Below are 101,067 nucleotides of genomic sequence, written 5' to 3' on the forward strand. Positions count from 1 at the left end.
TTTGATAATACTAAAATTGTTCTTTTATATAAATTTTCTTAAAATCTTGATTTCATTCATTGTCACTCTAAAATTTCATTCTCTTTCACCCACCAACGATCAAACAATCCTGTTGTTCAATTAATCTCTATGAAAGATTAAAGAGTGAGTCAAAACATCTTTCATTCATACTCGATTGCATATAAATAAGTGAATTTTTTCTTCTTTTTCAATAACGCTGGTTTCAATTTTCTTCTTCTTGTTCAACTGCATTGTACGACAGTTTCAGTTTTACATTGTTGAGGTTAACTTAAATTCAGTTTAAGTAGGTTCATGTAAACTTAGTTTACATAATATACTTAAACTTAGTTTACATAACCTACTTAAACTGAGTTTAAGTATGTACACTTAAACTCAGTTTACATGACCTACTTAAATTGAGTTTACATGATCTACTTAAACTAAGTTTAAGTATGTACACTTAAACTTAGTTTACATGACCTACTTAAAATAAGTTTACATGTACATACTTAAACTGAGATTAAGTAGAATCATTGAACAAGGTTGAACTTTTAAATGTACACTTAAATTCAGTTTACATGACCTACTTAAACTGAGTTTAAGTATGTACACTTAAACTTAGTTTACACGACCTATTGAAACTAAGTTTACATGACCTACTTAAATTGAAGAGGAATTTTAGGGTGTAAGCAAGAAAAAAGGAGGGTGTAAGCAAGAAAAAAGGAAGATGCTTTTTGAAAATTAAATTTTATAAAAGATTAATTTTATCATTTTAGAATGCAATTAGGATTAAACAGAGTGTAGTTAGAAAAACTCCCTATAAAATTTGCTTATTATATGGGGAAATGCGTGTGGAAATAAAAAAGTACCTTCCTTTTTTATATGCTTTTTTGGTAAAAATAACTTTCCATTTGTGAAATTTTAAATCAATTTTTGATTTTTTTTTTTTGTTTGTTTTGGGCTTTTGGAAGTGACAGAGTGAGAAGATTGCTTTAATCTACAAAATTACAGAAATTGAACTCTATTTCTAATAATTATTTATTTACTTTTTTTTTTGGTTATATATATTCGAACAGTCTAGTGCTACAACATGGTGCCAGATTGGAAGTTTTCAAGTAACTGTCACACTCTTGTTACATTTTTGGATCCGTAAACTTTCAAGACCCTAAATTAATAGTGAATAGAAAATTCCATTTGTTTAATTGTTCAAAATAAAGATTACCAAAAACTAAATAACATGGAAAATAAAAAAGAATAGAAAATTTCATCAGTTTTTTTTTTCCTGGAAAGAAAATTTCATTAGTTTAGTCGCTCAAAATAAAGAATATCAAAATCAACCAACATTGGATTGATTGAAATGTAATGAATTTAAATCCCTTAAGCAAGTGAACATAGTTTCGACCCCTAACTCTTGATTATGGAGAAAAATTCATTTGAGAAAGGAAAAGTCACCTTGTGTGTTCCAAGTTTCCCAACGAAGAATTGTTATTGTTAAACGACGTTGAAAAGATTATCAAACAAAAGATCGGTCCAAAGAAATATTATCAAAATCATAATTCTAACTACTTCTCTTGTCAAAGAATGTGGATAAGGACAGTGGCGGATCTTGCTCAAAATGTTAGGGGGAGCCGTAAATACTATCGAAAATATTATAATTGAAATTTATTAGAGGCATATATAATTTTATAAAAAATCAAAATAATATTAACACAAAACAAAATAAAAATATGTATACAAGGGATGAGTACTAACAAGTTCCCACCGTCGTAGCAGCCAACAAGCCACTATGTAATGTATTTTTTATTAAAAAAAAACATGGATGAGTAATATTATTGAATGATAACTATCAGAATTTGTTTTGAAGTAATGAAAAAAACACACACACAGAGAACCCACAACCACAACACAACACTACATTTGTGCTTTTTGCAGGTAGATAGAAGCATCGTCTTCTTCACCTCCTTTTCTCCAAACACTCAATTTGATTCTTTGAATATGCAAAAGGTTCAATTTGATTCTCTTACTCAAGTCGTAATTGTGACTGCTGCAAACTAAATCGCAATCCCGACACCGGTAACTGATACGATAACGAAAGAGAGAAGCCACGAGAGCTTAAGGACGGAAAGGAATTGAAATTGGAATCTGCGGCGATCGGAAATTTGAGATCGGCGGCGGAAGGAATTGGTGTGGACGGTTTAGGAAGTAAAGTTGTGGGGTGCCGTGAGAGAGAAGATGCTCACAATCACAGGGTGAGCACTGCAGTTGGAGTATATATATAAAAAAAAAAAAAAAAGTGGGGGGTGCCGCAGCTCCCTTCCGCTCCCGAGAAGATCCGCCGCTGGATAAGGAGGTTGGTGGTTTGGGGGTAAGGAGAATTAGGGAATTTAAATTATCTATGTTTGGGAAGTGGTGTTGGAGACTGTTGAAGGATAGAGAGGGTCTTTGGTTTAGAATGCTAGCCGCCAAATACGGTTTGGTAGGAGGTCGGTTGAAGGCTTGTAGTCGGGAGGGGGTCGGTGTGGTGGAAGACGATAGCTAGTATTTGAGATGGTGATGGTGATGGTGCGGTATCGAGTATTTGGTTTCTTGAAAATTTACGTCTCATTGTCGGAAGCGGAGTTAGCTCTCTTTTTTGGTTGGATAGGTGGGTTAGTGAGGTACCTCTTTGTATTAGGTTCCGCCGTTTGTTTGACTTATCAGAAGATAAAATGGCGATTGTTGCACAAATGTTGGCTATGGGCTGGGATGAGGGAGGAGAGGCTTGGAACTGGCGTAGTAGGTTGTGGGCGTGGGAGGAGGCCTTGGTAGAGGAGTGTAGGAATATGCTGCTAAATATTGTGTTGCAGGTTGATCTTGAGGGTTCTTGGAGATGGACACCTGATCTGGTCGTGGGATATACTGTTAGTGGTGCTTATCGAGTGCTCACATCTGGGCCGCCCACCACGATGCATGTCCCAACAGCTTTACTTTGGAGGAAGGACGTTCCGTTGAAGGTTTCCATGTTTGCTTGGTGTCTTTTCCGGAATAGGTTGCCCACTAAGACAAATCTGTTTCTTAGAGGCATTATTACTTCTAAGACTCAACTGTGTGTTTCTGGCCGTGGGCAACAGAATCAGAGACTCGCTTTTGTCTTGTCATTTTTTTGGCCAGTTATGGCAGCTGGTTAGGAATTGGCTTGGTGTTTACTCAGCAGATCCATCTAATATTGTGGATCATTTCTATCTGTTTGGTACTTTTTTCAGCTATGGCAAATCTCGATGTTCGCTTATACGTCTGATTTAGTTTGCTTGTTCGTGAGTGTTATGGAAGGAAAGAAATGACATGTTGTTTCAAAATAAAGAAAATTCTCCAACTCAGATAGTGGAGAATGTTAAACTTCTCTCCTTCTGGTGGTTTAAAGCTACATCTGTAAACTTTTATTATAGCTTTCATAATTGGTGTCAAAACCCATTCTTATGTGTGGCTATTGACTAGTTTATTATACTTTTTGCTGAACATTTGTTGTACTTTTCGGTTGTCTTACATGGTACATCTTGTACCATCTAGATAGTCTGTTGTTTGGTGTTAATATATCATTTTGATTTCTTAAAAAAACATTGACACATGTTGCATTTATTTTATTTTCTCAAATTATTTTATCAATGAACTAAAAACTTAATATATTAAAAACATTAGGAAACAAGTTTACACTTGGTTTCAATCAGGAATGTAGGTCAGTTCATTCAGAGTTTAAGAAGAAAATTTCCTTTAGTATTAGCTAGCTAACACATTTACATGCATGGACTAATTTACCCCAGTATATAAAAGAGATACTCCCTCCGTTTTACGATGAAGGTCACTTTAGCAAAAAAACATATTTCAAATTGAATGTCACTTTATATTTCCAATACAACTTTAATTTTTTTCTTCCAAATTTACTTTCAATAAATATTCCAACTTTTATCTCACACAATTTTCAATGCAACTTTAATTTTGTCTTTTTCTTATACAGTAAGGGCAATTTAGTAAAATCTTAAACGACAATCATTATGAAACGAAGGGAATACATGTTTCTGGGTTGACTTTGCATCTTCCAATTATACCCTTCATTTATATTATTCTAATTACAATTTTATCTTTTGTATAATATTTAACTCTTTAATTAAAAAAATCAGTTATATCTCATTAACAATTTCACTAAAATGGTAACAATATAAATTAAATCTTTATTTTATTTTATTTTAATAAATTTAAATCCTTAAAAAAAAAATGTGGGTGTAAAACCTTGTTTTATTAAAAAGTCAATAAAAATAACTAATTAAATATTTTGTAAAAAATAAGGATAATCACTTTACAAAATCACATTTTCCGTATGTTTACTAAACTTGTACCTAATTATAATAATTATTGAAAAAATTATAAAATATACTCACTTAAAAAAAGTCTTGATGCTCTCCATGAGAAGAGACTCTAAAAGTCTATAGTTCTTACTGAACACGTTACTCATCTTTCACAAACTGTCCCGACGGAAAATTACTACCTCTTACATCAAATTTAACTTTAAGACTATAATTATTCCGAAATGAGTTTACGTAAGTATGTATGCAAAAGTTCTATAAACAACATAGATCGAACAAAACTTAATACTCATATCAAAAGTTTTCGATCTAAATGGAGTTAGCATGAAATTAATGCCCCTTTTGGCATCCTATAATGAGATAAACAATTTAAGGATGCTGATCAATTCAAAACCAATTATCATTAAATATTCATTCATTAAACTCTAGGCAAGTTGAGGAAGCAAATCAATTCAAATACTATATGAAGATTGCTTTAATTTACAAAATTGCAGAGATTGACTTTTTTGGTTATATATATTCGAACAGTCTAGTGCTACACCATGGTGCCAGATTGGAAATTTTTCAAGTAACTGTCACACTCTTGTTACATTTGTGGATCTTTCTTTACATGTAAACTTTGTAGACCCTAAATCAATATTGAATAGAAAATTCCATTTGTTTAATTGTTCAAAATAAAGATTACCAAAAAATAAATAACATGGAAAATAAAAAAGAGTAGAAATTTTCATTAGTTTATTATTTTAATTTTTTGGGGAAGAAAATTTCATTAGTTTAATTGCTCAAAATAAAGAATACCAAAATCAACCAACATTAGATTGATTGAAATGTAATAAGTTTAGACTCTTTAAACAAGTGAACATAGTTTCGACCCCTAACTCTTGATTAGGGAGAAAAATTTCATTTGAGAAAGGAAAAGTTACCTTGCGTATTTCAAGTTTCCCACCGAAAATTTGTTATCGTTAAACGACATTGAACAGATTACCAAAGAAAACATCGGTCCAAAAAAAAAATTACCAAATTCATAATTCTAGCTACTTCTCTTGGCAAATATTGCCTAACAGAGCTCTCCTTTTTTACATATTACGTCATCAATTTTATTTGCTCAAATCATACTTAATACATGATCATCATTTATTAAAGTTGAATACTTTCTTTCTCCTATACTATATATATTACAACATAAGATCACTTAGGAAATTCATTAGGTAACACAAAGTTCAATGGCATATGTACATGAATATTTGCATCTTCTTCCATTGTTATTGCTATCCTTCACAACATGTTTTTTGTCAGCAATTAGCACCACTGATAAAACTAGCACATTTTCAGGTAACTCACTAGCTCCTTCAACTTCAAAACCTCGTAGGTTTGTCTCTAAACTCATCCACCCTCATTCTATTCATCATCCTCACTACAATCCAAATGAAACAGTCGAAGACTGGATAAAACTAGACATCGAGTACTCACATACCCGATTATCATTCTTTAAAGCAAGGATTGAAGGTTCTTTGGACTCTAATAATGATTACAGGACTCATCTATCTCCCTCGCCAAAAGGTGCAAGCATACTGGTAAATCTCTCAATAGGCCAACCTCCTATCCCACAACTACTCATCATGGACACCGCCAGTAGCATCTTCTGGACCATGTGCACCCCTTGCCCAAATTGTATCCAACATCCAGGTCAAATTTTTGATCCTTCAAAGTCGTCAACCTATGTACCAACATGCAAAGAACCTTGTTACTCCAAGGACTGTGAATGCGATCAGTTGACATACACCGTCACATACGCAGACGAGTCCTCCTCAAAAAAACTGAAATTTCAAAAGAATGTTTACACTAACACCACCTTAATGGAATATCAACTTAATTAACCGCAATTAAATGAAAAGTTAGTCAACTTAATTAAAATAGGAAAGGTTTGTACTCAATACTCTTTAAAAATCAGCATCAATAGTGGAATATCAACTTAATTTATTTGATCATAATGTCTTTTAATATGATATGTTTTATCTTTGAAATTGCAAATTTATTTTGGACTTTCTAATTTCTTGTCTTAGTCTAATTATTTCTACAACATTAAATAAAAAAACAATAGAATTTTTCACCGGAAGAAAAAAAATTATGGAAAAAAACTGGTTTATGTATAGGCTTTCCCTTGCATTGTTTTGAAAGAAAAAAATTATTAAAGAAAATGCACGGAAAAAAATCTGTTGAAGTAAAATTTATAGGAAGAAAATTGTTGGTATGAAAGGAAGCAAGTGGATTAAAAAAAAAAATCAAACAAAATTCACAAGAAAAATCAATGAATGGAATCGCGTGTTGTGTTTGTGTAGCTATCTTTCTAAACAATATTAAATGCAGTGTTATCTTATTTTAATTAAGTTGACTAACTTTTCACTTTGATTGAGATAAATTAAATGGGACGCATTAATTATATTGTTTCTTAATCGGTGCCCGCACCCTTTAAAATTGTGTCCATATTCAATATCTAACACATTTATAAAAAAAAATGAAGAAACTGAAAATTTTTAAATTTGGGAAAAAAATTTAAACATATCTGCAGGAAAGTCAAATTCTATATCCGCAGGAAAACCCGCAGATATTCATGCTGAAATTCCAAGTAAGATCTATTGCAAGTAGAACCGCAGGAAAAGTACCGGTTTCCTGCGGTTTTTCCAATGGTTAACTTATCTGCAGGAGATTTCGTTAGAGGAAAGAAAAGGGCAGCAAAATCCTCAGGAATTTCGTCGGTAAATTCCGCAGGAAAAATGATAGATTCTAGTAGTGTAGCTATATTTGATTCGATCCCCAATTAATTATCTATCTAATCACGGCCACATAAATGATTTTTAAGCAATATTTTATTTAAGAAAAATGGATAACTAGAAAATTGGGGTACATAAACTTAGCTCGAGAAAATAAATTAAATGATAAAAAAAATAAAAAAAATCCATTAAAATAAAATCAAGAGTTTGTCATGTTTTAGAGAATGACCTAGTTATGTAACTATGCTTCCTTCAACTCATAACTTGCGGTAGAATGGTTCTATAAATATCTAATAGTTGATGATCTACCTTCTTCATCAATATATATATCATATGCTTAATTTCTCTAGGATTATTATCCCTCAAGTTTTTTAAATATTTCCAATCTTAATCAACATTAGTAAAAATAAAAGTCTTAAGCAATAAATGGATTTATATTATCATCGATAAAAAATAACATTCGAATATGCACCACTCAAAGATTATTGACGTATTATTTATTTGTAGCATTGTAAAATAGGCAAAACCTAGTAACTACATATGTCTATTTTTTTCAAAGCAAAATGTCATGACAAAATATATTTTATATTCTAAATAAGTTTTAAAAAACAAAAAATATATTAATGCATCTTTTGTAAATAAAAAATATTAATGTATCTTGCCTTGATACGAAACTGTTTATTGAACTACAAGTACCATGTTAATTCTTTTAAAAAAAAGTAGCATGTTTTTTTTGGTTACATAAAAAAAAGTGGCATGTTGAAACCACACCGAAGTTCTTGAAACCACATGTATCTTTTGCTCGACTCTCTTCTTTCTGGATTAATATTGGCTATACTCCAGTCCACATAATCGAAGCTAATGGTCACTCTGGAGGTGTTTGGCTTCTCAAACACTCTACAACAAATATTACCTCAACCGTTCTTGACTTCAACCAGTACTCCATAACTTTCATCATCGGCCGAGGTGCTGCCATTACTACTTGTACCTGCATCTATGCTAGCCCAAATTACTCCATGCGCCCCAACCTTTGGAATTACCTTGTAAACATCAACGACACCATAACCGGTCCGTGGATGCTCATAGGTGATTTTAATGAAACTCATCTCCCTAGTGAACAACGAGGTGGCACGTTCCATCACAATAGAGCTGCTACCTTCTCTAATTTCATGAATAACTGCAATCTCCTTGACCTAACAACAACAGGTGGTCGCTTTACATGGCACAAAAACAATAATGGCATCCGTATCCTATCTAAGAAACTCGACAGAGGTATGGCGAATGTTGACTGGCGTCTTTCCTTCCCTGAAGCTTTTGTTGAAGTCCTCTGTAGATTGCATTCTGATCATAACCCTCTCCTCCTCCGTTTTGGCGGTCTCCCTCTTACTAGAGGCCCTAGACCTTTTCGATTTGAAGCAGCTTGGATAGACCACTATGATTATGGCAACGTGGTAAAAAGATCTTGGTCCACTCACACTCACAACCCAACCGCATCTCTTATTAAGGTCATGGAGAACTCAATCATTTTCAACCATGACGTCTTTGGGAACATCTTCCAAAGGAAAAGTCGTGTGGAATGGAGGCTCAAGGGCGTTCAATCTTATTTAGAGAGAGTTGACTCCTATCGTCACACCCTTCTGGAAAAAGAATTGCAAGATGAATACAACCATATCCTCTTCCAAGAAGAAATGTTGTGGTATCAAAAGTCGAGAGAGCAATGGGTGAAGCTTGGCGACAAAAACACTGCTTTCTTTCATGCTCAAACAGTCATAAGAAGAAAGTGGAACAAAATTCACAAGCTGCAGCTCCCTAATGGCATCTCAACCTCTGATAGTAACATTCTCCAAGAAGAGGCCCTAAAATATTTCAAAAAGTTCTTTTGTGGAAGCCAAATCCCCTACAGCCGTTTTTTCAATGAAGGACGTCACCCTGCCCTTGATGACACCGGTAAAACTTCTCTTACCTCTCCTATTACCAAAAAAGAGGTTTTTGCTGCCCTCAACTCCATGAAACCCTACAAAGCACCTGGTCCCGATGGCTTTCATTGCATTTTCTTTAAACAATACTGGCACATTGTTGGTGACGACGTTTTCCACCTTGTCCGCTCCGCTTTCCTGACAGGACATTTTGATCCAGCGATTTCAAACACTCTCATTGCACTAATCCCAAAGATTGACTCTCCAAACACTTACAAAGATTTCAGACCCATCAGCCTATGCAATACACTTTACAAAATCATCACCAAGGTTTTAGTGCATCGCCTTAGGCCTTTCCTCAATAATCTTATTGGCCCCTATCAAAGTAGCTTTCTACCTGGTAGGGGTACTGCTGACAACTCAATTATTTTGCAGGAAATTTTACATTTTATGAAACGATCCAAAAGGAAAAAGGGCTACGTGGCTTTCAAGCTTGACCTGGAAAAAGCGTTTGATAATGTTAATTGGGATTTCCTCAACTCTTGTCTCCTTGATTTCGGTTTTCCGGATATTATAGTTAAACTTATCATGCATTGTGTCTCCTCAGCCAATTATTCTCTCCTATGGAATGGAAACAAGATGCCTCCTTTCAAGCCCACTCATGGCCTTCGACAAGGTGACCCGCTTTCTCCGTACCTTTTCATACTTTGCATGGAAAAACTTTCTGTTGCTATTCAGGATGCTGTTCTTCAAGGGAGTTGGGAACCGATCCATATCATAAATGACGGACCTCAGATATCTCACCTCCTTTTTGCTGACGATGTTCTTCTGTTTACTAAGGCTAAAAGCTCTCAGCTTCAATTCATTACCAATTTGTTCGATAGGTTCAGTCGAGCGTCCGGGTTGAAAATTAATATTTCAAAGTCTCGAGCTTACTATTCTTCTGGCACCCCAAATGGAAAAATTAACAACCTCACTGCTATATCTGGCATCCAAAGCACAACTACCCTTGGTAAGTATCTAGGATTCCCAATGCTTCAAGGTCGGCCCAAGAGAAGCGATTTCAATTTTATTTTAGAGAAAATGCAAACCAGACTTGCATCTTGGAAGAATAGACTCCTAAATAGAACAGGTAGATTGACTCTTGCAACTTCTGTTCTATCCACCATTCCTACATACTATATGCAGATTAATTGGCTTCCTCAGAATATATGTGATAGTATTGATCAGACAGCCCGCAATTTCCTATGGAAGGGATCCAACAACAAAGGGATCCACCTTGTCAATTGGAAAACAATCACAAGGCCGAAGTCTATTGGTGGGTTGGGTATTCGCTCAGCAAGAGATGCTAATATCTGTCTGCTTGGAAAACTTGTTTGGGACATGGTTCAATCCACAAATAAATTATGGGTCAATCTCCTTGCCAAGAAGTATTCATCCGGTACTAGCCTGCTTGAAGCCAACGTGAACAGCAACAGCTCCCCCTCATGGTTTTCTATAATTCGAGCCAAAGACATACTCAAAACCGGCTATTCTTGGCGAGCGGGAGCGGGCACGTCCTCCTTCTGGTTCAGTAATTGGAGCTCTCACGGCTACCTTGGTTCCTTGGTCCCTATCATTGACATACATGATATCCATCTCACAGTTAAGGATGTCCTCACATCCGTAGGTCAACATACCAATGTCCTCTACACAAATCTTCCTCAAGGCATAGCTGAAACAATAAACAATTCACACATGAGATTCAATGCAAATATTGATGATACTCTTGGCTCTGTTCTTTGACAGAAACATCAAGTAATGATTCTGTTTGGTCCTGGATTTGGCAATTGACGGCTCCTGAAAAATATAAGCTTCTAATCTGGCTTGCCTGTCATAATGCAGCACCAACTTTATCCCTGCTCCATCACAGAAAAATGGCGCCTGCTGCCACTTGTTCGCGCTGCGGGGAAAATGATGAAAGCTTCTTGCATTGTGTCCGCGACTGTAAACATTCTGCAGCTATCTGGCATAAACTTGGTTTTGTTACCGCAGCCTTCTTCTCAGTGAGTAGCGTACAGGACTGGATACGGAATTTTTCTTCTGGCTCTCGCGCTATTACCTTCCTCGCCGGTCTTTGGTGGTCTTGGAGGCACCGAAACTTGATGTGTCTGAGCAACGAAACTTGGCCTTTAACGAGGATCAGCTTTCGCATAAATGATTCTATCAACGCCATTCGGTCGGCTTTCGTCAAGAGTAACGTCATTCAGCCGGATTCAGCTCGCATGGTGAAATGGAATCAAGGAAACCATCAATGTCACATTCTCAATGTAGACGGCAGTTGTCTCGGAACTCCAATTCGAGCTGGATTCGGAGGTATTTTTCGAAACAACGTTGGTGGTTACCTATCTGGTTACTCCGGTTTTATCTCGGAATCGACAGACATCCTGTTAGCTGAACTCACTGCTCTTCATCAAGGCTTAATCATGGCAGCTGAAATGGGAATAGAAGAGTTAGCTTGCTACTCGGACTCGCTTCTTACCATTAATCTCATCACAAGAACAACTTCAAAATACCATACTTACGCTGTCTTAATACAAGACATAAAGGACCTCCTATCCGCACATAATTTCTCAGTCTATCATTGTTTCCGGGAAGGGAATCAATGCGCGGACTACTTGGCGAAATTGGGAGCGTCATCGAATGAAGAATGTTTAGTTCATGCCTCCGCCTGTCAAGAGCTTCTTGTTTTGATTCAAATGGATGCAATAGGAACTCTGTTTCCTAGACTCTAGTTTTTATTTTTCTCTTTCTGTTTGTTTTCCTTTACTTTAGCCTTGTAACCAAAAAAAAAGAAGGATCCGAAAAGAAAAAAAAAAAAAAAGTGATATTTAAAGCGAAAAATTTCATCCCGAATTCATCACGATAAAATATTGACCAATTACAATACATGGTTGGGCAGAATTCACGGATGAGAGTCCAAAAGTGGTGTTGTTTGTCCCATGATATAACATTTTTCAACAACAAAAAAACGTTTCTGCATGATCCATATCTCTAACATGATGAGCCTTAATTATACCATGTTTTATATCACTAAATGATTGCATATTAACTATAATTAACATAAATATTTTGTCAACAAGAAAAATCATAAATATATAATTTGGTTCAGCATACAACATAATTGGCATTAGAATTGTTTATCAAGGTCGGCCCTAAGGCTAAGCGGTCCAAATTAGGGTTTTAGGTTTCAAAATTTCCCTCAAAAAAAATTTCAGCCAAAAAACACCTAAAAAAACTTTGAATTAGTTTGAAATAATATGACAAATTAATAATATTTGTTTCTTTGAGTTCAGTCGTGGCTTTATCAAAACATATATTTTATTTATTTAAGTCGTCTGTTTATATTGCGGTAGTTTATGCTAATACATCTTATTTAAATCGTCAGCAATTGTGGGTTGATCTTAAGCAGTTAGCTTTACCATCAAAATTTCAGCAGGATTTTTTTCCGGACCGGTGTGGTTTAGCTCGGTTTAGATATGCGTAGGTGGCTATTCTATTGTTTCTCTTTTGTATGTCTTTTATTTTTATTTGTTTTTCTAAGGGTTTTGGCCTAGTCCCCATCTTGTATTCCCCCCCCCCCCCCCTAAAAAAAAAATTATTTATTTATTTATTTTTATAAAGCCTTGTGTAAGTTACTTTTTTTATTGTAAAATGTCTCACAATTAAAGTTGTTTTAGGCTGTTCGATTCCCAGGGGGAACAACACTTGGCCAGTGTGCATGCCTCTACGCATGAGCCAGATTAGTCGTCCACCATTGGTGGGTCGGAAACCGGTGCGAAAGCAAAAAAAAAAGTTGTTTTTGGCCTCTAAACTTGTTGGGCCAAACCTGCATTTACGATAATCCAATTTGTATATATAGCCGCCGTATGATCAATAACACTGTATTGCCTTCTACTATCTTTAGTTCCAACCCTTGAAAAGAAAAAGAAAATATAAGGCAAAGTAAAATGGTGAACCAAATACCAAATTATATTCTCTTTTTGATGCTGTTTCTTTCTGTAGTAGGTAATATACTCCTGTTTGCCATATTAATTTTCATATTTGCTAACCATATTGGTTATAAACACCAATCTATAACTAATCCCTTCTAAGAAAATTAGGCGACTATTTTTGTAGGGTGTCTCATATCTATATCTTTTTTATTTCATTTGAAAGGGTCGAATCCAACATGGATCTGAGTCTAGTTTCACTCAAACCAACTTGACGTTACTTCTAAAAATAATAAATTTGATCGACAAATCGATTTCTTTTTTCTTTTTCTATTAAATTGTTTTTTGTATCTTATGATAATTTACTTATTTGGATAAGAGGGAAAGTGAAAGTGAAAGGAGAAACATGCACACAAAACTTTAGGCCTTTTGTTGACACACCAAGTTGTGACAATTATTGTAAAGGGCAGTGGAGTGATGGAAATGGGATTTGTGAGTCAGGAGGACTATGCATTTGTAAGTTCCCTTGTGGAGGGAAGGCAGGTAAAGATCAAATAACAAGGAAATGCAGTGTTTCAACTGGTTTTTGCAACGACGGTGCATCGGCTTGCAATTCAGAATGTGGTAATCGATACTATGCAGGGATAGGGTATTGTGATGGTAGTATTTACCCACAAATTCCTATTTGTTACTGCCAATATGTTTGTTAACTCGTTTATTTCCCCATATCTCATGGGATCATTGATGTATTTGAGTACATCACTTATTTTGAATTAAGAAATATTTCATCATATCGATGAAATGAATGAGTTTTTTTTGCTGATCTTTTTGTTCAAAGTGCTTACCATATGCTATTTGTATTTACCCTTGATTCCGGAAAATGAATTGAGCATTTAAGTAAAATATCAGTCAAAAGGCAAAGGAAGTTGAAAATGAATTGAGTATTCACCCTATTGAAGTGTGATAATTACAGTGGAAGTAATTAAATCAAATATTCTTTATGTTCAAAGTGATTACTATATAATTTGTATTTATCCTTGATTTGAGTTATACTTTTTTTAGCTTTTATTATATTTTTGTTTCACAAAAAAAGGTTTGGTTGAATCTGATTTCGATCCCAAATCAACTAACCATACACGACTGCGGAAAATGAATTGAGCATTTTAGTAAAAATATCAGTCAAAAGGCAAAGGAAGTTGAAAATGAATTGAGTATTCAGTCAAAAGGCAAACGAAGTGTCATAATTACATTGGAACTAATTTTTTTTTTGATGAAATTACATTGGAACTAATTAAATCAAATTTTCATGAAAAATGCAATTGGAAAAGGAAACAAATTAAATCGAATTCCGTAATTTTCTTCACAGTAGAATATTGAGCATTTAAAGAAAAATGATTGCATTAATAGCAACAATAATATAGTGCAAACAGAAATCCATGGGGAATGAATGGTGTATGCAAAATTAAAAAGGAATCATCGGTGAAACCGATATCCATTATGAAAATTGTTGTTGACACATATGCAAAGGCTGATAAACACATGTAAAAGATAAAAATATCCCTCGATGGTTAACTGCCGATGAAAAATTAAACCTGCTGCAGTTAACTACCGAGGTAGGTTTTCCTCGGCAGTAAACTGTCAATGCGTCCTCAAGCCAATGTAGAGGCAGTAGCTTCATTTTCTGATCGTGTAATGTGTTTCAAACACAAAACACAACATATTGACCTTTTTTTTTTTTCACACAGTGGTTGAAATCACAACAAAAATGGAGCAAATGCACAACTTAATTAAACCAACATTTTTACCATTAAAGAAAGTAAAATATCCCAATGAAACACTAATGTCGTCAAAATACAAACATACAAATCAATGTCATCAAAATACCAAAATTAAAAAACAAGTCCTAAAACTTATAAACATTTGAAGTACAATACATTAGAAATATTCTTATCATCCTAGATGTAATACATACTGCACTTCATCGATGTTTCACTGTTGGGATTCGATTGCATCAAATGGTAGTCTTACAAATCATCTAAACTGAAACAAAGGAACATTCTGAGTTCAGAAAGTTAACTCCCAACACATGCTTTAAGCTGAACAGTACAGTTGGTGAAAAGTAAATAGCAAAGCAAAAAGCAAGATAAAGTCATTTAATTAAGAATTTGATATATAAGGGAGCAGGTATTGTATAAAGCAAAACGAATGCCCAAAAGCATGGGCATGAAGTGATAGTTCCACTTTCCTTTCTACTGCACTAGTTCCAAAACAAATATGAAAATGATTTGATCCAAGAACATTCTGAAGTATGTACGAAGAACAAACTTCACGGACCAACCTATAAAATTTGACCTGCTGGAATAAACGTCGACATGCTGGAATAATATGACCCATTTCTGTAACATCAACAGGAGCATGTTGGAATGCCTCATCAATAGCTTTGGTATCAGACGTGAAATCCACATTGTCGAAGGACATGTCATTAAGCCATTCCAAAGTATGATGTAGTGCAAGTGCTTCCCCAATGGAAACGGGACAATTCGGGGATATGTGTATAGTTTTAGCCACCAAAAAAGTGCCTACTTCGACACAATAAAAATCTCAATACCTACTCAGTAAGTTGGTCAGATAAAGATGCGTCAATATTGCATTGAAGACGACCACGATGTGGTGGCTTCCATCGCAATTTCCTTGTTCAGGAATTGCTAATATAAACTTTGATGTTATTAGAAGCTGAAGGAACCTGCTGTGATAATTTATTTGTCGGGACAACACTACTACCAGCTTGCCGAGACATATGAGAATTGCGAGTTGTTGCAACCTGAACATGCGCCAGATTTCAATTTTCTAATAACCTAACACCAAGGTCAATAACCTAGGTAACTGTTTATGCTATTTCTTGCCGGAGCTTGAGGTTTATGTGTTTCCAAAGACTCTAGAGGGTGGAGGCAAAACAATTGGGAGTTCTCTCTAGCTAACTCATGCAAGAGATGAAAGATGGTATAAACTGTTGTAGCTGTGAGAGAAAGTGCATGTTGAATTACATCCCAAAGGCCACTCCAATTCCAAACCCGCACAACAAAAGCGCAGTTAAAGAAAACATGGTTAAGGTCTTCAAAAGGCGCGTCACAGATCATGCATGACAACAGACATTTCACCCATTTATCTTGGAGTTTAACACAAGTGAGAAGCAACCTATGCACATATGCTAGATTAAATCTATAATTTTGGTGGAAATTTTAAATGCCAAATGCCGGACCAATAGCCAGGTCGACAAAGATGGGAAGTATCCACTAAATCCTCTACACATGAGCTGTAAGAATTCTTCACCGAATATAAACCATTTTTCTCAATCAGAAAAGTTTGTAATTTATAGAAAAGTGCATAGCATGCATATCATTGCATTTGATGGATCTTTAAGTGCCAAATGTGGCGATTATTATTATTTCAATGGATTAAGTGTCAAATGGGGCGATTATTATTATTATTATTGTTTCAGTGGATTCTTAAGTGCCAAATGGGGCGATTACTTTTATTTCAATGGATTCTTAAGTGGCAAATGGGGCGATTATTATTATATGTCAATTGGAGCGATTTAATGGATTTTTAAGTGCCAAATGGCGCGATTATTATCATATGCCAAATGGGGCGATTCTTTAATATATGCCAAATGGGGTGATTAAAACTATTATGCTAGTTGGGGCGATATCCGGATCATGGTCTATTTGCATTTCATGCATCTGCATCAACATTGAGTCTTGAGTATTGTGTTTGTTCTTTTAGTATATTTTAGAGTAATGAATAGTTTAAATTAAAAAGAAATATCTTAGCACGACTCCTAGATGATGGTTGTATATTCTTATTTGATGTCTTAATTTATTATTGATTTTATTTGGTTTAAATGCTCTTTTGGTCTCTTAAGTATTTATTTGGTATCGCTTTGGTCCCTTAACTAAAAAAAAGATTGTTTGAGTACTTTATCTTTATCTCTGTTATCTGTTTTGGTCCCTTCCGTTTGATTTATGTTAAATTTAATAAAAACATTAACCGTCGTACACGTGTCGTTATAGCATTGGCTCTGCACATCATCTTCTTCATCTTCATTAAAACCTTCATCATTCATCAACAAAACCCAGAAGAAGGAAAAAAAAAAAAACAGAAAAGCGAAAATCAAACCTCGAAATTGAAATTCATCATAAAATCAATCCTAATTTCAAAATCAAAACCTCCAAATTCCAAACCCTTTTTCCCAATTTCAATTTCAGTTTCCCCCAAATTTATTAAACCCTAATTCCATACCTATGTCACCATGTGTATCTGCCTTTTTTCTTTCTTCCATATCCTTCATATTATCTACTTTGTCCCATAGAAAATGATTTGAAAAGATCCATGGCAGAATGAACTTTGAAAAAGAAAAGGGATTAGAAAATTGAGGAGTGATAGTGAAGAAGGGATTTGTGTAAAGATGAATGCATAGAAAATCTCTTGATTGAATTGTAGTTAGCGAAGAAAGAAACCAGATTGGATGGGATTGGGGGTAGGTTATGTATATGTCTCTTTTTGCAACTATGTTTCTCAAACTACCAATTCAACAAACAAAGAAGGAGGCTTAGATATTGAGATTCAACACATAAGAGAAAAGATTGAAGGATTTGCTGATTTGATAATGTTTTTTTAAGTTGTTTGGATTATTGTGATTTAATAATTTATTGGTTTCTTGAGTTTTTTTGTTTTTACTAGGTTTGATATTGAAGTTGATGAAGTTAGATGATGAATTTTTCTGAATTTATTTGATGCAAATGATGCTGATTTTTTTTTTTTTTTGGGTTGGTCTGTTGTTGATGATGAAGATCATGAAGAAGAGGATGGAAGGAGAAGGAAGAAGATGAATAATATAAACTCTAACGTTTTTTTGAATTTATTTAACAGAAGGGACCAAAACAGGTAACGGAGATAAAGATAAAATACTCAAACAATCTTTTTTTTTAGTTAAGGGACCAAAGCGATACCAAATAAATACTTAAGGGGCCAAAAGAGCATTTAAGCCATTTTATTTCATGGGTGTTGAAGACTAACACTTACAACCTATATTTTAGGTACCTCATAAGAGATGATATGTGCTTGATGTTTTCATTGAAGCGTGTACCCGGGGAAACAAGTTTGGGTTTTTGAATTGTAATTAGATTAGAATAACTATTTTTGTTAAGTTCTACTTAAGAAAAAAAAAAAAAAGATAGTCTTCTTTTTCTAAACAGAAAGAATTAAACGTAATGTCTTGGATCAAAAATCCAGGGCGTTACACTTACTAATCCGGAAATAAATCTTCTGCCAAACATGATATTTAATGTAGGAGCAAACACCATTTCGATCTCTACAAATCATGGGTGGTAATCTTAAATATTTCCCCGTATCTATGATATCTTAGACGTCCATAATGTTGGTAACATAATTCTTGAGGTTCACAAGAACGTTTTGAATGTAAAAGATCTTCGATTTAGGTAAATGGACAGATCATGAATTTTATCTAGAGTGGAGACATTGAAAAGACGAAATTTGTCATTGTTTCTTGGTACAAAACCTGCAAACCTCTTTTCGAAGGTGGTTTAAGCATCAGATCCCTCTCTTCATTAAATGAGGCTTCAAAAATAAAAGATTTTAGAAATTCTACTCAAGTTGGGGATTTGCTTCTTCAAATCAGAGTTCTTATAAAATAGAAAGAAAAAAAAATTGTACCAAAAAAAAATAAAAATATCTCACCATATTCACTCATCAATATGGAGTAGTATAGGGCTGGACATCGGCCGGTAATCGGTGCCAAAATTGAAAACCGACACAACCGACGGTTGGATTATCTCAACCCATTTCCACCCATATTCGTCGTTCAGTTTCGGCGGTTTCGGTTTAACGGTTATCACGAGCAAACGGTTCGACATTATCGGTTTGGCATGAAATAAATTTTTAATAAAAAAACTTCACCATACTAAAATTCTCCAAAATCTTTCAAAAAGTCGAGAAACAGAGCAAATGAAAAATGTCAAAAGATAGTCAGATGAGATTTATCGTTGAAGAAGAAGGAAGAAGTGATACATATAGATATGGGTTGAGAATGATGAAGATAAAGATCATCAAGCACTAACAATGGTTGGATTACATTTTATTTACTTTCTTGAAACAACAGTCACATAAAAAAATATATGTCTGTGTGGAGAAGAAGGTTTGTGGAAGATGGAAGAGTGAAGCGAAAGAAAGGAGTGTAAAACTGTGGATGTTGAGATTGAAAGCATCAATGGAGGTTGGTTGTTGGAAATGTTGAGTGAGAGAGAAAGAGAAGTTGCCAGCGGCACAATTGGTGTATGAGGAAGGAAAAGGAATAGAAGTAGGGTTTTGTTTTAATTGTTGGGCTGAAATCAGTAATTGGCCTAAGTAAAATACATATATATGGTCAGATTCGGTTTTCGATGGGACTATCCACCCCACCCGAAACCGTCTAGTCCAAACCAACACAAACCATGACCTTTGAACCGCCTAACCCGAATTGACTGTGTAACCCGAACTGACATGCTTTGGGTCAAACGGGTCGGCCAATTTGGGCCGGTTTGGTGTTTTTTGTCCAGCCCTAGTGTAGTATAAAAGGTGAATTTGATAATACTAACAATCACTCTAGCTGGTTGATTGGCTCTTGGGACACTATGAACTTTTGGAGTGATAATTGGTGTGGAGCTCCTCTATCCACACATCTCAATCTTCCTTAGTACATCTCTCAAAACCTCACTACTACAGTTCCTGAATTCATAGACAATGCAAGATGAAATATTCCCCTAATTGTGCACAATTCTTTTCCCAATCTGAGCTTACTTGTGCAATAATTATCAATTAAATCATTCTTTTCATTTTTTTTTCCCCATTTCATGGATGAAGATTTGGGATTTTAGAAATTAGGGTTCATGGTTCCCCAATCTAATTCTTTTCATTTTTTTTTTTGAAGGAATTCTCTTCATTTTTATAATTTAGTTCAATTTTTTAATAATTAATCAATTAAATTTTAATTTTTATTATGTATACAATTAATTATTTCAATTAATGAAATGGAAAATAAATAAGTTAACGTACACATGCCACATGATCACTTCCATGTCATTAATGAGAGTGATAAATCACTAAAATTGATGGGGACTTAAAAAACCCAAAAAATATAAAATAGGAGTATAAAATGGTAGTTTAAAACAATAGGAAGATTATTATTTCAATTAAATCAAAATAGAAAGAGCAAAAGTACATTTATTAAGCTTATATTCTTTTGGGATAAATAAGTAAATGATCCTCATAAATATATCAAAATTTGATTTTAATCGCCTAAAATATTCTTTAGGTTTCTGGTTCTTCTAACATTTTTCATTTATGAAATTAGTTTGTGCTCTACATTGGATTTTACACTAGAGAAGGGACTAATTTCATAAATGAAAAAATTTAGAGGGACAAAAAACGTACATAATAATTTAGGAGGATTAAAATTAAATGTTGGTATATTTAAGGGGACTGTTTACTTATTTAACTCTATTCTTTTTAAGTCAGAAAGAATTATTTGCTCAAGAATAATTCTTCAGTTGTGCCAAATGGAGGAATCTTTTTTACTCTCTCCGTCCCGCAATAAATGACCCATTTGAAAATGTGCAATTTTGACCTAACTTACTTTGACCATATTTTTCCACTGATATACAAAGATAAATAATATCATATAAGATGTCGTTAGACTCGTCTCGATGAGTATTTTCAAAATATCAAATTTTCGTAATTTTTCAAATATATTATTCAAGATATTTAAGGTCAAAATTATGCATTGGTATGCGTAATTAGGTCAACTGTCTCATGTATTAAGAGACAGAGGGAGTAGGTTGGAGTGAAATAATTGAGTTAAAAATTAATTTCGAGTGAAATAATTGAGTTGAAATTATTAAGATGATAACAATCCAGACAGCCAATCAGAATCAGCCACGTGTCAACTCATTATCCACAAAGATTCTTCTCTCTCCGTTCTCCTGCACACCACTCGCGCCTGTCGGCGCGTGTTGCGCACGCGCCAAGCTTGGCAAACCGCAAGCTTACCCGTGTCCCTTACCCAACCCGTTCAACAATGTTGAATGTGTTCAACACTTCCCTCCTCCATGTCATCTCTCAACGCCATTCAACTCCCCATTGGAGCTTTATCACATGTTGAAACTCACTTTCAACACAACCATTGGACTTGGTCTTAGTTGTACCACTGAAGAATCATTCATTACTTTCTTAATTTTGTCCTACTGAAAGAAAAAACGCGTCTATTACTTTCACCTTTTTTAAATTTTAAAGTCAAAAAGAAACGCGACTACTGTGTCACTCATCATTATGACTAAAGCCGAACGAAGCTTCGTGGAACTTACTACTAATTATCACTTGCTATTTCCTCATATTATGAATATAGGAAAGAATAGAACTTAGAATTTTAAGAGAACACACTCTAACAACGTAGTTTCATCTTGCTACTGCATCATAAACAGGTAATTAACCTTTGTCTTTTTTTGCCATTTTCCTCCTGCTTCACGACGTGTTTTTTTTTTCGCACTCTCTTCTTAACTTATATTTATAATATATTCATTCCTTGGTTTTGCAGCAGTTGTAATGGCTATGCAAATAAATATAGGTGCTTCTTCTTCTTCTACTTTGGAGGTGGCTTCAAATTCTTTTGATGTTTTTATTAGCTTTCGTGGTGATGATACTCGTAGAAAATTCACAAGCCATCTTAATGAAGCTTTGAAAAAGAGCGGCCTTAAGACATTTATAGATGACAACGAGCTTAAAAAAGGAGATGAGATCTCATCAGCACTGATCAAAGCCATTGAAGAGTCATGTGCATCTATAGTCATCTTATCAGAAAACTATGCTTCTTCAAAATGGTGTTTGAATGAACTCGTCAAGATTCTAGAATGCAAGAAAGATAATGGACAAATTGTGATACCAATTTTCTATGAAATAGATCCATCTCATGTGAGATATCAGATTGGGAGCTACGGGCAAGCCTTTGCAAAGTATGAGAAGAATTTGAGGCACAAGAAAGACAACTTGCAAAAATGGAAAGATGCTCTCACCGAAGTCTCCAAATTATCTGGGTGGGACTCTAAAAATTCAAGGTAAATAAAATGAATTATCCATCTAATTTATTCTTCATGTCACGACATGTATGTAATACTCCCTCCGTCCCAAATTATATGTCGTTTTAAGAGACAAAATGGATTGATTCAATATTGGATTTAAATTTCGATGAATCAAAACAGTTCATTAATCCATTAACAATTTAATAAAATGTCTTTTAAAACATTCAATCTAATCCATCCATTTATGAAATTCATCCAAACCATTCAATTATGAAATTCATCAAAACAATTTTTTTATTAGGCCAAAGTAAGTTTTTATTAAGAATTACAAAATATTGAAATAGTTTTTTTTATTAAGAAAGATGGCACGAATCAGTTTTCAATAATTTTTATTATAATTTATTTAAAATGTTTTATGTTAATAAATAATTAATATTAATTAAATAGGTGGTGGTGCTCTGGCCACAAATTAGAGATCCGGTTACCTGCGGTAGTTTATGGCGAAGCGATGGCATTAATCGGTGGTGCTTCGACGTTGACCAATCAATTAATATTATTGTTTATAGTTTTTTTACCTTATGTTTTTTAGCTATTAAATTAATTTTATAAATACATTGTTTATATTTATCAAATGAAAGTGTATTATCATTTCTGATTATCTATTGAATCTTTAAAATAAGGTGTTCATATAGATTTTCAATTGGATAGATTGAATCCAATCAATTAATAAGTTTTTTATTTGATAAATGCATTCGATGAATTAATCAATAGATGTATCGAATGGATGGATCAAATTGCCACCGGTAATTTTGAGAGTCACAGTTTATTTTACTTGAAGAAATTTTTTTCAAACATTGATATTATTGTTGTACCCTCAATACTCATATCTCACAATTTTAAGAAGTTGTACGATCCATCATTAATCATTGGCTATATTCTTTTAATACTTCATTAATTTGCTTTGGAAATTCATTGCCTAGAAAAAATAATAGAGCACTAATCAACCTACTCTATCTTTGAATTTTCATTTCATGAAATCTATTTTTTCCTTCTTTCTTTCTCAATCATAATGATAACAAATTTTATGCAATTCCCCTAAAAAATTATTTATATAATTATTATCAGCACAACATGAATGTTGACCTTTTTATTCCCTTTCCATTCATATGGTAGGATTGAATCGGACTTCATTAAGGACATCGTCAAAGATGTTTTGGAAAAACTGAATCACGGACGCCCATTTGAAGCCAATAAGGAACTTGTTGGAATTGAAGAAAAGTATGAAGAGATTGAATTGTTAACGAATAATGGGTCAAATGATGTTAGAACGCTTGGATTATGGGGCATGGGGGGCATAGGAAAGACCGCTCTAGCAAAAAGTTTATATGGTAACTATTGTTCTCAATTTGAATATCATTGTTTCCTCGAAAATGTAAGGGAAGAATCAACTAGGTGTGGACTCAATGTTGTACGTAAGAAGCTGTTTTCTACATTGCTGAAGCTTGGTCTTGATGCGCCTTATTTTGAAACCCCAACTTTCAAAAAAAGACTTGAACGTGCAAAATGTTTGATTGTGTTGGACGATGTTGCAACCTTAGAGCAAGCAGAAAATCTAAAGATCGGTCTGGGACTAGGTAGTAGAGTCATTGTCACAACAAGAGATAGGAAAATATGTCATCAATTTGAAGGATTTGTGGTATATGAGGTCAAGGAATTGAATGAAGATGAATCTCTTCAACTATTCTGTTGTAATGCATTTCAAGAAAAACATGCTAAAGAAGGATACGAAGAGCTCTCAAAAAGTGCAATTGGATATTGCAGAGGCAATCCTCTAGCTTTGAAAGTTTTAGGTGCGAATTTTCGTGCAAAAAGCAAAGAAGCATGTGAAAGTGAATTGGAAAAGATAAAAGAGATTCCTTATGCAGGAATTCATGATGTGTTAAAACTGAGTTTCTATGACTTAGATCGTACTCAACGTGACATATTTCTAGACATTGCCTGCTTCTTCTACCCAAAAATAAATCACTTTTATTGTTATGGACGGCGAGAATACATAATAGATCTATTTAATGCTTGCAAATTTTATCCGGCAACTTCAATAGAAGTCCTTCTTCATAAATCACTCATGACTTTTGGATATCGTGATCAAATCGAAATGCATGATTTGGTCGTAGAAATGGGACGAGAGATTGTTAAGCAAGAAGCTCCGAAAGACCCCGGAAAAAGAAGTCGATTGTGGGATCCCGAGTTAATTTATGAAGTATTTAAATACAACAAGGTAAGTGGAAGACTTAATTACTTGGATATATATATATATATATATATATATATATATATATATATCAAATCGAATATTTGATTATTAAGAAGAAGCTCCTAAATGAATGTATATAATTGATTATGAAATATAAGCAAGATAAATATGTATGACAACCTTTGCTAATTATTATTCAAAATTTTGTTTTCAGGGAACTGATGCTGTTGAAGTTATACTATTTGATACTTCTAAAATTGGTGATGTATACTTGAGCTCCAGATCCTTTGAGAGCATGATCAACTTAAGATTACTTCATATCGCCAATGAATGCAACAATGTGCATCTCCAAGAAGGTCTTGAGTGGTTGTCTGATAAATTGAGGTACCTTCATTGGGAATCATTTCCACTTGAATCTTTGCCATCAACCTTTTGTGCTCAAAACCTTGTACAACTTAGCATGACCCATAGCAAGCTTAGAAAGCTTTGGGATAGAATTCAGGTACAAATTAATTAATGTGTTTTTATATACTTGTTATTGTTAGTTTGTTCATTTCTATAAGCTCATTCATATAGTTGTGCTTAATTATGTTCAGATTTCTCTTTTAGTTAGTTGATAATCATGAGTGAAATTTAATGATTTCTGAACAATGTGATGTTTCTTTCTTCCTACAGAAGCTTGACAATTTAACAATCATTAAACTTGATAACTCTGAAGACCTGATTGAGATTCCGGACTTATCAAGAGCACCGAATCTTAAAATATTATCTCTTGCTTATTGTGTGAGTCTCCATCAACTCCATCCTTCCATTTTCAGTGCCCCCAAGCTTAGAGAACTATGCTTAAAAGGTTGTAAAAAGATTGAAAGCCTTGTAACTGACATTCATTCAAAATCTCTCCAAAGACTGGATCTCACTGATTGTTCATCCCTCGTACAATTTTGTGTGACATCAGAAGAAATGAAATGGTTGTCGTTACGTGGCACAACTATCCATGAATTTTCATCATTGATGTTGCGTAATAGCAAACTAGACTATCTTGATCTAGGTGATTGTAAGAAGCTTAACTTTGTTGGGAAGAAGCTATCAAATGATCGAGGATTAGAGTCTCTTTCAATATTGAACCTTTCAGGATGCACACAAATCAATACATTGAGTATGTCGTTCATCCTTGATAGCGCACGATTTTTAAAATATCTAAATCTGAGAAATTGTTGCAACTTAGAAACCCTCCCTGACAACATCCAAAACTGTTTAATGTTGAGATCCCTTCATTTAGATGGTTGCATAAACCTTAATTCACTACCAAAGCTTCCTGCATCCTTGGAAGAGTTGAGCGCCATTAACTGCACATATCTGGACACAAACTCCATTCAAAGAGAAATGCTTGAGAACATGTTATACAGATTACGCACCGGAAACCACTTTGGTTCACCTTTTATTTCTCCAGAAGGCTTTTTCAATTTACTTCTTCCGGTTGCCGAAGTTCCATGCGGGTTTGATTTCTTCACAACGGAGGCTTCAATCATTATTCCTCCTATTTCAAAATATGAATTCTATCATATTGTTTTATGCGTCTTTCTCTCTGAGGGGTTAAATCTTACTTCTTCCGGAGTTAATTGTACTATATATAATCACGGAGACAGAAGCGGCGGATGGAATATAAGTTTTGAGCATGTGAGCGGGGCAATGATTTCAGACCATGTAATGCTATTCAGTTCGTCTGGCGGTATTTACCATCAGACGAGGGCGGATAATGATCATTACAGGCTTTCATTTGAAGTCGAACTTTATGGTAAAGACTGGGAACAATTGTCGTCAACTAAGGGGATAAAGGGTTGTGGGGTCATCCTTGTATCTAGCTTGGAACATTATTGTTTGCGGTTGGATGGTAGTAGTAGCCGAAGTAAAGTTGAAATTGTTGAATTACCCTTCAATGCTCAAGTTTCTGATGAGTTTGATCAACATTCAAATATTGATGATGATGAAAATGAAGATGCCCAACAACAACTTCTTATTACCCCCAAAGAAAATGAGGAAGACTTGAATTATAAATCTTCTTGTGATTGTTCAATAGGTACAAATTTCCAGCCACTTTCTAATTTTAAATTCAATATTTATTTATTTTTGGTTTAATTTCTCTTTTGACCCTTAAAGTTTAGTGATTGTGCAATTTTGATCCCTACTACTTTTTTGACTGATTTTGGCTCCTTTTGTTTCCCCTTTATGATTCGGTAGTGTCCCTCCCCATTTTAATTTTATTTTTCCAACTTTTACATTGAGGTCAAAAGTGATTCAGCCACTTTGGAGAAAAAAATATCAGGACTCAATTGCTAAAAAAAATATTGAGCTCAAAAGTGAAATTAAACCTTTATTTTATAAAACAAAATAATTAATTTAATCCTTCAAATAAATAAAATTCATTGTTTGAAAAATACTTCTGATATATTGTAGAAAACCATGTCAGATAAATTGCAATGACATTGTGTTAACTTAAAACATTTCATTGGACAGGTCTTTTGCTGCAGCAGCTCCTAGAAGTGTCAAAACGTCTATTTCTCTTGTGTGTCAAGCTAAACGATAAGACAAAATCGTAGCTTTCATTGAGAAGTATAGCTTGATGAAAACTGCTCTTGACACATATGATAGAGCTGAAAAACATATGTAAAAAACGAAAATGCCCATGCAGCAATTTACTACCGAAGTAAAGAATCGGCTGCAATTAACTACAGAAGTTCCTTCAAAAATTAACTGCCGACGAATAAAGGAAAAAAAAAAAAAAAAACCTCGGCACTTAAGTGCCGAAGAACTCATCAATTTTATTTTTCAATGTGGTAAAGCATGTATTAAGGGTTTTCTTGTTTCTCCATAAATTTTAATGCTGTGATCGACCCTTCTAAGACCTACTACTTTATTCTACCAAATTTAATCTACTATTATGCCTAACCAATTCATAGATACCATATTTTTTACCAACCACTTATTAAAAGCTGAAGAGTCCTTATCCCTGCCCTTTTCTCCCACCAGCTTGCTTCATGTATGCACATGACAATAAATCCTCCTCCCAACCATGGTGTCAACTATTACCATTGATTTCAAGCGTGCAAAATATTCCAAGTTAGAAAGCCAAGTCTTAGGGAAGTAGCTTCTTTACCAAACTTATTGCCAAAAGTATGGAAACTCTTGTTTTTCATTAATCCTAGGCCTTGATGCAGCTGACGAAAATGGTGATGTATTTGAGATGTGCAACATACTACTTAAGGCAATACGTATTGAAATTTGATGAGTTCCTCGTTTTTTTTCCTTTTTTCGTCGGCAGTTAACTGCCGAAGTTTCTTCAGTAGTTAACTGCAACCGGTTCCTTACTTCGGTAGTTAACTGCCGCAGGAACATTTTCATCTTTTACATGTATTTTTCAACCCTATCATATGCGTCAACAGCAATTTTCTAGCTTGATGGAGTGAATTGGTAACATAAAGTTGTATGCATGTAATAAATTCACCCTTTCAATATTTACAGACATTACCTTTGTAGAAATCTTCCTAATTTTATTCAGTTATTTTGTATCTTGTTTTTGTTGGTATTAATCAATAATGATTGTGTTTTTATTCATGGTATTCTTCTTATGCATTATGATGTTGGAAGCTGTGACATTTGGCCATTTATTTATTTTTAATCAAAATAGATGCAAAGCCGCGGTTGAATTTAGTTTTTGATTAATGTTAAGGTACCAGTTTACAACATGTTTCTATTCTTGTGTTGAATCTTCTTGAACATGTTATATGAGGTTTGTAAATACCTCATCTCTTCTTTTGGTTATATTTCACCGCCATCGACCAACAACTCTCCTCTTCCGTCCTCTATGTACAACACTCCAAAGGTGGTAAACTGTAATCTTTTTCGAGATCTCCTTTACATTTGTACATTTATTACATACTTTAAGCTTTTATTTACTTTCATGTTTATATGCATAACCCTGAAAGCTAAGCAACGACGAAAATAGAAACCGGCTGCGTTCCAGAATGCAAGGTGTAAAAGGAGACAAACTGCAAGAAGTAATTCTAGCCAACCTGCAAGTAGAGGTGTATTTTCCTTGGCATTATTGTGTTTCAGATTTATCTAAAATTTAAATCCTGCAAATAATATTCATTTTATTCACGTGGCTGTTTCGTTTTAAATAATATTGTGTTTCATTTTAAATTGTCCAAGTTATAATATAAAAAGATATCTATCCCACAAGAGCTGTGGAGCTATAGCTTCGTGTAGCTTTTCTGCAGAAAACGTGTTTGCAATAAAATATAATTAAACATTTCTCACAACAGAAATATAAAAGGTTAGGTTTGGGAAAAGCATATTACTTCATCTGTTTCATAATGAGTGTCACTTTAGCCAAAAAAAAAAAAAATTCAACAGGAATGTCACTACGATTTACAAAGCTATAGCGTAGTACAACTCGTGTGACTCATAGCCGTTTATTAGCTTCTTAAGCTATTGAGGTTCACATGACCGTATCTTTATATAACTTCTCGTAACTCATAGAGTTGTAGTCGTTTCTTAGGTTCTTAGGCCATCCCCAATGGTGAGGTCTTCACCATTTAAGATCCGGTACGTAACAGGTACGAGAGAAAATTTTTGGAGGTCTTATAAGACCCAATGTCTCACTTAAGACCCCCAAATCTTAAGTGGGACTCGCACCTTTTTAATATTAAAAAATTGTTATGTAAAGATATAAAGTTATTGATAGTTGATTTGTGGATACCATTTATGCAATTGGCCAACAATTGTATCGAGCTACAGGCCCTTCTCATAAGATGTTGTAAGTTTGGCCACACAAATAAGTAAAAAATTCTCCTACTGCATGGGTAGCTTAACTGATAAGGATTATGATTATAACCAATTGATATTAGGTGAAGAAGCATATCTTGCAGGCGATACTACACCCTTTCAAGTGTATAATGGTGTTAACCATGTAACAATGGAAGGCATAAGTATAGGACAAAAGAGTCTTGACATAGCTCCAGGAACTTTTAAGATGAAAAATAATGGCACGGGGGGGGGGTTATCATTGACACAGGAAGTAACCTCACCTTTTTAGTTAATGATGTATATGAATTACTATGCAAAGAGGTTAGAAACCTATTTCAAAGATTAAAGTTTCAAGAAGTTAGGCTCCAAGGTTCTCCATGGGCACTTTGTTACTTTGGGAGTGTAAGTAGAGACCTGAAAGGGTTTCCAGTGGTTACATTTTACTTTGCTGGAGGAGCAGTAATAGGTTTGGACACACTAAACTTTTTTGTACAAGCTAAGGATGATGTGTTTTGTATGAGTGTACATCCAAGCCATGATCTTTCAGTCATTGGGTTATTAGCTCAGCAGAGTTACAATGTGGGATATGACAAAGATAAGGGCCTTATTTACATCGAAAGCATTGATTGCCAACTTCTTAGTAGCTGATGGTTATTATGGATGCATTCAGAACATCAGTTGACTAAGTTCAAAATTTATGTAATCAATCTCTTAGCTTGTAAAATGGCCATTAGTGCCACTTATCAATATATCAATATAAGTCACAATATCTATATTTATAAAACGTAAGTGCAATTTTGATCCTCTATTTTACATAAAATGAATTTATTTTTCTTAAAAAAACATAAAAATGATTGACAATTAATTCATTTATATTTCCTTTCTATCATAAAGTTATTCCAAAAACATCAAATACAATTTTTGTGATATTTTCATGCTAGACTTCCCCCATTAACGGTAACCTTGTCATCAAGGTTGAAATTGGGATAAGTCAACGTAATTTCCGTTTTGTCTTCCCAAGTTGCAGCAGTGGTATCCAGTCCTTCCCTAGTAATAAGCACTTGAGGAATAGAAGTTGTGCCTCTCATGATGATCCTAGAATCAAGCACAGAAGTAGGTTATTGAATAGGCCGAGTTCAGATGTAGTTAACGGAAGACGAACGTATGGTTAAGTAATATTACCATGAAATGGTTTCAATTGTGAAACATGAAAGATAGGGCGGACTTTTGCAGTGGAAGGCAGACTCAACTTATAAGCTGCAGACTGTCAATAATGAACCAAAGTTGCGTGAACCGAACTTTTGATATTTCCGCAGTGCTACCGAAGACTGTTGATAAGGTTGCAATTTCACAAGGACGTGCTCACCCAACTGGAACTCAAAATGGCGGCGTTTCTTATCAGCTTGATGCTTCATAGTTTGTTGAGCCTTGTAGAGATGGATTGTAGCTGTGACAGCAATTCTTCTCTCTGTGCTAACTGGGACTGCAAATCTGCAGTGTCTTTGGAACTACCCTTTGAACGAATCAGCATAGAAAGATCACGACCATAGAGGGCCTTGAAAGGTGTCATGGCAGCACTGATGTTATAAGATGTATTATACCAGTATTCTGCCCAAGGAAAGGCCTTGGACCATTTGAGAGGGTCAGTAAACATTAAACAACGCAAATACATCTCGAGACATTTGTTGAGAGCCTCAGATTGTCCGTCAGATTAAGGATGGTACGCAGAACTCATCGTAAGTATGGTACCATGAAGCTTGAAAAGTTGTTTCCAGAAGTTGCTAGTAAAAACTTATCCCGGTCAGCGACAATGGAAGAGGGCATCCCATGAAGTTTTACCACAACTCATAAAATCAATTGTTACAGAATGACTTAAAACGCAACCAAAATAATATACCTGTATAATGAGCTTCAACTTATAAGATTAAACACGATCGAAATTGTAACCAAGTCCTTAAAGCCTTCAAAATTTCATCTTCTGATTTTCCATTGCCTGCATACATAATAACGAATCATAATGATTAACAATTAAATTATATTTCCTTTCTATTATTAAGTTATTCCAAAAATATTAAATACAATCTGTGATCGTCTCTCTCACAGCCAAAGTTTCATCTACCCTATTTCCTTTCCTACTCTTCACTCCCCTACATAAAGTAAATTGAAAACAAACAAAATAAATAGTTTTCATTCAACCCATCTATAGATTGAATTCAACAGAACTAAGGCGAAAAAATATCACACCTAAAACAACGAAGAATTCAACAGATGATACACTTAGATAGCTTAGAAACCGAAAGTTTTCCACCAAGGAAGAAAATTATGACAGTCCCTAACTCTCTCACCCTTGAAAATCATCACCCCAACAAACATGAATAATATCACACCTAAAACAAACAAATAACAGAAAGCGAAAAAAACAATATATAGCGGGAAACACACCCCAATGAAGCTAGAAAATAAACATATCATACCTTTAATGTACTCACAGTTGTACCAGCAACTGGCTCTTTTGCGCATCTTCTCTGCCGCAGTCAAAACACATGAAGATTTCCCTGATTGCTTCCACAATCACTCAAGTGTTGCTGCTTCTATTTTAAACGTCAACCCATGTCTCCAGATGAAGCCCAAGACGAGATAAGAGATAATTGGAAGCGATGCGATCATATCACCAACCGCGGGAAGCAGAAACAACATTAAGAAAAGCAGAATAGAACCTTCCCTGCAGCAATGGCAGAAACAAAAAGTTCAAAAGTGGAGAAGACTTTGCATCCATAAATTACAAAAAAAAAGATAGAAAAGCTAATTACCAATTTACAGTGAATCATTTTGGAAAACACCCAAAACCACAGTAATTGTGAATGTGGAACTGTTCAACCGGCGATATCTGCGTTCACAAATATTGCAATCCTCCACGAAATATTAATGCTTCGAAACTGAAACAAATGTGAGCAATAGTTATATTCTACAAAAACATAATTAAAAATGTGACAAAACCGAAACAAATGTGACCAATAGTTATTGCTATTCTATAATATATATTGTACAGTAATTTTCTTCGATATATATTGTACGCTAACAGAGTTATGTAAGCCATGCCAAATTTGACCGGTTTCATTACACAATGTAACAAAGGGATGGTAAATAATTACACACGCACGCGCTCTTTAGAAACTTAATTGTAAGGAAAATAGATACCTGCAGATCTCATCTGTGTGTTCTCTTTGCTGGCACTACAAGAGTGACGTTTCCATGTCATATGATACTCTTAAATCTTTTATTCCAAATATTCAGTTCATAGACTCTGTCATGTCTGAAACCATTTTCTTTGCCAATTCATTAGCATCCTGCAGATCCCCTTTAGTACAAAGTGCAGCAATTCTAGAATAATAGAAATCAAAGTTACGCAGTCGGGATTTTTTCAAATGACTATCATTATTAGTCATGTGATTCCTTTTATCCCTGGTATCACAAGATTCAAAATCTAAACCACTTTCGCAATACGAAAGTAGAGAGGTGGAAGATTTTGAACCGATATCCACTGATTCATAACTCTTGTGTGATTTATCGGATCCTTGATTATTACAAGTAGACGACCTTTGAGCAGGAAAAAACTCTGAGGCGATTAAATTCAGAACTTTAACAGCTTCTTGAATGCGTCCTTGGTCACACAAAGCAGCGATAAAATCACATATTGACTCGGTATCAACCCTGCTGTTGACAATGTTAATCATCTCTGCAACATTCTTGGACTGTAGCATTTCTCTCAAGACACTCCTTGTTTCTTCCATTCTTCCCTTGGTACATAGACCTCTTATCATATACAAGAACCCCAAAAAATCGGGTGATATATCCTTCCCCTTGAACTTGTAATAGAATTCAAGGGCTCCTTCCATGTCGCCTTTCTGGCAGTAGCAATTTATTACAGAGCTAACTGTGAAATTGTCAAACTTGATATATTGTTTCTCCATATCATTTAGAAGCTCAAATGCCTTCTCTAATTGTCCGATTTTAGATGTGGCAACGAGTAATGAATTGTAAACTTGTGTTTTTGGTTGAAATCCATTGAGAACCATTTTCTTGAAAACATGCTCCGCGTCTTGCAAATATCCCTCCCTGCATAAAGCGTAAATTAATGTAGCATAGGTTATCTCAGAGGTCATCAAATTAAGTTTCTCTAGAGAATCAAATAACCGAAATGCTTCAATAAGACAGCCGTCATGGCACAATCCATTTATTATTGAATTATATATGACTATGTTCAAATTCACCCCCTTCTTTTCAATTAAAGTGCAAAGATCCAATGCTTTATTGAGATATCCTCCCTTACATAAGCCATGAATCACAACGCCGTAATCGACATACATGACCGGTAAATCATCTTGAACCCCCATGAGAAGCTTATATGCATCTAAAGCTCTTCCCTCCTTTATGAGAACCTTGAGAATGGACACAGGAAAAGTGACTGCTGAAGAATTATATGATGTTTTTCCAAGAAATCGAAGTGCACTGTCAACATCTTTCAGACAAATGTATTGTGCGAGTACCTTTTGAACCTTTGGTTCAACTAGACCGTACTCTTTCAGAAAGCAATTCAAAAGGGGCAGAATTTGCTCCCTATTCCCAACAACACAGAGAAGCCTTCTCAAGAGTGAATGATAAGATTTGCACGTGACAGGTAACCCTTTCTTTTTCATTGCCATCCACAATTGATATGCATCATCGAGTAATCCTCTTTTACATAATAAAAATATGGAATCATTACATATTGCATTGTATATATCTAGCTCTAAACTTTCCATTCTGCAAACTAAATCTAAGACCACTTTTGAACTATTTTCTTTGAAAATTGTCTTCATTAACAGCCTATGTGTACCTGTATCCAACATGAGACCTTTGTGATCGAGTTCAAGCAATGCTTCAATGGCCATTTCTACCATACCCTTCTTGCAAAGGCCATTGATAATACTATTGTAGCATGCATACGAAGAGATTGATGTCTTTCTAAAGTCATCAAAAACCTCAAGTGCCTCATTGATTTTACCAACCTTGCAATACCCATCAATCATTGTGCAGTACGTGATGGAATTTGGAACCAGATCCATTTCCGGCATTCCTTTGTAAAGTGCATAAACATCTTCATAAGCCTGCATCATAAACAGTGCCCTGATCAGCACATTACACATTACAACATCCATAGAGATGCCAGCTTCTTCCAAACGCTTCTTCGTCTGCAAAATCCCCAAAACATTATCTTCTTCGGTATACCCGTGCAACAACGTGCTGTACGTAACCACATCTGCGGTCACGTTTTTTGAGAACTCATCCGCTTCCTGTGTCCTCCCATACTTCGACAAACCATTTACAACTGCATTATATGTTACAACATTGGGACCAATCCCTCTCTTCTCCATTTCAACAAGAAGCTGAAACACTCGATCAAAATCTCCCACCCTTCCAAACCCATCAATCAAAACAACAAACACAAATTCATCCAACTCAATTCCCATATCCTTCATCCTTACAAAAAGACCAAATGCTTCCTCTATCCTACCTTTCTTACAATACGCAGACATGATTGCAGTATAAGTAACCTTATTAGGTATAATCCCTTCTTTAATCATCTTAGCTAAGAAAGTAAAAGACTTTTCAACATCACCTAACTTAGAAAACCCATCTATAAGTATAGTATAACTAACAAAATCATGACAAATACCCTTTTCAACCATTTCCCTCATCTTCCTAAAAACCTCAACCAAAACCTTCTCTTCAACATACCCACAAACCCAAACACTATACAAAACAACATCCAAATCCAACCCATCCTCCTCCATCTTCCTAACCAAACCACAAACTTCATCAACCCTCCCCAACTTACAAAGAGCATTCACAACAGCAGTATAAGTCACCAAATTCGGCCTCGACCCCATGAAATTATCGAAAAACCACAAAGAAAGTTCTGGTTTTCCAGCTCTACTAAACGCCGAAACCACAGAACTACAAACAAAATCATCAAAAGGGTAATCCTTTCTATACTCATTCATCAATTCAACAACCTCAATAGCCTTACCCACATGACCCACATTGCAAAATCTCTGAATCACGCAACAAAAAACAATTTTTGAGATAAAAAGACGATTTTTTACCAAGCAATGTCGCAGAACAGAGAGAATCCTTTCTGGGTTTTCGCGCGTGGAGCATAAACCATGAATGAGCATGTCCCACGCGCCAAATGGGGTGTGTGGATTTTGCATCATGAATTGTTCTGCTTGGTTGAAACTGTGTGAATTGAGAAGTGCCCATGTGAGGATTTTGTGAGTTTTGTGAGGGATTTGGATTTTGTTGAAGGTGAATTGATGGAAGAGGTTGATGATTAGGTTGAATTTGCGAAGGTTGAAGAGGAAATTGAAGAAGGTGGTGATTGAATTTGGAGTGGGAGTGAGGCCATGTTTGAGTAGGGTTTGGAGTGAGAATGTGATGGGTTTTGTTGAGGAGAACAACATAGAATGATAAGAGAAGAGTGTTTGGTTTTGAAAATGTTTTGCATTACAATTACAATTACAATGTTGTTGTTCTGAAATCAAATCAGATGCTGCTAGGTAGGGGAAGAATATGAAGTTCAGATGTGTGACAAATATGCTATTAAAACTTTCAACGGATCAGATTAAAATTTAAAAGTCAGTTTTTTTACACACTTGAAAAGGGTTGTCGTAGACGGAACAATGAGTCAGAAGCTGAATATGAGTCAAGACATAAGCTAACCTACATCGAAAATGAAGAAGGCTTGTATACTCAACCAAGTCGGAAGTGTTTACACCCTAAATATATTTGACGAATTCTAAGAGAAATATCAAGATATTTGCATAAAAGTGTTGAAAGAAGGGTTGTATGTTGTTACAAATTATGATTTTGTAAAATAGAGCATAGTTATGGGCAAGGGCAGATCCACTTAGGTGCTATGTGGAGCTCAAGCTCCACATGTGAAGTGACTCGGTAAACAGCTCTCTCTTCCTTATTTCTCTTGAACCAAAGAGACCATTAGTGAGATAGTTTGAGTGTCCCACCGCTAAAGCATACAGGCATGAAATATGTTGGCAAAATAGATGCAGTTTTTTAATACACATTGTTTACACACTGTTGTTTAAGACAAATAGAACAATACAAGATGGAGGTTACAAAGTCAAAAGGAAAACATTGAATTACAATTTTTTTTTTTGAGAATCTATTTGAACTACATGACAACTTCTTGCGAATCATTTATTAGACAATGAACAACATAACAAACATAATGATATTGCCTAGATACTCTTTGTAAAATATTATATTATATTATTTTAAATTTTATTTTTTATAAGGATTATATTCAATTATATATATTATGTAGTGTTAAATGTATTTTTTTATTTATATTTTTTACAAGAGAAATCTTAATGCATTTCATTTAAAATAAGAGTATAGATACATGATGAAATTCAAATGAACATACAAAAACTAGCATGATATGAAGCTACTCTATCTAAACTATGAGCAACTTCATTGACTTGTCTCCTAACAAATCTAACATCAGAGGTTGTCAAATTAGAATAAAGTATGTGCCGACAATCATTAATAATTGACGCAAAATCTGAGATGTTGAGTATAGGATCATAGATGATGTTACCACCACCTTTGAGTCCATCTCAAATCCACACTTTCCAGCTCAAGATCACGTACCCACCGAAAAGAAGACAAGAGTCCAAATGTCTCTCTCCCAAGTCAACACGGTGGTAACCAATTGTTTTGGCCAACTATTGACTATTTTGTATTTAATCCTGAGTCATAGACCTCTGTGACAATGAGGTGCTGAGGTAGGGACCAAAGTGACCATTTACCCAATGAAAATTTGAAGAAACCAAAAATTTATTAACAAATGGAGTATATGTAATTACACATATATGAGCGGGTCTAATAGGCCTAGTAGGCTTTTTGTATAAGTCTTAACTTGACCTATTTAAATTAATAACATTTTGAATAAGCTTGAGTCTAACGTATTTAAGTTTAAATTGCATTTTTGGTCTCTTGACTATTTAATTAGTATCGTATTGGTCCCTTAATTAAAATTTGATTTATTTTGGTATCTTAACTTTCTCTCCTTACACATTTTGGTCATTTCCATTTGTTTTAATTCAAAAATGTTAGGTTTTCTTCATCTTTTTCTCCTCCTCTTCTTCATCTTCATATCATCTCCATCAACCTTCAACAACAAAAATCTAAGAAAAATTTCAGAAGAAAACCTAACGTTTTTTAATTAAAACTAACATGAATGACTAAAATGTGCAACAGAGAGAAGTTAAGATACCAAAATAAATCAAATTTTAGTTAAGGGACCAAAACAATAATAATTAAATAGTTAAGGGAACAAAAACATAATTTAACCCATATTTAATAAATGAGCTAGGTCGAGCCACATTTTAATTAGTATGGACCATAGGCCCTTGACAAGCGGTCTGACTTATTCCCACCTTTATATTTTCATATAAATAAAGTTCATTTGTAATAGAATTATGACAAAATTACATTTTTAATCCCTTAACTTAATTTCAGGTAACAATTTAGTCCTTTATCTTTCTTTTTTTTCATTTCAATTTGGTCCTTTTTGTCCATTTTCATATACATTTTCAAGCTTCAAATCTAATATTCTTATGCAAACATAGACGAGGATCATAGATTTGAATATTGAAATACCATAAGAAAATAAAATCATAAATTTTAAGCTTAAAAAAATTCATATGAAAATGGACAAAAAGGACCAAATTAAAAATAAATAAATAAATAAAAAAGACCAAACTATTACCTGAAATTAAGTTAAAAGACTAAAAATATAATTTTGCCTATAATTATACACATATAAAAGACTAAAGCTCTCACTTTTCTCTCTTTCTCTCCATCATCTCTATTTTTCATAACAAAACTAAATCTACTCAAATTTTCATTTCTTTTTCTCTCTCTCTTTCACATATTTCTCTCCTCTTCTTTTCACAACTAATAATAAATAATTGAAGTCAACATAAGTTATCTAATGCAACAATTTGCAATACGTGCAATATTTTATTAGTGAGTTGAGCAATATAATATAATATACCGTGATAAATACATATTACTAAAATATAAACGTGTACATCTAACTCTAATGGTATCACCTACCACTACCAGGAAGTAGAAAATCTCGACTTAGACTAAAGCAAAACGTGACACACCAGCAGCAAGAGCCACCATTAAAAAAATGTCGAGAGTCATATCCACGATGAATTGAAGAGAGAAAATATATATTAAGTTTGCGTTTACTATACTTCAGTCAAGTCCTCGTGTTCTAAGTCTACCTTAATGTATAATCACATATCAATCAAGGGCCCTATCATATACGTAATCAAACCATATAATACTTTATGGAAGAAAATAAAATCATATCATATATAATATGTCCCAAGCATCACGGCCAAGTCACAGTTAAAGTTCACCAAAAAATAATAAAAAATAAAGTTCATCTAAAGATAAAATCAACATACATCACGTTGTTAAGAATGTCATTTTTGATATATTCAGACGGGCGGGAGCATCAATAAAGAAAAAAACGCATGTGAACTTTTTGACTGACTTACTATATAGAAGATCAACACTTAGATCTGTAAATGTTATGGTATACGAATGGGTTGGAAGACAACATGCATGTGTAGACTTGACAGAGTTTCACCATTTGTGGAATTATGTGTCGGAGTATTTACGATAGGTAGACAGACAATCCTAAAAGTTGTGTCAAGCAAAGTGGTCAAACATGAGAAAATGTGTTCTCACAATCAACATAATTTTATATTGTTTGCTTTTGACATTTTGTTTGGCTCTTTATCATCAGAGGTTGTTGACCTTCTACATAGAGTTCAAATGGTCATGCACAACAATGTCATGTCTCTTAGGTACATGAATATTATGTTTACGATGATTGTTTTTGCCATCTAAAAAAAGCCTAGTGATGCAGCTTGTTGTCCACTTGCTTCTATTTATATGTAATTAATCCTTGAAATATAAAAAATTGGTATTCAAACTCAAAGTCATTGCTATAAATAAAAACCAATATTTAGGTGAGTTAGGTGATAATTACCACAACCAATCATTAAAATAATTTTAACTTTAACTATAGATTAGGAATGTTTGGAAGAGTTAATTTAAGTTTATCTTATGACAGAAGTAATTGCGTGAGGATTTGAAAGAGTTATGATATGTTATTATTTTATTTTAATCAACTATTTCATATAGCTTATTGTTATAACTTGTTTTTAACTTATGTCCTGTTATATGGTTTGACTGATTCAATGGTTCAAGCTAGCATATAGAAAGAAAAAGAAGAAAAAAAAAAGGACCATGTCCACTTGATGAGTAACCCATTCCCTAAGATTTTTCTGTTTAAAAATGGAAAGAGACTTTCTGTTCCTATCTGAACTTGATCATTACACGTTATTAGAAATTTTCTTACTTATATATAAGTTATATGAAGTTTCACATTGTGTTTCAAAATAAAATCACTTCAAAATAGCCACCCTTTTGTGTCCTTTGTGTATGTCTTTAAAATTAAATCTGCTTGAAGATATACACAAAGACTAATTAGCCATAAACTTATTCATATATGCATCAATAGTCAATTCCATATTACCAATTTGCTATTGTATATTCACTAATATTATTAATATATGCATATTGAACTATATAAAAGTGCTACACTTTGATCCTTCTCCATCAATAACATTCAAAGAAGTAGCTTCCTGCAGGATCCACTGAGATTCAACCCTTGTCGCTTAGACTGGTTTTATTCAAAAAGCGAAGATGGGAGGGTGTTTTTCTTCAAGATCATCATGCACATCAAAGAAAATCCGTTTGGTTCATCTAAGTGGCTATGTAGAGGATTTTGAGCAACCAATTTCAGTTAACCAAGTGATCAATAGTAGAAATCCACCAACTCACTTTGTTTGTACCTCCCTTCAACTTCTTTCATCTTCTTCAAAACCATTGAAAGGAGATACACAACTTCAACCAGGAAATGTTTACTTCATGCTACCTTATTCAATTCTACAAGCCGATGTTTCGCCTGTGGATTTGGCTTCGCTTGCGAAAAGGCTCACTGCAAAGGCGAAAACTAGTAGATTTGATGAGAAAAAGTCATTGAAAGGTAGTAGTCCTTTGTCAAACCAAGATGCTTTGAGCAGTATTTGGAGTTCCCCTTCGATGAGTCCTGGAAGAGTTGCGGTGGCTGAACAATATGGTATGACGTATGGAGGACGAAGCACGTGTAGAGGGCGGTTATGGAGACCTCTATTGGATACTATCAGAGAGAAGTCATTCAATAGAAGTAATGAATCCGATTTGAAAGAATTTCTTTGAAGTTTGCACAATCTTGTGGACTAAGGTAATACAAGAGAGAAAGAAGGCATGTTAGGTTGTTTGATGAATCTATTGATCGAAAGGGAGAAAAGTTGAGACATTTGCTTTTGAATATTTCTTGTGTTTGATTTTTCTGTGAATGCTCCTAAAGGTATGATGTAAATGTTTATGATCTTGATATTTCAGTTTGTAGATTTCATGGTAAGTCTTATAAGAATTGGATTCAAGTGAAGTGAAATTTTGGAGACATGAATTATCTCACAATCTTTTTAAGACGTGCAATCTTTTACTTAGGTTCTGTTTCGATAATCAACTTGATTAATGCCTTATAGCATAAGCGCTTATCTTATGTAAGTGTTTATTTTTATTTTTATCATAAGATAAACAAAGTCAAACTTTTTCATATAAGCTATAAGCTGTTTTTATAAGCTATCTTGGAGATCTTGTGAAAATAAAGTGAAAACATAAGTTGTTTCTATAATCTCTCTTGAACAGTATCATAAGTTCTTTGCCTGTAGATAACTCAGATACATTAATCCAAAGAAGCCCTTAATTATGTGCTTTGTAATTAAAGATTATGAAGCAATCATATCAAGAGAAATTTCTGCCAGTGAAATCTGTAAGTTTTTTGGTCCCATGTGAAGTTTTTAGATTGCATGATTAGAATACACACACAATTTATAAATTTTAATGTCCGGTACGATATGTAGTTTAATTGCAGCCATAATATAAAGAATTTGGAGGTCTTGCAACTGTAATTTCGATCACATCGGCTGCATTTTTCTGCAATATAACAGATTGCGGCATAACCACGTTCCCACGACTATAATTTAAGCCATTGGTATGATATTTAAAATCCAAATGAAGTGAAAGGAAAGTATTGAACTCAATATTTTGGGTAGCCAAACTTGTGTTTTGAGAGAAAATTGGTTTCTTCTGAGAACCAACCAAAATGAGGTATACCACAAGGTAGACAATAATTGTTTAGTTTATAGATAAATCAGCTGGCCTAACTAATGATGACTTTATCAATATTATAGTAATGCTGAAATGTTAAACTATATGACAAATTACAATGTTACAATAGGAGAGGGTGGGACCCACTTTTGAATAGGTAAACAGTCCCAAGACCCTTCTTTGCTTTGAGATAGTATGAAATGTTTAGGAACCCAAGTTTCTCCTTTGGACTCTCTTTCTCTTGAGACTTCCCTTTGTTTCTGCTCCACAATTTTCTTTGCTTCTCTTGCTTTTTCCCAGTCTTTGCTCAAGATGGCTTGGCTTAACGAACTCCAAATAAGAGCCGATTCAGTTGGCCACACGCTCTGATGAAGCAAACAGAAGAGAATCTCAGACTAAATTCAGAAAGATAAACACATTCGCATTCATATATGAAGAAAAAAAATATGCTTCTGTTTATTGAGCTATCATATGCAAAATATATACATTAAACATCATTGCTCCTCTAATTTTATTTTTCTTTCCAAAATCAAGTCTGCTGCACCGCTTTACTTGATTCTCAAGTAATATAGTACTTCTTTGTGCACTTGAATGTAGTGCTTCTTTGTGCACCGGAACAGTAGACCCCCAATTCAGGTTAAGGGGCTAAAGGGTCAGTCAATCCCCGTGCGTGGCTTAGGCCTCCTTATAATGTCAATGTTTCAACGTCGAGTCCGTAACACCAATTTTCAGAGCTATTGTCCGATTTCAAGTCTTGCATGCTCATGATTTTTTCCACAGTTTGAAGGCGACTCAGTGGGATGAATAGAGTGAATGTATAAACTATTCATGCCTCAACTTTCATGGAATTATAGACTTTTGGTGCACCCGTACACTTTTCATTCTCTAAATATTTATACTTCGATTGGAACAAGAGCAATCAAAATTCAATATCTTTGTGCAAGAAAAAGATTCAACTTATACATGTTCCCTAGAAATTCAGCTAACAGTATAATGCAAACAAATGAAACACGTTCGCGCACATATACACACATATTGCGCATTAGTCGTTACCTCTGCATCCTTGACAGTAGGAGCTTGGAGCCTTGAAATGACTTCTTTTGCATCATATATCACCCTTTCTTCACCATTACTTGTATCCTTCAGTGTTACAGTACTGCATCATATTATAGTATTAATTAGGAACATAGTATATACGATATCATCATCAAAGTGTTAAGAATAACAAATCGACAGTTCCACTATTGAGATAAGAAGTGAAAGTTTAAAAGTGAGATACATACCTATCCCAGTGACCATTAACTCTAAAGAGAACCTTAGATGTCAGTGAATCAATAATCTTCCCCTTTATTAATCTTCTATTACCACCAAATCCAAAGAATGATTGACTTATGTAACTTAACTCGGCCACAAGACCTGTTTCTATACACCTGATGTTGACATTCCCAATCCAATCAACTCCAGTAACAGGAAGAATTCTTATAAAGAGATTTGGAGAATTCATTTCATATGTTTCTCCATGATTGAGGAGCCTTAGTTTCCTTTTTCCGTGCACCTGAGCTTCCACTGAAGTACCTACAATTTTTTGCATACAAATTTATTAAATCTAGTAAAAATTAAGTTTCTCTTATCACACAAGAGATGACATATTTTTACCATTGAACTTTGCAGCAGGATATTGACACCATATGATTTCTATGTTTTCCGTCTCATCAGTTGCATGAAGGGCAGATACAGAAGGATGGTGTAAAACCTGCAAACAATCAAATACAAGAATTCAATCATCTATGGAAAATGAGTTTATAAACAGAAGTGTAAAATTTACATAGACATCCAACCATCCTTCGCCATCTTAACAAATTATTCAATGTAAAACTTGTTTATAATGCAACAAAATTATTTAAACTTTACGTAAATTTACATTGTCAGTATACATTAGAGGTTTCAAATGGCTTGGCCTAATGAGCCGATCCGATTGGTCTATGTTTTAGCATTGGTTCGACTAAAAAAACAGGTAAGCCCGTCCGATTGAACTAAATTTTAACATGGTTTAAACTATAAAATAACCATATATATTGGCGTCTTTAGTAACTCGAATAGAATATTAGGTCGGGTTGGCTGGCCCATTCAGCCAATAGGTCCACCAATCTGGGAACTTCGGTATACATAATTGTAGGTTAGTCTAATCTTATTCGAGACGTGTCAGACACTATATATGAGCACTTCTCCCAACTGTGATTCAAACCTAAGTTGGCCAAGTTGTGCGAGTCTTGTCACACATCAAATTAATCATTTTGTGACCAAACTAAGCATGTATCATAATGGAAAAAACATGTACCTGTTCTAGTAGGACATTAAGATTTCCCTTGGAAACATGATGAGTTTCTCCAAGAATTGGATTATAAGGAGCAACACCAAAAAGTGGAGGTCTTGTGGTTGATATGCTCCATGCTACAACAGAAATCAGTCTTTCAATTTTACACTGCCCAGTGTTACACTTGCTTAGTAAGTCTGAAGATGTGGAATATACTGATTCACCATAGCACTGAAGTTGTGACTTTGGGAAGTTGAATAATGGTGGCAACTGCACCAAGCAACCAACAACACATTGTTATTTTTTTATGGATCAACTTTCTTTTAGTGGAATCAATCTCTTGTAAATAATATAAAGTACATATATATTATCTATAATATGAACATTTTTTTTACAATAATCTATAATATGAACTTAATTATTGTACAAAGCATCACATTAAAATGTTACTGGATAATTATTTAAAACTATATTTATCTATAACCATGTTTATGCTTGTGTGCACTTTATTTGTTTCAAAAAAAATGCATGAAAAGGGAAAACTTTGGTGAAAAATAAGATAAATGAATTGATTTACTCGACCAAAAAAATGAAAGAAAAATGAGACATATATTACGTTTTATTTTCTCATTTTTCTCTTCGATTTTTTGTTGTATAAATTGGATATTGCAACTTTGGAAGCCAATCATATCATCTTGTTCAAACATTGTTAGATATTCTAAAAAACTATTTTACTAAATTCTAAACAATATATTTGGTTTTAAAAAGAATGAGTGGAAGAAAGTAAACAAAAATATGTACAGGAAAAATAGTGGAAATAAGATATTTTTTTAGTTGTTGGCAAGAGAAAATAAAAGTAAAAATATAATTAAAAAAAAACTTTGGCTTTACAGTATTTGATCATGTAAAATATGAGAGAGAGAGAGAGACAATATTTATAAAAGAATTAAACAAATATTACCTTAAAAAAAAAATTAATTGCATTTTTGACACACTTAATTAATTTCTCAATTCAACCGCTTTAGACTTTTTTTGACCAAAAAATATCCCATTGACCAAAAAAATAAGGATAATATTAACCAATACCCCGACTTGTTTTTTCTTTTCACCACCGCCGCACGATGACATAGTATCTTGACGTGCAAAAGTAAAAGTTACAAAGTGGAATCTCTTAACATAATTTTTTGCTGTGATTTTAGATACCCTGACGCCATACTAAACATACACTAAGATTCAATCCTTAACATATGGTCAAAGGGTCAAACTACCAGCCACTTGGGCCATATTTTCTTCATATGATAATTTATAGATTTTGTCAAAAATAACGGTTGTCCTCATAATTTCTTGATTACTTTTATTTAAGATTCATATACTATTTCCTTTAGTTCCTATTTCTCCTCTAAACCCAAAAAAAACAGTAAAATTTCCCCTCTTTTTACTCATCCTAAAACATAAGAAATGAAGAAAATTTAAACCAAACAAGAAAGAAGAAATGTGTGAAATTAAACTTGCCTGAAAAAGTGTGAGATCAGATCCTGGCCGCACATTCTTAAGAAGACTTAATATACGTTGCAATAGATTAGGAGCACTGTAATTTTCCTCTGAATCTGAATCTGAATCATTTCTTAACGAAAATGGCTTCGTCAACACAATATTATTTGCAATTTCCTGCATTTCCATACAAAAAAAATTGAAGGAATTCACAGATTTGAATATTGTGAATTTGATAATGGATTAGGTGCACAAAATTTCATACAAACAAATAGTATTTTACTGGTGGTAATTTATAACCTTCATTCGGTTAAATATCGTAAGTCAATGCACATTGATGGAATTTGTCATAAGCACATGTGTATAATTGACTTCGTTATTAATTATGTGGACAAATATATCTAATGAAACAAGAAATATTTGATTTCTTACACCTTAAGGATTTTAACGAATTTTGTTTCTTTTATGCAAAATAGAAAAGATAGACATAAAAAGCGTATAAAGATTGTACCAAGAAAAAAAGCGTGTAAGTGTAACGCACCAGGGCTAATTTTCTATGTTTTTCAATGAGATATCAGCCGTTTGATCTTAATCAAACAATTAATTTTGGTTTTTTTGGTGGTGAAACAATTAACTTTTCTATTTATGCATATAACACAACTAAAATACGGTAAATTTATTTTTCTATTTGGGCATATAACACAACTAAAAGGCGGTTGAGTCCTCGTAAGTATATAATTCAGTTGAAATGAACATTGCACTATACATGAACCAAGATTCAAACCTCAATTCTCTCTCTGTCACATGCCCCGCTCTTTGGCAAACTAACCCGTTAAATAAATATTTTTTTATTCATATAAATCATAAAAATTCATAATTTGATGTTGTTTTATTCACTTTTTTTAAGTGACATGATTTGTTTTTTTTTTTTTTAAATGATTTGTTGTTGTTGTTAAAAAGCTCTCTAAATAATAATTAACAATAGCACACTTATGACTTTATGTTGTAATCCATGTAATTTCTCAATAAAACAGTAAATGACAATTTTCATTTAAAGAAAATTCACGAACCGGCTCGCCCCATCATGCTTTTTCAGTAAGTGTATCAGAGTGAATCAATTTAAGGGATCGAGTTTAAAACCTCAACCCAACCCGCTAAAATATTGCATTAAACGGACTGATCCTACAAACTCAATCCTTCTTTACCACCCCTTAAATTAGTAGTGACAGGTCTAGAATTTCATTTCAATCCTTGGATTTCTCTTCCTACTTAACTTTAACACAAAGAAAACTAAATTTAGATTCTTTATTGTTATATGTTCCCTCACACTTCAACGCGGTCAATCACATTGGTAGCTGTTGCATTGAGATTCAAGTAAATTATTTATTTTATTAACAACCAAAAAAACCGAATTTAAAATCTACACCATATGATTTCAATACAACGGCCATCGACGTGGGTTTACTACGTGAATGTGGGGGAATGTAGGACTAACAACAAAAAAGGAAGAAAAAAAAAAAAAAAAAGAGTAAAAGCAAGTACTAAATACAATGCTAGCTACATCCAAATTCCTTCAACTAGTTTAATGGATGTAAGCACAAAGTCACAAATGGCGGATACATGATGAATTTCAAAGCAAATGTGTATACTATTATTGTATTATTCTTTTCTCAGCGTTATGTGCACGAAAAGAGAAAAAGGAATCAACTAAAGTAGGTCATTCACATGTGCATTAATATATACAAAAGTAAATCATTATTATAATATCATAATACATGTATAAAATAATAATGGAACGATCCACTAGCCACAATCAAACATCGATACGAACAAAAATTAAGGTTGCCGGAATACAGCTTTAAGTTTATTTTTCCGGCAGAAAATTATATGAAGAAGCTAATAAAAAGGTGCATAGAATAACAGAGAATTTGTATAAAATAGATAAATAAACAGAGAGAAAAGATGAGAAGGTGTGTACCATGTCTGAAAATAGAGTACTAGAGGATGAAGGAATTAATGAATATTGTTGATGATTTGATATATGAATCAGAAATGAATATATCTAAGATGAGAAGGTGAATGAATATTTTTTGGTTTAAGAAGGTGAATGAATATTGGTGATGGTTTTTGATATCAAAATTGGAAATTAATACAGATGGAAAAGGTGTTCGTATTTTCCTTTGCTACTAATAAAACAGGATTCTGGTTATAACAGATCACAGTGAATGCTTTCTTTGTTTTGGTCATTTTTTGCCAACCCCAAACCTCTATTTTTGTCCTCTTTCTTTGTAAAAATTAGTAAGAAAATAAAAAATTGTTTATTTAAGATAAAATATTATTTCAGTGTTACTACTTTATAGTAAATAAAACGAATCTCTATATTTAAGGATAGTGAGTAGTGTCATTTGACTTTTTTTTCCTTGTAATTTAGTCAAAAGAAACTTTATGGCTGTGATAAATATAATTGTAATTTTCAAAAATGGAATCCTACTCTCGTATATGCTATAGTCAAGATTTCACGCATTTAGATAAGGTGATCGATCAATCAAAATTAGGTGATTTAGATTTAAATTTATTATATAATTATATTTCAATGTCATTACGTGGACAAGAGACCCTGCTCTCCTATAGGCTATAGTCAAGATTTCATGCATATGGCGAGGTGATCGTTCAATCAAGATTAGGTGATTTAGATTCGAATTTATTTATATGGTTAATAGTGTTTTATCTCATTGTAATATAGGTCATTTCCGAATTGATCCCCTGTAAAAAATTTTTTTTTTCAGAATACCCCCCCTAATAGGCCAAACAAAAACGAATTTTTTATTTTTTTTTTTACAAAAAATTTGGTTTTTGTATGACCTATTAGGGGGTATTATGGAAAAAAAACTTTTACGGAGGGGTAAATCAAAAAATATATTTTACAGGGGGTAAACCTAAAAATGGCCTATATTACAGGAGGTAAAGCACCATTAACCCTTTATTATATAATTATATTTCAACGTCATTACATGGACAAGGACCTGCTCTCCAATAAGCTATAGTCAAGATTTCACGCATTTGGCGAGGTGATCGTTCAATCAAGATTATGTGATTTAGGTTCAAATTTATTATATAATTATATTTCAACGTCGATATGTGGACAAGGGATCCTGCTCTCCTATAGGTTATAATCAAGATTTCACGCATTTGGCGAGGTGATCGTTCGATCAAGAATAGTTGATTTAGATTCAAATTTATTATATAATTATATTTCAACGTCATTATGTGGACAACTATCTTTATTATAATTATATTAGTTATTTATTTATGGGTCTTGCTAACAGGGCAATGATTAAGGAAGCCAAAAGTAACATGTTTGCATTGGTTTCGACAACATTTTGACTTTTATAAAGTTAAATTTATCAATTTTTACCATTTTCCAATGTTATATTTCTATTTTTATTCCCTTATCCAATGCTCCAAGGGCAATTGTTAGCATTTATTAACATTAATTAATTAGTAATCTAATAAAGTAAATCGCTGATTAGATTTCTATTTAGATAATTAATTATATAATTAATTGATATGAACTCAATATTGAATCAATATCTGGATGACTCATTAACGGAACAATGTGAAACCCTAATTGGCCATCGCCGATTGTCTACAATAAATCATACACAAGCATATTCACTATTCTTCCCGTCCAAAGAGAATTTGAGCCATAAGAATACCAATTGAGGAAAAACTAAATTAGCCACTCCTAACCGTTCTTTTTATTATGGATTATTGCAAGAAGAACTTTTCCATCCCTGATCCAAATATTTATAATACCTAGTTACTTATAATTCTTGATAGATCAAACATGCTATAGATTCGATAATATTCATGTCCATATGTTATATGTTTATTCCTCCAATAAAGTTATGATTATAATTTTAATCTTTATAGATCATGATTTATATTGATGAATTATTAAATTAATTCCAACAAGTGGTATCAGAGAGAGGATGTTCATGTTTGTTTTATTGAGATTGATCATGATTTATGTCGAAAATTTTATGGGTTTAATGTTCTCTCCTAATTTCAAGCATTTTAAAACAACAAGCACAAGGTAAGGTCTCATTCCCTCAATTTTTAAATGTTTGGGTTGTAATTTCCTTTATTTGTCATTGAACTTGTTCGGATTATATTTGCCAAACTAAATTGTTCCTGGTTCAGCTTATATAATCTGAACTGAAACACTAATGTTGTTTTTGGTTTATTGTTGATTTTTGTTAATTGTATGTACATGTGATGTTGCATGTTTCAGATATGGACTACATCGACCGCTTTAAACAAGATAGGTTTTCCATGACTGCTTCTGCTAGACGAGAACAACATGAGAGGAATGAAGCAGAAGGGAGGATGGGCAAGTGCAGAGGCATGAGACACTGTGATGATGGTCGTTAGCCTGAACCCCAACCCGTGCAACACCATATGGAGGAGGTGGTGGTGGAGGTGGAGAACGCGACTGATGATGAGCAGCCGCGGGTGGGAGGTGAAGGTAGAACCACAACCACTGGATGACTATTCTAGTGGCCCACATGACATGTTTGTGCTCAAATAGTGCCATCTTCATGTGGTCTATCACATGTCTGACAGAGTACTAAGACTTTACAACTCTTGTACTATTTTTTTTTTATTTTTTTTTATGTAAACTGAATGCTATGATTATTTTTATTTATGTAAACTGAATTGAATCATATCATGATATTAATTTTTTGTTTTTTAATTTTTGTAGTAATGCGCGAATTTAAAGTGTGTGAACAACAGAAAAAATTCGTAGTCTATACTATAATCAAATTTGGATAGCATGCAAGAATGATGGTTCAAAGATGCCATGCGAGTCAATGGCCTTCAATGATTCCAAAATGTAAGTTATCATCCTTGACTACGACGTTGTCTGCTTTTTATTGAAAGATTGCACAAGGAGACGTCTAGCTTCCATCTTCTGATTGGGGAGATCATAGCGACACTTGATGATTTATCATGTTTGTTGCACCTCCCCATCGAGGGTCAGCTCCTAGAACTCAAAGGTCCTCTTTTCATGAATGAGGCAGTTTATACGATGGTTAAGTTGATGTGGTTGAGGCTGAGTATCAAGTGAGAAAAAAAGGGTGTTCATGAACGTTTCGGCTGGTTAAGGGCAGATTTTAAGAAGCGTCTTCAAGAACATGGTGATGTTGAAGAGTTCCACATGAAGTGGGACCAGACTCCCTACATATATCTACTATATTTGGTGGATGTCACACTCTTCAATGACAAGAGCGTAAACTATGTGGACGTAACAGACCTGAAGTACTAAAGGCATCTAGAGTTGGTTTCCGATTAGGCATGGGAAGCGGCTACCCTCACTGATCACATGTATAGGGAGCTTGACAATGGAGCAAATTATAAGACTTTACAGCTAGCTAACACACTCGACCTTGTTACGAGTATACATTATAATGAGTTGCTTGTTTATTTACATGTTAAACATGTTTTTTTATTCTGATACTGATATGTTGTAGTTTATGCAGGCTTGAGTTTTTCAACATTTTCAGTCAATGAGGGCTATGGATGATTGGGATGGATATAAGGAAGATTGACACCCATGTGCCATATAAGAGTCAATCAGACTCATTCAGGTCCAATATTTTGGGTGTAGCATACACTTTCTTTGTTTTGGTCTCTCTCTCCTCTTTTATCTAAATTAGTAAGAAATTATAAAATTGTTTCGTTAAGATTAAAAAATTATTTTAGTGTTACTAAATCGATTTTGAATTAATAGTAAACGAAAAGAATATCTGAATTTAAGGATATTGTGTAATGTCATTTAGCTTTTTTTTCTTTTGCTAAATAAAAACAAATATATTGAGTCATACGTCATAATTTAACTCGTAAAAATGTCAAAATTGTTAGGTCGGATGCTATGATCAGAATTTGAACCCCTCAACTTATGAGTGTATTCGTGTGATTTCAATTACTATTGTTATTTCGTTTATCTAAAAACAATTATAGTATGTTTAACTTTATGTAATTATGTTAGTAATTATTACTAGACTACTTGACAAAAGAAAATATTACTTTAATTACTAACATAGTTACATAAATTCAAACATTCTATCAAAAATATCATCAAATGAGTCATTCAAACAAGTAGTTGGCACCAAATTATGAGTTGAATATTGATCCAACCCCCTATATCCATGAATGGCTTTGTCAATACCCCCATGTTGTTGTTGTTGTTGTTTTTTTTTTTTTTTTTTTTTTATTGTTTTGGCACGCCTTGTGCTATAACAATTACGGTGTTTTTAGTAATATAATTCATTTTAGTTTCTTCAAAAAAATTATTAATGATAGATTTGATTGAAATAATCAAATATGAATATATAATTATTTTATGTATTCAATAATTGGATATCTTAATAAAAATGGATATAAAACGTTCTAGTGATAAAAAAAATACAGATTGCATATTGGAGATATGAAGGTTGTCGCTTTGAGCTCACAATGTCTTAGAGGGAGGTGAATGTAAATCCCCCTTTTAAACTCTTTTAGAGCTCTAAAATCTTTTATGCTTTGGATTGAGACACAACTCTACAATCCTAAAATTTTATAATGTAAAAAGTTGTATTATATAAAAGATTTATTGTCATTAAATATATCCAGTTAGATTCCTTTCTCACCATGTTTCTCTCTTTGCTTGAAATCATTTCTCCTAGATTAAAAAAAGTTGTTGTACTTTGAAGTTTTTTTTTTTTTTTCTCTTTCTATTCTTCACAATAAGTGAATTTAACATAAAAATTATTTTTTTTATCTAATAAAAATTATTTTTATTTCAATTTTTAATTGCATAAATATAAAAAAAAAAAAAACACAAATACATAATACAATTATAGTCATCATTTCTCACCATGTTTCTAAATAAATGGTCATCATTTCTCCTAGATTAAAAACAGTTGTTGTACTTTGAAGTTTTTTTTGTCTCTTTCTGTTCTTCACAATAAGTTAATTTAACATAAAAATTATTTTTTTTTATCTAATAAAAATTATTTTTATTTCAATGTTTAATTGCATAAATATTAAAAAGAAAATAAATCAAATACATAATACAATTATAGTGCTATGATTGGAGCAGCTGATACATAATTATGAATAGGTGTACAGTCCCACCCTACTTCTTTGCTGTAAGACACTACAAAATGCTTAGGAATCCAATTTTCCCCTTTTGAATCTCTTTCTCTCATGAGCTCTCTCTGTCTCTCCTCCACTACTTGCTTTGCTTCTCTTGCTTTCTCCCAATCTTTGCTCACTATGGCTTGGCTCAATCCACTCCAAACATGGACTGATTCAGTTGGCCATACACTCTAATGAACAAAAGAATTTCATAGCACATTCAACAAAACATGTCAATCCATATAATACTGATACATATAACACTGACAGTCTGACACGTTATTGGCACATTATAATAATTTCAAAAAATAAATTTATTGAATATAATCACGTGTCATTGCCATCAGATATAACTTCAATTTGAAGTGTTAGTGCTATAATATACTAAATAAATTAAATTTTTTGATTTGTTTGTAGGTACATGAATTTGCTTTTATTTGTTAGTCTTATAAATGATAACAAGAGAGAAATTGGTCCATAAATGAAATAATTAAAAGGTGAATTGTTTTTGGTACCTTTTCATCCTTGAGAATAGGAGCTTGTAGCCTTGTAATGACTTCTGTTGCATCATATATCACTGCAACTTTACCATTTTCTCTATCCTTCATTTTTACAGTCCTGCTTAACAAATTGGATGAGAATTACACTAAGGTATATGAATTAGCAATATAATTATTGAAAGTATATTAAGCCAATTGTATAAACTTTCATTAATCAATTCTTTAGGATCTTTAAGACTTCTCATATATTTCATATACATTTTACTACATATATAAATAAATCTAAAACAGAAAAAGTGAAAGTTTTTTTTTTTTTTTTTTTTAACAAAAAGTGAAAGTTAATATGTACTTAGATGCAATATTTTAATGTCGGACCGGATCAAACATGTGAGATTATTGGATCATGGTTCAATTGGTTCAACGATATTGAACACGATGACAAGTTTAAAAAATATACTAAAAAAGCAAGTAAATAAGTGCAAAAAATTAAACATAATTGAACCAACCACCGTTAAAACGGTTCAACTAGACTGCAATGTAACCATAACCAAACCAACAGGCGAATTGGCCGGTTTCCGATTGAACCATATGGTTAAGTCTGAATTTTGTAATATTTCTTATAAGAAAGCTACAATACCTGTCCCAATGACCATCAAGTTCATATATAACTTTCAAGGATGAAGAGTCAAAGATCTTCCCTTTGATCACTTTATGACTTCCACCAAGTCCTAGAAAAGAATGACCTGATTTGTAGGATAACTCAGCTACTAGGCCTGTCTCTATGCACCTTATATCAACAGTGCCAACCCAATCAGCACCAGGAACTGGAAGAATTCTAAAGAAAAGGTTAGGAGAATTCATCTCATATGTTTCCCCATGATCTAAGAGCTTCAATTGCCTTTTACCGCGGACTTGAGCTTCAACTGATGTGCCTACACATTTGATTTAAGATACTCAATCTACACAATTTTTTACACTAATGAGTTGTATTTAGAAAAACCGACAAGGACACGAATACTGAATACGACACAAACATTGAAACATAAACATCAGTAATAATTTGAAAAAGGCTTAAATATGTCTTTCGTCCCTGTAAATATAGGTCATTTGAATTTTCGTCCCTGAAGTTACTAATCCTTCCAATCTGCCCCTGCAAATATTAATCATTTGACTTTTGGTCCTAATTAGATTTTTTTGCTGAGGTGGGCTGTCATTAGCGACGTGGTGCACATGTGGCAAGTGATGATTGAGCGAGGTGGTTTGCTTAAATAGGTCTTTCATCCCTACAAATATAGGTCATTTGAATTTTCGTCCCTGAAGTTACTAATCATATGTAATTAGGACCAAAAGTCAAATGATTAATATTTGCAGGGGCATATTGGAAGGATTAGTAACTTCAGGGACGAAAATTCAAATGGCCTATATTTGCAGGGACGAAAGACATTTAAGCCTTTGAAAAATTAGAATCTTATGGAAATGATATATTCTATTTCATTGCAACTTGCAAGTGAATGAGATGGAAATACTTATGATCCAAGAAAAGTTCAAGATATATACCATAAAATTTAGGAACAGGTTGCTGAGACCATGTGATTTCTATGTTTTCCTTCTTATCTGTTGCATGGAGTGCAGTTACTGGAGGGTGGTGTGACACCTGCAGATACGTGTAAATAAATAACCATTATATCATAAGGGGGTTGGGGTATTATTAAATTGGACCACAATAGGTGAATCAGACATCACATTTTAACCTTTCACTTATATGTTATTCAACATCCATTTTTCCATTCAATAAAAAAACACTTACTTACACTTGATTTACCAACAACATTGCATTTGAAAGAGTTTATTGAGAGCATATTTCAGCTTTATGAGAATAGCATGTGTTTTGGTACATTAAAATGTTTCACATTGCTTAAAATCGAGAATAAATTAAGTGTATAAATGCCCATTCTTTTCAACCACCGATACGTCTTTTAACTAAGGACAAAATTGTGAGGACTAACATAAAATTCAAAAACAGACAATAATATTGAGATATAATTCAAATTCGAGGCTAAAAATGTTGATTTGAAGTTGATTTAGGTATAACTCAGAATTTTAGTTAGGATTGGTTAAGTTACTTGCAGCGTAAGCAACTAACGAACCAAGTTAGTTAAGATGCTTGGAGGGCAAGCAACTAAGTGGTATTGGGCCTAGTTAGGTGCTTTGTAAGCCCATTTACAAAGTTGTATAAGTATACATTGAAATGATGACTGAAAGTATAGCGAACTTAAGTGACAATACAATAAGTTCTCTTTTTTTTGGAGCAAAAATAGTAAGTTCTTATTACTATACTATGTAGTGTATATCAATTAAACTCATAGTTTATGGAATAAAATGCTAATTAAATTGTTTATCAAATTCAAAATTGAGAGAGTACCTGTTCTAGTAACACATTAAGATTTCCCTTTGAAACATGGTGTGTCTCACCAAGAATAGGGTTATAAGGAGCAACACCAAATGATATAGGACGTGTGGTAGATATGGACCATGCTACAACAGATATGAACCTATCCAATGGACTCTGTCCTTTATTGCATATGCTTAGCAAATCTGAAGCAGTGCAATACACTGATTCACCATAGCATTGAAGTTGTGATTTTGGTAAGTTAAATTGTGGTGGCAGCTGCATGTAACAAAAAAACTTTTCTCATCAATCTCTGCAATACATGTCACAAATTATTGTGCCATCACAATTCTACATTGAGTACTATTATAGATGGTTTGTATTTTCGAACTTTTTTTTTTTTTGTAGATAGACAAAATGGTAAAGTCATTATAAACTCATACACATAAGTGGAGGTACCGGAGTTCAAACCCCGATCATGACATCCGGCCTAACAATTTCGGTATTTTGCCAGATGAGCTAGGACTTCTGAATTGATTAAAAATAAATACAAGTAGATGCATTGATTATATATTTCTTTTTGATAATATAATTGCATATTTATCTGAAGGGTCACTTATAAGCTTCATTTCAAATTAGAGTACACAAAACTTGCTGCCTTTTTTACTTTAATTTTTTTTTTATTTAAAAAAAAGTTTATAGTACAAAAACATCACATGACAAATAAGGCATCCCAACTATATTTGCATGGATCCGGATTCCCTAATTTAAGGTGGGAAAGTCACACGACTTTGTGTCTATCTCTATCTCGTATGTTGTTTACTTTCTTATATTATCTATCATTTCTATTTTATATTTTTCTTTCATAAAACGAAAAAAAATTACACTAAAGTCACCGTAACTTTCCTACCACAAAGTCACTCAATTCAAATCCATATTTTCATCTCTTGTGACTTGTCATTTTAAGTAAAAATGTTATTAATAAATAAAAATAAATTGACAATCACAACTCTTGCCTCTTGGAGGGACTATGCCAAAATCCAAGCATGAGTTATCAACATCAACCGATTGATAATAAAAAATATATTAGGACGACAGTTTAAATAGTTTTTTCTTTAATATATATATATATATATATATATATATATATATATATATATATATATATAATTCAAAATGAAGGTAAACCATTTAAAAGAAAATCAAACATATATATTTTGACAAATCTTATCATATTTTGGTCCCAAAGGACAAGAATTTTGGTTGAAAGTGATGCACAGGTTTTTATAAATATAAATATGAACATGAACTATGAATGTCATGTGCACATTGATGTCCAAGTCCACAAGGATATATGACATAAACCGACAAGGGAACTCTCTCCATACCTCTATATTTTGTTAGGATATATTTCTCAACAAAAAAAAAAAAAAAAAAAAGAATTCATACATTCCACTATAACTATTTTTCTAATTGAAACATTTTTGTGTCTACCTCTTTCTAAATGAAATTCTTCATATTTGTAAAAAAAAAAAATGAAATTCTTCATATCTTTTGAAAAATGGAGATGATTCAACTCTCATTTATTTTAATGCACATGAAATATATTTTCTTAGTATCCACTTTAGCATATATTCCACATAAATTTCCAATCCAAAAATAAACATAAGGTATATTGAAAAAGACAGGGTTGCAGAAAGTTCTTCTCGAAACATAATTATGGATAAAAAGTCATATTTGCATTGATGTCTAACTCAAAAATGATATTCACCCTATTTCTTAAAAAAAAAAAAATGATAGTCACCCCTCCATCAAATTGAACTATGATTCCGATATCATTTATAGGAGATTTCGAAGAGCATCAGAGAAAAAATAGGTTAAAAATCTACGTCATCAAGAAACTAAAACATCAATGACAATTCAAAGTCTTAAAATTTTAAGTGGAAATTTGGTGTCAAAGCGTATGTGAGTTTTGGTCTTTAGCTCGTTGTTACTCCCAAAAGATAGATAGATATATGAATAAAAATGAGATATTCTTATTTGAAAGTGTGTGAGATAATTCAACTCTCATTTATTTTAATGCACATGTATGTTTTCTTAGTATCCGCTTTAGCATCTATTCCACATAAATTTCCAATCCAAAAATAAACATAACGTGTATGGAAAAAGATAGGATTGCAGAAAGTTGTTCTCAAAACATAATTATGGATAAAAAAAGTCATATTCACATTGATGTCTAACTCAATAGTGATATTCACCCCTCCATCAAATTGAACTATAACTCAGATACCATTTATCGAAGAGCTCGAAAAACATCCTAGAAAAAATAGGTTAAAGATCTACACCATCAAGAGATTTAAACATCAACGTCAATTCAAAATCTTAAGATTTTAAGTAAAAATTTGGTGTCAAAGAATCGTGTGAGTTTTGATTTTTAACTCGTTGTTACTCCCAAACAATAGATAGATGAATAAAAATAAGATATTACTTACTTGAAAGCGTGTGAGATCAGATCCTGGGCGTACATTCTTGAATAAACTTAATAGTCGTTGCAAAAGATTAGGAGCCCTATAAGACTCTTCTGAATCTGATTCTTTTGCTAGTTGCAATGGCTTAGTGAGCATAATTTTTTTCTCTTCTTTGTTTATCTGCACAACCACCATTTCTTTTGTTAATTATTTTATGAAAAACTTAATTACCCTCTAATCTCAATTAGTGTGGTATGAGAAGCATAAATTATGAGTTTTTCCTAAAATGAATATATGAAAATGTTGCATGCTATCACATAAAATTGTTATATTTTTCTAAAATGAAAAAAAAATAAAAAATCCTAACATTCTCCTGTAACAGGAAGTGTTTTTCTTTTAAAATGATGATGCTTCTTTTCTCATACAATAATAGGGATTTTATTATTTGGACATTTCGTGCAAAATAAATTTGTCATTTTTGATCAAATTTTCAAGAAACTATAAGAAAAAGTTAAATGCAAATGGGGGAGTGGGGACTATTACAATGCTCTTTGAGAGGGGCTGGTTAATTAATTAATTTTTTATGTAGATTGTGTCTAATTAATTAATTTTTTGTGTGGCCTGCATAATTTTGTCTAATTAATTAATTAGACAAAATTTTACTATAAACTCGAAGCCGGCTTGAAGGTAAAAACTAAAATTAAAGGTCTAAAGTCCATTTAATTTTTGTTTTGGGCGACAATGCCAAATTCACTTCAATATGAGAAGTATAATGCCCTATATTATTTTATATTTTTTTATCAAGAGAAGTATAAACAATAATTAAAAAATAATAGCAAATAAGGATATTTGATAGACATTTTATAACTTCCTTTTCATATCACTCGTGACATATTTATATAGCATTGTGCAAATTGTGCTCGTGAACTAAAACAACACCTTTTTCCTTCTTGTTTCGTTTTCACTTACGTGCTTTGATTGAAAGAGAAGAATATTGTTAAAGTGTATATTCCGTTCACACAAAATAGTCATATCAATAATGGTCAAACTAGTATTACTTGTATACTTAAGCACACCACCAAAAAATTTAGACACATTCTACCAATCTTTCTATAAATGATTGTAGTTGTAGAGAGTTCACATTATCATGTGAACCTAAATAAACAGACAAAAAAGATAACTTTGTCATGTGCTGGAATGCTGAGAGAAAAAACATCTTACAAGTAGTAAGAAAAGGATAAATTTGACGGCTATTTAGGTATTCAATATTTTCCTCCTCCAATGGGTTTGGTCCCTATTAGTATTTCTGGAACATTGGTTAACAGGACCCTTGACTAACGTCGAGCCAACACCGTACTCACCGAACATAGACCACTTACACGTCATTATTCCTTCTAGAGCATATGCTAGCAATACAAGAAAGCAAAAACAATGTGGTTATGTGTTTGCATATTTTTTTTGCAAACTCATTGTATCCTAATAAGATGCTACATAATTTAATATTTTGCTCTCATATGAAATCAATCCTTATGGATCTCATTTTTTCGACATGACTGGATTGGATTACATCCCAAGTTCTTAATTAGGCACTGGAAACCATTCAAATTTGTTTATGACAATTCTAAATATATACTAAATGAAGGAGGAGTAAACATTACTAATGCACGTATATGTCTAATGTATAGACACATACAGTTATAAGAAACAAAGAATGTATATTAAAGTGCATATATATATATATATATAATGAAAAAAAAGAAACCAGGGTACATACCACCATATCTCCAAGTTGAGGAAGAAGTTAAAGCAGGTTGAGAGAGAGAGAGAGAGAGAGAAAGGTACAAGGTGGAATTATAATGATGTGAAAAAATGAAGAAGCGGCAGAAAATTGAGAGATCAGAAATGCAAAGTTAATATTGGAATTTAATTTGTATACATTGCTTCAATATATTATATATATATAGTTGAGGTGAGCTAGGACGACTTTGGTGCTATATGAATCGACGTGGAGCCCAGGTATAAAGCCAGGAAGATTTTTTTTACAGGGTATTTAATATACTGGTTATCCCTATTTTTGTCTACACTTAAATTCTTTTTTACAATAAAACAAACGAGAACAAAAAAACATGTGAGCTTAATGGTCGAGATTAGTGCACCACCAATAGCATAAGTGAAATGATAGGAGGGGATCCAAATCCGCTATTCATTCCCAAATTATATTATAATTTTGCAAAAAAAAATTAATTCAAATAGTATCCGTGAGCATATTTTAGTTGGCAGAAACAATGCATTATTATATGTAGCGTTGGGTTCGAATTTCGGATACTTCACTCACTTATTTTTAAATTTTAAAAATGTGATACGACTAAAAAAAATTAGAACAATTTTTTTTTTTTTTTTACAACAATAGCCGTCTTTATGTACTACCATCAATGTGATGGTATTTTTGCACTTAAAATGAAAATTAGAAAGGCACACTTAGTTTTAAGACCTTTTAATTTTGAATTAATATAACATGCTTCAAAACTTTTTTTTTATAAGTTAAGAGAGGTTGGATATCAAGGAGATTAGAAACATTTCAACTAGGATGATACCTAATTGAAACTCTTATCTTCTACCACATATTTCATGTATATTTATTAAAAAAGAAAAAAATAAATATAAAAGGGAGGACTAGTCGACTAGACCAAAACACTCGAAAAAAGAAAATAAAGAAAAAACATAACCAAAAACAACCTAAGAAAATATGTAATTAGAGATGTTATTCCTATATATTCTTATAAAAATCTGCCAACAGATTCGGAGTCACTATCTCCATTGTTTGACAAGTTTGCCTTAGACGAGGAGGCTTTCAACGCAACAAATTTCTTTTCCCTCTTCTTGAGATCTTCCTCACTAAATTTCAACCGTATGATCCCGTGTTCATGCTCGTTGAGTTTACCAAAGAGAGTGGTGATTCCAACGGTGTTAAGGTTTTGAGATTCCTTTATTGCGATGACCTTGGGCTGCCAATCTCTAGTCATGCTCTTAACACTTTGTTAGTACAATCTTGGTTTGAGATGTCTTTTCATAAGTTTTGCAATTTGTTAACAATAGAGCGAACCTCATTTGCATGGAGGAGATGGATTCATCATCTTCCATGCGAAAGAGTTCATATTGTGTGATAAGAGTATTAATTTTTTATTGCTTGACGTCTTTGGTACTCTCATGGAGAGTTTCCAAAGCGTCCCACATTGCCTTAGCGGTCATACAATATGAAACCGAGTGATACTTATTCACTCCTAGAGAGGAAATAAGTATGTTTCTCGCCTTTAAATCATATTGGACCTTTTTTTGTCATCGTCGGTTCAATTGGCTTGGGTTTGTTTTGCACGATACCGTCAACTTCAACTTGCGATTCAAATCGCCCGTTGACCACGACATTGCAAACATCCATGTCGACCGATTGGATATGGATGCTCATGCATTTTTTCCATTGGTCATAGTTTTTGCCGTAAAAAGTTGGAGCTATATTGTACGCCTCTTAGCCTCTTTGTTTGTCATATCGACTCTTGCGGTAGTTAACCGTTAGTGAAGAGACCAGACTCCTGATGTCACTTGTCGGTCTATATGACGAACAACAAGGTGCGCTAGAGGGGGTGAATAGCGTTTTTTAATTTTCAAAAGAGTTTGCGAAAGCGTGAATTGAAAACGTATAACTTATCGGATTCGTGCACAACAAAGACATGAATCGATTCAGAGTAAGTATGATTCAATTCAAACATGTGTAAATGGACAAATTTGGAGCTATGAAGGTTTATACGATTCAAGCAATATTTGAATCGAATCAAAGTAACCCAGATGAAGGTTGATATGAATCAAAGAACAGTAATACGATTCAACAAGGCAAAACACAAGACCAGAGAATAAATTTGATACGATTCTACAACTTGTGATTCGATTCAGGCATGATAAGAATCAAGAAGCCATGAATCAAATCAAATTGGCATAAACGTCAAGGACCAACACCAGAGAATAAAAATGATCATACGATTCAAGCTATTTTGAATTGAATCAAAGCCTTAGAAATTAAAGGTTTTGCCACACAAAAAGTTTCGCCACGAAATGAAACTTAACACACAAGACACTTTGAAGAACCCTAAAAACATAGATTGCTAGGTGCTTTAACATGCACTAAACATTATAAAGAAACAATAAATATCATCAAATTATCTAACATCCTAATCAAACATCATCAAAACAAGAACTATACTAGGGTATGGACAAATTTCCTCATAGACATACTAGTATAGTAAGTACAAATTTAATGATATCCAATCAACTGACTGAGATCAGCCACACCTTGTGCTATAACAACCTTAGATTCTAGCAATGGGCTACTGCATTGCCCATAACTCACCCTCTCAGTCCTTGCATGACGTGCTGACTCCTTATACGACAGAATAATTGTCCAAATAGTGAAAGATTATTACATGTACATGTTTCATTAATGTTCTTGGTGCAATTCAGCTGGATCAATTATAATTTTTAACTTTTGAATACAAGATGGAAACCAACAGAGACAAAACAAGCAAGCCACCCCATAATGGACCACAAAATCAGAGATCAATACAAGATGGACTATAACTCAATCATATCAGAGGTAAAATCTAATAAAAGTGCAGCACATGTGATGATAAAAGGTGGTGTCAAACCTAATGCTTCTAGTTATCACTCTATTATCGATAGACTATACAAAGGGGGATCAAGAAGTGTTGTTATGATTAAGATTACACAAAAGGTGGATGAGTTGCTACTTGTTGAACATTATAATCTTATTATGAATAAATATGATTGAACAATAAAAAACTATTTAAAGTGAGCTTGTTTGGTGAAGCATTGGTGTTAGCAAAGACAATTTGTTGGTTTGGTTTGGTTGCCTTCCTAATGATGATATTATATTGTAACTTTCAGATCAATGAGGACAGGTACACTCTCTATGTGTGTAAGATATATGGAAATACGTTAGGATGGTACAAAAGAACCATGCTTTTGTGGTATGTAGATTACATGCTTTGTAGTTTTCTAATTAAAGGATCATGCTTGAGAAAATAGGATATTGAGGGTTAGTTTTCTAATTAAATAAATGATTTTCACATATATCAAGTTTTTTCTTGTGTTTTTTGTGATTTCATCGTCTGAATGCGGCATTGTGTTGTTCATCGTCTGTTTGATTTCATGTCCTGTTGCGGTATTCGTTTGGTTCCTATTGAAAGACCAAAACCAGTCAGTCACAGATTCAATCAATGATTTCGGCGTCAAAGTTGCAGATTCAAAAGCATGTGTATTATGATGATTTAAATTTTATCATATTATTTGTAGTCATTTTGGTGTTGTATGCGATTAACTTGGATGATGTGAGTTTGTTCGCAGATTCACCGTCTACATTTTTAACAATATTGAGTTTGTTCGCATATTCATCTTTTACATTTGTAACAATATCAATCATATTATTATATCTGATGTATTTTATTAATTTGAATGAATGAATCTCGTTTTGCTTTAAAAAAATTATATATGGCATAGTATGTCATCCATATCTCCTTAGACTTTTAAAATGGAGAAATAGTAATATTCAATGTTTCTTGACATATCGTATCTATTTGCTCTCACAAGTCCCTACCACATTAACCATAATAGATATCTTCGTCCACCGCTCTTTTATTGACCGAGTCTGAGAGACCTTCTTTGACGAGGGATGGGAGATTACGAAAGTTGATAGGAGAAGTAATGGCAATCTATGGACTTGTCAAAGTAAAGTAAATGTTTGTAAGCTAATCTCACCAACAATAACAAAAACTAGTAAATGTTTGCAACAAGACAGACTTTCTTCACTTGAACTTCATGTTTTAATCATCATGGTGGAACTCAATGTAATTTTTTTTTATGGGAAATGATAACGATGTTCCGTGACACTCTTTAATGATCTTTAACAGTAAGTTTGACTAATACCTCAAATTCGTCTTTGAATTTTAAAAAATCGGTCAAATTCGTCCCTGAATTTTACGAAATAGCTATTTAGTCCCTGAATTTACAAAATATCAATCAAATCAGTCCCTCCGTTAAGTTGGTCTATTAACAGAGGTAACATTTAACGTTAACCTCTTACAAGGCTTACCACGTCATATGTCACGCAAGCAGGGACCAAATTGATTGATTTACAGAAAATTGTCAAGGACCAAATTGATGGATTTTCAGAAAATTGTCAACGGCTCTTTCTCCTCTTTCTCATTAACGGCTCTTTCTCCTCTTCCTCATTAACGGCTCTTTCTCCTCTTCCTCATTAACGGCTCTTTCTTCCCCAAATATATAAATTTGGAACCCTAATGTTATAATTTGTTACCTACAGTTCAAAATCCTCTAAATTTCTTCCATGAATTGAACACAGCATGCAAGAGAACACGTCATCACCACTAACGGAGCTTTTGGACGGAGGGACCATTTTGATGGACGTATGTAAAATTCAAGGACTAAATAGATATTTTGCAAAATTCAGGGACAAATTTGACCGATCAAGGACGAACTTGAGGTATTAGTCCAGTAAGTTTTATGAAAAATTATGTATTTGATGCATTGAAATGATTTTATGAAAAATAATTTTTATATTTGGGATCCTTAAAAAATGTTCTAGAACACTCGTTAACAAGACCATTTTTTATTATGTTCAATAAAAATAGTATTCTTCTGGAAATTGTAAAAATAAAAATTATAATGCACGATGAATTTGCTTAAACATTTAAAAATTTTAGTATGAATTCCTTTGATATGTACAAGTTTGAGTGATTAACCTTACATTAACTATTAATTGACAAAATACTTATTCCGTCTCACAATATTAATCGTTTAAGATTTGTGCACGATTATTAAAGAAATGATTAATTGTGTTGATTACAATGGTAAAATTAATATCATTTACCAAAATAACCTTATTAATTGTAGTTAGTGGAGTAGTTAATTAAGTTGGATGAAATTCAATAAATAAAAGTATAATAGTGAAAAAAAAAATGTTGCATTGATATTCTAAAATGACAATTATTTTGAAAAAGAGAAAAAATGTTAGAAAAACAATTTTTTTTTAAACAGAGTGAGTATTTAATATATACGACCCTTTTGTTAAATAAGACCAATTTTTGAATTTATTGGGGCTGAATTTTTGGGTTTAAGAATGAATTTGGAAACAATTTTCTAGGTTTGGGGTTGAATTTAAGGATTAATTTCTAGACTAGATTTGATGGTGGGTTATCAAGAAAGAAGATAAAGGCTTGAATTTCATAAGAGAAAAAAAAAAAAAAAACATACGATCAATAAAATCAAATAAAGGCTTTAATTTTAAATTTCAGAACATAGAGGCTTTAATACCATGTGTTCTCCTTGTAGTAATCCATAGTATGAGTACCTCTTGACTTGAAAAAGACTTGTTATAATGGGTCATTCTAGTGGTGCAAGTTGTACCAAATATATGCCTAAAAGTTTTGGACATAAACATAATATCTCCCTCTTTTAAAGTTATGAAGTATTGGACATTAGTCAAGATCTTTTTCATTAACAATTATCTAGATAAAGATATAAAAAATTAGAAAAAATATAAAGTAATTAATGATGATAAAACACATTTAATTAAAATATCTATTTTTTTTTTTTTTTATATCTACTTCTCTTCAAATTATATCCTCTATTGTTGCTACCTTCAGCAAGTAGTATATTACACAAGACCGGTCCAAAGGGGCTGCATGTGAGGCAGCCACTAATCCAAAAATACAAATTTTTTTGAGGAAAAATACAAATTTTTTATTCACTTCTATCCGTGGTTTTTATTTTGATTTGTTTAATTATATTATAAAAGTTTTTTTTTTTTTTTGAAGAAACTAATATAAAAGCATTTTTTTATTCAGTAGGTGATAATTATTAACCTGGTTGTGTTTTCTTTGGCAAATAAATTAAATATCACATGTGATGATGTTGAGATGGATTTGATACTTTGGATGAAACATGAATTTTTAATATGTAGCCTATCATATATATGCAATTCTACTTCCTTGGAAAATAATTGTGTAACACCCACACGGCTGACGAGAGCAGGGTAGTGGTCGCCGGTGCATAAGACACGACAATGAGCGGTTCCTAACAGTTTATAGATGAACCGATCACACCGGAATGAGAGGGATTCCGAGGCCGTGCAAGTATGAGACTGCATGGTTGAAGGAAGTCTTATACGAATTGTTTGATACTACCTATATCAACAAGATGCATCTTCTTTTTGGTAGCACATTCCATAAGAACTCCACAGTTAAGCGTGCTTGACTTGGAGTAGTCTTTGGATGGGTGACCTATCGGGAAGTTTCCGGGTAAGCGTGCGAGTGAGGACAAAACACGCTGAAAAGACTCGTGTTGGTTTGTAGGGTCAGTCGACAATGCTTAAAGTTGTTTGGAATGTTACAAATGGTATCAGAGCAAACATCTCCAGTACGGTGTGGTTCGGGGATGAACCAAGCGGAAGTTGGTGGGCATGTAACACCCACGGCTGACGAGAGCAAGGGAGTGGTCGCCGGTGCACAAGGCACGACAATGAGCAGCTCCCAACAGTTTATAAACGAACCGAATCAAATTGGAATGAGAGGGATCCCGAGGCCGTGCAGGTATGGGACTGCATGGTTGAAGGAAGACTTATACGAATTGTTTGGTACTACCTATATCAACAAGATGCATCTTCTTTTTGGTAGCACATTCCATAAGAACTCCACAGTTAAGCGTGTTTGACTTGGAGTAATCTTTGGATGGGTGACCTACCGGGAAGTTTCACTGTAAGCGTGCGAGTGAGGACAAAACACGCTGAAAAGACTCGTGTTGGTTTGTAGGGTCATTCGACAATGCTTAAAGTTGTCTCGAATGTTACAAATTGAGATTTCCATTTTACAAAAAGCAAGCGAAAGTATATTGCTAACTTGCTTCCTACTGTTTTTTTAATGCAAAAATAACCGATATTCATACAATCAAATTGATAGAGTACATCAATACAATATTAATTCAAAGTCGTTCAAATAAAAAAAAGGAATTTACGAATAAATACACAACATCCATGTTAAGAGCATAAAACGGCATAGTACATATCTCTGCAAATATGCGTATGTTTAAGCATCCAGAATACTCGTGTCTTCAAATCTGCAATATTAACGACGTCAAAGTCATTAATTGAATCTGCACTTGATCATGAATACTCTTTAATATTTTTATGTGGGAGTAACTTACGAAATATCATTACTCTCTGCACTCCACCTCTTTAGTAAGTGACTTCATCAATGCGTAATTTTTCCAGTTCTTGCGATGCTAGTTTATTGTCCGTGATGCAACCTAGAGAGTGACGAACCACTTCATAATTCTTCTATATCTCAATATGTGAAGCTTGTAGTCCGTGTCGAGAGTGAGTCAATAAATACTTCTAATTCCATCAATGTTGTGACGCATTGCTCAGAGCATGTGACACAAGGTCAGCAATAGTTGGTCTTCCTGCTTTTCTTCATTCTCTGTCTTATTTCTCATCACCGAAATGTCGGTAATGACTATACCCCAAGAATTAACATGCTAAAACTTATAGTAAGCATAGTACAGTTATAAAGTTGTCTGGTTTGGTAATTTTTACTTGTTTCAAAGTATTTTTCATATTGTTGCTCTTTCATGACTTTTTGAATGAGATTACTTTACTAACTACTTTTTACTCTAAAATGGTGACAATAAGACACTAAAAACCCTATATTATTTCTTGTCACTAAAGCCCCACACTTTAACGTTTGCTTGTCCTTGAGCACGCTTACTTGTAAAATATAATTCATAAGTAAAATAACAAGTCTCATTGAATGATAAAAATACCAAATGTCTTTACCTGATCCAACAAATACCACCGACATTTGATGCATTCTTTTGCTCAAAGATTTTGGTTCTTTAGACTTCCATGTCAGCAGGTCGAAAGCATTCACCACAAAGATTCTAGCTAAAACACAACCTTTTTCTACCTACTTAATCTACTTAAAATTGAACCAGGGTGATCACTTAGGCGACATGCACATGCCACTTGACCATACAACTTGAACACATTCTAAATTCAACTTGTACATAGAATACACACATTTTTGGAGGATTTTACAAGTTATAACATGTTGTAAATTTATGGACACGGTTGGGAAGCATGTCACATTACAACTTGTGGTGGCATATTTCGTGATCACAAAGGTTAGGACAAAAAATACATTAGGACAAAAAATGTACCATGTTAGAAACAAATGAAATTCATCAAAAGTAAAACTTAAGATTACAAAATTACAAGATACAAAGTCAAAGCACTATCACATATTCCTCTACATTTCATGGTTCAAATGTTTTCTACCCACCCTTTGTTTTCATAGTTATAATCCCCTCTAGAATAGGAAAGCTTAGAGCCATTACATAGCTAATAAGGAAAACTTGACCAAACATTTCATCAAAATTCCTCACATTGAGTAGTTTCCATAAACCACCAAAGAAGCAAGTAATATTTAGTATGAGTAACACAACCATTGGTGCCATGAGCAATTTTGCACCGTCGAAATTAAACCTACCCTGCTCATATTTCTTTTGCGTATCTTTGTCAATTGCTTTGTCTGATAAAGTGAATTTTACCTTGTTCAACCCAAACCATTTTTTTGTTGCTTCTATAATTGCAAAAACGCACCCAATTGATGTTAGAATCGCATTTCTTTGTTCATTCCACCAATGTGTCGAGGAGCCACCGGTTGTAATTACCTCGATAAAATGTTGAATCTGACTGGATACAAACAATACTGCAAACACTATAAACCAAGGCTCTGTAACCTGTAACAAAAAATAAAATTATAGTAACTAAACCTTGAGGAGGAGAACACTCTCAGATCCCAAGCCTATACCACTAGGCCAACCCAAGTGGGTTATTATGCATGAACACTTATACGAGCTTAAAATTTAAATAAAATATTCATCCATTTCTTACCTTTGGAAATACAGGTATTCCTTGCAAGAAGCAAAGTTGAGGAACAATTCCATATAGGGTGTATGGAACAACATATAGGGCTAAACTTGACAAGTGACAAAAGGTTAAACAATGAACAATAGGCAATCTTGAAATCCCATAAGTGAATGGACTATATTTAGATATTGCAAACAACAAAAGTTCAGATACCCACTTTATCAATTGACTCATTCCCTCTTTCATGTTAGTTGGAGCACATCCTAAGAAACATGGTATTTTTGGGTAAAGATAGGTTGATCTCCATCCTCTGCAGTGAAGGAGATAGCCAGTAATGGTGCTCTCAAGTTTTATAGCATACGAGAATCCCACCTGTTGATATCAATCAAGTTAATGATGGACATAAAAAATGTCGATGCATAATTAGGCCATAAATCCTAACTCAACTGATAAAAATGTCGAAATTGTTAGACCAGACATCATGACCAAGGTTCGAACCCTAGGTTACTCATTACCCTAATTTGTATATTTATATTCTTACCTCATTACCCCAATTTGTGTTTCTCTCATAGGAACAAGAAGCCACTTCACATGCTTCTTGTAAAATTACATCTCTTGAAGTATTCTTCTTAGTAGTTTGTTGACCACGTATTGCTTTCAGTGATTCTACATACATAGTAGACTTGCCAAAGTTGTTTTGAGCATCAAGTAGATAGTCCACTGCCATTATAAATTCCATATATATATTGTCTCTTTCAGCCAATATGAATAAAGATAAAATTTGTCATTAAAAAAAAAAAATTTAACATAACTATTTTACAACAAAAAGTCTTGTTAACGAGTAACTTAAGATTATTGGTTAAGAATGTAACAAAAGAAAGCTTTATCTTTAAAATATAACTTTTTTTTTTTGCAATTACACATTTTCTCTTTAAAAATTTACCTTTTTGTTTCCTAAAACAATATCTTGAAGACATTTGTTAGAATTCATGAAATTGTAATGATGCTATTTGTACCTTTTTGGTTGGGACTTCCAAAGAGTAATGCACTTCTGCTTAAATAATTTCCACTGCCAGTGAGACCTGGACCTCTTAACCCATCCATTCCTTTCCACATTGTCTAAAAGAAATTACAATATGCATGTTAGTTCATAAACAAAACAAAAACACAAAAATGAATGAATAAAATCTAAAGAGCTTGAAATTTTGGTGACATACCGTAAAAGCATTCCTAGCCTCACTATTATATATGTCTTTCTTGCTAATGTTGTGAAACATTTGAGGGAATTGGACAAAAGCAAGATCTTGAGATATTTTAGGATCAAGAAAAAAGCACATGGATTGTTTGGCTGATGATGAATCATTACAATTCATATCACAATCTACAATAAGAACATAAGGGCCATTGCTGATTAGCCCTGATACCCTAAGCTGTAATCACATTTGATGAAATGTTTAAATGATAAGTATATGCATATAATATGTATTGAGAAAATTATGAGCATTGTTTAGAGATTAAATTAAATGAGTACACACCAATGTATTGAGAGCTCCTCCTTTGTATCTATGAGGAACATGTGGTCTTTTTTCACGAGACACATAAACAACTAGTGGCATTTCCTTTTGGTCATTAATGATCTTCAAAAAAAGATAATAAGGAAAATCATCAATATGTGTGTGAACTATATATTTTGATTGTAAGAGATGAGGGAGGAAAAAAAGAAGGTATTTTCTGACTTAATAATATGGCAACAATTGGGACCATCCGACACAATAGAAGCAAAAATCTTGTTCCTATCTAAACCATTTTTTTTTGTATTTAATAGCAATATCTAAGCCACATTATTATTTTTTTGTTAAGGATGTTGAAGAGTGTTACACAAGCTATTGATAGGGATCTAGGACTTGCTCAAAGTAGAGGTGGGAGTTATGTTCAATGACTTCTATGTCAACAAGAGTTCGTGGAAGAGTTTCTTCTCCTATTTCAATTTCTCGATTTTTAAGGGTGTGTTTGTTTCAATGTTTGTAATATGATTCATGGGAATGTGAGATAGAAAATGCAACATTCTCATGTTAGTTTCAAGTTTTGAAAGTTTGTTCCCCGGAATTTTATATTTCCAAAAATGCTATTTACACGTGATTTTTTCTGTTGTTATTTCTATGCTTAAAAGATGGAAATCTAACATTTCCATGAGAATAGAACTCAACTTGCTATAACTTCCAATACGACTCACGTTTATTTCCATTTTTATTTGTTTAATCAAATAATTTGTAAAATGTTTTTAGAAAATCTAATTTTTTACCAACACGTGGATAGTAATGTTATTTCTAAAAATATTATTCCTAACAATAACAATCCAACGAATATAATTTCTTACCTTAAAACAGAGGGTAACCTCAATTTATTGGTGACTTTATTGATGTCTTTACACATAAAAATATATTTGTCATTTCATAAAATATATATATATATATATATATATATATATATATATATATATATATATATATATATATATATTCATTTAACTAAATTATTCCACATAATTTATATAGATATAGTCATTATTCGTTAAGTCATGTGGGTACCTCAATCCGAGAAAGTCTATCAGTCACCATACAAAGATTCTTTGAGTTGCTTCCAAATTTCTGGATATTTTTCTGCATTTTCTCGTATTTAGCCTGTCAAATTGTAAAATCACCATGTGAACACTAAAAGCATCAAGAGTAATGTTATTTGAACCTATGTACTAACAACAAATAAAAAAAAACATTTGTAAAAATTATAAATAATAATAACTATTTGATCTTTGATAAATTGTGACGAATTGACGGTGTAAAAAAATTTACATTGACATTGATTAAAATTATTTTTTATATTAAATATGTGTCCTTTTAAGGTAAAATGGGAGCAAATGGAGGAGGAGGACCACCTGCTAACCCAAGATAGATTAAAAATAAAAAGGAATATTAAAACACAACATAGAAAACATAAAAACAATGCAAAAGATAGATCATCCCAAAAGGGTACAAAACATAGACAGAAAGTGCACAAACATGTACCACCAACACAATCTAGTAAGCCAGTACGAAATCGAAACCTACAAATTGTGACACATTTTTCAACTTGGTTCTTTGAGATACCCTCTCAACCTCTACACTCTTTTCTCTTCTTTTATTGCTCTATTAACCATACAAGTTTTGTCTCTTCGGATTTTTTTTTGTTAAGTATCCTAGTGGCTAGAGCTCACACAATTTAATTGTGGAGAAGTGGAGTGTCCGGAGTTCGAACCCCGGTCTCTGCATATAAAATGCAATATCCATACCAACTGAGCTAAGCTCATGGGAATTGTCTCTTCGGACTTTAGTTATCACACAATCTACTTTTATAACCTAACGATGATTAATGAAACATAGAAAGCGAAAATCCAGAAAGCAACACATAAAATAGATCGTGAATCAACACGATTATAAGCCATACTGCTTGTAAAGCAAGCACCTAACTAAGAAGCTCATTAGAAACATTTGTCATGTTTATTTCAACTAATTAATGTTCGGTATCACGACAACTTTGCTGTAATAACAATGAGCCACCGCAATTTTGATAACTATATTGTGATATGAAACATTCTAATTAGATTGTCTATATGAATTTAGTTAAGTTGGTAAAGACAATGCATAATATATGTAATGTCTGAGGGTTCAAACACCGAACACTGCCAAAACATTCTAATTAGATTGATCATGATTATAAAAGGGAAAACAAGTTAAGAATATCATCCAAACTTAAATCCCAACCAATTATTTTTTTGGCTACTAATTTTTGTTGCTAAATATATTTTATTTAACACTGATACTTTAGAGAGTTATAATAATAAATAAATACCTTAATTTGGTCCCTCTCTTCTTCAAATTCACGTGTTCGAAGAAGATGTTCATCCTCACCCAAAGCAGAGAAAAAAAACTTAGGACACCTTGACTTAACATCATATTTTTTACAAAAAGGAACCCAAACTTTAGCAAATTGAAAAGCCTCTTTAATACCAAAAAGAGTAACAGGAGAACCTCCATCATCAGAAAGATAAATAGAAAGTTTATTACAAGGGTAATCCATTGCAATAGCAGAAACAACAGTGTTCATAACATCAATAGTTGGTTCTTTTTCAGGATCAATTGTACACACAAATATGTCGAGTCCCGGTAACTTCTCGTCGGCCGGTAAATTCTCGGTCATAACTGATCGAGTTATCGGCCGCCAACGGAATGCTTGGTGGGAAAACCACATAAATGAAAAAATAAGCTCAGCTAGTGTCATTAGAAACCATGGATATGAAATGAATAAATTATTGATACGGTAGTAAATGAGAAACAAGACACATATGAAGTGGAAGATTATGTGAGTTCTGCTTAGAGGTAACCATGATTGAACTGTTTCTTTGTGAAGTGTGAAGGTTGCCATAACAATTCAATAATTTGAAAATTTCACTACAAAACTTTTTGAAAGAACTACAAAACTTTTGTATATATGGCTTATTATTTTCATTTATATAATGTAACTCTTTCATTTATGGTGGCATGGTACTGTTGGCTAGTGTTGTAATGCTGTAGGGTCACATACACTGTTTTTTATTGCTTTTGTAGTTTTGTTGTAATTTTGGGCTCTTTTTTGGCAGTGTGGTGAACCCCAGACCTTGCATATTTTATATATTGTTTAAATGAGATAAGTTCACGATAACATAATTTTGGGCTCTTATTGGTTACTTCTCGTAGTTGGTTGGAAAAGTTTAAATAAAAGATAATTGTTTTTCATATGCTATCATTTTCTCTTGAGCTCTACTCAATTATAAAAATATCTCTGTTTAGATTATATAATTTGAACTGCTTTTTGAAGATTTTCGAATTATATAATCTAAAAACATGTTTAAACATATCCTTAACCAACTTTAGAAAGCCTTTAGAAAGCGGTGACATACATATGAAAGAAAAATAATTGACCACATCTACTATTTATTTAATATATTTATTTATTTATTATTTTATTAATTATTATTTTATTTTTTAATACAGGAAATGATAACCATCAAATTCCCTTAATTACCCTCCTAAAACTTGATTAGAACGCTAATTGGGTTTAATGAACTAATTACAAGATGATGATTAATTGCTTATTTAAATTTAAATAAATGAATAAATAATGTTATCAATTAACAAATAGCAAACAATTCCAATATACGGCATGCTTATCATCAATTAATTAATGCAGTGACGTGAACGGGTATCTGCGTGGAACTCGAGCAACACGAGCACCAGCGTTATGAACAGTATGATAATACTTTTTATTATGGGCTTAATCACTTTTTTTAAAAGGATTTATGGGATTAATTTTGTGTGTAGACATGCGATCATATGAAATTGCTAAGCTAACAGAATTGCTCTTCCGCAACTCCAATTTAACATTCTGCCTCCAACCGTATTTAACTATCGTTTAATATTTAACTTCAGTTTGTTGTGCCAGCGGCGCTTAACTGTTGTTTGATATCCAAATGTAGTTAACTTCGTCGCGCTCTATTATGCAGACAATAGCATTTCTAATGTAACTCAAACACAATTCCAAAAGCAGTACAACCAATTCGCCAATAATACTCGATCATAAACAGCAACATTATGTAATTATTTGTAATCCAATAAACAGTACATCATCAATTCTTCCTTCTGGGTGAACTAAAGATTTGTCAACAAGTTGCAGATTAACAACAATAGGTTTGACTTGACCGATTTCCAATTGCTTGAAAATTGACTTAGACACTAGCGACTAGCCCATAGATCACAAAGAGCTTTACCACAACATACTCCACCTATAGAACAAGAAATAGTGAAGCTGTCACGATCCTTCATCTTTGTAGGAATTTTGTGCCTCTTGGTAAAACATGTTTTCTCTTCATCTTCCATTGTCAACATTGAAGAGTTTTACTACAACTGCCCAAAAAACTTTGGTAATGAGCATAGCAACAACAAAGTCTCGTCTTCATCCTCCACATTCACTTCAATGTTCGCTGAGTCATCAAGAATCTTGTTAAATTCCGTCAATTGCTCCGTGATAGGATTAGACTCCACATCTTGAATGAATAGAGTTGTTGTTTCAACAGTTGCCTATGAGACAAAGATTTCATCATGTACAATGACTATAACTTGGCCGACATTGATGACGCAACAACTTTCGTCGCGGCATCTCTCAAAATCTTATCTTTGAGACATAAAAACATGGCACTATTTTCTTGTCTATCATCTCACGCTTCTCCTCTTGTGTCAAGGTAGACGACATCGCAGCTTCACCCTTTAATGCTTCCACACACATTTGTTGTGTCAAAACCTCTTGCATCTTAACCTTCCACAACCCAAAATCATTACTTCCGGTGAACTTCTCGATGTCCCACTTTGAACTCATGATACACATTTTACCAATTTACTCATTTGCCCTACGATGGGCGCCAATTGTTGTGAATTCGAACAAATAATCACACCGATAAACTTAGATGTGTGGAGCAAAGAAAGTAGTAATCAATGAATAAAGTAGTCTCAAGCAGCAACAACAACAAACAAACATATATATAAGTGTGAAACAACACTACAAGCAGCATATTCAAAGCTTCCTTTAGTGTTTTCTCTTCTAGATAACATTTATGTTGTGAGCTTTTAAGCTAATTTCTTGTAACCTCTTTCTATCTCTCTTATCAAAGTGGAAAGGAGAGCTGCTCTCTCCTCTAGAGTAGGTCATTTTTGGACCAAACTGGGTAAACAATATTGGTGTGTTGTTTTCCTCCTTTCTCTCTTATCTTTATTGCTTTGGATATGCTTATAGTGTTGCTTCACACATACATCTAGGTCTGTTTGTTGTTGTTGCTGCTGCTTGAGACTACTTTACTCATTGATTACTACTATTTTTGCTCCACACATCTAAGTTTATTGATGTGATTATTTGTTTGAATTCACAACATGTTTCATTAAGAGGCTCAAATTCACAATACCTACATGTATGATCTTCTTCATCAAAGGGGATGTATAGTTATTTCCATGTGCAATTTGTTTGGTCATTCTTATGAACCGGTTCATCACTCATTACTACATTGCACTTTTTCTAAAGGTTGTGGAGTTGGTTTGAGTCTATTACTCACCTTCCAATTTCTACTGACTTTTTATCTTCTGTTTTATCTTTGTTATACATTTTAGACAGGCCGGAGTTATCAACTCAGATTTATTTTATCTATTATCATGGACATTGTTTGGGTAATTTGGCTATGTTAGAACTGATTGACGTTTCATAACAACCTTATTTCTTGTAAAAGTGCTCTGCATTTGATTATGATTATCCATGTACATTTGAATACCCTAGTCTAATACTAATTAAGTATAATCGTGTACAATAGTCTAATTTCAAGTCCTTTTATGTAGCAGACCAAATTTGTCATAGTTAAAAGTTAAAACCATAAACCTTGAGCCTTAAATTTATGTTCTTCGGTCAAGATTTATGTTGTGGGATAACATGAAATGCAATGGAAGGAAATATGAATGATGGAGACTGTGTCCCTAATTTTCAACTAAGAATGTGAGGTTTCTTATGAAAAATAAATTGCTTTTTGTTAGATAAAAATTTAAATTCAAAGAGGCACGCCTTATGTGAAGTTAGACAAAATAACAACCACCTGTCTCCCGAGAAGTCACTTGGTTGATAGTTTCTCTCTTCAACCCCGAGAAACTCGGTTTGAGACCCGGCAACCAGAGATAAAATCACAACCTCAACGAGAGGGTTTGATGGAATTCTAACAATATGGTGTGTATGAATTCAAAGTCTAGTTACATATACTGCAAATAGAACGTCCAATCATCTGTGTCAAACCCATTGACAGTAGTAATAAATATCAATTCTTTTGATTCCCCCCCTTCAATTTAGCAAATTTATCAACAAAAAATAAATAAAAATAAGGAAAGAAGCAAGAAGAATGAAGTGAACCTTATGAGAAGAATCAACACACCATTAGTAAGATACTAAGATGTCTCTCTACAAATGGATACCATATATTCTTAATTATTTTCGTGTAGTACAAGTTACAACCTGCTGTAATCAAGTAAATGTGGGAGAAGGGAGACAGAAGATACATGAAAAACTTCTGTAAGAAGAAGAAATTTAACATATCACTAGATGATCTTAGCAAAATTTAAAATGTGGAATAAACAAGGATTCCCTCCTTACACCTATATATACCTTTACATATAATTAACATCACATATTAATGAATAAATCTAGCAAAACATACCTTATTCCCACAAGTTACAAAGAATATTACAATGGCCAAACTAGGCTATCTTGAGTATCCATTGGCCTGAACAGGAATCCTCACTTTATGTCCTCTGCTTCCCTTCATTAAAACCTCTCCAAAACTGTATGTTCCCGTCACTGAGCGAACAGTAAGTGTCACGGTAAACCTACGTGATGCACCAGCTCTGATGGTCATTGCTGGTGGGGTGATTTCAATGGCAACTGCTGGTTGCATTCTAGCTGTCAACACGTATGTCTCTTCCTTGGCAACATTTGTGACTTTTCGGGTTATAGTTTGAGTTCTCACAAGATGTGAAACTGTAATTGATGGAGTGTTTAAATTATATGGGTGGCCCATGGTTCTGTTACATGGTGAGTTTGTGTACTTCTTTATCTCATGAACATCAATGCCAGGTGTTGTGCACAAGAACCCTAAGTAGTCCTTGTATCCTGCAAAATGATAAGCAAAACTAATGAAGTTTAAATTTAAAAATATTTTGATCTGTTTTTTCCACAAAATTATTTCCCGAACGCAGCCTTTTAGTAAATTATGCATAAAATATGCAAGGTCCGGGGTTCGAACCCCGGCCACCACCAAAAAATAAAAAAAATATGCAGTCACAGCACAAAAACGAAAACAGAACATATGCAACTTTGAAACGTTATAATCTAGTGTGGATAATCAAGAAAAATGTGGATGACTAACGAGACAGAAGAAAGAAAAAACAAAACACATAAGAACTCAATTAAAGTTAATTAATGTGGTTCACCTTAGAATCAAGGGTTATGTCCAGAACCATAAGAGGAAACAGATTACATTGTGATCTTGCAAATTATAGATATATAGTTTAATGAACACTCACATATTTTGTCTAAGTTTCTAAAGAACAGACCTTCAGACATTCCTCTTGTAAGTTTCCTCTCATGTTTTCTTGTATTTTGAATTAAAACTAAAGAACTCGTTATATAAGAGTCCCAAATACACGAAAAAAGTGCTAACATAGAGATGTCACTATTAGAAATTTAGAATAACTACCAATAACCAACGGTCTTTAGATTTTTTCTTCTATCTTATCAAACACATGTATTTATCATCTCAGTGTTCAACGAAACAATTGAAACTTTATAGTTAAGAAAATTTCAAGTGGGCCAGAGAGAGATATAAGACGATGCAGACACACACAAATGCAGAGAGAGTTCAAGACAAATTCAATTCAGTTTTTTTTCCTCTTGGATTGAAGCCTCTCGTGAGACTTGATGCTCACCCAGAACTACCATTCCACCATTCATATGTTATTTCCAACATTCAACATTGTGCAAGTCCAAGCAGTGCATGAATTTGTTATGTGTGATCCTATCAGTTAGGCTCACATAAATTTTCTAAACTTATGTATCTTGTGATTTGTGAATTGTAGATGGAGTTCAGTGAAGAATTCCTTTTCTCAAAAGTGATTACTCACTCACATTTTCTTGTTTTTTGAACTTGGAATAAAGACCTTATATTGCATAACCAAATATATGGAAGAGAGCTAATAGGGAGGAGCAACAGTTAGAATAACTGACACCATCATATGGTCTTCAGATATTTGCTTCTATCTTATTAGATGCATTTATCCATCATATCAGTGTTGAAATATAAGACACAACACAGTAGACTATGCCTCAGCTAGTACTTACCACCATTAGACGAAGAAAAATTAGATGGAAGTTATGACGAAGTGGACTATGCAGACAGAGAGATATAAGAGGATATAGACCAATTGTGCCTACTCTTCAATAGCAGAGTAAATGCTGTGATTTCTATTAATTACTCATTAGGGTTACATATTACAATCTTAAGTTTAAATACTCCGTTGGTTGTGCTTTCAACTCCACTCAGTCTGCTTGAGGGACTAGCCACTTGTGAGTAAATATGAGTCATACACAACACCTAAATTTGTTTTTGGTACTCATAACATTAATATTTACGTTTCAAGACCTGTATATTTTTCATTGGAAATGGTCCTTGAAATATATACCATTTTTTTATTTTGGTCACGTTTTGTTTGATATTACTTGGACCAAAAACATACTTAAGCCTTAATCTATAGTTTACAAAGTAACCACTTTTAAATATTTTTCTTTCATATTATCTGTTGATTACATCTATCTTTTTATTCTGCTATTCAGATGTAGATTGATTTTATGAGTTGTCATGATAGTGAATGTTTAAGCCATATCAGTACTTAATTCCCTCCACCATCCCTTGGGTTTAAAACAAATTCATTTCTTCTAGTTAACACTATCTCTCACATACACTGTGTTATCTGCCTGCCTTGCCTTCTTGTGAAAATTAAGTAAAAGGTAATAAATCACACACTATTCCAAGTAACTATTGCTAAGACAAGCACAATAGTTATATTAGAGGGGAAAAGAAAATGAACCTGCATCAAAGATGAGCCCAGGGTCCAAGGCTGCTCTTGGATTCACGTGTCCATTCCCATAATCAAAAGGAGTGGCTTTGACGAGCTTCATAGCTTCTGTTTCGGAATATTGCTGAGATAGAATTGGGTTTCCTCCTCTGTCTAGAGTTGTTGTTGTTGTAAGCAAGGCTGATTTAATGGCAGCAGGGCTCCAACGTGGGTGTTTCTGCTTTATAAGAGCAGCAATTCCAGCAATGTGTGGTGCAGCCATGCTAGTTCCAGATACCATAGCAAATCCTTCTCCTGCTCGAGTAAAAAAAAATTTGCTTAAATAAATCAATTATAATATATTGGTATCTTCTTTTTCATGTTAATCTTCTACCCTTCCCTTCTCACATTAAACATGCAATAAATTTTCCAATAATACCAGGAACGGTGGTACTTTTTCCCATGTGTGTCTGCAATACCAGAAATTTAAGATTCTGATTCAAATTTATCAAGCATTAATAAAGTTTACAAGTTTTATCTGCTAGGAGAATATCCCATGTCAGGTTGGTTGCCGGTTTTATTATTGATGAATCCTCATATTATTCAAGTTATCAAAAGAAAAGAAATAATGTATAAAGTAGCACAATGATTTGAATCCTCGTCTTGTACTTAAGAGGATGTCAGAGTCATGTCATGAGAAAGAACTGTACAAACTTTCTTATGCATACTCAAAGTACTAGGTTGACTCTATTTTGTGAGGGAAGTACTTTTTCCTATGAACAGATTTGACATGTTCAAACTCAACAATTAAGAAACAACTTAATCAAACCATTACTTACCATCATAGTTTGGCTCATCAGTTCCATTTCGAGACCAAGCACCCCATATCAATGAACCCGGAGCTAATATATCCGGTTTGAGAAGATCCGCCTCTTGGAAGCTGAAGTCCCTTATATTTGGCCCTCTGGCAGAGAATAATGCCACTTGTGGTGCGGATTTATAGAGAATAGGCTTCAAACCATCCCCGATTTTACCTGTACCTTTGAAACTCTTCACTCTTCCAGTCCAGTCTCTTGTCGTGGAGATATTATAATAATCTATCAGTTCCTGAAAATTTAGGATTTGAAAGTTCCACATCATTTGTTAATAGCACATACTTTGCAATCATAAAAATGTACAAATGAAAACATAGAAAAAGAAGATTCAAACAGTAGCTAGGCTTTAAGTAAGCATATGGAAACAATCAAAAGCAGATCAAGTACCTTTGATTTTCTGACATCTGTGATTAGAACCCCAGGAAGGCCAACAGGGACTGGATCAAATTTCGTTCCAGGAGAAACATTTTCTACACAAAGAACAAATCCAACAGCTCCAAGGGCCTTTGCTGTTTCTGAGACTTTCTTCATCGATGCTGTACCAACAACAAAGTTGTAAGAATAGCCACAGAGAAGAATTTTTCCCTTTATCAAATTCTTGTTTAAAACTTCTGGTCTCTGGCAATCTGTTGGGCTGTACTTCATGACTGAAGAATCTAGGAGCACGTCATTTGCAGCAACCAATGTGAATGTTCCGTTTAAATGTGTAGAAGCTGCACAAAATCACTAACAACAAAAATTAGCATGCAAGGGAAGCTAGAAGACAACAAAATAATGGTTGATACATTAAATATGTCATGATGCAAAAGCATGAAATTTAAAGAACTCCGGAGCCACATTAATTCTATAATGAACTAACGAACTCGTTTTGTCACGAGCAGCATAGCATTCATAGCTGAACTCTAATTTGACAAAAAAGATAAACCTAATTGGTAAAGCACGGAAGCAGTGGATTTCTTATTAACTTTTTATGACTATATTAGTTGGGTATTTTCGATAGAAACTCAAACTTTTTACCTTCATTCTTTATGTTAAGAACAGTGAAATTTAAATGTTTTAAGAGAATGATCTTGAACATGTTTTGCAGGGTTATTCTTAACTTTTTGAAAGACAACTCTTTATATCATATAAAATATTGTTGGCCCGCCAACTTTGCAGTTAATCCAGTTCATCATATTGTTAGACGATCATTAATTTAGAAAACACTAAAAGTAACTTCTGTATCTTAAAATTTTGTCTGCCATCTACATAAATCATCAGATTAAGCACACGTTGATCTTTAGCTACTAGTTTCACCAGTACAGTCTTTCTTCTCTCTTAGAAAGCACAAATTATCTATAGCTTAAAATAGACAATAGTTTCAGAACAATGCAATAGAGTATGCTTGATAGCACTGCAAACAACTATACAGAAGACCACTAAAAGCATCAATTGAGTAAATATACAACAAATTGGTACGTTTATAACTATTGCTGGTATGTGTTTTTTGCCAACTACTGCAAACAATAATGAAATAATATGAAATCAAGTTCTTTTTCCAAGTCTTAGTCCAAAATTGATGATAATCTACACTCAGAACTAATTGATGTAATCTGCAGAAGAAAAAATTGTGACCGTTTTCTCATACTTTCCATTTTAATTTTCTTCACGTGGCACAAACATTGAAAGAATCAAGTAAAGCATTAAAATTAAAATACATATCTCCAAGTACTTTCTTCGGTCATTACTTTCTTTTTACTTGAATCGAGATTTATTTCCATATTTTCATCAGCAACAAGTAAAATTCCACCAAAATCATCAAAACCATGTCTCCTAGAACAAGTCTATGGTTAAGAAAAATAAATCTTAAGAAATATAGTATGAAATTGGAAACTCACGTGACAACCCAAGTCCTGCTAAGATTTTCCCATTTCCAAGGGTCAGATGGTTTTTATATCTACGATCATCAATTGCAGCTGCTACAGATACTATCCACGGACTATATGAAACTAATGACTTAGGAAAAGGGCCACCGTTTCCTGCAGCTTGTGCAACAAACACACCAGCTTTCACAGCCCCAAGAAGTGTGGCATCAAAAGGATTCAAAAACGTGGTTTTGGTGGCTGCTGGCGGACCATTTGGTCCAACTGAAAGGCTGAGTATATCCACTCCATCATGTACAGCCTGTTGACTCACAAGTTTAAATAATTAGACATCTTGCAATATATCAATGACAGTTAAAAAATATGAGACTGTATAACTGATAGTTCAATTTTATGATCATGTTGAGTTGGAGCAGGTTTTTTTAAGCTATTCAGTGCATGACCTAGAGATCAGTGAAGGAGTAAAACATTAGAGTTTTTCATCCGGAGGCAATGAGCCAAAAATAGTACAAGACATCTTTGACATAAATATGAACTTGGGTAATAAAACATTTGAGATGAAACACCGACATATACACTTATATACCTGATCAAGTGCAGCAACTACATCTGCAACAAACCCTCCAAATAGTCTATAGAGGGCTTTGTACACAGCAATCCTGAAAAGTAGAGAGATACATCAAGTGTTAAAACTTTAGACAAAGATCCGAATCAAACAATTAACAGTTATAGGGAATTATTCCTCACCTGGCACGGGGAGCCATTCCGCTTGCTTTCCCAAATTCATGTCCATACAACCTCACAGGTATTCCATTTCTTCCAGCTGCAATAGAGGCTGTATGACTGCCAGATGAAGATGCAATAAGAACAGTGGAAAAATTAAAAGAACAGCTGTAACCAAATAAGAAGATATGGCTCCAACCGCAACTACCTATACTATCCAATTTGCTAACAGAATTGGAGAAGAATCTGTACATATCAAATTGATAATATTTAGCTCCTTCTTACCAGTTCTGAATTATGAGGATACATCTTAAATTTAAGCATCTAGGTTTTGAAATTTCAGAAATCTCATTAAACATAGACAATAATTGTTCTTTTATGTTGAGCATGGGACCCACTATAATGAGGGCATTTGAAGTGACGAGGTTAATAAAGTGGAAAAAGGAACTAACCTTCCATGGCCATCTCCATCCAGAGGAGAGGCAAAATCAATTGAAGGATTAAAATTTCCAGAAGCTATTGCAGCTTGAGCAAAATGTTGTGCTCCAATAATCTTTCCATTACAGAAACTTTTTTTGGTCTTAGGATCAACTTCACATTTTCCTCTGTATTTTGCAAGTGGTCCATATGGTTCGGTATTATGAGTCGTAAAACTCGGGTGGTGAGGATCTATCCCAGAGTCCACAAATCCAATAACAATGTCCTCTCCAGCCCTATCACAGCCTCCTCCCGTTGGCCAAACACTGGTTGGAAGCCCCAAAAATTGTGGAGTATGTGTTGTAAGTCTCCTCACTTTCCAGTCCCTCTCAACAGATTTCACGCCAGGAGCATGTCTAAGAGTTTCTACCTACTAATATAAGATTGTATAATGTAAGGAAATCAGAGTGCAGAAATGGATTTCAAAAACTCAGCTCATGATTTTCAACAACATAATAGTAAAGAAAGATGCCAAAGACATAAACATCACCTGTTCTGGGGAAAGATGAACTGCGAACCCATTTATAAGATGTCTATAGCTATAGAGTTTCGTATATGTCCCGCTTTCAAACAGCATACCCAGAAGCATATCATGTCTCTTCTCAAGGTGGCGAGCATAAGAAGTGACCAACTCGCTGGAAGAAAGTTCAATGAAACATGAATATTTCAACAACACAAATCAATATCCAGTGTTCCCAATTTAGCATACACTTAGCATTGCCTTTTATAAACAAAAACACTTGTATTTAACATTTTAATTTATCTGAGTAATAGTTAGCATCAATTCATATTAATGACCAATTAGACAACTATGCAGGGTGTCTAAATTCATTGTAATACGTAGGGTTATGAATAAAGGTCTCCGATTTTGAACTGGGCCGCGACATAATAGTGTTTTCTGTTACAGAAACCGTAATTGAGCTTAAATTGACCGCAATTCTCCGCAACATTAATGATTACAACACAGCCACGATCCTTACTGCGGCCACTGTTTAAAACCTTGGTTATATGATAATTCTTTATTTCTAGAGTGTCTAAAGTCACAACCAGTCAAAATGTAAACCCATTAACAAATTAAACCACATGATTCATGTCATTATCGTTACTAAATATCGAAAAAACTTCGAAAGTTGAGAAGAATATTTGCAAAGGTCATACCTTGAGGTATCAATCTTCTCATCAGATTCCACAGCAGTGGCTTCAAATCCATCAATACCGCCAGTGTAACTTATGATAGGCTCACCTTCAACAGTTACTATGTAAACCTCCGCCTCACCATATAACACAATGGACAATAGAATCATAAATACACAACCAAACTCCACCAATAACTTCATGTCTCACTAATGTAGCACCAACCTCAATAGTCTTTGAGATCTGTTTCATCATTTCAATAGCACACAGTTACACATTTTGGTACTTCACATAAAAATAGCATAATATTAATTTATTATTTAAAAAAACTGTAAATTAATTAAAAAAAACATAAAATGCTTGCTTTTTCCAAAATTGTTTCTGAGAGTTCTATAGAATCTTCTTTATCTCATTCTGGTATTAAGATACCACTATGATTTGAGTAACATCAAATAAAAACCAATTGGGCCTTGTTTGGATAAACAACTTATTGAATAAGCGCTTATAAACTATGTATTTAGCAGTGGATAAAATAAAATAAAATTTTTCCCGTTTAAGAAAATAAGCTTACTGAATAAGCTATTTTCATAAGTTATGTTGGAGAACTTATGAAAATAAGCTGAAAACAGCTTACGAGCAATGTCATAAGTTGTCACAAAACTTTTGTCAGTAAATAAGTCAAATAAGTCAATCCAAACAGACTCTTGGTGAAGATAAAGCTATCAATCAAACACTCACATTTAGACCTTACACGACAATGACACGTCAACACGGATAATAATTAAATAAAAATAGAAGCAATTGAATATAATCATGTGTGACAGTGTCAACATCAAACATGTCTTCAAGCTTCTTTGGATTGGCTTATCTACCTGCACAAACAAGCTTGTTTGGATTGGCTTGTTTGAGAGAACATATGAAAACAACTTATGACATGTCCATAAGCTGTCTTCACCTTTTTTACGCAAGTTCTCCAAGATAACTCATGAAAATACCTTGTAGATTATACAAAAAAAACAGTTTGACTTCAATTTATCCTGAGATATAAAAACAGCTTTTTCATAAGTGCTTATGCGATAAGCTGAAAAATAAGTTACTTATCAAACATACCAATAGCATTCACAATGAAAATTAAAAGAAACTATAGATGCAATCAGAGTTAGTGAAAATACGTTGAGAAAAAAGTAAAATCTAGTCAAAGATATTTTTATAAGAAATCAAACTTAGACTTAGTACTCCCATAGATTCAATCTTAACTGAAAAGCTGACAGTGTAGTATCTCTGTCGTGTCCGTGTCCGTGTCAGTGTCGTCGTGTCTGTGTATCATAGATTATTAACAATGATGAATATTATCATGATAAATCTGATGAATTAATAAGCAAAAAAAAATAAAAAAACAGATATGAATGAAGAAATGAAAGTTAGTTAGTTAGTTAGTTAGTTAATGAGCAAAATATAGTATATGATTAATTTACCAGTGAGGATTGGATCGGAGTTACATGTAGCAATGAAGAAATGGAGAAGTTTGAAGATAAAAGAAGAAAGAAGAGAATAAAGGAGATGAGAAGAAGTGGAAGTAAAGAATCGTGGGATAGAAGAAAAGGAGATGAAGATAGTTTTATTATTGTTATTTATGAAAAGAAAAAGGTAGCTACTATATGATCGTTAATGCTTAAGGTTGGTTTGATTCACATGTACGCCATTGAAATGAAATGAAATGAGATTGGGTATAGTTTACTCACTCATCGGAGATCTAACGGTTTAGCTTTACTGGGTTGATAATAATGGTGAGTATAGTAGAGTGAATGAATGAGTGAGTGAGTGAGAGAGGTTGTTGAGAGATGGTGGAGGGACTCTTTTATATTTGTTTGCTAATAATAATACAACACTCTCCATTATTACTTTTTAAGTTTAATTTGTGTATTATTTTTTAAAAAAAAAAATATTAATTTGTGTATGTTTGATATGATTGCGGATATGTCATCGATGATCCACTGTGATAATCATTGTGAGTCATCATGATTGTTTTGGCATATTCATTGTCATATCGAATGACAATGAAATCATACCAAACACATGCTTACATTTAAGGGGAATAAGTCAGACCGTTCGTTGGGGGTTTATGGTCCGACCTATTAAAGTTTGATTCGACCTAACTCATTTATTAAATATGTTAGGCTTAAACTTTTTAGAAAGTCAACTAATTTAAATATGTCAGATTAATACTTATAAAAGAGTCTACCAGACCAACTCATATATGTGTAACTACGTATACTCCATTATATTAATCAATTTTTATTTCTTCAAATTTTTAATACCACAATTTATTTATTTATTTATTTGACATTTGGAATTTCCAATGAGTTGCAAAACTTTTGATAGTACGCTCCTTTTCAAATTTCAACCAGTACACATACTTTTTAGTACTACCCTCTTGATCTCTTATTATTGTCATGCTCTTCTCATTCTAAATTATAAAGTAGGGAAGCCTATTAGCAATAAAAAAATAAAAAAAATCAAGGCCATATGTAAAATGTATGCATATGTTTATTAGCCTCTGTATAAAATTGTATTGGATATACAGGCAAATATGCTTTTAAGGGGAAGAAATGGATGTTCATGTTCTACAAAATTTAATTGGTATATTAACCTTTTAAGAAATATATATTTACAACCTTTTTATAAATATGTCAAATATTCTATTTGAAATTATTAGTACAAACTAGACTTTTAGATAAGTTTATAGATCAAACCAGACTTTAAAAAGGTCAGATCAGACTTAAAATAAAGTGATTTATAAACTAATATGTCAGGCTTAGGCTTTAGTTTTTTAAACTAGATCTACCTATTTAAGCAAAGTTCGGCTCGTCCTTGACCTAATCTCATCCCTATTTACATTACCAAATCAACAAAAGTTGTATATATGATATGTTGTCACATCATTAAAAACGCATGACTTGTTATATATCATCAAATGATGTGATAACACCTCATAAAAGTGATGTGTTTAACATTTATATAATGACAATGTATATAAATTAGAGAAATGCTAACTTGCGCACGTAACCCACAAGTTAATGAGTCAAAAGTATAAATATTTTGTGTATAGTCAATGCATTTGAATTTAATTTTTTTACTTATGATTAATTGAAAGCGTAAAATTTAAGAGAACGTTTCTACTTTTGAGTTGTTTAACATGTGTCTTAGTACACAAGTTAGCACGACCCTATAAATTAAACTCTTACTTTTCTATATGTACAATTGAAAAGTGTATTTACGCGTGCAGACAATCAAATCATTTTATGATGTCACCTTTTTAGATTATCATTATCTTATTCGAGTCAATCTTTCCGTCATTAATTTTGCTTAGTGCTCCAAAATGAGACCGTAGATATTATTTAGATGTAATCGTAAATATCTATTATCATCTCGCAGTAATTTTGTTGTCGATTATGTTATGAGGCAAGTAAATAAGGTTACTTATTTTATAGTTAGAAAATCTTTATATCATCCTAGTCCTCGTGATGCACCCTCTTATTTAGGTTTCACTTGAGTGACATTGCATTTACTGATATTAATGCATTTTAGATGAGAAAGAATGGTGGATAAATAATTAAAATAAATTATTTACATGAGAGAAAATAATTGATTAAAAGAGTGACAAAAATAATATCACTGATTCCTTAAAAAAAAATTAACAATGCCATCAATATCAATAAAAATTATATCACTCAAGTGCAATTCCTCTTAAATTATCAATGAAATGACATTTTGTTGCCTTTGCTAATAAAAAGTATAGGAAAAAATAGGCAATATGCTCTCTTAGTCTCGTACTACATATCTTATCTCCTCAATACCTTTTGCCTATATGTATATTCTAGTAAAGTAGGTAGGACCATATAGATTTGCCACAATGATACAAAAACAAAAATAGGTTTAATGAATTCTTTAGCCTATGTAAGTGTCAAGAAAACTAATTCTTTAGCCTATCTACTATTTTATTTAGTTGGTAGGTATACATCTCTTGCACTCTTTTTTTAACTAAAAAGTATGCATTTCTTGCTAGTTAATTACGGTTTATTATCAAAATAAAAATTAACGCTAGTTAAGTCTATGAGACATAAGAAAAATTATTTTTGGTAATGTGGTGTACAAAGTTCTATGAAGGATCGACAACCCATAACCTTATGTAATGTGGTGTAAAAAGCTGTGATAAAGTTTAACTGTTTAAGCAAATCAGTTAAAAGATGTATTGAATAAATGTATTTCAAATAACCAATTACATTTGTTATTGGTCGGTCCATTTTAGATAATGTTATGGCTGCTATAGAAATTATTCACTACATGAAGTCCAAAGTTTAAGGCAAATTTGGTGATGAGGCTTTTAAATTTGATATTAGAAAAGCTTATGAAAGAATTGATGGGAAATATCTTAGAAGTGTAATGATGAAAATTGGGTTTTCACATTAGTGGATTATGTTTTTTTTTTTTTTTAGATTATGATTTGTGTTGTAATTGTGGATTATTCCTATGATAGTTTTTTTAATCCCCAAAACAAGATGTTACATAGTTTCGGGCTGTAATAAAAAAAAATGTAAAACACATTATAGACAACATTATGAAAATTTCAGCATTGAGTTTGTGCGGAGACAAGCAAATGTGGATCCTCAAAAGTTAGCAAAGACAACCTCCTGATAAATATACCAGACAACGTTAAACATATTTTGATTAATGAAATACAATAAATCCTTTTTCTCTCCAAAAAAATAAAAAAGAGTGATCAATTAATCATACACACTCAATCACACGACTCATTACTTACCCAAAAAAAAAAATCACACGACTCATATGGAGATAAAAAAGAGTGATCAAGTAGTCATACACACTCACTTACACAACTCATATGGAGAGGGGGGACGATGGAAACTTGCGAACTTCACTCTGATACACTAATCATCTATTAATTTCAGAAATAATGATATTTTAACATTGAAATACAAATATTGTATGTGACAATATGTTTATCGTTTATCTCTTTTTTTACATTTTATTTTCTACACCTACACAAATTTCTCAAATACGCATAAAAAAAAAAAAAAGACATCTTATTTAGTAAAAAACAAAAGATATCTTATTTGTCAACAATATAATATCAAACTATTACATCTCTAATTTTAGTGCTTGACATGTACATAAATTTTTTCTGTCAAAAATAAATTTACATGAATTTTTACACTGCTAAAATATATATAAAAAAAAAAAAAGCAAAAATCAACTTTTTTTCTTCATATTTATGAGTTTATGATAAAAAACAATTATTGTTTAATTAATCAATGATTAAATTTATATATATATATATATATATATATATATATATATATATATATAATCCACACTATCACTCTCTTATGAAATTTAAAAAAATTAAGTATAAAAATATAATTGTGTTATTTAAACATCAAAATACAAATTATGCATAACCATATGCATGTTTGTGTATTTATTTTGCGGGTTAAATATATTTTCTTATCCTTATAAATATTTCAAATTTTCGTTTTAATCTCTTTAAAAATTTCTTCTGACTTTTAATCCCTCAAAAGTTGTCCGCCCGTATTTTTGGACCCTACTTTAAAGTCATGTCATGTGTACTCTTCATATTTTTGAATAATTTTTTGTATGAATGTTTAGAATATTATAAAAGTCTCGCTAAAAAATATTTGAATTGTTTAACAAAAAATGAATTAAATATGAATTTTTAAGTTCCAAAAACATAAAAGTTAATATTTAATTCATCACTTGTTAAAAAAATATAAAATTTTGCAAAGAGAGAATTTATAATGTACTAATCATGACTGCGAAAAAAAAAATCAAAATTCCAATTGATACATATGAGTTGACTTAAAAATAGGGAGTAAAAGATACATATGATTGACTTAAAATCATGGACTAAAAGATACTACATAAGAGTTGGCTATCTCCATGAGCTTAGCTCATTTGGTAAGGGATAATGCACAATATGTGCAGGGGCCACTAGGCTACTTGACAAAAAAAAAAGAGTTGGCTTAAAAACAAGAAATAAAAGTGGTGATGAAAATCTTTTAAGGACAAAAAGTCAAAACAAAAATTATAGGGACTAAATTAAAAAGAAAAAATTACATGTTTAATCCCTTAACTTAATTTCAGGTAATAGTTTGGTCCTTCATCTTCTTTTTTTCATTTCAATATAATTTTGTCATTTTGGTCTATTTTCATATGAATTTTGAAGTTTCAAATCTAATATTCTTATACAAACATAGATGAACAGTGTATATAAGCCAGATGAATTTGAGTTAAAAACTGAGTTTAATCGACATCGATTAAAGTTATACATAGTTTGTCTTATTTGACTCAAACACAAAATACACAATAGTCATAAACTATTTTAACTTTTTTGTAAAAAAAAAGTTTAGAATGGTCATAAACTATATTTTTGTCGATGGTGCCCATAAAGTCATAGGCTATTTTATAATTTCTTTTACAAAAGCAATTGACTATTAATTGATTATTTGTTGAGAGAGAAAGAATGATAAACATGGGTTTGGAATTGGAACATCAGGGTCACCTTTTGATTTTGTCTATTGCTTTTTTTGAACAATCAAAAATATTTGACGTAATAGAGAAATTATAATTGTCAATTGAATAATAAAAAGTTTTCTCCTTATCACATGGAAACTCATTATAACTCTTAATTACACATTGTTCGGTAGTGTACCCAAAAAAATGAGACAATAAACACTATAATTAATTAATTTCATCTCGTTGGACTACTAGTAATGACACTTTCCACCCTATTAAAGTAGATTGCTGTATTGAGCTGTTTTTCCTTATTCTTCATGTGACTAACTAGTAGAGTTTATTATGGTTAGGTTAAAGACCTAGCACCGGAGAATATCATGCACCACATATTAAGTATTTTTACTAGGATTCGTAAACAAAAATATTTACTAGAAAATGTTTAGCGGATATATAATTATATATACACTTTATGAGAAAGAGATAAATAAAGAATAAAATAAGATGTTGAATGAGGATTCATAAATAAAGGGTTTACAAATTCATCTTCAACAAACGCAGTCGATTTTAATTTCTTTTCTTTAAACTTTCTCTTCCATTGGTAGGGTAGAGGGTTGAGTAACTTAACTAGTTTGTATTAAAAGTTAAGGGATTGGAGGTTTAGGATGATAAGAAGAAAAGACTAACATAACAATTAATCTATTAATATTTGTCATTCTTAAAAAAAATTAGTAATTTAAGCGTAGCAATTTGTGGAGGCTAGGTGCATTAAAAGATCTTCAATTACTTGTGTCTCAATTTGCTGCGTAGGTCTCTATTGTGATTCATGTGGTCATATCACCTCAAAGGAATTATATTTTGATGTTCTTAACACACTTGTTAGCATGACTCATATAATCACTATTGTGAATACATATAAAATCTTAACATTTTTACTTCATCTTGTTTGTAATTCTCCCACTTTTCTCTCATTTTCTTTTCATTTTCACATTCTTTTAAGTCTTAATTACGGTTTGGGTCCATCTTTTTGTCACCCACTAACAAAATTGGTCCCCCACCCCTCGTTTTTATATAGCTATGATTTCTCATTCAGATTTTTTTAACTTGAAAGTAGTGATCTATCAAATATAAATTGAAGTTTTTGGTTGTAATTTTATGGTTGTTCGTCATTCTACATTATCAAATCGTATGATACGTCATTTAAAATATGTTATTATCATTTTCTTTTAATTCAAAAATAGTATGAGAAAAGAACAAAATCGGATAATTTTAAAATTTAGGAACCTATTCGGAGACGTCGATGACGACAACAACAATTAAATATTATCTACTCAATCACATACTTAAACATAGAAGTGTTAGTCACAAAAATGGCAGTGGTGTTAGTCACAAAAATAACTTGTTCGTGATGCTTTGTGAAAAAGTTTTTCGCTATAACTAGCATTATTCTTAAGAAAAAACCTGTCACTAGATCTACTCAATCCATGGGCGGTTCTACCATATGGTGACCCTGGGCGGTCGCCCGGGCTCAATCGATAATTTTTGCACGTTAGACTCAACCCAAAAGCTCATTAACACATTTATAAAAAGAAAAATTTGGACAATCTGAAAATTGTCACACGCAAATAAGTCTTGGAATTTTATTTAGCACACTATTGACGGGTTCATGTCTCTTATTTTAACGGGTTAATTGTTCAAATTGACCCTGTAATATACTTTATGTTTGAAAAATAACCTAATTCGCCTCTAGGAAATCATGAAAATAACCTTTACCTAACGGGTTAATTGTTTTGTTTTTTGAGCTTTTGACACTTTAAAAATTCATAATTAATTTATCATTTGTCGAAAATTTATAATTTTTTTGTTAAACCCATATTTTAACGTTCTTAACTCGCCTCTAGGAAATCATGAAAAAATCCAATCTCTCGGTTGCTTTTTTGGACTTCGCGTATATTACAGGTTATAAATCATAAAAATCTCGAATTACATGGTCAGAATACATGTTATTTAATTACATGGTGAATTTTCAGACTTCACGTATATTACATGGTCAATTTCAATTAATAACCCTATTTTAAATTGTACTTTTGTTAACAAAATGATAAACCTCTTTTATTTCGATTTATTTAGAAAAAAAAAATCAATTTATGACTGTTTATATATTATATCACATGTGAATTTACGATTAATTTTTTGTCCGGACTCCATAAATTTTCTGACTCCGCCACTGACTCAATCACATACTTAAACATAGAAGTGCTTATAGATACACCACCACTGCTTTCTCGAGCTCAAGTCTTCATTCTCTACTTCTAGTTTGCACTCCAACTGCTACTAGATTAGTGTTCATTAGATCATGATTCAAGCTAAGTTTTTTTTTGTATTTATAAAATAAAAAATATCTTGATCCAATTGTCATCCATATATTAGCTGCATGAAGTTAGAATATATTATCCTAATTGCAATGAATATTTATTTTCGTTTTTATCAAACCATGATCATATATTTCACCTTTTTAGCGAAAACAATATCTTTGTAACTCCTTGGGCATTCTCCTTGTAAAGGGAAGTGAGAGACGTAGAGGGGTATGTTATAATTTTGGTGTGGACAATCGATGTAGTTTATCCTATCCTATAGTATAGAACTTTCTCACTGTTTTCTCCTAACGACAAGTTTGAGTAAGTTGCTCACCTCAAATGGAGCCTACAAAAATCAATGTATTCAACATAAAGAAAACCATGCACCATCAACACTTCAAAATTTTAGCGTGTTATGATAATCAACATGTTTTTTGTTTGTTTGTGTTTGATATTTTTGACTTCCTAACAATAGATATTGTTAACCTTCTACAAAAGTTTAAAGAATCATGCATAGCAATGTTGTGTCTTTAGATCTATGGACGTTATATTTAAGAGGATTGAATTTGTTATCCATAAATGATTAACGGTGCAACTTGTTGCATGTTTACCTTCAGTTATGTATAAATTATTGTCATTGATCACTTATTTTATAATATTATAAAAAATATATATATACTTTTTAAAAAACAAGGAATTGAGTCATCGTGAATTTATCTTAGTTGGTAAGGACAGTGCATAATATATACAAGATACGGGATTCGAAATCCGGCGGAAAAAAAAAAAACACGAAATTGGAATTAATAGATACTATTTTGATAAGAAAAATAGTTACACACAACTTCCATAAATTGCGTGACAATAAGTAAGAACTTTCATTTTCAATAAATCACTATCAAATGCATCTTAATCAGTGTGGATGATTCCACAATCTTACAAAATGTACAAAATTATTTTGATGGAAGTGTAGGGAACTGAGATAGCGATAGTATGCTGTGAATATGGGATCATAGAAACAGATATGATTTTGGTACAATTGAAATGAGCTTTGGATGCTTTGTTATATTATATGCTTGCACATGTAGGGCAGACCCACCAGCCCTGTCTTCATGCTGAATTATACACTATAACCTCACGTGTGTTGTCTTGTGAATTTTGCAGGGGAATAGAATGTTAATATTCTCACATTCAATTGAATGATATATAATATGGTCTAAGTACTTGCCTTAATTACAAGCAAAATTTGAATAAATTTGAATGATTTGAGTTACGTCTTACCCTAATTTTAATATGGTATTAGGGTTTGTATATCCAAAATCTATTAGGTTATTGGTTATTGATTCTTTCGCTATAAGGTTACACTCCTTATGTTAAATCCTAAATTTGATGATATGATTTGAAAATATAATTACAAGTGGTGAAAAATCCATACTTCAAAAACTGATTTTGTAACGTTACTTTAACCCAAATTCTAAAATAGAACACTATATCAAATTCCAATACTAAAATTTGAGCTCTTTTGATAAGAATTTAATTCATATCTATATCTCCGTTTAAAAATATTTTACAACACATCCAATCATATTTCATTGTATATTATATTTTATAGGGAAATGCTAACTGGTGCCTCAGACAGGTTAAAAATACCAAAAAAATGAAGTTATTATTAAAAAAATAAACTTTTTTTGACTTTTTATAGATTGATGACACAATTTCTAATGCAATAACAACTACATAACTTCCTTTTTTAATATCTTTAACTAGTGTCCACAGACACGGTTAACATTTCCCATAAAACAAAACAGAAAAAAAATTGTTTCACACAAAAAAACATATGTTGTCAAATAAAGTAGGGTTTAGTCACCAACAAAATTTGAACATACCAAAATGAGTTAGACTCTCACAACGTGATACTTCCTCTGGTCTCGAATATAAGAAAATATTCATTTTTCAAGTTCATTGAATAAATGATGTATTTGATTTATAATTTAGACCAAATACATCCTTTATTGAATGAACTTTTGAAAAGAATATTTTCTTATATTCGAGATCGAAGGAAGAATTTTAAATAACATCATAATAGGTCGTGACTAACGATACAAATATAGGTAACTAAATATTCAGCTTAGTTACAACTCAATATCACGGCTCATTGATTGAATACTTCAACCTTTCCTCAAATATCTAGTAAAAATGTAAAGTTGACACACAAAATTGATAACAATACGGTATTTTTTTTTTTTGTGGTGGTCAGAGTTTGAACCCTAAACTTTACATGTATTATACATTATTCATATTAACAATATGGTGTATTTATTTAAGTGTTTTTGTGTATTTTTGTAATTCAATTAAGTTGTATAAGATTAAAAATATATATATATATATATATATATATATATATATATATATATATATATATATATATATATATATATATATATATATGGAACTATATGCTGTATAAATTAAATTGTGATTAAATAACATAGCTCAATATCTATAAAAGTGATTGCCTTACATTTTGATTGGTCTGGTCAAGATTACCACAAGTGGTCAATATAACCTTTGTTTCCAATCCATTCAACATTCTTTTTCAAATTCAAGAGTATAAAAGGAATGATTGTGAGAGCAGTTATAAAGACTTCTGATGATTCTGATCATTCTTTAAAATTTGTTTTCCTATGAGAAAAGATATGACTTTCAGTTGATTTGGTACTTTCGGTTAAAAACCGTTAAATTTTGGTCAGGGAATTTGATATAACAAAGATATAAATAAAAGATTAGGCAGCACATATATAGCATATTGTGGGGATAAATAAAATATGTTATATATGTGCTACCTAATCTTTTATTTATAGGTTCCCTTCATTAAAAGTAATCATATTTGAGATGTGTTGAACACTAAATATAAATATTTCACTTAACGAAGATTTAAATTTTGATAGTATGTATTAGAGGGTAAAGAACATTCAAACAATATTAGTGTAGGTTTCTTAGGTACTCCAAGTCTATAAAAAATAGTTTAAATATTATTTTTCATACACCCAATCAACCAATCAAATATTTACTTATTTTAACCAATTTCCTTTATCTATTTATAATGTTTTTATACAATTTTAATTAGTTGGACACTCTTTTGAGTGTTATATATAGAGATGTTATGTTATGAAATTGAGTCTTTTTTTCAACTTAATCACCTGGGAAAATTATTGTTAGAAAGGAGAGTTAGTAACGGGATTATTTTTAACTTTTATAGTTTCTCAATGTCTTATGTCTCTCATGTGCTTAAGTTTTTTTTATCTTGCGAAGGTATAATATTTAGCTAACTTCTGAGCTATGTTTGTATTCGTACTATGATTTGAAAAAGTGTTTTTTTTCCATCTAGTTGTTTAAAATTTAAATACGAAATCTTATTATATTTTATCAAATAAAACAAAATACCTTAATCTTATGCACTCAAATCACGTGGATAAATATTTTCACCAAGGAAAGCTTTTGAGTTCTATCCATTTAGCTTACATGCTTAACATTAGTTTATTGGAGACCAATGTGTATCTATACTAATATAAACTAATGTTAAGAAGCAAATTGAATGGATATTTGGTTTGAACAAATTCTTTACTTAAGTGTTGATGATGGATAAATGGAAGAAATACTCTTCAAAGGGTGGCGCCTGAACGAAATTCTTGGTCGAGATGATGTCCAACGATGGAGTGTATTTGCAACACTTCAACGTTCTAGTCAATATAATGCTTGAAGTGGTTGTGATGTTTTTTTTTTAAAATAAGTTTGAGGTTTAGAATGAGGTTTTTTTTTTTTTTTTTTTTGCATACATTGATAGGTGGTGATGTGAGGTCTTTCCAACGTTTTACTCAGGAAAATTTCTAATATCTCAAACCCGACAATTTGTCTATTCATTTTCTTTTGTGTTAACCTTTCGGTTCTTAGAGAAAATGAACTATGATAATCTAGAATTCGATCGTGAAGTAAGTATAATTAGGTCAATAATTGTTCAATCCAAAAATCGAACTCGAATTCTCCCGAATGATTTCGACTATCCATTTTGTTTTGTACTCAAAACGATTGTAGATCATCTTTATTATTCAGGTTCAGCTCGATTATTTTCTTTCCATGATATTTGACAATGTACTAAAGTCCAAAAAGAAAGAGGTAGGGAAATAAAAGGTGGAAAAAATCTTTCAACTTTCTAGCCGCTTTAAATTATAATATTTTCTGTCTAACAAAGAAAACTATTACGAATGATTAAAATTCAAAGCCATTATTGAAACAACAACAAAAAAAAAAGGGATTCAAAGCATTATGATTAACAAAATAAATGCAAAATTGGAAACTACAAAGAGCAATCACTATTATTGATTGATACATTTTTTGACCTTTTATGACACTTTATAGTTTCCCATGTGTAATAGGACCCAATCTCTTGAATATGACATGCACTCACATTAATCTTCATCTTTATAATACAGACATAACGGTGGTTGTCAAATGTGACAAATGCACCATACCTTTTGGTGCTAGAAGGGTACATAATCACATTATGTAATCTCACGTATTGTCTTTTTTTACCATCTTCAAGGATCTTTTTGAGACATGATTTTGTTTACTATTGAATTTTGCTGAATTCTTCTAAGTTCTAATTTGACGGTGCAATTCACTTTAGTCCCTAATAGGCTACTACTTCGAATATTAGTACCTTTTGAATTTGGTCTGTGATTTGAGATTTGGGGGTGAATAAATCTACCAAACTGTTTTGTGGGCTCTGAATTTCATTATTCGAGTTGAAAGAATCTTTGTAAAGTAAAAATAGAAAGTTGAAGATTTCATTTTATCACTAGTTAGTTTGTTTCTATCATTTAACGTCACTCTCCCTCCACTAATTAGTTCAATATTCTTGTATGTTTGTCGTTGTTTTGGACTCACATTTCCGTCTCGCTGTTGTTTTCAACCATTTCGTTCTCATTGTGAGTTGAGTTACCTTGAATCTTCATTCTATACATATAGATGATATGGTTGTTTTGATTAATTTTAATAGATTATTATGATCATCCGCGGTTTCAAATTCAGATTGTAATTAAATGACCTAATAAGTTCATACTCTAATTAGTTGTAGTTATAAGTTCCTATTGTAATTTAGATCGTAATTAGAAGGACTCTAATATTGAAGAAATAAGTTACAAGAGACTTGATAATAAAAATGGATTAAATTCATTCTACTTATGGATTGATAATGGACATGATAAAATAACATAAATTGATAGCCCCTCGTTGAGAAGAGACATTATCAAATTAATTTTTTTTAGTAACAATAATAATTTTAGGCTAGGAAGGTTGGTTTTTATCAATTTTAAGAGATCTTATGAAAGTTACCATCAAATGTAAAATTAGATGGATGTTTAACAATTTAGTTAATGGTGTTAATTAAGCTCATAAGGGAGTTTTTTTTTATCTATTTTAAGAGATTCCATGGGGAGAGGTTGTTGTCTATTGTAAAAATAGAGGAATGTCTGTGTCATTTAAAGAAACTTCAGGGGAGGTAAGTGTATCTTTTCTTAAATTATAAGTTCATAGATTGATCAAAAAAGATTATAAATGAAAAGAGAACACACAATGTTTAAAAAAGATTGATCAAGCCATGTTTTTTTTCTTCCAACAATAGGTATGTGGAGAACACACACAATGTGAATTATGTCCAACAATAAGTATCATGAATCAGCATAAAGTGTTTGAGCCTCTTATCATTCGAACTAAACAATTTGACGACCAAACCATAATTTAAAAGGGGGAAATTTAGTACAATAAAAGAATATAAAGGAAAAGAGAAAATGTTTATCAAATTTTAAACACTCCCTTCAACTTGTTCCATAATACATGCAAAACATATAGGTGAAATTATTCTCTCATGAAAAGAATTAATCTTGAATGCATGAATATTCAACAATAAAGTAAAATATCTTTGTTAATCTATTATTATGTGATTGATGCTTTCTCCTAATTGCGTTCATTAAGTCCAGAACAACTACTATCATTTTGAAATTAAATGTGTTTTAGAACTCCAAACACACTATTATGCCAAGATGGGGTTGATTTATGTAGCAAGAGATTCATACATCTTACGTATGTAGACAAGATTTAAGCATTGACTTATTATATATGAAGAAAATTATTCACATTGTGTACTAACGAAATCTACGAGGGAGATTAGGTCTTGTGTGGTTGCTTCACACCTATAACTTATAGCAAATAAAATATTTTAATGTAAGCTTCCTTTTATATACGATTATTTAGCTCATGACCAAGATAATATTTCTATTTTTTATTCCCAAATATGTACTCTTAGGGCACTTATTAATCATTACTGCACTTTTTTGTTTCATATATTAATTTCCAAATACATTTCTGAAAGTGATTAGGAACAAATTGAATATTTTATAGATAAGTTGGGATTGCATTGGTTTTTTGTTATTGAATTGTTAGATTTTTTGGATTTTTTTTTTGATATATTTAGGTTTTGTTGATTTTAGACATGATGATGATTTTGTATTGATCTGTTATATGTTTTTTTGGATAGAATTGTGTTAGAAAATGTTAGGAATTGTTAGAAATCGTTAGATATTTGAAATTGTTAGAAATTGTTAGGTATTAGAAATTGTGCTAGAAAATGTTTTGATATGATGTTTGCATCAAGAAGAAGAAAGAAAAATCGCCTATGACATGACACGGAATCGAATGTGATGGTTCCGTAAAAAAGAAGGATTCGAAGGTGTCAGTGTACAATCATTCGAGGTTGAGGAGGAGCGGGAAGACATGTTATTTTGGTCTCAACCAAAAGCAGGTGCTGCAGGGACTGGCGAGGACAACCCGATTGACTTGTGTGACGAGGAAGATGATTGAATGTAATGGACTGTCGAACCTTCAACCTCTGAGGTTCTCCACCGTTGAATTGTACATGAACGTCGAACATATCGGTCATTGCTTCAAATCTACACAATAAGAAATTAAAAACAATCAATGAAAAACTCATTCAAACATTTTATCAAACTTGGAGTGCAAATTATACATAAAACCTAAAAATCATAAATTCAAAAAATATAACAAAATTATTCAACTTATATCAACTCTTAAAATAAATCATATACTCTTACATGTAAATCTACTTAAAAACTAAAATAAAATAAATCTACTCAAAAACTACAAAAAAAAAAAAAAAAAAAAAAAAAAACATCTATAACAACTAAAATGTAAGTTAATACTATGATTACTTACTTGTGATTTTGTTGAATAAATTTGGTTGGGGTTTTTAGAGAGATTTGAAAATTTTTAGAGATTGATTGAGAATAATAATGGAGGAAGAACTTCTGCCAGATTTGTATCAGGAGCACATCGGCAGTTAACCGCCAAGGATTTCAAGCAGTTAACTGCCGTCGGGGCTTTTTAGTTTTTTATATGTGTTTTTCAGTTG

The 101,067-nt window shown here is 32.6% G+C and overlaps 10 protein-coding genes across 16 annotated transcripts; 5 read left to right on the plus strand and 5 right to left on the minus strand.

The window, feature by feature from the left end:
* The first annotated feature begins 2,708 nt into the window (after positions 1-2,708).
* On the plus strand, positions 2,709-10,809 carry LOC112419355 (uncharacterized). The gene is made up of 2 exons (XM_024776959.1): positions 2,709-3,162; positions 7,952-10,809. The coding sequence occupies exons 1-2, from the start codon at positions 2,709-2,711 to the stop codon at positions 10,807-10,809; spliced, it is 3,312 nt and encodes a 1,103-aa protein (XP_024632727.1).
* Positions 10,810-10,940: 131 nt separating this feature from the next.
* LOC112419356 (uncharacterized) lies at positions 10,941-11,798 on the plus strand. The gene has a single exon (XM_024776960.1). The coding sequence runs from the start codon at positions 10,941-10,943 to the stop codon at positions 11,796-11,798; it is 858 nt and encodes a 285-aa protein (XP_024632728.1).
* A 9,569-nt stretch (positions 11,799-21,367) lies between these two features.
* LOC11441575 (disease resistance protein RPV1) lies at positions 21,368-27,989 on the plus strand. Of its 2 annotated transcripts, none has more exons than XM_024776546.2 (6): positions 21,368-21,529; positions 21,643-22,159; positions 23,297-24,401; positions 24,592-24,879; positions 25,053-26,454; positions 26,892-27,989. In XM_024776546.2, the coding sequence occupies exons 2-6, from the start codon at positions 21,651-21,653 to the stop codon at positions 26,972-26,974; spliced, it is 3,387 nt and encodes a 1,128-aa protein (XP_024632314.1). In that variant the 5' UTR covers positions 21,368-21,529; positions 21,643-21,650; the 3' UTR covers positions 26,975-27,989. The 2 variants fall into 2 exon arrangements, with proteins under 2 accessions (XP_024632314.1, XP_003595039.1); XM_003594991.4 differs by having other exon boundaries at positions 21,373-21,529; positions 21,646-22,159.
* A 1,246-nt stretch (positions 27,990-29,235) lies between these two features.
* On the plus strand, positions 29,236-29,831 carry LOC11437684 (uncharacterized). Its single transcript, XM_039830975.1, has 2 exons — positions 29,236-29,365; positions 29,503-29,831. Exons 1-2 carry the CDS (start codon positions 29,236-29,238, stop codon positions 29,829-29,831), a joined length of 459 nt encoding a protein of 152 aa, XP_039686909.1.
* Positions 29,832-30,022: 191 nt separating this feature from the next.
* On the minus strand, positions 30,023-36,312 carry LOC11444894 (pentatricopeptide repeat-containing protein At5g57250, mitochondrial). Its single transcript, XM_003594995.4, has 6 exons — positions 32,382-36,312; positions 31,994-32,119; positions 31,658-31,905; positions 31,081-31,176; positions 30,366-30,964; positions 30,023-30,278 (listed from the first exon to the last, which is right to left on the minus strand). Exon 1 carries the CDS (start codon positions 35,684-35,686, stop codon positions 32,474-32,476), a length of 3,213 nt encoding a protein of 1,070 aa, XP_003595043.1. The 5' UTR covers positions 35,687-36,312; the 3' UTR covers positions 30,023-30,278; positions 30,366-30,964; positions 31,081-31,176; positions 31,658-31,905; positions 31,994-32,119; positions 32,382-32,473.
* Positions 36,313-39,600: 3,288 nt separating this feature from the next.
* On the plus strand, positions 39,601-40,867 carry LOC11441146 (uncharacterized). Its single transcript, XM_003594997.3, has one exon. It carries the CDS (start codon positions 40,038-40,040, stop codon positions 40,590-40,592), a length of 555 nt encoding a protein of 184 aa, XP_003595045.1. The 5' UTR covers positions 39,601-40,037; the 3' UTR covers positions 40,593-40,867.
* Positions 40,868-41,470: 603 nt separating this feature from the next.
* Positions 41,471-47,654, minus strand: LOC11441576 (oxysterol-binding protein-related protein 4B). 2 transcript variants are annotated; one of them, XM_003594998.4, is made up of 7 exons: positions 47,333-47,654; positions 45,376-45,531; positions 43,888-44,133; positions 43,206-43,302; positions 42,833-43,124; positions 42,603-42,705; positions 41,471-41,914 (listed from the first exon to the last, which is right to left on the minus strand). In XM_003594998.4, exons 1-7 carry the CDS (start codon positions 47,333-47,335, stop codon positions 41,663-41,665), a joined length of 1,149 nt encoding a protein of 382 aa, XP_003595046.2. In that variant the 5' UTR covers positions 47,336-47,654; the 3' UTR covers positions 41,471-41,662. The 2 variants fall into 2 exon arrangements, with proteins under 2 accessions (XP_003595046.2, XP_024632321.1); XM_024776553.2 differs by lacking the exon at positions 47,333-47,654 and having other exon boundaries at positions 45,376-45,703.
* A 4,764-nt stretch (positions 47,655-52,418) lies between these two features.
* On the minus strand, positions 52,419-59,828 carry LOC11444380 (oxysterol-binding protein-related protein 4C). 4 transcript variants are annotated; one of them, XM_024776067.2, is made up of 8 exons: positions 59,668-59,825; positions 59,115-59,299; positions 57,918-58,073; positions 55,459-55,704; positions 54,594-54,690; positions 53,674-53,968; positions 53,052-53,154; positions 52,455-52,727 (listed from the first exon to the last, which is right to left on the minus strand). In XM_024776067.2, exons 3-8 carry the CDS (start codon positions 58,047-58,049, stop codon positions 52,476-52,478), a joined length of 1,125 nt encoding a protein of 374 aa, XP_024631835.1. In that variant the 5' UTR covers positions 58,050-58,073; positions 59,115-59,299; positions 59,668-59,825; the 3' UTR covers positions 52,455-52,475. The 4 variants fall into 4 exon arrangements, with proteins under 4 accessions (XP_013463406.1, XP_024631835.1, XP_039686413.1 ...); XM_013607952.3 differs by lacking the exon at positions 59,115-59,299 and having other exon boundaries at positions 52,419-52,727; positions 59,668-59,828; XM_039830479.1 differs by lacking the exon at positions 59,115-59,299 and having other exon boundaries at positions 57,951-58,073; positions 59,668-59,828.
* An 8,361-nt stretch (positions 59,829-68,189) lies between these two features.
* Positions 68,190-73,444, minus strand: LOC11442809 (cellulose synthase-like protein G1). Its single transcript, XM_003595003.4, has 8 exons — positions 72,790-73,444; positions 71,493-71,585; positions 70,440-70,541; positions 70,122-70,334; positions 69,921-70,023; positions 69,446-69,624; positions 68,929-69,276; positions 68,190-68,774 (listed from the first exon to the last, which is right to left on the minus strand). Exons 1-8 carry the CDS (start codon positions 73,360-73,362, stop codon positions 68,307-68,309), a joined length of 2,079 nt encoding a protein of 692 aa, XP_003595051.1. The 5' UTR covers positions 73,363-73,444; the 3' UTR covers positions 68,190-68,306.
* Positions 73,445-76,939: 3,495 nt separating this feature from the next.
* Positions 76,940-86,541, minus strand: LOC11441578 (subtilisin-like protease SBT2.6). 2 transcript variants are annotated; one of them, XM_024776401.2, is made up of 11 exons: positions 86,421-86,541; positions 84,703-84,921; positions 84,035-84,179; positions 83,520-83,914; positions 83,092-83,187; positions 82,931-83,003; positions 82,360-82,645; positions 80,870-81,195; positions 80,447-80,714; positions 79,641-79,922; positions 76,940-77,667 (listed from the first exon to the last, which is right to left on the minus strand). In XM_024776401.2, exons 2-11 carry the CDS (start codon positions 84,879-84,881, stop codon positions 77,261-77,263), a joined length of 2,457 nt encoding a protein of 818 aa, XP_024632169.1. In that variant the 5' UTR covers positions 84,882-84,921; positions 86,421-86,541; the 3' UTR covers positions 76,940-77,260. The 2 variants fall into 2 exon arrangements, with proteins under 2 accessions (XP_024632169.1, XP_003595054.2); XM_003595006.4 differs by having other exon boundaries at positions 86,154-86,512.
* Positions 86,542-101,067: the final 14,526 nt, after the last annotated feature.

The sequence above is a fragment of the Medicago truncatula genome, chromosome 2, assembly GCF_003473485.1.
Source record: "Medicago truncatula cultivar Jemalong A17 chromosome 2, MtrunA17r5.0-ANR, whole genome shotgun sequence".
NCBI lineage: Eukaryota > Viridiplantae > Streptophyta > Magnoliopsida > Fabales > Fabaceae > Medicago > Medicago truncatula.

Bases quoted from the DNA above. Each gene is read 5' to 3' on its own strand.
- LOC112419355 (XM_024776959.1), top strand. From the start codon at position 2,709: ATGGCGATTGTTGCACAAATGTTGGCTATGGGCTGGGATGAGGGAGGA. The intron at 3,163-7,951 runs GTTAGGAATTGG...GCTATACTCCAG, and splicing joins TTGGCCAGTTATGGCAGCTG to TCCACATAATCGAAGCTAAT.
- LOC112419356 (XM_024776960.1), top strand. From the start codon at position 10,941: ATGGCGCCTGCTGCCACTTGTTCGCGCTGCGGGGAAAATGATGAAAGC.
- LOC11441575 (XM_024776546.2), top strand. From the start codon at position 21,651: ATGGCTATGCAAATAAATATAGGTGCTTCTTCTTCTTCTACTTTGGAG. The intron at 24,402-24,591 runs GTAAGTGGAAGA...TTTTGTTTTCAG, and splicing joins AAGTATTTAAATACAACAAG to GGAACTGATGCTGTTGAAGT. The intron at 26,455-26,891 runs GTACAAATTTCC...TTCATTGGACAG, and splicing joins TTCTTGTGATTGTTCAATAG to GTCTTTTGCTGCAGCAGCTC.
- LOC11437684 (XM_039830975.1), top strand. From the start codon at position 29,236: ATGGGTAGCTTAACTGATAAGGATTATGATTATAACCAATTGATATTA. The intron at 29,366-29,502 runs GTATAGGACAAA...TACTATGCAAAG, and splicing joins TGTAACAATGGAAGGCATAA to AGGTTAGAAACCTATTTCAA.
- LOC11444894 (XM_003594995.4), bottom strand. From the start codon at position 35,686: ATGTTGTTCTCCTCAACAAAACCCATCACATTCTCACTCCAAACCCTA.
- LOC11441146 (XM_003594997.3), top strand. From the start codon at position 40,038: ATGGGAGGGTGTTTTTCTTCAAGATCATCATGCACATCAAAGAAAATC.
- LOC11441576 (XM_024776553.2), bottom strand. From the start codon at position 45,543: ATGGAAATGCAGGAAATTGCAAATAATATTGTGTTGACGAAGCCATTT. The intron at 44,134-45,375 runs GCAAGTTTAATT...TGCTTGGTGCAG, and splicing joins CTGATCTCACACTTTTTCAG to TTGCCACCATTATTCAACTT. The intron at 43,125-43,205 runs GTAAAAATATGT...AAAAAATTGTAG, and splicing joins TCCTGCTGCAAAGTTCAATG to GTACTTCAGTGGAAGCTCAG.
- LOC11444380 (XM_013607952.3), bottom strand. The intron at 54,691-55,458 runs GTACTCTCTCAA...ACGTATCTGCAG, and splicing joins TTAATGTGTTACTAGAACAG to GTGTCACACCACCCTCCAGT. The intron at 53,969-54,593 runs GTATATATCTTG...TCAAATGTGTAG, and splicing joins ACCTGTTCCTAAATTTTATG to GCACATCAGTTGAAGCTCAA.
- LOC11442809 (XM_003595003.4), bottom strand. From the start codon at position 73,362: ATGGCAACCTTCACACTTCACAAAGAAACAGTTCAATCATGGTTACCT. The intron at 69,625-69,920 runs GTACAAATAGCA...TTATAATGGCAG, and splicing joins TGGAAGTCCCAACCAAAAAG to TGGACTATCTACTTGATGCT. The intron at 68,775-68,928 runs GTAAGAAATGGA...TTTTTGTTACAG, and splicing joins GAATACCTGTATTTCCAAAG to GTTACAGAGCCTTGGTTTAT.
- LOC11441578 (XM_024776401.2), bottom strand. From the start codon at position 84,881: ATGAAGTTATTGGTGGAGTTTGGTTGTGTATTTATGATTCTATTGTCC. The intron at 83,915-84,034 runs GTGATGTTTATG...TTATATTAGTAG, and splicing joins TTCATCTTTCCCCAGAACAG to GTAGAAACTCTTAGACATGC. The intron at 81,196-82,359 runs GTGAGTTTCCAA...GATTTTGTGCAG, and splicing joins AGCAGGACTTGGGTTGTCAC to CTTCTACACATTTAAACGGA.